Source organism: Mesoplodon bidens (genome assembly GCF_964165515.1).
Source record: "Mesoplodon bidens genome assembly, chromosome: 3".
Lineage (NCBI taxonomy): Eukaryota > Metazoa > Chordata > Mammalia > Artiodactyla > Ziphiidae > Mesoplodon > Mesoplodon bidens.
The window spans coordinates 178156393-178292096 of NC_138178.1; the positions used below are offsets into that span (position 1 = coordinate 178156393).

The following is a 135704-nucleotide window of genomic DNA, read 5'->3' on the forward strand; positions in this document are numbered from 1 at the left end:
AAGAGAAGCGGCCCAGGACCATGCCCCGGGCACCGAGATGCCGCAGCCAGGGAATAAGAGGATGTTCTGGATGGAACTGTGTCCCCCAAAATCCACATGTTGGAGCCCTAACCCCCAGTGTGACTCTATTTGGAGACAGTGTCTTTAGGAGGTCATAAAGGTTAAATGAGGTGGTAGGAGTTGGGCCCTAATCCAACAGGACAGTGACCTCACAAGACGGGGAAGACACCAGGGGCACAGGTGCAGAGGGAAGACCTTGTGAGGACCCTGAGGGAGGCAGAGAGGGGAAACCAACCTCGCCGGCACCTTGACCTTGGGCTCCAGCCTCCGGGCCTATAAGGAGTTCATTTCTGCTGTGTGAGCCCCAGCCTCCGGTATTCTGTTGTGGCCGCCCGAGCAGGGGACAGAGGGGAACCATGACTGTGTGGGCCGGGAGAGGACCCGGTCCACAGCCTGCAGAAAACCCCCAGACGACTCCTCAAGGAACGGCCAGGGCAGGGAGGTGCAGCCTCAAATCCATATTTCGGGAAGAAGCATCTTCCTGGCTCACTCAGGCGCTGCTGAGAGGCGGAGGCCCCCACAGGGCTCCATCTGGCTGTTCTCTGTAAGGTGCCGGGACAGCCTCCATCCCCACGGGGCAGGCTGTGTTTCCCCAAAGTGGCCACACAATGTCTCCTGCCCCATGTGTCCTCCTAGCACCTTGTCCGGAAGGAGAGTCCCCTCCCCTTTAATCTGGGCAGGCCTTGGCGACAGCAGAAGTGATGCTGCATGACGTGAAAGCCCCTCCCCATGTTCCGCAGGGAGGCCCGCCCTTGGACCAGCAGACCCCCTGCTCACGTGTGAGTGACCACCAGAAGTGGACCCTCTAGCTGCCCCCTGAGCCACCCTGGCCGTTGCCATGTGGACACAGATGAGGCGACCCTGCTCACTGCAGATCTGTGAATCAGAGAAGCAGTCACTGTTGTTTAAGTTTGAGGGCAGTTTGTTCCACAGTTAACAGATGCACTTTGCCTGCGGCCGGTGAGCCCGCGGCAGGACTGGTTACTCTGCAGAGAGCGGCCAGAGACCCGGTCATCCCTGTGCCCTGGTGCCAGCATTGGGATGCCCCGTTTCTCTGTCAAAAGCATCCTGGTTTGGAGGATGAGTTGTGAGGTCATCCTGTCTGTACAAAACCTGGGGGCCTTACTGAGGCGGCCCCTTCCTGGGAGGGCTCAGGACCCTGCCATCGGGCTCAGCTGGGGGAGTTCCCTTCCTGCTCTTTAAAGGGGAAATTAAGGAACTGAATGTGAAAATGTCCCATTTTCTCATAGTTTGGTTTCTGGAATCTTATTTTCTGGTTTATGCTGAATCGGAGGTAGTTCAGGGAGAGGTGAGCTGATCCCAGAAGGGGAGGGACTTCTTGGAGGGCTTCTTGGGGCGGGGAGCGGGGGCAGGCTCCACCCTTCCCACATCTGGGCGGAGTGTCGGGTTCCCGACAGGAGTCTGGCGGGAACCCTGGCTGGTCCAGCCCCCCGAAGCACCCACGTCTCAGCCAGATCACAGGCTGCGCAGCCGACTGGCAGCGGGTCCTCCCCAGCTCCCTGGGCTCCCCACTGGGGTCTACCCAGCCCACAGGGTCAGGCAGGGCACCCAGGCCATCAGCCCTTCTCCTTGAGGGGGGCGGGGTTCCTCCCCATTTACCCCACAGTGAATCGAAACCTAGGACCTCGTGAGCTGCCCCGAGGTCACAGTCCCCCTTCGAGGGACCCCACTGAGCCTGCTGGACCACCCCCCACACACCCCCAGGGAACTCCACAGCCCCACCTGCCATCCCCACCCCAGCTGGCACCTTGGGGCTGTCAGGGCTCCTCTCCAGGTGTCCCGCTCTCCACACACTCTCCTCTCAAGTTCCAGAAACCTCTCTCCCCCATCGTGCTGGCAGCCCTGGGTGTCCCCCACACCCACCCGTTGACTAAGCCCTCCTGCAGTTAACTGAATCTAAATGCAACTCTCTTTCCTGCTGGGACCCTGAGAGATCTAAGGTCTCCCAGGATTTCAAGGAAGGTTCAACATCAGAAACCAATCAATGCAAATCCCATATGAATAGATTACACGACAAAAAGCATATAATTCTCTCAGTTGATGAAGAGAAGTCACCTAATTTAACACCTATTTATGACTTTTAAGATTTAAAAAAAGATTTAACACCCATCTGTGACTTTTTTAAAAGTCTCTCAGCAGGGGCTTCCCTGGTGGCGCAGTGGTTGAGAGTCCGCCTGCTGATGCAGGGGACACGGGTTCGTGCCCCAGTCTGGAAGGATCCCACATGCCGCGGAGCAGCTGGGCCCGTGAGCCGTGGCCGCTGAGCCTGTGCGTCCGGAGCCTGTGCTCCGCAACGGGAGAGGCCACAAAGGTGAGAGGCCCGTGTACCGCAAAAAAAAAAAAAAAAGTCTCTCAGCAAATTAGGAATAGAGGCAAAGGAAACATTCTCAACTTGATAAATTCACTGAAAACCCACCACAAGAGTGTATTTAGGTAGACAGAGCGGTGGTTGCTGAGGCCTGGGGAGAGGGGAGGTCGACCAGCTGAGGCACAGGGCATGATTTAGGGCCTGTTCTGTGCAGCACTGAATGGTGAATACGGGGCACTATGATTTTCACCATCCATAGAACTTTGCAGCTGAAGAGCAAACCTTAATGTATGCAAAGTTCAAGTCATTTAAGAGGTCAGGTGCCCTGGGATGGGATGCAGACAGTGACAAGAGAATCTAACCGTTATTACAAATGTATGAAACCACCTCTTGGGAGCCCGTGGAAGAGAAAGATGCTAACCTAATTAACTTGGGGAATGAGTGGAAACCGGAAAACTAAAGCCTGTAAAACTTAAAAAGTACATGAGCACGGTTGTTTCCCACGGGGGTACAATTCTGAAACCACTCACCACGCACGCTGGAGTGTAATGATGAAGTAAATGGGAGATGGATGGGGGCCAGTGTCTCACTGATGGGTGGGAATTTTCAGGTGAGCACGGGGAGGAGTTCAGAACGACCCACATGGTGATGGATTTGAGGTGGAGACGCCTGTAGGAACTCACAGGTAGCTTAATAGGGATGCAGGTGGGCGCACATGGACACACATGCAGACATGCGTTCATGTACACACGTTAGTACACACACGTACTCCCTGGCTCTGTCAGCCGAGAGGGCTAAGAAGCAGCAACACCCCAGTAGCAACCAGCACGCCAGGGCCCAGACCTCGCTTTCTAATAGGATTCTCCAATAAGAGGAACCAGGGCTCCCTGGAGCAATGGCTGATCCTAGGGCTGGGCCAGAGAAAATTCCAGAGAACCTGCAGCTCCTTGTCGTGCCAGAAAGTAAGAAAGTGTCAACAAACAATAAGCATGTCAAAGACGACGGAGCCACCTGAAGGGCTCCCAATGGCCAAGGCCGGAACAATTTGTGCAATAAAATAAATAGCACTGGATTCTAATTCAAAGTATAAAATAAGTATTCAAAGGACATAGCCATATAAACACATGATTAAATAAATAATAGAAGAAAAGAGAGAAACCTCCCTGTGTAACCAAGCAGTACCTTATGGGGCCTTCCCAGGACAGGCCCATCCACACCCGCAATGCCATCTGCCTGCTTCTTTTTTTTTAATAAATTAATTAATTTATTTATTTATTTATTTATTTATTTATTGGCTGCATTGGGTCTTCGTTGCTGCGCGCGGGCTTTCTCCAGTTGAGGCAAGCAGTGGCTACTCTCTGTTGTGGTGCGGAGGCTCCTTCTCACTGCAGTGGCTTCTCTTGTTGCGGAGCATGGGCTCTAGGTGTACACGCGGTCTCAGTAGTTGTGGCTCACGGGCTCTAGAGCGCAGGCTCAGTAGTTGTGGCGCACGGGCTTAGTTGCTCCGTGGCATGTGGGATCTTCCTGGACCAGGGCTCGAACCCGTGTCCCCTGCATTGGCAGGCAGATTCTCAACCACTGAGCCACCAAGGAAGCCCCTCTGCCTGTTTCTTGTTTGTAGAAAAACTTCAGCCTCCTAGTCCTTCCCCAAGTTCCAAAGAACAAATTTAATCAAAGAAATGAGAAAATACGGAAAAAAAGGAAAGCAAACAAGACAAAATAATAATAGTTTAGCCATTAAGCAAAGTCAAGGACTTTTAGTTCCTGCTCAAGGGCAACAGGTACTATTCTGAGTCGCATCCTGTGAGCTGTTTTGCAGATACTGAAACCCCCACCAGGTGGAAGAAGTTAACTGTATGCTGCCCATAAGCACGGAGACCCCTGGAACCATAAGGACCAGGGCACCAGAGATTTAAGGCTCAGATAACGTTCCAATCACAACTGAGACGTGACAGCTACTTAAAGCCACATAATGGAGACAATCATCTCTAAACATAGAAGGTTCCCCCTCCCCAGCGTGTAGCCCGTTCCTCTTTTCCCTGTATAATCTCCAAGCAAAACCCGGGGACGGGGGGACTTGGTTCTTTGGGACGTGAGTCGACCTTCTCCCCAGGGTTGCCAGCTTCCTCAGTAAATCTGTCTTTCCTTTTACCCAACACTTGTCTCTCAGTTTTGGATTCTTGAGCGACAAGCAGCTGACCCTGAGCTGGCTAACACCTGCAGAAGAATTCCAAATAGTTTATGCAGGTGCTCAGGGAGGTGGAGGGTGACTCCCCAGCCCTCAGGTGTGGGCTGCAGGGTGACCTCCTTCCAGAGGACAGTGTGCCAAGTGGGGAAAGAGTCACTCAGCAGAGGAGACACATGGCAAGCACACCTCAGCCAGGTGATCAGGATCAACGTCCAGCATGACACGTCATGGTAACACTGAGTCCTCTTGGAAAGAAGTGATGGAAACAGCACGTCCCCTCTGTGCTCTTCTTCCCCAAACCTGTGACGCCCGTGTAACCACGAGGAAAACATCAGACAAACCCCAGTCGAGAGACATTCTACAGAATACCTGCCCAGTTTTCCTCGAAACCACCCACAGCAAGGGCAAGCGTAAGAACCACCTCCACGCAAAGAACCCTAAGACCACACAATGACCAGTGGAATGTGGGGTCTGCATGGGGTCCTAGATGGAAGAACACATTCGTATAAACTAAGGAAATCTGAATAAAGCAGACTTGACTTAATAGTAACCCATCGAGGACTTCCCTGGTGGTGCAGTGCTTAAGAATCCGCCTGCCAATGCAGGGGACACAGGTTCGAGCCCTGGTCGGGGAAGATCCCATATGCCACGGAGCAACTAATCTCGTGCACCACAACTACTGAGCCTGTGCTCTAGAGCCCGCGACCCACAACTGCTGAGCCCATGTGCCACTACTACTGAAGCCCACGCGCCTACAGCCTATGCTCTGCAACAGGAGAAGCCACCGCAATGAGAAGACCGTGCACTGCAATGAAGAGTAGCCCTCGATCACAACTAGAGAAAGCCCACGTGCAGAAACGAAGACTCAATCAATGCAGCCAAAAATTAATTAATTAATTAATTAATTAATTTTTCTTTTTTTAAAGTAACGCATGGATATTGGTTCAGTGGTCATGACAAAGGTCTCCCTAACGTGAGATGTGAACATTACCGGCATTTGTACAGGGTAGACAGGAATCCTGTACTATTTTTGCACCTTTTCTGTAAATCTAAAACTATTCTAAAATAAACAGGCTATTTTTTTTTTCTTTTGTGGCCTTGCAGCACAGCTTGTGGGATCCTGGTTCCCCCACCAGGGATCAAACCCATGCCCCATCAGTGGAACTGCAGAGTCTTAACCACTGACCACCAGGGAAGTCCCAAACCGGCTATTTTTTAAGTACATTTAGTACAGAATCTTTTAGACCCATTCCCTCCAAAAGCCAGAGCAAGAAAGGAAGAAGGAAATGGGGAGTCGGGCCCTTCCCCCCTGCCCCCAACCCCCATCTCCAACCAGGGCTCCCCCTTGGCTGAGCTGGTGAGAAGTTGGAGGGTCCTCAGTCCACAGACAGGCTTTCCAGCCAGGCTCCCAGGCCAAGGCCAAGGCCAGAGGCTGGAGTGGGCAGGACAAGGGCCGCCAGCCGCCGAGCCCTACTCAGCTAGTAGGTTATGCAGGACTTCCAGCTTAAGTTCAGAGGAGATGGACAGATTCTCTTTTCATACATTTACCTGGTTTTAGAGTCAAGGTTGATTCTAGCCTCATGACACAAGCTGGGCCACCTTGCTTGTGGTTCGTCTTCTCTTTTCTGAAACAATTTGTCCAGGAAAGGAATTAACTGATCCTTTAAAGTTTGGTAGAATCCCTGTAAAACCAACGGGGCCTAGGTGGGTGTTTTGGCGGGGGCAGGGGGTGGGAGTCTGACTACCGTTTCCATTTCCTTAGTATTTATTAGTATTTAAGCTCTCTATTTCCTCTCGTGCCAATTTTAATATTTCACATTTTTCAAAGAGTTTACCCACTTCCGTCTAGGTTTTCAGATTTATCATCTGAAACGACAGTATTATGCACAGCCCTCCTCTAATTTGGAACCTATTGTTTTTTATAAGCTCCTTTCTAAGGACTGCACAGCTGGGTCTTGCAAATCTTGGCACGTGGTGCAAACATTATTTAATCCTAAGAATGTCCAATTTCCTGTTGGACGCAGCGGTCCTGAAGCAGCCATAAGTGTGGTCGCGTGTGAGACGTGGGATGTGCCATGACTCACCTATCCTCCCAGCAACTCTGTAAAGTTGGACCTTTATCGTCCCTGTTTTACAGATGGGGAAACCGAGGCATAGAGCAGTGCCGTGACTTGCCAAGGCTGTGCATTAGCCGACACCCGGTGGCGGGGGCGGGTGTTAGCCTTTTCCACGGCCCCTCTGGGGAAGCCTGCAGATTCACTTCCCAGAACTCAATTTGTAAATGCATAAAATAAAACACATCGAGTTGCAGAGGAAACCACTTACACTGAAATACGGTTACCAAAATAACACAAAGTGTAATTTCTTATACGGTAATAAAGGAGTCTTCCCACTAAGGTATTAGGGGAGACCCAGAGGCCAGTCTCATGACCATCAGTGCTGAAACATCAGCCAAGGTGCTGCTGAGCCCCTACGGGGGCTGGGCAATGACAGGGCATTCAGGGGTTCCTCCTGCCCTCACAGGCGGGCACTCAGTTTAGGTGAGGCATCCGTGAAAGTAAGGATGGGACTTTTCCCGTCGGAGTTCACGGACGTCCCGAATCCCGTCCCCATTGCGTTCCAGCTCAGGCAGTCGGTGTAGTTTACACCCGAGTGCTGTGAATACACTCCTTTTCCTTTAGTCCTGAATGTTCTCGGGGGACCATGATCTGAACCAAGGCGTGGGACCCCCCTCCTTCGCACAGGCCTTTTGGGGGAGGAGGGACGTCCTCCCAGATTCCTTTCACTCCCCGCTAAGTACTTCCTTCCTCCAAACAGGTTTTCCCTGCGGGCCTCTGCGGCTTTGTGGCCTGAGAACATTTTCTTTCTCTCTCGAGTCTGGGTGTGGTTTGACTACAGGCTCCTGGGTCCAACTCCGCCAGCACTGTTCCATTTCTCGCATCCAGAATTGCTGTTGAGACCCTGGGTATCAGCCTGACTTGTGCTCTTTGGTGGGGAACCTTCTTCTCTTTGGGGGGGGAACATCTAGAATTTTCTTTTTGCCTCCAATATTTGGAAACAAAAACATGCCCTGATGCCCTTACCTCTCCCATCCACGTCTGAGCCCGTGAATTCTCCCAACACCGATTCTGAAAGGGTCTCCTCCTTATGTTTTCCAATGCTCCCTCCCACCTCCCACCCCGGAGCTCCCGTGCCCCAGGATTAGCATCTCCACTCTGCCCTCCGCGTCCCTCCGCTGCTCTTGTATGTTTTCAATCCCATCTCGCCGTGGTCTCCTGCTGCCCCTCGGATGCCTTCTTGGCCCTACAGCCCGCTCGTGGGTTCGGCCGTATCCATCCTGCTATTTGTCTTATCTGTCGTGTGACTTATTTCGACAATCACGGTTGTCAAACCCAGTATTTCCGCCAGGTTCTTTCTTTCTCAGTTTGCTGCTTGCTTCTTATCATCGCTCTCCTCCTTTATCCACTTAAGTAGATCTATCCCATTTGCTCCGCTTTAATCTTATGCTTGCGTCACATTCTTGGTCCACCTGTTCCAGTCATAGTGTCTGACACTGTGGATGTTGTTGGGTAGCTGGCGTCCCTTCCTGGGGTCGTGTTCCTGGTGAGAACTCATGTTCTGGTTCTGGTTCTGCAGGGCTGCACCCGCTCTTGTTGTCCCCAGAGCCCAAGGAGGACAAGTGATGTGTCTCCCTGTGATGCTGTGATTTACAATAGAAATATATACATATTTAATCTTAATCCCCATTTCTGGCATTTTTAGAGCTCCTAAAACCCTTGGCATTTCCTAAATGAAGAGAGTGGTCAAGGTGTCTTCTGTTGTATGAATGAGATGGCTTGGGAAGCACCTGAGGGTGGGGACTGGTTGCCAGGAAAACCAATCACGTGATGACAGGGCTGGAACTGTCAGTCCCACCCACCCGACCTCTGAGGAGGGGAGAGGGGCTGGAGGTGGACTCAACAATCAGTGGCCAATGTTTTAATCAATTGCACCCATGCATGAAGCCTCCATGAGACCACAAAAGGACAAGGTTCGGAGGGCTGTGGAGAATCGGGGAGAGCGGCTCATCCAGGGGGAGCCTGGAAGCTCCTTGTAATTTCCCCACGCCAGGTGTCTCGTGCACCTGGCTGTTCCTGAGTTACATCCTTTTGTAACAAACTGGTAATCTAGTGAGTAAACTGTTTCCCTGAGTTCTATGAGCAGCTCTAGCAAATTAATGGAACCCAAGGAGGGGGTCGTGGGAACCTCTGGTCTAGCCAGTCGGTCACAACCTGGACTCGAGACTGGGGTCTGAAGTGGGGGGGAGGCGGCAGTCCTGTGGGGCTGAGCCTTTAACCTGTAGGATCTGACACTGTTTCCAGGTCTTGTCAGAATCGAGTTGAATTGTAGGACACCTGGCTGGTGTGGAGAAGTTGTTTGGTGTGGGGAAGAAACTCACATGGGAACTGATGTCAGAATCATACTCCCCCCGTACCTGTTCTTCCAGGAAGCCCTCCGTCAGCGCCTGGGCTTCCCCCGTCCCCCACCCAAGTGCTCATCAATCCCTCCCAACAGCATGTGTAGGTGCACCTGCCACGCCCACCCTGCAGCCTGGCCATGGCTGCCCCCTACCGCGTCCACCCCATTGAAGACGACCTCGATCTCAGGGGTTTCCCTGGGGTCTTGCTGGGTTTTTACGGTTCCCCAGATCCATCACTGCCTGCCCTCTGTGGCTTCCCGGGGTTAACTGGGGAGGAGCCCATAGTAACCGTGAATCCAGATGGGATGGGGAAGACAGGCCCTGGGGGGACCTGCATGGGGAAGACTGTGGACCCCCACATCCACGCTCCCCCTCTTGTGCTGTCTGAAGCTTCGCCGGGTAATGATGTCTTAGCCTCTGCAGAGCAGGCACCTGTGGCTGGTTCAAGGGAGACCTGCCCGGACAGGTTAGCGTGGATGAGGTCGTCCCCCCCACCCTGGGGCAGGGCACGGGGAGACAGAAGGGGGTCCGCTGAGGGGGTCTAATGCCCAGGGGGCCTGGGGACCACCCCGTCCCAACACACACGTGTGAACGGACACACACACGCACTCACAACCTTCACACCGTACTCGTACTCCTGTCGCTGGGGGTCATTTTCCACAGTGGGATTAGGGGGGAGATCTGCGGGGGAATCCAGGGCAGGGAGGGGCCAAGGTACTCACTAGCCTCAATAAACAAATAGGAGCCCAAGTGCTTAACAGAGGGCCTGTTCACTTCTCAGCGTGACCACAGCAGCAATCCTGCCGCAGGCGGGTGCGTTCGCTCTCAGGTTCTTCAGGTTCTCCAGCGCCTGGCACACAGGCCCGGTTCCGGTGTCCCCCCAGAATCAGGCCCCGCCTCCGAAGCCAGTACTGCTGGGGGCCTGTGCAGGAGGGCAGCCTGGGCTTGGAAGGACTGAGCTGGCAGAGCTGCGGGGGTCGCACCTGGGGACACCTGGGGAGGGAGGTGAGAAGCAGCCCAGGACTCCCCCTGCAGGACCCCCCCAGGGCAGCGGAGCACGGCCCCCCGCCCCGCGGGCCCCGGCCGGTGCCTGAGTGCTGCGCGCTGCGTCTTGTGCCCCCCAGCTTCACTGGTGAAGCCCCACCCCCAGTGCGGCTGTATTTGGAGACGCGGCCTATGAGGTCGGAAGGGTGGGTCCCGATTCCACGGGGCTGGTGTCCCCCCTCATAAGAAGAGGAACAGACACCAAGCTCGCAATCTCTCCCCCGTGTGCACGGTGAGAAGGCGGCCGCCTGCTCCCCGAGGAAAGAGGTCTTCCCAGAGAAATACACGGCTGTGGACTAAGCCACGCAGTCTGTGAGGCTTTGGCAGACACGTCCCTGAGGCCAGCAGCAACCCGCGGGACTGGCACTGCGCTGCGCCCCCAGTTTCTAAGCTCCTCTCCCCCAGTCGGCCCACCTTGCCTGCCACAGGCCGGAAGCCGTGCAGCCCCAGCTGGGTCCAGGGAGCAGCCGACACTTGGCCGGCAGCTCAGAAGGAAGTGCCCCGCCCCCCCCCCAGGAATGCAGCCTTGCTCCCCTCCCGCCTCCACTGCAGGGCAGAAGATGCCTGTGGTACAAAGGTCTCCCGTCCCTCTGGCCAGGTGACCCCAAACTGACACGAGAGCCGAGGTGTGGAGTAGCCTCGGGCGGGGCGGGGCGGGGCGGGGCGGGGCGGGGCGGGTCCCTCCCGCTGCAGAGCCCCTCCCACTCCCCAGGCCTGGCCCCTTTCCCGCAGCCGCCCGCCCAGCCGCAGGGCCCGGAGGCGGGGAGGATGTGGACACGCCTCGCTGCGGACCCGGCTGCAAACACAGGTTCTCTGATCCGTGTTTACCTACAGTTCACCTTAGGCCAGAACGAGGCCCGGGGGTTTCAGAGGAGGTGGAAACATGCCTTGTTCTGGGTGAGGGTTACACGGGCTATTTATTTCTCAAAACTCATCAGACTGCACACTTCGGGTCTACACATTCTACTGTATGTACCTCACACTTCAAAAACACAGAATCAAAAAATAGTCATTATTCAAAAAATCAGAAAACACAGACAACCAGAAGATACTAAATAACTGCACCCTGAGTCCAAGGCTGTGAGAGCAGGTGCGCGGGCCCCGCCAGACACCCCTCCTCCAACCCCGCGGCGACGTGCCCACAAAGCCTTCAGACCACACACGGACTTGGATTCTGCAAACTTTTATCAGTAGTAAAGCCCGAGCGTGTTTCCAGTACATCTGCCACCATATTTTTAACGACTACAGGACTTCACACTCTGCATAAAACAACATTTTGTTTCAACAAGTTACCTATTGTTCTACAGTTTTTCTTTCAACATTCAAAGTAGTACTGCCGTAAACACCCTGGCAGCTTGACCTCTGAGCACATGCTAAAGTCTTGCCTTGAGATAAAGTCCCAGGATTGGTATTGCTGGGACAAAAGGCACTCACATTTTTTTTTTACATTTATTTTATTGGGACTTCCCTGATGAAGCAATAGTTAAGAGTCCACCTACCAATGCAGGGGACACCGGTTCAAGCCCTGGTCTGGGAGGATCCCACATGTCGCGGAGCAACTAAGCCCGTGCGCCACAACTACTGAGCCTGAGCTCTAGAGCCTGCGAACCACAACTACTGAGCCCGTGTGCTACAACTACTGAAGCCCGCACACCTAGAGCCTGTGCTCCACAACAAGAGAAGCCACCGCACTAAGTAGCCTGTGCACCTCAACGAAGAGTAGCCCCCGCTCGCAGCAACTAGAGAAAGCCCGTGCACAGCAACGAAGACCCAATGCAGCCATAAATAAATAAATAAATAAATAAATAAAATCTATTTAAAAATATTTATTTTATTTATTTAGTTGCGCTGGGTCTTAGTTGAGGCAGGAGAGCTCCTTAGTTGGGGCATGCATGTGGGATCTAGTTCCCTGACCAGGGATTGAACCTGGGCCCCCTGCATTGGGAGAACCGCTGCACCACCAGGGAAGTCCCAGCACTTGCATTTTAAAGGTTTCTTTTTTGGTTAAATACCAGCTGGAAAGCAGAGGTTTGGACAGTTTTTTTGTGTGTTTTTTTTGTTGTTGTTGTCTTTTCTGATCTCTCATTTGATCTTTACAAACCGAAGGAGGCTGAGCCTAGAGGGAGCATCAGAAACAGTCCACTTTGGATTTGAGGCTAAATGACAGACAGGAAGCAGACCAGAACGGAAATAACAAGTGTAAAAATAATTGTTGGACATCCACTTCTGAGGAGGAAAGGGTGGATCCTACACGGAAGGCCATCAGTCCTGAAGACAGCCACTGAGAGCAGCCGGACACATTACAAAAATCCTGCTGCGGAGGTCACAGAGCTGTGGTGCCCTGAGGACTTAAGGAGCTGAAACGCTGGGGACCGGAGAGCTGTCCAGATGCGCAGATGGCTCACAGCCGTCTTGTCCCCTGGGGACTCTTGTCGGTCTGGGCGCTGGGCCGAGGACTGGGCTTGGCCCCAGCAGCTGCAGAGAAGAGGAATCAGCAAAGATTTGCACAGTCCCAGGAGCAAAAGTGGCCACATTAGAGAATTCAGGGGCCTTAAACACACCGCTGGCCTCCCACCCCCACTACAAAACATTTGTGAGGTCGCGGTGCTGTATTCGGCAGGAGGCTGACCTGCAAGCGCTCAGGTGAATCTCTGAAGAGACCAAACCAGACAAGCCCCTTCCTGCCCCAGGTCATTCCTGATCCGGCTGCGGGCTCTGCCCTCCTCCAGCCCTGTAACTGCCTGAGGGTTTGCTCCCAGTAGCGGCCAGGTGGCTCCAACTGGACCAACTCTTGCACAGATAACAACTACAATTGCTGGACGCAAAGACAACTGTCTGACAGCACCGGAGAGCAGCCAGGACCAGACAGAGGCTGTAGGGGATGGACACAGGGGAGAAGGGGACAGCTGGGGCTCCCGTGTTCCGAGGGCAGCCCCGTCTGGGCCGCACAGGGTAGCTAAACCCATGATGAAACATGCGGTCTTACTGACGTGAAGAACCAGAGGACAGAGTCTGGGGTGACCAGAGCAGCTAGAAAGTGAGGGGAAATCCCAGAAAAGAGAGAGCCACAGGACTTCCCTGGTGGCGCAGTGGTTAAGAATCCGCCTGCCAATGCAGGGGACACAGGTTCAGGCCTGGTCTGGGAAGATTCCACATGCTGCAGAGCAACTAAGCCCATGCGCCACAACTACTGAGCCTGCGCTCTAGAGCCTGCGAGCCACAACTACTGAAGCCCGCGTGCCTAGAGCCCGTGCTCCGCAGCAAGAGAAGCCACTGCAATGAGAAGCCCATGCACCGCAACAAAGAGTAGCCCCCGCTCTCCCTCACGCAGCAACGAAGACCCAACGCAGCCAAAAATAAATAAATTCATTCATTCATTCATTTAAAAAAAATAAGAGAGAGAGAGCCACAGACAGGAAGCCCCAAATACTCCATAGTAAACTCGTCTCAAACCTTTGGCTGGTGTGTGAGCTGTGCTTGCACAGGACAGATTCCAAACAGCTCTGCAAACAGAACAGAGATTTTACCCACCAACCACCACGGGGGAGACGGTGTGTACGGTTTGAGTTCAGTCAAGTTAACCACGGAATAAAACAAACAAAGAAATTAGTCACCTTAAAGAGAACACAGTAGAATCCAGAGTCCCTACAACAATGTGAAGGGGAGAAAACCATAAAACCAATACACATGCAAAGAAGGACAGTGTGACTGAGACTCAAGAAAGAGAACTGATGGAAGACAGGAGACAAAGGAATATATCATTAAGGTGCTGAAAGGAAAGAAAACAGCCAACCTAAAATTCTGCACCCTTCAAAAATATCCTTCCAGGGCTTCCCTGGTGGCGCAGTGGTTGAGAATCTGCCTGCCAATGCAGGGGGCACAGGTTCGAGCCTTGGTCTGGGAAGATCCCACATGCTGCAGAGCAACTAGCCCCGTGAGCCACAATTACTGAGCCTGCGCGTCTGGAGCCTGTGCTTCGTAACAGGAGAGGCCGCGATAGTGAGAGGCCCGCGCACCGCGATGAGGAGTGGCCCCCGCTTGCCGCAACTAGAGAAAGCCCTCGCACAGAAACGAAGACCCAACACAGCCATAAATAAATAAATAAATAAATAAAATTTAAAAAAATATATATATATATATATATCCTTCCAAAATGAAAATGAAATCAAGACTTCAGAGAAAGAGAGACTTCCCTGGTGGCACAGTGGTTAAGACTCCACGCTCCCAATGCAGGGGTTCCGGGTTCAATCCCTGGTCAGGGAACAAGATTCCACATGCTGCAACTAAGAGTTCACCTGCCACAACTAAGGAGCCCACGTGCCGCAACTAAGACCTGGCACAGCCAAATAAAAATAAATAAATAAATAAATATTTTTAAAAAAACAAACCTGAGAGGGCTTCCCTGGTGGCGCAGTGGTTGAGAGTCCGCCTGCCGATGCAGGGGATGCGAGTTCGTGCCCCGGTCCGGGAGGATCCCATATGCCACAGAGCAGCTGGGCCCGTGAACCATGGCCGCTGAGCCTGCACGTCCGGAGCCTGTGCTCTGCAACAGGAGAGGCCACAACAGTGAGAGGCCCGCGTACCGCAAAAAAAAAAAAAAAAAAAAAAAAGACTTCAGAGAAACAAAAACTAAAACTATTCATCTTTGCCAGATCTGCATTAAAAGGAATATTAAAGGAAATGTACTTAGGCAAAAGGAAAAGGATCCCAGATGTAAACATGAAAATGTAGGAAAAAATAAAGAATACCAAAAAGGATAAAATTTGTGGGCAAACTGAAATGAATATAGACTGCAAAACAATACTCATAATATCTTTTTCTTTTTTTAAATAAATTTGTTTATTTATTTATTTATTTGGCTGCGTTGGGTTTTCATTGCTGCGTGCGGGCTTTTCTCCAGTTGCAGCAAGTGTCGTTGTGGTGAGCGGACTTCTCATTGCGGTGGCTTCTCTTGTTGTGGAGCATGGGCTGTAGGCGTGTGGGCTTCAGTAGTTGTGCCATGTGGTCTCAGTAGTTGTGGCTCATGGGCTCTAGAGCACAGGCTCAGTAGTTGTGGTCCACGGGGTTAATTGCTCCGCAGCATGTGGGATCTTCCTGGACCAGGGCTTGAACCCATGTCCCCTGCATTGGCAGGCAGATTCTTAACCACTGCGCCACCAGTGAAGTCCCTCATAATATCTTATAGAATTTAAAAATAAAAGTAAAGCTACATGCATAACAATAAAGGTGGGGGATATTTGCAATACACATGCAGCAAACCACCAAAGACTTAACGTCCAGAACATATACATATATAAAGAACATCTACAAACAACAAGTAAAGGGCAGACAACTCCATAGAAAAATGGGCGAAAAGACCTGAACAGACACTTCACAGAAGAGGAGTCAAGAGATCAGTAAACATATAAAAAGTGACCCAATTTCATTAATCGTCATGGAAATGCAATTTAAAATCACAATGGAATATCCCAAACCCACAGAGTGGTCAACGTGATACAGATGAAAACTTCCAATTACAGTAAGTCCCCTACATACACACAAGTTCCTTTCTGAGAGTGCGTTCATAAGTCCAATTTGTTCGTAAGTCCAACAAAGTTAGCCTGGGTACGCAACTAACACAATCGGCTATATAGTACTGTACTGCAATAGGTTTATAATACTTTTCACACAAATAATACCTAAAAAACAAACACAAAATAACAAAAACATTTTTAATCTTACAGTAGAGTACCTTGAAAAGTACAGTAGTACAGCACACCAGCGGGCATGCTGGGGCACGTTCCCATCTTTGAAAGTTCTCAGCTTGAAGGCTTGTATGTAGGGGACTTACTGTATGGGCAAGGATGTGGAGTAAGCAGAACTCATGATCACTGGTGACAGTAAAAGCCGGTGTGACCACTTAGGAAAACTGCACCTACACAGACACACACCTAAGATTTACCCAACAGAAGGATCCGGATTGAAGACAGGTGCTTGAGTGTTCAGAGCAACAAAAGAGGCCAAAGCTGGAAGCCCTGCAGTGCCCATCAGCCTTAAAACGGGACGGGGAGGGGTGTGTGTGACAAATCCGGGGCTCTGCACCGGGGAAGTGGCCTTCGGCAAGGAGGCTGCGAGCGACCCTCCCACACCCGGTTCTGAGTCCAGTGCAGGGAAAGCAACGAAACCCGGTAACTCATGGCCCTCCCTGGGTGGGGAGCTGATGGGAGGAGGGGTGAGGGGCGCTTTGAGGGGAGCTGGGATGGTCCCCTCGATCTGCATGTGGTTATGGGTGAGTTCAGGGTGTGTGAAAATGCATCGAGCCCTGCTTACGTTGGAGCACCTCCCTGTGCGTCTATTACACGCAAAGCAGAGGGAGGAGTGTGTGTGCGCAGAAGCCTGGAGGTGCCTCCCCTCCTGCTCCCAGGGCCTCAGTACCTCTGGATTGCTGTCAATTACGTGGTTACATAAACATAAGGACCCCAGATTTTAAAGCATGACCATGGAAAACATGCAGATCTTTTAGGAACCAGTCTCTTTTGTTGTCATAAAATACCTATTTGAAATTCAGCAACTCCTTCTATTTAAATCCAAATAAAGTTTGACATTTTATTTTAGAGTAAAGCACTACAGTATTAGCCCAAGCTGTTTTTCAGCTATTTCCAGCCCTCTTCCCTCTATGTATTTGTGAAGCAAGATGTCTGGGCTAGGGCGGGGCAATTGAACGACGGTTACCTCTTAGTGCTGGGATTTCAATTGACTTTTACAGACTTCCTTTTCCGTCATTTTTTGCATTAATAGATATTTTAATAGTAAGCATTTTTCAAGATGATAAAACTGCTCTTTTGTGCCCCTGGTTTCGCCACTCCTAGCTGGGTAACCTTGAGGAGGTTTCTTAACCTCTCTGAGCCTCTCTGTTTACAACTTTAAAATGTAGATAATAATATTACCGAGTTCATAGATTTTTGTAAGAATTATATTAGATCATTTTTCAAAGCACCCATAGAGTAGGAGAGGCCCGTAAGGCACAGCAGCTGCTGCTGTTGTTGCCAGGCATGAACAGGGGACAACAAACAGACTCAGCCTTTCCTGCGAGGAGATTCTAGAACAGCAGCACAAGTTGGGGGCAAACACCCAAGCCCAGCCCACTTAAGCCCCTGCTGCCCTGGGGGTGGCCAGCGAGCAGGTGTGAGGGGCAGAGAAACGGGGCCAGGAGGGATTGAAGGGGGGGGCCAGCGTGGGGGGGTGAGGGCGGCAGGCCTCCTGAGGGGCCCGTGACCACACAGAGACAGCACCCCACCCCAGGGGCACGGAGCACTCAGTGCTGGGCAGGGCCCCAAGACCAGACAGTCAGCAATACCTGGACCCCGATCCTCCCAGCCTGAAAGAGAGGTGGGTGTCCTGTATTTCTCTTTACCATAGCTGGCAACACTACTCAAGGGTGATGCTATGCTTTTGCTCACCTGGTATAACCAGTACGAACTCTATGCCCAGCACATGGCAGCCTTTCAATAAATGTTCGGTAGATGGATGGATGGTGGGTGGATGGATGGATGAATAGATAGAAGAAGAGATGGATGGATGGGTGTTGGATTCTGTAAAGGCTTTAACACTAATCAGCCTGAGGTATCTCATGACGGAGCCAGGACAGGAGCAAAGGAAGCGCTTGCTGGTGGGAAGACGCCCAGCTCTAACACATCTCACTATCTCTGGCACCGTCCTTTTCAGCTTCTGTATGTGTAAATGGGAAGGCTCTGTCGTGCCCCAGACAAGAGGAAGCCAGTGTGCCAGGGCATAGGCTGCGTGTTCCTGACCCGGGGAGGGGGGTAACGTGACTTGCCGGCAGCCTTCAAAGCCCTGCTGAGATCCCTGACTTCCCAGCCTCGACCTTCACACAAAGGTGACCAGGACCAAGGCGCTGCTCCCAGACAGCCGACCACGCCCGTGGCCATGGCCAAGCCCGCCAGTGTCACCCGGCAGCCCTTCAGAGGCCTCGTCAGTCCTGGTGTCCGGGAGGATACACCTCTCCCGCCGCGGGGTCGGGAGCCACGGGAACTGAGTCTTTCCGGAGAGACCCACCGCCACCTGTCGAGAAGGACCCGCGCCAGGTGCATCTTGCTAACCAGCTACGCCTCCCTCTTTTGGACAGCTGCCCCCCATAAAACCAGGCATTGAAGAAAAGGTCTCCCATTCACAGCACCTTGTCTCCCCTCCCCCCAGCCCACCCTAGACTGCCCAAGGCTGGGGTGGGACCCAGACTGTCCTGAGAGTCCATCCCTAGGATTCTTCCTCCAAGGGCCCCAGGCAAGGAACAGTGGGCGGCAGCTACAGGAGGACGTGGCACCAGCCTGACTGGGGCACCAGTCAGGTGGGGGAGGACAACGCTGACGGGGCAAAGCTGAGCCAGGGGATGGAGAGGCCCTCCTGACCCACGCACCCCTGCCCTTGTGACTCCCATCCATCAACTCCTCTTTCTCTCCTCCACCAGGTTGGGGTTCTGACCCTGGCAACCAAAAGGCTCTTGACTACTTCCACATCCCTGGACAGGGACCACAAAGGGTCCCCGGCGCTGCCCCTCCCCAGGACTGGGCCCAGCCCAGCAGCACCTCTCCCGGCCTTTGGGGTCGCAGACACCATTCCCATCTGGTGGCTTCCTGCTGACCCTGACCCGCGTCAGGCGCAGCAAGGACCATAATGAACATCCTCTGCCCTGCCAGTCCCATTTCAGACAGGAAACCCAAAGCTCAGAAAGGCGAATACATCTAGGAACGGGTGCCCCACCCATGTCTGCTCGAGGGGGCGCACAGCGCAGGGCCGGCTGAAGCTCAGCTCTCAGGCCTTAGCATCTATATAAGCTCTCACTGGACAGAGGTCTCACTGCTGAAATACACCTAATGCTCCGCACCTTAGAACCCCCTGATCCAGCCCAGCTCTTGTTTTTGCAGCTGCGGAGAGACCTGCAGTGAGACCAGGGGTCCAGGAGCCCCTTCCCCTCTCAGGCCTCAGCTGCCCCATCTGCACATACCATGGCAAGGGGAATCTGTCGTAATTCCAGGAGGGTGGGAAGGCAGTGCAGCCTAAGGAGGTGCCCCAGTCAGAAAGGGCATCCCCTCCACTCACCCAGCCCCAGGGGGAGGGGCTGCCGAGTCACCCCACTCACACCCAGCCCCCACCTGCAGAGCTGCCAGGGCGGTGGTCTCAGGGACGTGTTGAATGGGAAGCTTGGGACTGCTCAAAGGCTCTGAGCCAAGGCTTCCCAGCCCGGGGGACGGGGGACATCGGGTCAGGCGTGGGGGCAGGGCACTTGGCGCCCTGCACCGGGCTGGGCTCAGGAGAGCCCTGCAGGCTCTGGGGTCCCTAAACTAGGGTGAAGGAGTCCCCGAAAAGACCCTTCACGGGAGCGCCTGGTGTGGCCTGGCTTTGCGATGCTGAGCATCAGACGCCCCTCCCTGTTGACCTGCGGGGTCCCTCTGGGGCTTGAAGCAGAGCTGCTTTGGGGAAGAGCCTCCGGGGACAGACAGGGAAGAAGGGTCCGAGGTGCGGCCCCCTCCCCCTCCCCCTGCAGCCCTGCCCTCTGCCCTCTGCCCTCTGCCCTCTGCCCTCTCCTCTCTGCTCCTCCCCATCTCCTCCTCCTCCTCTTCCCGAGGAGCCAGATGGTGGTGGAAGCGGCCTCTCATTTTCCGGAGCATGACTCAGATGCAGCTGCCTTCTCAGCCCCACACAGCAGCCTGCAGCCTGCCCTCTCCCACCCCAGCAGGGGCCCAAGGGCTCCCAGGCCCCCCCAGACTCCACCTGGGGGCCGCAGGGCGGAGGAGCTGGAACATCTCCGCCAGGACCCCCCCCCAAGGCCCGGGGGCGGGGAAGAGCTGCGCGTCCCCCCCAACCTGGGCTGACCCTGCGGAGGCCTCTCCCGCCCCGCTCACCCTCTGGCACCAGCACCCAACGCCCAGGCAGTAGGGAGACCGGTGTGTTCCGAGCCCCCTTAGGTGTCTGAGGCTGCGGGGAGAGGCTTGGGGAGTGAGTGGGGCAGTGGAGGGGCCTGAACTGGACCAGGTGCTTGGGCTGAGCTCCAGTACACAGGGACACTGCCCTGGCCCGGCGGGGGGCTGAGGGGAGGGGGAGGGGAGGGCCGGCGGGGAGTCCCAAGCGAGGACTAGAGAAGCCTCCAGACGCCAGAAGTCTGACCTGCAGGGGTCCACGCGGAAGCAGGCAGGCTGGCCTCCTCCCTGGAGAATGTGGGTCAGAGGGGAGCAGACGTCACCCAGGAATCTCCGTGGGACATTAACTGCTCTGAGCGCAGGACAGCGTCCCCTCCCCCCACCAAGTCCTCTCCCTGGAAGCCCCCAAAGACACTCCTGGGTGGGTGCCCTGAAACCTCTGAGCCACCACTGGGACCCCCGCCAGCTCAGGGCCCTTCCAGGGCAGGGCTGGGCCTCCTCATCTCATTTGCCCACCTGGCTGCCCACTGCATGCTCTGGGGCCCTGGGTACTGGCCCACATCCATCAATGAGCTGAACCACGAAGCCAGGCCACACTGAGCCACCCAGAGAAAGCCAGAGGAAAACCCAGCTCCCAGGGTCCCGGGCCTGGTATGTTTCTGTCGCTCTGATGGTTTTAAGTCCAGGACCTGCCAAGGGCTGTGGGAGAGCCGGCCACCCTTGCAGGGGTTTCTGGCCTTTCTCTAGGCGGTCACGGGGTGTGCGGGGACTGAGGCCCCAGGGGAAGGCAACACCGTAGTCGAGACAGGCTCCCAAGTGTCCCCAACCTTTGTAAATTGCCAGCTGTCGCCATAGTCCTAAGCTTACTTAAGCCTCAGTGAATACCAAGGGCCTGGCAGCCTTCACCGCTGGGCACCTGCGTCCGTTCCTCGTCCCCCCCCACCCCGGAAAACTGACCTCTCAACAGGCTCCCACACGTGCACTTATGTCTAACCCCCACCAGGCCTGCCAGTGCGGCCCCTGTGTCACAGCCTCGCCTGGCCCTGCCCCCCACCGTCTGTCCCTACGCCAGGGGGATCTTTCACACCATAAGTCAGGGTGTCCCACGCCCACCCCTGCCTAAACCCCTTTGACTCCTTCCCGGATCTCAGAGTAAAACCTACTCTCCTCGCCCTGCGCCTGTGTGATATTCGCACTGATTCTTGCCCCTCCCTCCCCCTGGTGTGTCCGAAGGAACTTTCCCTGCCCCCCCACAAAGTGGCCCAGCACCAGCACCCCTGGACTTCAGCCAGGTCACTGAAGGGCCGCTGGCAGCTCAGCCCCATCTCCCACCCACACCTCAGGACACTCAGCTCCATGTGCAGACGGCAGGGGGACGGCTCGGAGGACCCCATTCAAGCCTCCGTAGCCCCAGGCGGGGGACCCCCAGCTCCAAGCAGCAGAAACACGATCTGGGCCCAGGCTGTCTGGCTACAGGGTTCCTGGGCTGGACCACTGGGCCACGCTGCCCACTGCCCACAGGGATGTAGCTGGCCTCCAGCAGAGTCCTCCCTACACAGGCCACGACAGGCTCAGAGCTCTGGAATTTGGCCTGTGGGCGGCGCACAGGGCCCTGCTGGGCACTGGCGAGGCTGCACCCATCCCACAGGGCCTCTGCACGCCCCCAACCTAGGCGGAGCCTGCCCCTCCTCCAACTCGCCCCTCCCCCCTCAGCTGCTGTTCCAGGGGATGCAGGCCTGAGGCAGCGGCTTCAGGACAAGGGCGTGGCCACTTCTTTGCCAACACGAGGTGGCGGGGTGGGCGGGTGGGGGCTGAAGCGCCCAGGCTCTGTCAGCTGGGATCAGCAGGGACCCCTGGCCACGACTGAACCAACCACACCGTTGCCCCTTCCCAGAGCTCTGGAGGCCTCTCCCGGGGAAAACATACACACACACAAAGCCCACCCTGGGCGGGAGGTGGAGCCGGACCAGCGACAGCCCAGCCCGTGGAAGAGGAACCAGGGACGGTGAGGTGGGGTCTCCCAGAGAGGAGCTCTCTGGGCTCATCAGCCACCTGCCCCCCAACCCATACCCAGCTACCTGCCCATCACCCAGCGCCCTCCGAGCCAGGCCCCGTGCTGGGCACAGGAGCAAATGAGGAAACGGAGCTGTGCCTTGGGAGGTGCGAAGTGGGAGGGCAGCAGGGGGCGGGGGGTGGTGGTGGGGATCCACAGACGCATCGCGGGAAGAAATAGCGCTGGGGTTAGGGCCTCCCAAAAGCTAAAGCAGGCAGGGGGCATCTGCCTGCCTCTCCTCCGCCCCTTACCGGCTGGTGACTCTAGATCTTAAGAATGTATTCAGTGTTCAATAAGGAAACTGATCCAATTTAAAATGCGAAAAAGAAAATCCCTTGAGAGCCATCAAGAGAAAGCTTGTCCCTCGCCTTCGTGGCACCAGATGCGGTGCTGGTTGCGCCCCAGCTGGGCTCGCGTGGCCTGGGGAGGGTCGGTTAGGACTCATTGTAGAGGGGCCCCGGCTTAGCACCCGGCACCCTGCGCGCCCCGACGTGCGCGCCCACGGAGCCTCCCACCCCAGGCCGCTCAAGGAACAATCGCCGTCCCTAACCGCGTTGGAGTTACCACCCCGCTAGACGTGGTGCTCAGTCCCCGCGCCGCTCCTCAAATTAGAACTTGATTTCTAGTTAATTTCAAGAAAAAAAATATGGCCAAGGTAATTAAGGAACTGATGGATGAAAGGAAACGGTGACGCCGCCTGGGACGGCCACAGAGGGCCTCCCTGGGGAGGGGAGGGGAGGGGCGGGGTGCCGAGCCGCGGGAGGCTGGAGGACGCGCGGGGCACGGAGAGCCTGGCGGGGCCCTGAGCTGCACCGCGGAGTGGGGCCCGTCTGGGGTCCATTCTGAAGCACCCCGCAGAGACAGGGTGGGCGGAGCTGGGGGTGAGGTAGGGGCTGGAGCTCACCCGTACCTCCCACACCCCCACACACCGGACACTTCAGGGCCGCCTGCACCCTGACTCTCAGCCACACCCTGCCTGGAACTCACAGTCCAATCAGGGACACGGATGACGGACGCCCACACGGGCTTGTGCAAGGAGAGCAGAGGTCAAAGTTTCCTGGGAGAGAGGGGAAACACAGTGATTCCTCCTGGGGCCGGAAGGGCGTGGAGAGGTGGAGCGTCCCCGTGGAGGGGGTCCTTGTTCAGGGCCAGCGGAAGTTCCCGGGGAGTGGGGGTGGGGGACGAGGGCAGTGGGCGGCAGCCCGTGCAGAGCCCATGGCCTGTGCAGAGGGACGGGAAATACCGCGAGGTCCTCGGCTGGGAGTCGGCAAGCCAGGCCGGTGTGTGCGGAGGAAGCATATTCGGGTTTAGGTTTGGGGGTTATTTTTAACCCTTAAACCTCCCCACTGGGCTGGAGGAGAAAAGGAGAGCCGTGATGGGGTCAGGAAGACGCTGAGCAGGAGACAGCTGGCGGGTGGGGGCGGGAGGGGGTGGGGCAGAGCCCTGTCCTGGGGGCTGAGGGGGTGGAGCCCCCCTCCTCCATCCCCGCCTGAAATCTGTGAACTCTTCCTCCCCGGAAAGCTCAGATGCCAGCGGGTTCTTTTCCACACAGGAGAAGAGGCTGGGAGCCTAATTCAAGGATGGCTGGGAGCCGAATGGAGCGGGCTATCCTGGGAGGAGCAGGGGACTGCCGCGTGGGGGGGCCTGGAGGCGGGAGCCCGGAGGGGTGGGACGCAGTGAGGCAGGTGCGCCAGGACAAAACCTCCAAGACCTGGGAGGCCCAGGCTTGGCGCTGAGCCTCTGAGAAACACAGCCCAGGGGCCAAAACCAGCATCAAGGATTCCAGCCTTGATTTCCACCTCTCAGCAAACACCAGGGGGGACCCACTTCTTCAGCCTAAATGCCCTGTCCCCTCCCTTCCCCCCAAGTCACCTCTGCCCCTCAGTCCTCTGCCCAGAGCCCTGCCTCTCTAGAGGGGAGAGGGGAGACCCGCCTTCTGAGTCTGCAGCCTCAAGGCCAAGGGCAAGGTGAGTCAAAAACTGCTACGTGGATGTAGACACTGGGTTTGGGGCAGGCTGGGTCTCAGGCACCTCCTCACCATCGAAGCCCTAAGGAGGCCCCTGGGATTCCAGCGGGTGTGCCCGCTGGCAGCCTCCCCCACCCCCTGCAGCACTCCCAGAGCCAGGGCTGCACGGCCCAGTGGTTTTTTGCCTCTTTCCCTGCAGAACCTTTATCTTGAGTTAAAGATGCTTCCCCCCACCCCTTATAAAGAAGTCAACGCTGAGCTGCTGTGTGCCCCCGTCACACTGGGTTATCTCTGCGGAACCAAGGAGAAAACCACTGTCCCAGCTAGACCTTCACTGAGTAACTGAGGCAACAAAGGGAGTCCAGGAGGCGAGGGACAGTCCAAGTCTTGGTGGGTCAGCAGAGGCCCCAGGCCAGCCCCTCTCCGCTCTGCAGGCTGCATCTCTGGGCGTGGCCCCGGCACTCCCCAGGGACAGCCACCCACTGCCCTAGGGGACTGCAGGACTACTGGCCCAGATGCTCAGAGAGGCACCAGAGTGGAGGTGGCCATGGACAGAGAGACCAGGAGCCTGGAGGTCGGCCAGCTCTGCCGACACCCCTGCCCCTCTGCGTCGTGGCTTCCTTGGCTGGACGGGCCTGCAGATGCGGGGAGGTCCGTGCGGGAGCCCATGAGCCTCTTGCCCCGATGCGGGAGCCACACAATGTCTCGGCCAGCCCCAGTTGCCACAAACACTGAATATTGGAGAACTGAGCCATTGCCCCAGGGGGAGCCCAGGGTCAGGGTCCCACCAGCCTCGGGCCACATTCTTTCAGCCAGTTGATACATAAGCTTCTACAGATTCTTGCGTTCTCGTTTAAAGACACCGTATTCGTTTCGATTGTATCGTTCATGAGTGTTGAACCCACGGCGGCTGCCCTGTAGCTCACGTGGACAGGATGCTCCTCAGACACAGGTGTTTTCTCTGTGAGGCACGTCCAACCTCCCTGTGCTAAGGGCCACTGGACGCACTTCAGGGCTATGCTGGGGCCCACTTTAAACAGGGAAATCTCCTCCCAAAAAAGCACAAAAATGTGGAAAACTGAACACTAAGTTGGCCGTGTTTGCAGCACGCGATTAAACGAGAAGGCACACAGCATCGCCTCGTCCGACCTCAGCTGGGGACTCCGAGGTGTTGCCGGTCTACACGTGTCAGCAAAAGACTGCAAAACAAGTAGTGAGTTTAGGGTCACAAACAGATTTTAGCGAGTAGGCAAGTTCCCAAATACAGGCCTGCAAATGATGAGATCTCCTGAGTGTGTGACCGCTACTCAAAGGAAGAGGCTGGAGGTTACTGACCCACCCGAGTCTCTGACTGACCGGCCCACCCACTGTCCCTTCTGAGAATCTGGTCCCGGGTCCCTCCTCCCCTCTCCAGACCAGGGATGGACCCTGACTGACGTCACCTCCTGCCACGAGGGGGTGTTGAGGCTACAGTGGCCAAAGCTGCCGGGCTACAGAGGAAAGGTGCTGAAGGAGAGGCAGGGATGCTGAGAGGAGCGGGGCCCAGGGCCGGAGCCTGCAGCTTGGGCCATACTACAGCCCGTCTTTCTGGAGGTGACCAGAGTGCTCAGGTTCCTGTCAACAAGCGCAGAGGCAGAACGGTTGCCCGAGGTGCCATAGCTGCTCTGTAGCACAGCTAGGTACCCCAGGTCTTACTCACCAGATAGACCTAGTCCTGCAGTGGATGAGTGGATGGGTGGATGAGTGAGTGAGTGAGTGAGTGGGTGCGTGGGTGCGTGGGTGGGTGGGTGGAAGGAAGGATGAGAAGATGGATGGGTGGATGGTGGGTGAGTGGATGGGTGGGTGGGTAGGTGGATGGGTGGATGGGTGGTTAGGTAGGTAGGTGGGTGGGTGGGTGAATGGATGGGGTCACACTTCTGCTGACTTCATTCTGTAGCAGTATCAGGGGTCACATCAGGGCACCCCAACAGGATAAAAAAGGAAAAACATTTCAAAAGGCAAATGGTAAAAAGCATTCTGGGTGCTGAACTGACACAGGAAATGAAACCCAAGGCCAGGCGGCTGCTTGGGGTCCCCGGGTGGGCCCCAGTCTCCCCTCTTGGCCCACAGGTGCCCGCTCACTACACTCAGGTCTGTCCTGGCATCAAACATGGGGCTGGAAGACCTCTCTCTCTCAGAAATTCCCGTGCCTGCCTGGCTGCTCCCAGAGCTCACGTGTCAGCGCCCAAAGCCTGCTCCGCTCCCTCATCCAGATCTGTTTTCTGCATCCCAGCAGGAGGCAGTGACAGGCTCTCCGAAGGCTCACTGTGGCCCAAGCACGGTGCTGTGGGTGCGTGCTCTTTGCGGGTCAGTCTCAGGCCTGCGCGAGTGCCACCGTGGGTGTATGCTGGAGGGGGCCAGGTGCAGTGAACGGACCCGACCCTCGGGTAAGGCCTCTACCATTGGTGCCATCCAGGACATCCGCCAGACCGGGAGAGTCGGGACTGTGCCCACCTGCCCTGGGCTGGAGCACAAGGGAGAAAGCCCTGGTCAGGAGCCAGCTCTGGGGGCAAGAGAGCTTTCCCTCTCTTCCATCAGGGGAGGGGTCCTCATGCCTGAGTGTGCCACAGAAGGGCTGACCCAGTGGCCGAGCCATAGATCCCTGGCCAAAGCCAGGCCTCCCGCTTCAGCCACTGGGGGAGGCTCAGGATTCTGCCTGCTCCCCGCCCCAGGTGGTAAGAGCTGGGGGTACAGGGCACGGGAGGCCCCGCTTGACGCTGCTCTCCCAGCTGGGTCACCCTCCCCAGCTCAGGCTGAAGGCTGGAAAGTCACTCCCCACCTTCCTCCCCTGCGCTTCTCCATCCACTGGATCCACAGACACACCCACAGCCGGCTGTGACCACAGCCGGCTGCAGCCAGGAGCCAGGTTGGGGAAGCAGTGAGTCAGCGACTGGTGTCACCCCCAGAGGTGCCAACTGCTGGCATCCAGGAGGTCATGGAGGGGCCTGAAATCCAGCTCGGGGAGAATAAGAAGGCTTCCAGGAGGAAGCCACACCTGCTCCACGGGAGGGTCAAGGAGAGGGGCCGGGAGCAGTCCGGGCGCTGGCCGGCCCTCGGAGAAAGGACTCGCGCATTCCAAGAACAGCGGAGTCCCAGCAGCGTCCAGGCAGGGAGCGGCCTCCACATTCACACGTCCCCTGGCTGGAGGGTGTCCAGGAGCCAGCGCGCCCTCCTTGGCGGCTCACCTGGGCATGCCCAGCCCTCAGAGGCCCTCATTCCACGGCGGCCTGTTGCCAGAAGCTGCTCCTCACTGGGGCCGAGCCAAGGAGATTTCCAGGGGCTGTACACGCTGCTCTTAATCCCACCCCACAGGCGCAGGCTGGGGGCCGAGGGGTATGGTCGGCTCCAGGGAGAGGCGGGAGCAAGGTTGTGAAGCCGCCTGGACCCGGCGCTGTGCCCTCTGCCCTGAGCGGCCCATCGTGGGCCCTCTCCACCCACACTACCCCCACCATGGTCCAAACACGGCAGGTCTCGGGAGAGATTTGGCAAGACAAAACCAACAGTGGAGACACTTCACCACGTGTGCTCATCTCGCCTGCTAACCTTCAGGCGTAATTGTCAATCTGTTTTACAAATGGGGGAGCAGTGGAGCCCAGGGAGGGGGCGGACAGTGAGGGCTGAGGTGGGGAGACCACTTCCAGATATTTCCCAGGACGCCCCCACCCTTTCCCGGCTCCGTGTGTCTCACTCCCCAGCGCCACCCCGGCCCACGAACAGCGAAACTGGCAGGGCCGGGAACGGGTCGAGCCGCGGCGGAGGCGGCCCGGGTATTTATAGACGCGGGGAGATTCCCTCGGCGCCCCAGCCCAACGGGCAAGAGTGGGCGGGGCCTCTCCCGGTCCCCCCTCAAAACTCCGCCCCCGGCCGCCGCCCGCTCCCCACGTGGCCGCCGGCGGGCGGGGCTGGGCGGTGCCTCTTCTTCCTCCCGCGCGCCCTGCGGAGCCGGAGCTCGAGCTGTGCGGAGCCCCGCTGTGGGCAGGCAGTCCGCAGCTCCTGACCCGACGCGGACCGAGCGCTGGCCTAATATACCCGCCCTCCGCCGCCGTCCCCTCCCGGTAAGTCCGCTACCTCTGGGCCGGCCAGGAGCCGCGGGGAAACTGAGTCCGGGCCATGGGGGCGCTTGGGGCCGGTGAGTGGGGTTGGGGGAGCGGCGTGTGCGCCCGGGGTGGCGCCCAGCATCCCCGCGCGCAGGGCGGCGGGATCCCGGCTCCCGACCGGGGACCCTGAGGGGCCTCGGCCCCGCCGGCTCGCGCCCCACCCCGGACTGCCGGCTCCGGCGCGGAGACGCCGCCCGAGCGAGCGCTGCCCTCGAGTGGTGGGCCGAGGGTCGGCCGGGCCTCCGCCCTGTCCGGTGCGGGCAGAATTTACCCGCCTCGCGGCTACTACATCCTGACTATGAATCAGCCGCAGTTGGGGAAATAAACTTCAACTTCGCGTGGCACCACAAGGCATGCGGCGGCCTGCGGCCCCGCCTGGGCTGCTGGGTCTGTAGCCGCCTGGATGCAGGTGGGCGCACACGGGGCCCTGGCACCCCCATAGGCAGGCCTTGGGGGAGCGAGCCCCCGTCACTGCTCCGGGTTCCTCCAAAATGGGGCTGGTAGTCTGGCCCTGTGCTGCTCCGGTCCCACTCCTGGGCCCCTTTCCTGGGGAGGAACCCGGGAGTGACCATAGCCTCAGGAGGGAATCCGTGCTTCCACAAACCCTGGCTGCTCCTGGGGAGATACGAAGGGAGACTTGTCTGCCTGGCTTCCTGAGCCTCTGTGACCCAGGGCCCCAGGCTGCATGGTGGCCGGCCTCAGTTGTGACCGCAGCTTTAGTGCCCCACCCCAGCTGGACACACACACCAGGAGTCAGAGCAGCTAAGGTGGCCATGACCCTGCCCCAGCTGGGAATCAGGAACAAGGCCAGAGGTCAGGCACACCCATGGAGGAGCTGGAGTCAGGAAGTCCCCTCCCCACCAGCCCCGCCCCCTTCTCCCTCCGGCAGTGGGAGCCGGCCAGGACTCCGGCCTTCTCTGGGCCTCAGCCTCCCCACCTGCACCCTGAAGGGTGGGGACACTTGCTCAGGCGTGAACCTCCTCTGTCGCCCAGCAGTGAAGGAGTTGGGGACCCAGAACAAGGCCCCAGACCCCGTCATGGTGTTTCCCAGGGTGGCGGGCTTTGGGTAGTGCATGTTGCAGCCCTCTTGTAGCAGCTGTGGATGGGAGTTTGGTTCCAGGTCTGGAGTCTGAGACTTCACACTGTCCCCACCCCTCTCCAGGCCGGCATCAACTTTCTGCTCAAAGAGCCAGGGTGGTGCGGTAGGCCCGTCCCGACCACTGCCCAGGCCCCTCCTCCCGTCTCTTCCACAAGAGTTCCCGGCCCCCAGCCCGGGGCTGACAGGTCATCGGGGCGGGTGGGCAGGCGGAGGGGGCACTGCCGGGGGGCGTGAACCCAGGCGACCAGGTGGGGCTGCCCCTCCTGTCACCCATCCAGGCCGCAAGTCCGTTGAGGCTCCGCTCCTTGGCGGCAGAGAGTTAACCGTCAGGTGGGGGCCCCCGCTTTGTGGAGGTGCTGACAGGCTGTCGGAGCTAATTACACACACCCCACATTTGGGACCTGGAAGCTGTACCCTGAATCGATTCCGTTTGCCTTTCCTCAAAGTGCAGTTGTTTTCCAGGTTGGAAAAGTTAGTGGTTTGTGGGACTGCAGGAGGGATGGATGGTAACTGGATGATGATGGGGCGCCGCCCTGGGTGCAGGTGTGACCAGCTGGCCTGGCCTGGACCCTGGCGGGGGGCTTTGCCTGAGGTGAGCTCGAGCCCCTGGCTTTTGAGGGCACCCAGAGGAGGAACCCGGAGGCGAAGTCCCCCCACGGTCTGAGGGTCTGTGGGCTGAATCAGTGAAGGAGAGGGGGACCGAGTGAACTAGCCTGCCGCGTTCCCACCGTGATCTCTGAGCCTCACGCTGTCCCTGGGTAAGGGTGAGCCTTGGGATTCTTGTCTGTTTCACGGGGAAGAGGAGGCTGAGACACGGGGTGGTTCGGTGACAGAACCAGCCCTCCTGGCGAGAGATGTCTGTGAAGCCCCTACTGTGTGCGTCAGCGCTCATGCTCCCCTCCCAGCTGTGGTGGCCAGAGCGTGGCCTCCACCACGCTGGGCATGCGGGAGGTGCTGCCCCGGGGGCTGGGGGAGAACTGGCCGGCCCCCGGGGAGCACTTGGAGGTCAAGGCTCTCCCCCCGCCCCTCATCACCGCCGCAGTTCCCACAGGAAGAGCAAGCACGTGGGTGCAGCAGCCTCTGGGTTCCAGGCCCGATGCCCTAGGATTTAGGAGAGCTTTGTCCTGGCCAAGCAGCGCCCCCCACCCCTGGCCCCCAATGCGGGGAGGGGGTGCCGGCCCACCCTCAGGGCACCCACCTGTGAGTGCAGAGCAGCCAATGCAGACAGACAGCCGCCCTGGAGCCCGGGAGCTGCCGGCCCATCAGGGCGGTGGACCCTCCTGGCCGTGGCTGGGGGCGGGAGGTGCGGAAGCAGTCGCAGGTGGGTGACGGACGGAAAGGCCCCGCTCCCTGCACTGTCTGACACAGAAGGGCCAGGGCCAAGGCCGCCTTCTCCTTCCGCCTGCCCGTCCTGCCCCATCGCAGCGCCCTCCCCCGCCCCATCGCAGCGCCCTCCCCCGCTGCAGCTTTCCCAGCTGCACCTGCTGCGTGCCCTGGGCAGCGGCCCCTGCTCACAGGCTGCCGGAGCACCCTCCGCCTCCCCCCATCCTGTGAGCTGGGCCCAGTGGGAAGGGAGGGGCAGGAAGGAGGAGGGAGGACCACCAGCTCCCGTGAGGTTGTGCCTGGGCCCACCCGCTCGGGAAGGTGGAGGCCTCCCTGGGACGGGGTGCAAGGCCAGCGCGGCTGGAGGCCCGGCTGGCCGGGGCCATTAGCGAAGCCCTCCGTGGGTGGGAGGCACACGCCTGGAGAGGTGGAGGCTGTTTCTGCTTCCTGTTTTGCAGGTGGTGCCACCGAGGCCTAGCATCAAAGGGGAGCGCAGTGGGTCGGGGGCGAGGGGCGGGGCCGGGCCGCCCACTCTGGCCACATCACAGCCCTGGGCCACGGTTTCCCTGCGTTACCTCTGAGACCCCGCTCGGCTGTGTGAGCAGAGGCTGGCCCCAGCCCCCTGCTGTGCCAGACAGTGCTGGTTCCCCCACTCCACACGCGTACACACAGTCCCAGCAGACCCAGCTGGTGGGGCAGGGGCTTCTCCATCCCTGAGCTTGACCTTGGTCCTCACCAAGTGCTGGTGGGTGTGGGCGTGGGTGCCAGCATGGGCCCTGCCCAGCTGGGTGAGAGGGTCTCAGTCTCCCTGTCCGGCCTGGTCCCGGTCCTCTGAGGCCCTGGGATGTGGCCTCGGTGTGCAGCCTGCCTCTCCCACCATCCATGTCCCCGAGCCCGTGTCCCCATTTCTGCTCCAAGTATGTACAGCTCGGCACTGCCGCCTGCGCACCGCAGCCGGGAAACAGACATCTGCTCTTCACCCAGCCCCAGGGTGGGGAGGGGTGCTGCCCGTCCCGCTTCCCGACCTGGCTCCGCCGCCCCACCTGCACAGGTGTGAGTGGCCTGAGAACGCCAGCCCCGCGTGCCCAGGTCGGATGCTGCCCACTTTGGGGACATCATGGCCCCTGCCTGGTGTTTCCAGGCTGTCAACCCAGGGGCTGGGCCAGGCCGTGCAGTGGAGGCAGTGCAGTCGGGGCTGCCTGTGGAAGGCGGCAGAGCGATGGGATGGGCGGCCAGGACAGAGGCCCAGGGGCAGGACCTAGGAGGTCACCTGAGCGGAGGCGGGGAGCCACCTGGGAGGGGCCTCACTGGCCAGGCAGGCCCCGGCGCCTGTGCAGATGGTACTGGCCCAGCCAACCCACGGTCCCTGGACAACAGTCTGGCCATTTTGCAGATGAGAAAACCAAGTCCAGGATGGGCCTGGCCCCTCGGTGTCTGGCAAGGAACAGCACACAGCATCTTGTGCCCAATGCTCAGGATCCCACTTGCCCGGTAGGGCCAGGCTCCTGGCACCGGCTCTCTGGGGTGGGTAGCCCAGGGATGCTGAGCGGGGACTGGAGAAGAGGCACGCTCCATTCCAGCTCAGTGTCGGCCACGGCAGCCTGGCCGAGGCGACGTCACGCACAGTGGACTGGTAGGCAGTGGGGCGCAGCACTTCCTGGCAGTTACTGGCCCGCTCTGCAGGTGGCATCCGTGGGTCTGTCGGCAGACTGGGGTGGGGAGGTGGCACCAACATGCTCACCCCTGTGTGAGGACGGAATCCAGGGCCCGGCGGTCCTGTGTGTTGCCCAAGGGACGCGGCCGGTCAGCAGCAGAGCCTGGCCTCAGCTAGAACTTGAGCTGTTCCCTGCCCCCAGGCCCTGGCTGCAGCCCTTGGCAGCGCCAGGCTGTGCAGGCTGGGCCCCTCCCCGCCACAATCTGCTGCTTTGTTCTCCCTACTCTGGGCAGGCAGCCTGGAATGGGGACGCAGGACAGGCGGGGGTGGGTGGGGGCCCCCTGGGGCAGGCAGTGGGTGGCCTTCATGTCCTCCCCCGAGACCCTGAGGCCTATACAAGCACAGGGCAATCAGGGCTTGAAGCTGGCCTTCTCCTTCCCTTCCCTGGACACCAAGGGTCCTCCTCCCTCCTGGGAGAGGCCTTTGCTGAGGGCAGCAGGAGGCCGGGGCGGGGGGGGGGACACGGGGCTTCCTGGAGGAGGCTGCTCTGAGCTACGTCTGGTCTTGGGGGAGAGAACCCATACAGAGGGGACGCTGGTGGCGAGCCTGAAGTCTGCGTGCGGCCCAGCGGAGCCCTATGGGTGGAAGCTGTGGCCAGACGCCGCCTTGCCACCCGCGGGGCCGCCGAGCTCCCCGCCCTCGCTCACTCCCTAACCGCAGGTCTGCAGCCATCACCTCCCTCAAGTGTTTGCTGTCAGAGCTGACCCAGCTCCAGAGGGCGGCAGTGGCCTCTGTCACCGTTGGCCCCTGAGCCGGTCCCCTCCCTCCCGGCCTGGGATCCCCCAGAACCTGGGCCAGAGCCCTGAGACTGGCAGAGGTGGCCAGGCCCTCTGGGAGCTCCCCATTGGCTCTGCTCGTGTGCAGCTGGGGAGGCCGAGGCCCAGAGACCAGGTGACAGCGGGAGGCGAGGACAGACCCGGTTCCTGTGAGCCCGCAGGGCAGGTGGAAGCGAAAGCCTGGCTTCCTGATGTGGGTACCTCCACCCTTCTGTTCTCTCCCTGCATCCAAGCTGGCTCATCCCCAGGGAACAGGGCTCCCACATTGCCCCCAGGCCCTTCCCAGAAGCCCAGACTCCCACAGTGCCCAGCTCAGGGCTGCACTGCGGGGACCCTCCTCCCGGTGAGCCCAGGGTAGGGCGGCACCCCCCGCCTCCAGCTGGCGTTTCCCATTCACCCGAGTCAGTTCCCTGCCCCAGGGCCTCCCTGTGCGGCTCCTAGCAGCTTCTGCTCCTAAGGAGGAGGCTGTGCGCGGGCCACGTCGGTCAGGACTCCAGCCTGCTCCAGATCCCTGGGCACAGTGGGCCGCCCGGGCCCCCGGCTCTCCTCCACTAGCTAACTGTACAGAAGACGGAGCTCACCCCGGCGACCTGAGCTGGGGGTGGACCTGCTCGACGCCCAGCTCCCTCTGTGAGATGCTGCTGGTCTCCTGCTGTAACTTTGCTTGCTCTGTGCCTTTATAATTACGGAAATGACCATATTCACCGTGGCTGCATCATCTCTTAGCGTTTGGCACGTGTCTTGTGCGACACGTCACATTTCACATGGTTGGAATCCCACACAGTGCGCCTGGCATCCTGGTTGTCATCTCTGGGTTTTAATTCGGTGCTGCCGCGAATGTCTTGGCGCCCACCCACCTCCCAGCGGACCCCTCTGTCCCGCTGCTGGACGCAGTGAGGGCTCCGGAGGCAGGGGCCTCACACCCCATCCTGGAGACGGCATGTGCGGCGGGCGGGAGGGCTCCTTGGACGGGAGACGGGCCAGGGAACCGTGAGGACCCTGCGCACTCCACACCCGGGGACAGGCAGGCGATGGGTGGATGCTCGGTTCCTTCCCCGAGGCCCACTGTGCACAGGACCCCCTACCTGGGGTGAGCCCACAGGGGGTGACCCACACAGTTGAGGCACCCTGAGGGCTCGGGGCCCGGTGCAGATGACACAGGAGCCGAGATCCTGGAAAGGAGGGGCAGCGGCGTCACAGCAGGGCAGGCTCAGCTCCCCCTGCTACCCGGCAGGGCCCGGGCTGCCCCTGAGCTCCAGGAGCTGCCAGGAATGTAATCCAACAGTTGCCAGGCAGTGGAAAAATTTGGGTTCTTGTAGGAGCTAAAAATACAGTGTGGCAGCCCCTGCCTCCAGTTCCGGAACCCCCCTCCTGCTGTTTCACGCCCACCCGGGGGAAGACGAGCTAACTCTTTGCACCCGCACCCGCCCTTGCTGGCTCCGGGCCCAGAAGCACCCCAGCCCCTTTGCTGATGCTGGCAGGGCTGCCCCAAAGCTGTCTCCCCAGCCTCAGGCAGCCAGTCCCCTCCCCGGCACCTTCCTTAGCCCTGGCCCCCGCTCCAGCCCCAGAGCCCCTCCGCCAGCCCTTGTAGGGATTGGGGAACAGAAGGCCTCACCCACCTCCACAAGGTGCCAAGTGCTTAGCCCCGAGTCTGGGCTTCCCCAGCCTACCACGCTGCTCAGAGTCCGATGGATCCGTGCAGGGCTTCCCAGCAGCCGTGCCCAGCACACAGCTCGGTGCCCAGTGCCTGCCTGGACCGGCTCACCCTCTCTGGCTCAGTTTCTCCATCTGCAGGGGCTGGTCTGGTAGGTCTGGGAGGCCAGCTTTGACCCTGCCCCCGCCATACGCGCGCACTCAGTTTGATGACTGCCAAGCAGGGGTGGTGGCTTCCCGAGAGTGCACAGCTGCCCAAGCGTGAGGGTGCCCAGGTGGAGGTGTCAGCATCAGTATGTCAGGCTGGCCAGGTGCGGGAGGAGAGCCAGCTGGGTGTCTGAGGACGTGGCATCTGTGTGGGCTGGGCGAGTGCCCATGAGCAGGACACCCAGATCGGTGGGCTGACCCTAGGAGAGCTCTGAGGGAGAACCTACCTTCTGGAGTCCCCGTCCGAAGGGGAAGGCATGACCCCGTCCATGTGGAAACTCCACGTTAATGGAAGAAAAAAGGTGAACGTTAGAGATCCACGGGCAACATCCCACTAATGTCAGAGCCTCAGGGTCTCTCTGCAGAGGGTCACTGCCCCTGTAGTTTTGGTGCAGGGGTGGGGCGGACTGCTTGGAGGACAAATGGGGGTGCTTCAGTTGCCAAGGGACGGGGGCTGGCCTGAGCCACTTGAACTTGGACCCCTGGGAGCCCCAGGTGGTCGTGTTCTTCTTAAGCCTGCCGGGCTGGCTGCAAAAAAAGGTCTGCCATTCCAAATTCCTGTGCAGGCCCTGCCCTGCCCTGGGCAGGCTGGCCACCCACCTCATCTGCACCACCACACCACCCCCAGCGCCCCCCACCCCCCGCAGAACTGGGAACATTACTGAGCTTCGGCCCCGCCCCCGCCCCGCCCTGACAAGACTATGCTGGGTTGGTCCCCACGGGCCGCCGGGTCTCGGTGCCTGGACTGGCTGTGCCTGGACTGGCTGTGCCGTGGGCCAGGGCTGAGCAGGCCCGAGGGCAGAGAGGCAGGCACCACGGACAGGATGACAGGAGCCGGGAGAGCTCTGCGCGCTCGCTCCGCCCACCGGGTGCAGCGTCTGCACGGAAACCCACTGCAGCCCTCGGAGACACTTCACAGATGGAGAACAGAGGGGCAGAGTAACTCCCCTGGGCGCACAGCCGGTGAGCCCAGGAAGGAGGCACCAGCCTTCCACCACGCTCCCTCCCACGCGGCGTCCCGGGTGTTGTCAGGAAGGGCCGTCCCCACAGCCTGTGCTCCTGGGAGCAAGCAGTAAAGGTTGATTTCCTCCGGTGCTCCCTTTGGAAACGCTCAGCCACCACCCGGATGGGAACAAGCAAAGGCTGTTTATTCCAAGCTGCTGCAGCCAGGGAGTTGTCTGCTGGCTGGTTCCTACAGACATAGAACGTTACATACAGACATACCCGTCTACATGCATATTATATAATATATGTTAATATGTTAAAATATTTTCTGTGTACAGAAAGCTTCTTTACAGGAAAAAGGGGGCCTTGGTCGTGATGGGGGCTGTGGGACTGGGAAGCTGGACGGCCCATAAGACGCGGGGCGTCCACGTGATGGCTGGGGGCACGTCTGTTTTTCCCCAGTTGGAAGCGACGACAAAAACAATGGAAGCCGTGGGTTACTGATCAGGTCCCGGCTGTGGGGGGATGTCACAGGGCGGTTGTAGGGGTTCCTGGGCTGTCGCTAGAGATGGAGGTCTGCCTTCCTGCAGGTCTGGCGCAGAGGGAGCAGGCTGCTTCCTGGGCTGCTTCCTGTGATGGTGGCTGGGTGGCCCGGTCCGGTGGCTGCAGCCGTGGCTCAGAGTTCCATGCTTATATATGGTCTGGTCGTGGTCCATTTATGTATTCAGTTTTTATCCTGAAAACCAGTTGGAACATTTCTAGGAAGATGTCCTTGGCCCGGGGCCTGATGGCCCTGGATGATGGGCCACCTGGTGGGCATCACTGAGGGAGAAAAGCCACCCCACGTAAGCCTCTGGGTCCCTAGCTGAGCTTGCTCTCCCAGCTGGATGCCCTGTGCTCACTGGGCCGTGGCCAGCCGAGCCCTGCACACCGTCGCTGCCCCACACGGCTCCTGGGGCAGAGCTCGGTGCCAGGGCACATGGCATAGGTTCCTTCGTGGACAGGTGGAGGGCAGGGCTGGTCCCCCGCTGTGCTTCCCCTCCTGCAGACCCAGGGCTCCTGTGGGGGGGTCTTTCAGGACAGCGAGCCGGTGGGCCCAGGAATTGGGTGTGGACTGGGAGGATGGTGGCTCTGGTGACACGGCTGCCTCTGCATCCAGGGACCCCTGGGGCTCTTGGCTGGCGAGGACACTTGGAGGCCAGACGCTGGCCTGGGAGGGTTCGCACTCTGTCCACTCAGCCTGTGCCAAGCAGCCAGGGACTCGGGCCAGTGGGGGCGGGGCGGGAGGGGAGGGTCGGTCCCGGGTCCTCCTTAAGCAGCAGCACCCTCGGCGGGTGGCGGTGTGCGCCGAGGTCCGTCTGCCGTGCCCTCCGTGGTGCTGGTGGGAGGGGCCCCCCTCTCCTCCACTGAGAGGCTGCCTGGGAGGGACCAGGGCCACGGCTGGTACCGGGCAGTTCAGGGGTCAGCAGTGATGAGAAGCCAGGAGAGCGTGAGGGCCAGCCGGTGGCGGGGCCCAGAGTCGATGGGCCGAGGCAGCCGGAAGGTCCTGCGAATCTGGGTGAGTGCCTGGGGGTGTGAGGCGGCCGGGCCTGGGAGGGTGCAGTCACGGGGAGAGCTCCGGGTCCTCCAGCCGGCCTGGCCCAGCACAGGACCCAGGCCGTGGGGGCCCCTGGGGGAGGGCTGAGGAGCACCCCGCAGGCCCTTCACCTCCCACCGCTCAGGATGCTGCCAGCGGCCCGACGCTGGTGCAGGTGAGGGAACGGGCTCGGCCAGGGTCTGCTGGGAGGGTCAGGGCTGGGGGTACTTGTGGGTCAGCCCTCTCTCCCCCCAGCCAGGCTGCTTCCTGGAGGGACCCCATGGGTCCCGCAGGGCAGGTGGGCAGGTGGAGGATGAAGGGTGGGGGGAGGATGCTGGACTCCTGGTGCACACAGAGGAGGGGCTGCTGGAACTCCAGGAGGCCTCTGGCTGTTCTCTGTGCTCCGGGCAGGCGGGGGCGAGGCGGGTGGTTCCGGAAGCTCGAGGGAGGAGGCCCGAGACCCTCACCCGGGCGGAGGGGGAGCAGGACCTCCGCGAGTGACAGCCGTGAGCCCCGCCCAGCCTGTCTCCCGTGACTGCAGGTGGCCCCGCGGGCCTCCCCTCTAACTTACCAGGGCCAGCAGCCCTGAGGGTGGCGCTGCCCTGGACATCCAGCATCCCGAGGGCCTCAGGCCGCCCTCCGGGCTCCGACCTCAGCTCTGCCGTTTCCGTCTCGGGGGCCACGGGCACGTGATCTGGTTTCCCAGGGTGCCGCCTCCATGTCCCCTCCTGTGAAGTGGGGGCGCACTGTGCCCGCCTGCCGGGTGGTGGGAGGCCAAGGGCCGGTGTGGGCAGTGCTGGCACCAGGCCCCGGGCATGAGACACAGTGGTGTGGCCGTGCCCTGCCCTGCCCCTGAGGCCTCCCTCCACGCTGTCCTTCTCACACGCTAAATATAAGATCCAAGCCATACATGGTCGCAGAAGAGCCTGGACTGCCCCTGACCTCTGGGGGCCAGTCCCAGGGTCTGTGGTTGGGGACAGCGTCACAGCCCAGGGCCCCAGGGAGAGGGCTCGGTGGGTGTGGTGATGACACAGAGGCACAGCCCGCCTGTCCCGCTGTTCTGTTTTGGGAAGGGCACGTCTGGGGGTCATTCTGGGCTGGGTCACCCGTCGGCCTCCGGGGGATGTTCTCTGGGCGGCGATCATACCTCCTGCAGCTCCATCCGGGTCAGTCTCCCAGAGCCACAGGCCTGGGGACGCTGGTCCTCCACTGCACCCAGATCGACAGAGTGAGACCCACAGAAACGGGGGCCTGGCAGGGCTGCTCCCCACAGGGCCCTGGTCTTGCCCAGAATTGGGTGGGCAGTGGACATGCCCCTTGAGTCAGCCCCCCTCCCCAGGCACATGCCCGATGCTGTGGGCCGGCTAGAAATGACCAGGGTCTGGAATTGTCCCCACCCACCCTATTGTCCCCATCTGATTCTGTCCACTGGGCAGGGGAAGCACCCTGGGGCCAGATGAGGGAGCCCCGGAGACACCATGTTTGCTGCCTCGTCACCGCTGGGCCAGTGGTATTCCTGCCAGTGTAGCCTTCTGGGGTCCTGGCGCCTTCAGTGAGGACAGCGGAGCTGCCTCCCTGGTTGCCAGGATGATCGAGACAGGGATGGGTGTAAGCAGAGCCTGGCACAAGGGAAGCCCGTGGGCAGTGGCAGCCCTGGTGGGACGAGGGTCTGCCTCGTCCCCTGGGCAGGCCTGGGCATCATCAAGAAACGCAGTGAGTCCCCAGTTGGCAGGTGGAGGCTCGGAGCAGGGGACGTTGCCTCCACTGACCAGCCAGGGGCCAAGCTGGGCCGTGGCTCCCCTCTGGGCCCGGGGCCGGGCTCCGGGCTGACACCCCTCTCCTCTGGCCCCACAGTTCTGCAAGATGTCGGTGAAGGAGGGTGCGCAGCGCAAGTGGGCAGCGCTGAAGGAGAAGCTGGGGCCTCAGGACTCGGACCCCACGGAGGCCAACCTGGAGAGCGCTGAGCCCGAGCTGTGCATCCGGCTCCTGCAGATGCCCTCCGTGGTCAACTACTCGGGGCTGCGCAAGCGGCTGGAGAGCAGCGACGGTGGCTGGATGGTGCAGTTCCTGGAGCAGAGTGGCCTGGACCTCCTGCTCGAGGCCCTGGCGCGCCTTTCGGGCCGCGGCGTGGCCCGCATCGCCGACGCCCTGCTGCAGCTCACCTGCATCAGTTGCGTGCGCGCCGTCATGAACTCCCAGGAGGGCATCCAGTACATCCTCAGCAACCAGGCCTACGTGCGCCAGCTCTCCCAGGGTGAGACTCCGGGCTGGGAAAGGCGGTGGGGGGGCTGGGGCACAGGAAGAGAGAGCTTGGCCCGGCAGCCAGGGAGGACTTCCTGGAGGAGGAACCAGTTTCCCATCTTCCCTAAGTCTGAAGCCTCCAGGTCACCTTGGAGCCGTGATCCTCTACCAGCTGCACCTAGTTGCCCACTCTGTTCTGTGACTTTGCCCTGCTTTTCCACCTAGCCCTGTGCTAGTTTGGGCCCTGCCCCCTCCCCAGTCTCTGGCCTCCGGGCCCCCGTCCACACTGTGGCAGCTGGAGTCACCTGGGTCAGAAACACACGTCCACCTGAGGGGCCCGCTTCCACTTCGCCTGGCTCCAAGCTCCTCGGCCTCAGCCAGGCCTCAGCCCTTCAGGTGTGCGGCCCCTGCCAATGGCATCGTTCTCCACCTCCACCCCCCTCCCCGCCCCCATCCCTGCTCGGGCCACCTGGGGCTTCTCCTTCCCCAGCCGCCGGCCCCCAGTCTCCATCCTCCGCTCAGGCTGCTGTGCCCTCCTGTGCCCGCCAAGTCCTGCTCCCCCTTCAAGTTCTGGCTCACTGTCATGTCTTCTAGGAAGTCTCCCTGGACTGCAGCCAGACTTAGTCCTCAGCCCTTGGGAGAGACCGCGAGTGGCCCTTGGTGGACAGTGGTCACCGCGTGCTCTTTGCCTACCAGGCTGCGCTGCTCCCACGATGCTTGGGGCTCCGGGGCGGGCAGGGCCTGTGTGGGCGAGCAAACCAGCGACCACCCGGCCAGGCCCGGCTGTTGCTGTCTGTGGAGTCCTTTGTGCCTTAGTCTCAGCAGGGCCGGCCAAGAGACACCCCCAAAACTTTCCCAGCTCCGGGAATGCAGTGGGAGGCAGGGGTACATGGGGACAAGCAGGCATCGCAGGCTGTGTCTGCCGTAAACACAATTGGTCTAAGTTTGGAGAAAACACGGGCTCAGCCCTGGGAGGGCTGCCAGTGTTGGCCTTGGGCCTGGAGCCCGCAGGGGCCCCCTTAGACCTGAGGGTCAGCGGGAGTCGACCCCGGGTGACTGGGGCCGTGCCTGCCTCCACACCCCTCCCCGTGGTCCCGGGGACGGTGGGCGCATCTGGAGAGGCCAGCGCCTGATGTGGGCGGTGGGCCGATACGGAGCGCCCCTGGCCTCTGCCAGCCGCGTACTTGGCAGCTAAAGTGTGGGAGCCCAGGATGGGCGGCGGGCACAGAGGGGGGAGGGGCGGGAGGGGGAGAAGCCCGGGCTGGGGGTCGGTGGGCCCCTCTGAGAGGCCCCCTGCCCTTGGCAGCCCTGGACACATCCAACGTGATGGTCAAGAAGCAGGTGCTGGAGCTGTTAGCGGCCCTGTGCGTCTACTCGCCCGAGGGCCACGCCCTGACCCTGGACGCCCTGGACCACTACAAGGTGAGCGGTGGGTGGCTGGCGCCTGGGTGGGGCCCGGGGGCACACTGACCGCTGCCCGCCCTGCAGACGGTGTGCAGCCAGCAGTACCGCTTCAGCGTCATCATGAACGAGCTCGCGGACAGCGACAACGTGCCCTACGCGGCCACCCTGCTCAGTGTGGTCAATGCCATCATCCTGGGCCCCGAGGACGTCCGTGCCCGCGCCCAGCTGCGCAGCGAGTTCATCGGTAGCCCCGCCCGGACCTCCGCCACGGGCCCCAGAGGCTCTGCGCGGGCCCGGGAAGCCTGGTGCCTCCCCCTGCTCCCGTCGGTGGACCGAGGGCCTCAGGACCCCTGGACGCTAGCCCTGGAGGGCTCTGTGCAAGGCTGCCGGGCAGTGGAGGGAGGCGGGTCCTCTGACGTCCAGTTCCAGCCCCAGCCCTGTTGGCTGTGCCAGTGACCGTTTACTGGGGACCACTGTGCGTCCAGTGTGGTCTCCCCCGAGAGCCCCATATCCCCAGTGTCCCGAGGGAGCGGGCCGGGTGCTTTGGCTGGTAGGAGTGAGCCCAGGGAAAGGGTGGAGATGAAGGTGTCAAAGGTGCGGGTGACCCAGGGGTTGGCAGCCCGAGCAGCAGCCTCTGAGGCTCACCTGTCCGTTCCCAGGGCTGCAGCTGCTGGACGTTCTGACGCGGCTGCGGTGAGTCCCCACTCTGCTCCCCAGAGCCAGGCCCCCCTTCCCCCTGGGGCCCAAGCAGCACCTCCAGATGGGCAGGGAGGGGGCTTCCTGGAGTAGCCCCAGCAGGCCCACCCCTCCTGGGGCCAGGTCCCAGGGAGAACCCAGCTGGCCATCCCTAGCGCTGCTGGACAGGCCATTAAGCAGAATTTCCCGCCCAGGGGCTCGGGAGCTGCCCCTGGAAACTAAGTTACCAGGTATGGTACAGGACGCCCAGTTAAACTGGATCGTAGGTAGACAACAGATCGCTCTGGTGGTATAAGTATGTCCCGCATGTCGCACGGATGTACTTGTACTAAATGTCGTTCAGTGTTTTACCTAAAATTCAGATTTAAATGGACATCTAGAAACCCGTGTAGCTGAGAACCCCATCCCAGGCCTTATTAGGACCACTCTCCAGGGTGGGGCCTCCACCCCCAGGGAAGTGGGCAGGCGGCGACCCCAGGAGTAGGAGCCCCAGCTGGTGCGACTGGTGCTGCGCCGGCCTCCGGCAGAGGTCTGCTGGGCGCTGAGGTGGCGGCTCGTTGCCCAGGCTGAGGACAGGCCTGTGCTGGGCTTGGTGAACGCACAGCCCCCCGCTCAGGCCAGAGCCCCGTGCCTGCTTGCAGAGGCCGGGGGGACCCCTCAGGGGCAGCCTTGGTGCCGCCCTCCAGCACCCAGAGGAGGGCCTGCCCTCCCTACCGTGCCCCCCGCAGCACGGCCCCTCCGTCTGTCCCTGCGAGTGTGAGAATTCGCGCTTCCTCTCCCGAGGGGCGCGGAGCTGACCGGAGAGGCCGGCCCAACAGACCACGCTGCCCCCAGCTATGGCGGCCACCTGCAGGCCACAGGCCCTGCTCAGGGCTGTCTGCGCGCCTGTCCGGTGGGGGTGAGGCTGGGGGAGCAGCCCGCTGAGCCTGCCTGCCCCCCTCCCACCCTCCCGCCTCAGAGACCTGGAGGACGAGGACCTGCTGATCCAGCTGGAGGCCTTCAGGGAGGCCAAGGCTGAGGACGAGGAGGAGCTGCTGCGGGTCTTCGGGGGCATCGACGTCAGCAGCCACCAGGAGGTCTTCGCCTCCCTCTTCCACAAGGTGGGCCGGGGCGGGCAGCCCCTCCCGGGACTGTCTGGAGGGAGGGGCCAGTGGGCTCAGGGCTGGAAGGGGCCTCGTGTCCTGCCCTGGTCATACCCTGCCCTGCTGGGGCCGGGGGGAGCCACATCCGGAGCTGAGAGGGCCGGGGGGCTGGAGCGAGGCAGAGGCTGGAGCCCGCTGCCTGGGGCTGGGTCTGGGCTGTCCCCGGCCAGAGCCAGGGCCGCAGGACCCAGGAGGACAGGCTGGCTGCACTGTCCTGGGCCCAGCCCACCGGCCACCGTGAGGGGTACCAAGGGGACTTCGGGACCAGCGAGAGTCAGGCGCTGGGTTCTGGTCCAGCTCAGCCGCTCCCTTCACCGAACCCAGCAGCTCTCAGCCAGGGGCCAGCGTCCCCAGGGGCATCCAGAAACATCTGGAGACGTCTGGAGTTGTCACAGCTGAGCAGGGGTGCAACTGGCTTCCAGTGGGTGGAGCCCAGGGATGCTGCTGCACGTCCCACAGTGCACGGACCGCCCCCACACGGTGACCTGACCCCAGGTGTCACCGGCGTTCCCGTCAGGGAACCCTGACTCAGGCGCATCGCCAGGGCCGCTGTGGGGCACAGAGGGGTGACGGGGTGGACGCTCCCCGGGAGGCAAGGGCTGTGACCCCCTACTCCTTGCCCACCCTGCCCAGGTGAGCTGCTCTCCAGTGTCTGCCCACCTGCTGTCTGTGCTGCAGGGCCTCCTGCATCTGGAGCCCACCCTCCGCTCCAGCCAGCTGCTCTGGGAGGCCCTGGAGAGCCTGGTGAACCGGGCCGTGCTCCTGGCCAGTGACAGTGAGTGGGTGGGATGGGGTGGGGGCTGGGGCCCCGTGCCCTTAGCCCCCGTCCGCGTCCCCCTCCCTGACCCCAGCCCGGTGGGCAGACCCTGGGTTCTTAGCCTGTGGGGGGAGGGGGCCAGCCTCGGTCCTTAACCCGCCCCTGCCTGAGGGAGGGGGCCGCCCCTTTCCGGATGCCCCCTACCCTGACCTGGCTGTCCCCACCCCAGCCCAGGAGTGCACCCTGGAGGAGATGGTCGAGCGGCTCCTGTCCATCAAGGGGCGGCCCCGCCTGCACTCCCTGGACAAGGCCCACAAGGGCGTCCAGGTCAACCTCAGCCAGAATCGAAGGGGCAACTCCCCCCAGAACACCGGTGCCCCGACAGTGGGTGTCGGGGGCCAGCAGCCAGCGGCAGCCCTCGCTGGCCTGCACGTTGCCAGCGTCCAGGGCGAGAGTGGCAGGATGGCACCGCAGCCCACAACCCCGGAGCAGCTGGAGCCCACCCCGCCCCCAGCTGCACCCCCCCTGCCTGGCACCGCAACCTGTCCCCCGCCCCCACCCCCCCCACCTCCTCCACCCCCGCCCCTGCCGAGCCTGGGGACCGCGTTCCCTTCACCCCCACCTCCCCCACTGCCTGGCCCTAGTGGGACCATACCCCCCCCGCCTCCACCCCCAGGCTTGGGGTGCCCGCCCCCACCCCCGCCCCTGCCGGGCACCTCCGGGCCCCCTGCAGCGGACGGCATGGAGGAGATCACCGTGAGCCACAACCTGGGCTCCGCCTGGGTCCCCAGCCACCGGCGGGTGCACCCCCCCACCCTGCGCATGAAGAAGCTGAATTGGCAGAAGCTGCCGTCCAGCGTGGCCCGAGGTGAGTCCAAGCCCCCAGGTGGCTTCCCTCTGAGGGCAGGGGCTTGGCTGCCATGGGGGGCAGCCGGGGCAGGAATAGGTCAGGGGTCACCTCTAAGGCCCCTCTCCTCCCCCAGCTGCAGGCCAGTGTGTGTCTCTGATGCCGCCCATGGGCTGAGGGTGCTGATGGCTCAGAGAAGGTCAAGGCCAAGGCTGGCTAGAGGCCAGGTCACCAGCCAGCCTGGACGCAGGCCCCCCCGTGCAGCCACACCCACATAACGTGGCATGACATCAGCTGGAGGGCTTCCTTTGCCAGGCAGTTATTAAGTGCCTGCTGTGTGCTTGCCCTGGGCTGGGCCCCAGGCAGGGCACCCCTGCCAGCCCTCCAAGGCCCGGGCCACCTGCACCCCAGACTCCCGGAGTAGGTGTGAGCCTGACTGGCAGCCCCCTTGCCCGCAGAGTGCAGCTCTATGTGGGCGTCACTGAGCAGCCCGGACGCTGAGGTGGTGGAGCCTGACTTCTCCAGCATCGAGCGGCTCTTCTCCTTCCCCGTGGCCAAGCCCAAGGAACAAGCAGTGGCCCCAGCCAGGAAGGAGCCCAAGGAGGTAGGGCCGGGGCCAGGGGCTTAGATAGGGCTCCGTGGCTGCCCTCCAGGTACTGATGGGTCACGGATGTTTTCCAGATCACTTTTCTGGACTCCAAGAAGAGTCTGAACCTCAACATCTTCCTGAAGCAGTTTAAATGGTGAGCTGCGAGGATCTGAGAACAGCTGGTGTCGCAGAGCCGGCCCCTCCCGCCAAGCCCCGGTCACACTCCCAGGCCCCGCCTGACCCGCTCCACATCTTGGGCTCAGCAGTGCCCTCTGTAGGCCACCCTGGGAAGTTCACATTCCCATCCCTGGGGCTAGAGATGGCAGGGTAACAGCCACAGAGGACCCCAGCTGGGGGCTCTGGAGACCACCAGGCCAGACTCCCTGGGGAAAATGAGACCCAGAGAGTGGTGGGGACCCCTTAAGCCACAGACAGGCAGTGGCCAAGCCAGGCTGAGGATGTGGCCCAGCCTCCCAGCCCTTGAGCCCTTCCCTGCAGCAGGTGTCGTACCCGGGAGCTCACTGGGTACCGTCCTGAGCAGCCCCCTGGAAGGAGGAGGAAGAGGGTGCTCTGGCAGATGGGGAGTGTTCCATTCAGCCACCAGCCTCATTACTGTGTGACCCCAGGCAGGTGGCTTGCCTTCTCTGTGCCCCGCAGCCCTGGCCCCTGCGACCTCCTAGGTGTGGGAGGCAACCCGGGTATGACCAGCAGAGGTGTCGTGGGCCGAGGGCCGTCCCAGGCTGGCAGGGTCCCGAGGAGGCCAAGTGGGGTGCTTCGTGCGACCACCCCTGTCCTCTCACCCCTCCAGCTCCAACGAGGAGGTCACCGCTATGATCCGGGCTGGGGACACCACCAAGTTTGACGTGGAGGTCCTCAAGCAGCTCCGCAAGCTCCTTCCCGAGAAGCACGAGGTGAGTGGGCCCAAGAGGTGTGCGTTGGGGGAGCCCAAGGGGCCTGCAGCTCCACCCAGGGCTGTGCCTGGTGAGCGGGCACCTCAGCGAGCCGCCGCAGGCCTCCTGGGTGAGCACGCGTGGGCCTCCTGTTGCAGATTGAACACCTGCGCTCCTTCACAGAGGATCGGGCCAGGCTGGCCAGCGCCGACCAGTTCTACCTACTCCTGCTGGATATCCCCTGGTGAGCTTGGCAGCCCCGGACCCAAGGGCCTGCCCATGGGGCGGGAGCTGGGCCCAGACCCAGAGGAGAGAGCAGGGCTGTGTAGACCCGTCCCCAGGGTTCCACGAAGAGCGGTACAGATAGCACTGGTGCTGCCCCTAGCCGTGGGGCCCTTGGAGGGGACGCTGTGGGCTGGGGCCTTCCTCCAGGCTGGCGACGGCATTGGGGGTGGGCAGTGGGCAGGGCTGTGTGGCCTCCAGCAGGCAGGCCCGGGCCCCCCTGTGTGACCCCCGGGAAGGCCTCTGTTCTAGGAGGGAGGGGTGCCCCATGGGGGAGCGCCGGCCCTCGTCTTCGGCAGCCAGGGGCTTGTCCGGAGCGCCCTTCCCAGGCCCACGCCAGGCCTGCTGCATCCCACCTGGGGCCCGGCCGGGAAAGGTGCATGCTGAACGGGGCCAGACCGTGGGACCACGCCCACCAGCTCTGTGCCGAGAGGACCCTTCGGGCCCAGGGCAAGTGGGTGGAGGCCCCCGGGTCCTGAGCTCCCGCTCTGCCGCTCCAGCTACCAGCTCCGGGTCGAGTGCATGCTGCTGTGTGAGGAGACGGCTGTTGTGCTGGACATGGTGCGGCCCAAGGCCCAGCTGCTGCTTGCCGCCTGCGAGGGTGAGTGCGGCACCCGGCTGGGGGCGGGCAGGCCGTGGAGGGCGCCCCTCGGACCGTGGAGGCCGCCCCTCGGACCGCGGAGGCCGCCCCTCGGACCGCGGAGGCGCCTGGGTGTGCTAACCTTCCCCTCCCTGTAGACCACCGCCCCGTCCTGAAGCCTGAGCCGTGCACGCACTCACGCGTGCCCACGCCGACACACGTACACGCACACACACGCACACCGCTTTCCCTGAGCGAGGAGTCCCCAGCCACCGGGCAGGGACACGGACGGGCCTGACCACCGAGGCGTGGCTCCGTTCCGCTGGGGTCGCACGCCGGGTGGGGATGTCCCCTGTCGCCTTGGCCACAGACGGAGAGCCAGGGTGGCTGCAGGTTCCAGAAGGTTGCCCTCAGTGTCCTCGCCCCCAGAACGGGCAGTGGTCACCTGCCCCCGGGGGCGTGAGGTTCAGTGAGCGCCTATGTCGCTCCTGCTTCCGGAGCCTCCAGGCTCTCTTTCGGTCAGGGTTCCGCTGCCCTGCCCGCTCCGTCGTGCCCTGGAGCCTAGCGGGGAGGCGGGGGGTGGGGTAGGGTGCGGGGAGCGGGTGCGGGAGGCAGTGAAGGGACGCCGTCCTGCAGGCCTGCTCGCCAGCCACCGGCTGCCCGTCTTCTGCCTGCTGATCCTGAAAATCGGGAACTTCCTCAACTACGTGAGTGAGCAGCACGGAGCCCGCCCTTGCTCCCTGATCCCCGCCGGGCCCCTGGCCGGGCTGAGAGGCTCACTTCCCACCCTCGCAGGGCAGCCACACCGGGGACGCTGACGGCTTCAAGATGAGCACGCTGCTGAAGCTCACAGAGACCAAGGCCCAGCAGAGCCGCGTCACACTGCTGCACCACGTGCTGGAGGTGCCCGCGGGCCTGGGGGGCCTTCAGGGTGGCGCCCACGCCCCACTCTGCTCGCAGCCCCTCTGGGCTCCCATCCGAGCCCCTGGTCTCCCCTTCACACCACTGCACCCCCCGCAGTCCTCACCCACTCCAACTGGCCTCCGTCCCTCCCCAGACCCCAAGGAGAGCAAAACTAGCAGAATCCGGCCAGGCCCGAGGGAAGGCCTTGGAGGCCCAGGGTGCCGAGGGCTTTCCGAGGGCCCTGAACCACAGCTACTGAGGGTGGGGGGTTGCAGGGTGGCCTCAGCGGGTCTCACTGGACACGTCGTGTTGCAGGAGGTGGAGGAGAGCCATCCGGACCTCCTGCAGCTGCCCCAGGACCTGGAGCCGCCCTCCCGAGCGGCAGGGTAGGTACCTCCTGCCCTGCCCCCCCACCGCCCGCTCCCCGGCCAGTGGGGCGGCTGGGCTAGGCTGGGTCGCACGTTGCGGCACCACCCCGGGCCCCCAGGATCTGCTGCCTGATAGACACTCACTCTCACCCTGGGCAAGACCTCGCATCCACCGTGGCCTGTGGCCATGTGACCTAGAGGAAGAAGCTGAGGCCTGGGGTGTTGGGGAACGGCCTGGGTACGCTCACGCCAGGGGCTGGTCTAACGCACCCTCTTCAAGAGGTTAACCTTCAAGACGAGGCCGTGCCACCCCCTTGTACAAGGAGGGAAGCTGAGGCCTGGGGAAGCAGGGCCGGGTCCATGGGGTCACATAGCCCAGGTGCAGCTCTGGGAAGGCAGCCCGGGCCATCCACCTCCAGGGTCCACACTCGCAGCACAGGCCCTGCCTGGCACCACGCCACTGTGGAAGGTCCTCTGGTCGTGGCGCTGCTGAGCCTTGTGGAGGGTCAGGCGAGGAGAACAGGCTGGTCCGCGGGGGTCACTGTCCTGACAGCGCAGCACTTGCTAGGGTGGGCCCTTCATCCCAGCACCACTCAGCCCATCTGAAAGCTCTGGCGTGTTTCTGGCAGCCAGTGGGTGTGCAGTCCGGGGGTCCCCACTGTCCCTAAGTGTGTGCACTCTGGGGTCCCCCCGTCCCTGAGGCTGTGCAGTCCGGGGGTCCCCGCTGTCCCTAAGTGTGTGCACTCTGGGGTCCCCCCGTCCCTGAGGCTGTGCAGTCCGGGGGTCCCCACTGTCCCTAAGGCTGTGCAGTCCTGGGGTCCCCGCTGTCCCTAAGGGTGTGCAGCCTGGGGTCCCCACTGTCCCTTAGGGTGTGCAGTCTGGGGTCCCCGCTGTCCCTGAGGCTGTGCAGTCCAGGGGTCTCCCGTTGTCCCAGCAAGCCTGGACACCAGCTGTCACCTGACCTTACCAGCCCTCTGGCACCTTCAGGATAAACCTTGAGATCATCCACTCGGAGTGCAGTACTAACCTGAAGAAGCTTCTGGAGATGGAACAGAAGGTGTCTTCCTCCATCCCAGAGGTGCAGGAGCAGTACTCCCAGCGCCTCCAGGCAAGTGCTGGGCGGGTGGGGCCCTGGGCAGGGAGCGGCTGCCCAGTGGTCTCTGGGGAGGTGGGCCCCTCCAGTGTTGGGGAGTCTGTCAGACCTGGGGTCCGTAAGGTAGGCTGGCGAGTTGGGCGGGGGGCAGGTGAGCGTGGGGAGGAGAGAACCAGAGTGAGAGACACCCCACCTCCCCGGGAGGGCGGCCCCCTGTTCTGATCCCTGATCCTGCAGCTGCAGTGCTCAGACCCTCGGTCCTGCTCAGAGACCACAGTACCTGCAGGGCCTGTGCCGGTGGCCATCCTCCTGCGGCCATGGGCCCCACCACGCCCTCCCTGGGGCTCCAGCCTGGGCATCTCCTTATGACAGCAGGTGGTGCCCTGCGTGTGCCCCCTCAGGGCCATGACCCTGCCCCTGTGCCCCCAGGCCGGCATCACGGCCTCCCAGGAGGTGGAGGAGGTGTTCCAGGCCATCAAGCAGAAGCAGCTGGAGCTGGCCGCCTACCTGTGTGAGGATGCCCAGCAGCTGTCCCTGGAGGAAACGCTCAGCACCATGAAGGCCTTCCGGGACCTCTTCACCCGCGCCCTGAAGGTGGGCCCCCGCCGTTGCCGGTAGGGCGGGCGGAACGGGGTGATGGGGGGCCGGGCTCACCGGCCGCGTCTGTCCTGCAGGAGAACAAGGACCGGAAGGAGCGGGCGGCCAGGGCTGAGAGGAGGAAGCAGCAGCTGGCGGAGGAGGACGAGGCCCGGAGGCTGCGGGGCGAGGGTGGGAAGCCTGGTGAGGCTGTGCCCGGGGCAGTGGGGACGGGCCACGGGGGAGTGGGGGTGGGGGCACCGTGTCTGGGCCGTGGCCACTCCTCCTTCCCTGGAAGCCTTGCAGCACTACCTCCCCTCCTCTGGGGCGATTCCCCGGGTGGGCTCCAGGGACCCTCTGAGCTGCGTCTCTGGGCTTCTCAGTCAGGCAGGGAGGCGGGAAGCAGGAGGAGGTGTGTGTCATCGATGCCTTGCTGGCTGACATCAGGAAGGGCTTCCAGCTGCGCAAGACGGCCCGTGGCCGAGGGGACACGGCCGCAGACCCTCCGAGGAACAAGGCACCTGGTGAGACCCTCCCGCACCTTGCCGTCACCATTTGCTTCCCGCCACCCCCACGCTATGCCATCCTTGCAGCCCAGCACCTCCCTTCCTCCAAGAAGCCCTCCTTGATTTCACAGGAGAGCCCGCTCCTCTCCCCTGCTGCCCTGAGATAAGGGCCAGCCCACCCCCACTATGCTTCCGCATGTCTCTGCTGCAAGAGGGCTCCTCGGCTGGTGTGACGGCCGCCCGTCCAGCCCCCAGGCCGGCAGAAGAGTCGGGCCAGTGGGCCCGCTGACAGATGCCCTGGGACTCAGAGGGGCTCTGTGGTGGTGGAGGAGGCAGGCATGAGGCCCTGGGGTGGGACTCTCCACTCCTGAGGGGGCTGCCTTGGACTCCTTGGGGACTCTGGGGCAGGGGTGACATGTGCCATCACCTCGGGGCCCAGCGTCCCTTGCTCTCCCCCACTGTGGACAGACCGTGGACATCAAGGCCCAGGCCTGCCCTGTGGGAACCCACACTCGGCCACCAGGAAAAGCTTCCCGGGGAGGGGGCTTTGCAGGGTGGCTGGTATTCGACTTGGGCAGGCCCTGGGGATCGGGATCCCTGACGGGCCCCTGCCCCCCACTGATGTGTACTCCATCCACAGTGGCCACCAGGGACCCCGGGGGAGGCACCAGCCTCCCCACATCTGAGCCTGGTCTCGACGCCGCAGCGGCCAAGGAGCCCCGCGGCTGGGGTCTCGCGGATGCCACCCCCAACAGCCCCCAGCCCACTGGAGACTCAGCAGATACGGGTGGTCCTGGGTCCCTGGAGAGGCGTTCTTCTTGGTACATGGATGCCAGTGATGTCCTGGCCACCGAGGAGCCCCTGGCCCCCCAGCCCTCTGCAGGTGCCTGGCCATTGGTGCTGGGAGACACTCAGGCCCTGAAGCCCCTCAGCTTCTCCAGTGACAAGCCCTCCAAAGCAACGGGTTTGAGCCAAGACACCGAGGAACCCACGGCCCCTCCGGGCGCCTGCCAGGCCGAGGCTGACACCACAAGCGAGGGCATGGACGACGCAGCTGCCCACGGCCGCGGTGCTGGCCTCCCTGGTGCAGGCTGTGGTGGGGACGGAGACGAAGATGAGGAGCACACAGCCCCAGACTCCGCTCTGGACACCTCCCTGGACAGGTCCTTCTCCGAGGATGCCGTGACTGACTCATCAGGGTCTGGCACCCTCCCCAGGGCCCAGGGCCGGACGTCAAAGGGCACAGGCAAGCGAAGGAAGAAGCGCCCCTCCAGGAGCCAGGAAGGTAACTTGGGGCTCCCCCCTCCCTCCTTATACCCCGAGCAGGGGTTCCGGGCGAGCGAGTTGGCAGGGCTCGGGGCATTGGCGTGTGGTTGGAGCTCATTCGTCACACGCCAGGGCCCTGGAGCTCTCCTTGCGGCCGGCCGCTGCCACCCCTGCCCCCCGAGCGTGGGCGATTCCCGGGGCATCTCCGTGTCCTGCCAGAGAGGAGGTGGCAGCGCCTCTGCACCGGGAGGGGCAGCCTTGGGGGGCACCTCCAAGCCGCCACACCTCTAACCCACCGACCCCTGCCTTACGTAGGCCACCTCCAGCAGGGTGCGGCGAGGGGCCTGGGGCGCAGCTGTGTTTCAGCTCAGCATCCACGCTCTGAGTTCAGGGTCGCTCGTGAGGGGCGAGCTGTTGAGCGTGTTTCTTTTATTTGGAAGCAGAGGTTGCCCTTGACCCTGACGATAATAAAACAAAAAGACTCTGTGTGATCCAGTAAGGTACGTACCAGCCTGGCTCGCAGCACTAACGGTGGCGGCAGAGGCAGGGCCCGCGCCCGGCCCTCCTGGGCACTAACCCAGCTCCCCCTGCCCTGCAGCCAGCGTCCCCCGGGCCGTGGGGGTGGGGCCCTCCTGGTGCCCGGCTTCCCCTCCCTCTCGGAGGAGGGCTGGAGCCGTGCCTCGCCTAGTTGGGAGAGGTGCGGCCTCAGAGCCTCCCCCGGGCCGACGGGGTGGACAGGGCCAGCCGGGGTGCCCTCGGGGAGCAGGGCTCCAGGGCCCGGAGGGTGGGGATGGCGTGGCCCTTGGCCCGGCCGGGCAGGCTGAGGTCGCCTTGCCGGAGCCTCGTGCTCACTCCCGGCCCCCAGCCTTCGTTTCCCCCGAGTCTGTCCACAGGGCACCCGGCCCTCCTCTGGCCCTGGCTCCAGCCACACACGTCCCCAGGGAGGCTGTGAGGGACAGGGAAGACCCTGGAGGCCGCTGCCAGGGACAGGCAGGCCACTGGCCCCTGTGGGGATGCACAGGCGTCCTCTCCCTGGAGGCAGTGGGTGGGTCTGTGGGCACCTCCTGGGACCCCCGCGAGGGGGTGGGACAGTCAGGGTCTTTGACGAGGCTCACAGCTGCAACCAGAGTGACGGGCCTGGGTCCCCACGGCGTCCTGGCCTGTGCTGTGGGCCGTGATCTGGTGCAGGGCCCCGGAGCCCCGCCCGGGTGGCAGCTCTGTGGGGGGCGCCCTCTGTTCCTCACGCATCTCCTGCCCGATGTGCCCGGGGCTTGGACAGGGCTTCGAGGTGAGGTCGGGGCGCTGCCCAGTGCAGCTGTGACCCAGGCCATCCTCACTGCCGGGCTCAGCCTTCACCCTGCGCTGCGGGGCTTTGCCCCCCCGGGGGTTCTGAGCTGGGCTCTCTGCTTTCACGAGGGCACCCGCCTGTCCCTCGGGGCCAGGATTTGTCCTTGCAGCCCCAGCTGCTGGCCCTAGGTGTGGGGGACATTGGAGTGTGCAGTCCGTGGGTTCGGGGACAGCAACCATGTGTGGCCACTGTCTGGTGAAAGACCGCTGTGCCCAGTGCAGGGTCTGTGCTCCCCGAGTTCCCCCCCGGCCCACCCCCGGCTAGGCCTGGGGCTCCCAGTCTGCAGGCTCATGGGCCCCGTCATCCCAGTATTAGGACAGGAGGAAGAACCCCTACCCTCCTTGTCTCCCCAACTTCTTATTTGGAAAAAACCTTCAACTTGACAGGACATTTGCGAGGAGGTCCCAATGAACACCACCTGCCCTTTACCCTGAAATTACAAAAATGTGGAAAACATAGAATTGTTGACATCTGCTGCATTGCTCCCCCAACCCCCTGCAGCTTTCTGGACCGATTTGAGAGTTGCTTACAGCCATCAGGATACTTTGTGCTGGGGTTTGTCCCCGGGGCCCCCACGTCAGGGCCATTCTCCTGCACACCCGGACACCGAGCTGTTTTTACCCGCATCCCCGGCCGGGGTGACCCCTGGTCCCAGTCTACCTGTCGTAGTCGTTGCTTTGCTTTTCGGGAAACACAGTCCTGCCCAGGACCACACGTCCAGCCCCTTGTGTCTTGCGTAACACCCAAGACACGAAGTCACTTCGGAGGTGTCCTGTTTGTCCCCCACCTGGGTCCAGGTTGCGTTTAGGGCAGGAATCCTACACCCATGACGTGAGTCCTCCCCCAGAGCATCGCGGGAGGGGCTCAGGGGCCCGTTGGTCCCGGTGTCGGTGGCATTGATGCCGACCCAGATGTGTTGTGGTGGTGATTCTGGCAGAGCCCCGCTGCACAAGTGCTGTTTTCACTCTGATTAGCAAGCAGCAGGTGGGGGACGCCCGGAGGGACGGCTCCCAGTCTGCAGCAGCGTTTCTGTTCTGTCGTGCCTTCCACAAACGTCTCTTCTGCCACCTTTCAATCGTGCAAGTGTCGAGTGTGGGTGGTCTGTTCCGTTCTCTGCTGCGATGCTCCCGTGGCCACGGGAAGAGTGGGAGGAGTGGCGTCAGGGCGCCTCCGCCGGCTCCTCTGGTCCTTTCCTGGGTGCAGCCCCGCCCCCGCTCCCTCTGCCCGCCCGGGCCCCGGGCCCGCCTGACTGTCCCTCCGGGGCCTGCAGCGGGGCCGGGGCTGGAGCCACAGTGTGGGTGACTCTGACCCTCTGCTTCTGCCCTGCTCGTCTTCCTGGCCCATCTCTTGAGCTCTGGTCCTCAAGCCCCACGCTGCCGCCTGGCTCCGGGCTGCCATGGGCGCAGGGCATCTGGGGGCAATAGCCGGGCGAGGGCCCCTGGACGAGAGAGCACGGAGGGCACTGGGTGGGCACAGGGCCGGCCTGGGGCAGGAGCCATAGGTGTAGGGCCCGGTGCCCTGAGGACGGAGCTGCAGAAAGACACAGCAGGAGATGTCCACATGAGGGGCCAGTGGGGAAGTGACTGGGGCCTCCAGGGAGAGCTGGTGACAGTGGGGACCCGTGAGTATAGACGGAGTGAGACCTGGGGAGACCCTGCCCGCCTGGTGATGAAATGTGCTTTGTGAAACCCAGTCTGGACAGGTGGACGAGCCATCTTGCCAGGGGTCAGCTGGCACCTGCTTCCTGTGTGAGGCTCGCTTCTCCAGAGACAGGGCCTGCCGTCCGAGTGGACCTGGGGACACGCGGTGCAGCCCACTGGGCAGGGTTCACCAGGGGGCAGCAGGAGCCTGGGGACCTGAGGCGGGCCCCCTGCCACTGCCCACAGCAAGGCTGCTCCTGACCGAGTGCTTTCCTCTCGCTCCCCGCAGGCCTCAGGCCCCGGCCCAGAGCCAAGTGAGAGGACCCACAGCAGGACCGCCTGACGTGCTGCCAAGAGGGGCTCCTCCGGGGCCAGGCTGGGACCGGCCCCCGGGAAACCAAAACTGTGTGCCTTACCCAGCCAGTGCCGCGGTCTCCCGGAGCCCTGGCAGGGGCTTGCGGCTGGGACCCCAGCAGGCACTGGGGCCCGGCCCGCCTGGCGCCTTCCTGGCCTGCCTGAATGCCCCCAGCCCCTCGCGGTTTGCTTTCCAAACGCCGATGCCCAGCCCCGACCCCACACCGCATGCACCACGGCGCCCGCCCGCAGCCTGCAGGGGGCAGGGTCAGGTGGCTGCGGGCCCGGGCACCACTGAGCTTGTGACCTGGCACCCAGCTGCTTCTGGGGACAGGCCCTCACAGACCCCCTCCCCCTGAAGCTGCGGTTAGCCGAGGCGGCGGGGGGCGCTGGAGCCCCGGCGCCACAGCTCATCCCGCGAGCCCACTCAGTTGATCTGAAGCAGTCGTGTTTAACTGAAATGGGATTGTTTATGCGTTTCTACAGTTCTGTGGTGGTCCAGTTGGGGATAGGTGGGTGAGAGGACCCCAGGGCCTTTGGGTAGAGGCAGGTTGTCTGACAGTGCATGGGAGGGCCAGCGTCCCTCTCCTCAGAAGGGGAGGGACCCCATGGAGTTGACACGCATCCTAGCATCTCCAGCCCTGAGGTAGGGAGGGGTCTGCCCTTGTGGCCACAGCCAGGACCTGGTCCCCTCATCGACAACACAGCCCGCCCTGCGAGCTGCTGCTCCCACCTCCAGACCCGGCTGGGCTGAGGGGAGGCTGGGATCCAGGCCTAGGGGACCGGACGGATCTAGCCAGAGGGGCTGCCGCCTCTTGTCTCTGACCTCGTCCCGTGGGCCCCCTGCCTGCACTGCACCCTCGCCCACCCCCATCCCCCCCCACCCCCCGCTGTGTGCTGCTGAGACTGGAGGAACTTTGGCCAATAAAGAGCAAAGCTTGCCCAGCACGTGACTACATTGTATTCAGAAGCCGTGGGTGAATGTGGTTTGATCACAATGGCTGTGATGATGTGGGTAGGTGGATGGATGGATGGATGGTTGGATGATGGACAGACGGGTGGATGGATGGTGGACAGATGGGTGGATGGATGGATGGACAGGTGGATGGACAGACGGGTAGATGGAGGAAGGGAAGGACAGACAGGTGGGGGGAGTGAGAGGGTGGGTAAATGGGTAGAGGAGGGTATGGCTACATTAGCACATAGGTGGCTGTGTGCATGGGTGGACAGGTGGATGGATCGGGAGGGGGGACAGCGGGAGGGGTGGGCCTGAGGGGCCCTGCCTGCTCCCACAGAGCCCCTAGAATAGGGGCAAGGGCAGGACAGTGGTGAGATGAGCACAGCTCTACGGGGCCGTAATTTACAGACATAAACCTCACCTGTTGTAAGTGTATGTAATTCAGCTACCTTTCCAGCAGATTTACAAGATACTGCAGTCATCACCGTGATCCACTTTTGGTATATTTCCATCATGCCCCCAAAGTCCCCGCATTCCCGATGTGGCAGCCGCTCCCCGTTCCCCCTTCCCCCAACCCCAGCCACCGCTAAAGTACCTTCTGTCGCTACAGATTGGCTTTCCGTGGATATTTCGTGGAAGTGGGATCAGACAGTAAGTGGCCTCGTGTGACCGGCTTAGCATGTTTCTGAGATTTGGCCGGGCTGTAGTGTGTCAGGACTCCGTTCTTTCGTGTGGCTGAAAAATGTTCTGTTCTGTGGCCCGACCACATTTTGTTCATCCGTTCGCCTGTCTGTGGACGCTCGGGTGGTCTCCACGTGAGGCTTTGTGAGCAGCGCTGCCGTGAACACGTGTGTGCTGCCTGTGTGTTTTCATTTGTCAGGGATAGATTCCTAAAACGAGAATGGCTGGGTCATATGACAAGTTTATGTTCCCCTTTTTAAGAAATTGCCGAACTTTTCCAAAGCGGCTGCACCAGTTTTCACTCCTGCCGGTGCACTGTTTCAAGTTCCAGGGGCACCTGTGTCCTGGGGCACCACGTATGACGTAAGGTGAGGTCCCTTGATGTGTGGCCCCAGAGAGTGGGAACCCTGGGCAGCCGAGCCTGTGTGCTTCTGCAGGGGGTGGTTCTAATTTGGGCTGGGCCATGTGATTGGCAGGGCCCCAGCTGCTGGGCCTGAACAGGGCTGTTTATAGAAAAGCCTGACTTCCCCCAGGCCTGCTGGCTATTTATAGATCCGGGCTTGGAGGAGTTGGTGCCCCGGCCAGCGTCTGGCCCTGCAGAGCCCGTCTGTACCCCCACGGTGTCCCCTTGGCCCCCATGAGCCTCCATCTCACACCTGCTGGCCCAGAGCCCCGGTCTCCCGCAGGAAGGGCCCGGAGCCAGCAGTCCCCGCCTGGGGCCTTCAGCACCACCCAGTGGTGGACAGAGAGAAGCATCACCACCAGCCCCCTTTGACGTGACTCCAGCAAATCCCTCTCCAGGGCTCCTGGGGCCATCCTAAAGCTCAACTCCTGCATCTGGAGACAACAAAGAAATCTCCCAGAACCCTCTTGGTCCCTCCCGCTACCATCCCGCCTCCTCCCTGTTGACACAGCCAGCCTCCCACGCCCTCACTCCCTGAAACACTTCGCCCCCCTGGCCACAGCCCCCCCCTTGCCAGCCCACGGTTCGCCCCACCCTCAGCCTCCCCAGCCCTCGGTGGCTTCAGAGCCTGGCACCTGGCCCTCCTGACCCTGCTCCAGCCGATTCCCAGGGCTGGTGGCTCACAGAAGGCCGTGGGGGCGGGGAGGGGTGCTGCTCGCCCCCGCTCCGTCGCTGTCATCCAGGGAGGCCTCACACCTCCCTGGTGTAACCCCCGGTGTCCCCATGTGCGAGGAGAGGGACTGGGGCACAGAGGGGCCAAGGGCCCTGCCTAGGGTCGGAGCCAGGGCTCTGGCCAGGAGCCCAGGGGGCTGGAGGATGCAGGGGTGGGGAGGGGGGCGGAGGAGCAGATGCAGCAGTCCTGGGACTCGAAGCACTGACTCTCCAGGGGTCTGTGACAAGCCCAGGGTCCACTCCCTTGCTCCCGGGGAGTATCTGGCCCCCTGCCTCTGGCTTGGGAGCCCAGGGAGCTCAGTGGCTCTCTGAGCCCTGGGCAGAGGCCAGTGGACAGGCTCCAGGCCCCTCTGCACTGAGAGTCCCCCCAGGGGCACTCCTACCCCCAGGGGCCCATCCCTCGCCCCTTCTCCGACCCGTAGGGCCAGTCGTGTCCAAGCCCAAGTCCACTTAGGGTGTGTATGTGGCAGGGTAGAGCGGGCGTTCACTCAGCTGGGAACACAGGAGCCCAGCAGAACATGGGGCACCCTCTCTGGGCACCCAGTCCCTGCACAGGCTGGGGCAGGGAGGAGGTCTGGTGGGGCCTCTTGGACACCCGGCCCAGTGCAGTTGGTGAGCATCACTGGCCGCTCCAGTGCCCAACCCTTCTCCTTGGACTCGGGGCCCTGACACCCGAGGGCGGCCGGGCTCCTGGACTCAGCCCGCCTGTGATACCAGGGTGCCCAGTGCCAGACTCCGGGGCCCCTGCCCACGTGGGAGGGCGAGGGGAGGGGGGACGTTGGTGGGGGAGACACTGTCCTCTCTCTGCGTCCACCAGAGGGCGCCCGCGCCAGCCTGGAGAACCCGGGTTCACCGCGGGGCAGGTGCGCACCCCGAACACCCCGAGTGGGGCGCAAAGACGCAGCTCCCTTTTGGCAAACCGCACTCCCGCCCTGGAGGGGACCCCCCCGGTTTCTGGAACGCCGAGGTCCTGGACCTAGCGGGGCGGGCGGGGTGGGTCGCGGCGTCCAGGCCTCGCCTCGGGGAAGGCGAGCGCGATAGCCCCCAAGAGCATTCCCGGGGCTCCCCCGGCCTGGCCGCGTGGAGGGACCCCGTAGCGCGCCGCCGGGCCTGGCACCCCCCAAACCCTGGCCCGGCCCGCGGCCCCACCCGGCTCCGGGGTGGTTGCGGGGGCGGGACCCGGCGGCCTGGAGGTCACGGCGGCGCGTCACGGCGCCTGAGAGCCCGCCCCCGGCCCCGCCCCCCGCCCCGGCCGGTTCCTTTTAATGGCGCGGCGCACTGGTGCCGCGGGCTCTCGGGCGGCCCAGCGCAGCGGAAGAGCCGACCCAGCATGTCGGGGACCCGAGCCTCCAACGACCGGACCCCCGCCGCAGGCGGCGTCAAGCGGGGGCGGCTGCAGCACGAGGCGGCGACCACCGGCTCCCGGGTGACCGTGGTGCTGGGCGCGCAGTGGGGGGACGAGGGCAAAGGCAAGGTGGTGGACCTGCTGGCCACGGACGCCGACATCATCAGCCGCTTCCAGGTGCGGGCCGGGCGCCGGGTCCCTCCCCCACCCGCCCAGCGAGCCCCCCTCCCCTCCCCTCGGACCCAGACGGACCCTGTCCTCCCTGCCCTCCAGCCCTCCCGGGACACGCCTCTTGGACCCCTCCCCTCCCGGGACACCCTTCCCAGCCGTCACCCCCGCCCACTCACACGCACACACCACCCACTCACAACCCCCTGCCACTCATGGGAGCACACGCTTCGCTCCCCCACTGCCTCCCCCAGGGACCCCGCCTTCCCCACCAGCCCCACCCCCCCAGGGCAGTGGGCCAGGGGCAGAGCTATAAATACAAGTCGCTGAGTTGGGGACACCGGATCCTCAGGGGGTGGGGTGTGCCGTGGGTGTGACACTGGGCCCTGCAGTGTGGGGGGCGGGGACCCCAGCTTCCCAGTGGTTTGAGGGCCACGGAGACACCCTCCCTTCCTGGTTCTGTCTGGGTCTGGGACTGGGCTGGCTGACCACAAGGGGTCAGTGCACGCTGAGGAGGCTGAGTGCCCAGAGCCCAGAGCCCAGAGTGGAAGCGAGCAAGGCCCCTCTGAGAGGGGTGGCCCTGGAGGGTCAGCCAAGCAGAGGCAGAGGCCAGGGCAGGACAGCGGGCCAGGTCCTGACGGCAGGCAGAGCAGGGACAAGGAAGAGAGGAGGGAGCCTCGGACTTACGGCTGGGGCGACCCCGTGTCTGGCAGTGCCAGCCAGGAGGCCAGACACAAGCTCTCTCCCCTGAGGGCCCAGGGCGGGGCCTCTGCCGGCTGCGGGCTGCTCTCTGCACCCCGTCTGTCCTGACTGCCACCGGGCACTCCCCTGGGGCCCCGTGCCATGCTTGCTGCTATGGGCTGACTTACAGCTCGGGGCGCACAGGGGTCAGCTTTGGGGTGCGTGCATTGGTGCTGCCCAGGTTTGCAGCCACGGGCGGGAATGCTGCCAAAAATGAGGAAGGGATGCCCTCTGAGCTCCTCCTCCCTGGCTCTGTGGACTCATTCCTGAGCTCCCGCCAGGTGGCCTGGGGCTCCTGCGCCCCAGGGGAGGCCAGCATGCCGGGCTTGGGGAAGACGCTGCCATCTGGACCACTCCTGCCTGACGCAGACAGTGGGTTCCTGGAAGGTGCTTCCTGGGGTGGTGAGAAGTCTCCCACCCTCTCTCTGCCCTAAGCCACGGCGAGCAAGTCCACTCCTCTCCCCTGGACCCTGCAGCCGGGCACGTGGTCCATGCCCACTCTCCTCCCTCTCCAGCTCAGGGCATCCCCTCCTGGGGCCTGTCTGCTCCAGCAATGATGCCCAGGGCCCTCCGTGTGACCTGCCACCTCTGGTCAGCCTCGCCCACCCGCCTGTGGCCGTCTCCCCTCCTTGAAGTGACCTCGGGGCTTTGCAGGTACCCGTGAGAGCCCTCATCTTGAAGCCACCGGGATGTCCTGGCTGTGGAGATGGTTCTGGAATGAGGCCCTCCCTGCTCCACCACCTGGGTCAGCAGGCCAGGCCCTGCCCTCTTCCGTCGCTGGACAGGACCAGCCAAGGGCAGAGCAGGCTGGAACCCCCCACCCACCTGGGGGGCCCCCTAGGCACCCTCTCCCCCACCCATATTCTCCAACTGACATCAGTACATTTCCACCTGCAGGCCTCTGCTCTGCAACATGTGGGAATAATTCCCAGCTGTCCTGGGAGCCCACTGTGGCTTCTGCTCTCCAGCCTCCAAACAAGCTGGTGAGGCGGGGCCTCAGAAAAGTTGAGCAGTTGGAATAAGTAGCACTTATGGGCCCTCACGTGTGCCACACCCGCATGGCAACAGCGCTGGGCGTCAGCGGCTGGCACGGGGAGGGTCCAGCCCATGCCCCGGGAAGGCTGCTTTTACTTAGAGCGTGTATGCGTGAAGCCCAGAGTCTTAGCCTTCACGCTGCACCTTGACCCCAGGAGCTGGTCCAGCTCGGGAGCCAGGGGCCAGGGCAGCTGGCGGTGGAGTCGTGTGCAGGGCATGGGCGGGGCTGGGCTGGGGCCCGTCTGGGTGGCTGCCTAGAAGGGCTAAAGCCAGCCAGCCCCAGTGGCCGGAAGGGTCCCCTGGCCTGTCACCGGGGCCTGGGGCCGTCCTGAGTGGCAGCTGCCACCCCGGTGGCTGCCCTGGTCCCAGGCTCTGGTCTTGCTTCTGCTCACCCTCTGCCACCAGCAGGCCTGTCTTCCGTCTTGGCTCTGGTACAAGTGGGAAGCCCTTTGGTGGCCTTTGGCCACCTGGCTCACCTGGACTCACTTTCCTCCTGCCCAGAGGCGGCCTGGGGCCAGAGCCACCCGTGCCCCCAGCGGCCTTCCTCATTTCTTCCCATCTCAGTGGTTTGGGGCCTGTGGTCAGCAAGCACCCCAAGACCCCCAAGACCTTGCTTACGGTCCAGAGACTCAGGCCTTAGGCCCCTCCTGCTGTTGTCTTTGACTCCAGGACCCGTTTCCTGGCAGCCTCCCCTCTCCCTGAGTGGAGGGTGCGCAGCCCTGCCCTCCACCAGCAGCAGCCCTTCTGCAGCCTGGGTCCCTGGTCTGCCCCAGGGCTGGCTCCCTTCTCTCCTCATTCGCAGCCCAGCCCCTTGGGCTCAGGGATGGCCACGCAGCCTCCCCCTTTCCTCTCTCTGGTTCAGCTACTGCCGCAGCGCTGCGGCAGAGACCCCGGAGCCCATCCGTCAGCGGCCTCCCCGCGCTGGCGCCTCATGCCCCCTCTGCACTTTGCAGGGACCCTCGGCCCGAGCGGCCGAGGGCTCCGCTCGCTCCCTGGGAGTCCCCGCCCCTCCCCTGGGCTCCGTGCTGAGCGTCCTTCCTGCTGTTTGGCATCCCCCCCAGGCCCCCCCGCCCCACCCCCGCCCCCGCCTCCGCCTCCGTGGTCCAAATAGGAGCCTAAGAGCCCACACACCTGGCCTGGCCGTCGGGCCTCGGTGCCAGCCCTCCTTCCATTCCCAGAGTTGCCTTCGTCAGGCTTTGGGCCCCCGCCCAGGACCCCGAGGCCTTCTCGCGCACTGGGCAGGGTTTCAGATTCCCCTCCTTCCAAGGGCAGTAAGACAGCTCGGCACGAGGGCGCGGCCGGGTTTCCCTGGGGGAGCACCACCGTTAGTTCCCAGGGGGCTGTGGCAATGGGCACGGTGGTCTCACTCGTTGGGGGCCGCGTCCTGCGGCTTGTTGGTGCTCTGGGACCCCTCTCCCCGGGAGGGCGACTGGGAAATGCCTCACCTGGAACCCCAGGCTAGTCCAGGAGCCTCCGACGGGGAGGGAAAGTGGGGAAAATACCTGGTGTTGTTCCAGAAGCAGCCCCCCTTCCACGTGTACACCCTCCCATGACACCGGGCCCCCGGCAGTGCTCCAGGGGGAGGGCCTCCGCAGGGTCGCCCAGTCCACGTGGAGCCCGCGCCCTCCTCCCTCCAGGCCTCACCCCAGTGCCTCATGGGACAGAGGAGGTCTGTTGGGGGTGAGTGAATGAGTGGGTGAACGAATGAACTGCAGGAGCCTGCCAGCAGAGCAGACACACAGGAGCTGAGGGCTGCCTGGGCGCGTGCACTCCCTGGTTTCACCCCGACCCTGCTGTGGGGAGTGCAGTTCACAAGGGTCTCCAGCCGGAAAGCCGGCCCCTTGCTGCGTGCTGTACGCAGCGCCCCTGATAACACCCGCACTGCCGCTGCCCAGAGGCCTCCTCCCCCGCCCATGGCCGCACCCGGCGGCGTGGGAGCAGCTTCACAGCCTCTGAGACACTGTCGCCCCGCACTCACCCTCTCTGCTGTCTTTGTCCACTCTTCCCTGGCCCCCAGAGAGGGTGGGCTGGAAGGACACCTGCAGAGGCAGGCAGGGTCAGGGCTGGTGAGATGCCCCAGTGGGTTGGCCTTGGCCCCGTTCCTGTGTCCCTGAGCGAGAGAGCCCCCCTTTCTTAGATCCCTGCTGCCAGGGAAGCAACAGGCAGGAGCACCCACCAGGGAGTTTGAGTGACCGGCCAGGCCACAGGGGTGGCTTCAGCATCCCTGGGGACTCAGAGCTGTGCCTGACCCAAAGCTGCATCACGGAGGGGAGAACCTGGAGGCTGGCAGAGCCCTGAGGGTCCCCCTGGGACACAGAAGAGGGGTGAGGCCAGCTCCAGCTCACTCTTGCGGGGCCCCGGGCATGGAGCTTCCGGAACCTGCCCACCCAGGGACGGGGAGGCAGGGCGCCACCCAGGAGCGAAGGCCCTGCAGAGGCAGCCGGGCTGGGCCTGCAGGGCTGGAGCCTTAGGAGGGCAGGTGGGGTGTCCCCGCCCCGACCTCACCCCCTGACTGTGCGGCCAGGAGAGGGCAGACGGGGGTCTCTCTGGGGCGGTCACCTGGACCTCTGCAGAGCTGCTGGGAGGTGCGCCCTGCGGGTCAGCAGACCCTGAGCTCAGCGTCCAGGGCTGGCTCACGCCCCTGGGAGTGGACTGTGACCCGATGCCCGGGCCCTGCAGCCAGCAGGGGTCATCTGCCTCCCACAGGCCCACAGTGGCCTGCGCCTGTTCCTAGGCGCTGGTGTTTACCCCAAACAAATGTGGTGTGTGCTCAGGCCAGCTGGCGTTGGCACTGGGCACTTGAGAGCAGGGGAGGGAGGTGAGCCGTCTGGACCCCCACCGAGGCAGGCAGGATGCGGCTGGCGGGGGGACAGTGTCTGGCATACGGGGAGAGCATCTGCAAGCTGCCATCTGGTCTAGCCTGGGCCCTGCTGCAAACTCCCTTCTTGGGACCTCAGTTTCCCCATCTGTGAACGGAGGCCACACACCGCAGGCTGACCCGCCTACGGCGGGAAACCTGACCCTGGGTGTGAACTCCGCGGAGAACCTCATGTGAGGGGACTCACTGCACGTGTACCGAGGCAGGGGCAGGGCGAGGACGGGGGTCTCGGTGGGGGACACAGTTGACCCCCAAACCCGGGGCCCATCAGTCACGGTGACTCAGATGGTCAAGGCTGAGCCCACCGCCCTACTCCCCCGCCCCCCACACCACGTCAGCATCAGTTCCCTTCCCTCCCGCAGCCCCTCTGGGGTCCCTTCCCTGTCTCCCTCCGTGGCGGCCCCCCCGGTTCACCCCCCAGCACAGTCTGCATCCGAGCGCCCCGGGGCCTGACACCGCCCGCCCGCCCGCCCTTGCTCCCAGGGCCCCCCCTCCTTGGCCCCCAGCCCCCCGTCGTGCCCTTTGTCCTTCTGCTTCCCCCGTCATTTGTTCAGAGTCATTTGTTCAGAGCCTGCGCTCAGCTCCCGCAGCCAACCGCCTGGCTCGGGGCGCCTGGGGAGGCCGCAGGCTGGCCTCCAGCAGTCGTCGGCCTTCGGGGGCGGATGAGCCGAGGGACCCGGCACCGTCGCACAGCAGGGCCTCGGGGATGCACAGCAGCATCGCAGCGACCCCAGGAGTCGATTAGAGGCAAACCCACCCGAGTCCTCCAACCCCCGTGTCAGGCCAGACAGGCCTCCCCGCGTGCGTTTGACAAGCGGAACGCTGGGGTGTCTGGGGACCCCCGTGGAAGGGGCTCCTAGCCGGGCCGTGGTGGAGCCGTCTGGCACAGATCGCGGCCGAGCCCCAGGGCGAAAGGGGTATTGTGGGTGAGGTTGGGCTCTGGCCCCGCTTCTTAGATTACCCGGGGGTGCGGTGAGGTCCAGGGGGAAGAGGCCCTGGCCGGGTCTCCTGGCGCCTGTGCCCCCCGGCCTGGGCCATCTCGGTGGGGGGGCCCAGGAGACGTGTAAGTTTCATCCATCCCCAGCCTGAGGAGCAGGTGCTCCTGGCGGGAGGAGGCCGCCCTCATTCAGCCCTGCCTGGACGGGGCAAGGAGAGGCCTCGTATGGGGGGAGCCCCACCCTGCCGGGCCCTGCGGAGTGGAGGCTGAAGCCCTCACTGCCAGCAGCCACGGCCCCCTCCACAAGGCTGGAGGACGGCGGGGCGTGGAGGATGGAGGCCCAGCCGTGGAGAGCCTCCGCAGATGGACGTGTGCTTCTGCAGGAGATTAGCCGGGAAGGTGGAGGCGGGCTGGGCTCCGAGGCTCTGGGGACACAGCGGGCCCCCCAGGGCAGGCCCACAGCCGCTGGCACCAGCCGGAATGTGCCCCTCCCCGGGCCCTGCTCACTGGCTCTGGGGACCCACGTGCTGGGGCCCGCGATGTCCGCTAGTGGCCGGAACTGGGACTGGAGGCCGGTGCCCCTCAAGGGCAGGGCCTTCCCCTGGCTCCCCTGACTCAGCCCCACCAGCCTCAGAGTGGTTTTTCCCTCTTTATTCTTGGATGGGAGACACAGGCCCCAGGGAGGGTCCCTGCTGAGAGGGTGAGGGGCCCTGGCCCTGCTGGCCCATGCCAGCACCCAGTCCCCTCACCCGGCCGCAGAAGGGCTGTGCTGTCTGGCCCGCCCGCTGCTTCCTCGGAGCTCGGGCTGTGTGGCAGCAGGGGCCGTGGGGGCCTGAGTTTGCTTCCCGGGATGGTTGGGCCCCCTCATTCCTGCATCAGAGGTCGGACCCCCAGAGGGACTCATGGGCAGGGCAGGCAGGGCTCTGAGTGTGTCCGCAGCTTCGGGGGCTGCACGAGCCAGCCTCCTTGGAGCATCAGCACGTGACGGTCCTGCGTGTGGGCCAGCCCCTCTCTTGGACCCAGTCCCCTGGCCAGGCCCCTTCACCCCATCCCAGGAGCAGGGCCCTAACCCAGCACCCCAGACGTGCATCAGAGCCGACCACTGGGCCAAACTCCCCAAGTCCAAGCATGGACGGCACGTCACACTCCTTGGGGGACGGGACCACCACCCCGGGCAGCCCAGAGGGGGCTCCTGAGCACCTGCATTTAGAGCTGCCTGGAGTGAGGCCGGTTGCCGGGCAGGCCTTCCCAGGGTGGGTCCAGGCCCCCGGGCTCCTGGATGCTGAGCCAGTTTGTTTTCTGTACCCAGGGGGGCAACAACGCCGGCCACACGGTGGTGGTAGACGGCAAGGAGTACGACTTCCACCTGCTGCCCAGCGGCATCATCAACACCAAGGCCATGTCCTTCATTGGTGAGTGCCCGCCCCGCCCCACCCCCGCCTGGGATCCTGAGCGTGTGAGCAGGAGAGACCTGGGACGTCATCCAGCCCAAGGGCCCGGTGTGAGGCCTGGACGCAGCCGGAGAGCTGGGCTGGACCCCCGCCCCCCCGTCCTGCCCAGCGTGAGGACCAGGTGCTCCTGGCCAGGAGGGAATATAACCTGCTCAGCCGGGGCCTCGACCCTGGGCCGGGAGGTTCACGGTCCCAGCCTCAAGCGGGAGCCCTCGCAGAGGCCTCTGACCCGGGACCTGTCCTCAGAGCCCCTCCCAGAGCCCAGGACCCCACCCAGCCTGGGCCAGAGGGAGGGAGAGTGCAGGAGGCTCCCCTGAGCGCTCAGACTCCCGCAGTGTGTGTGTACAGGCCTGTGTGCCTGTGTGGGTGAGCGCACGTGTGAGTGTGCATGTGTATGAGTCTGCGTAGGCGCATGAGTGTGAGCGTGTGCGTGCGTGTGTGCAGATACTGTGTGTGCGTGCTCTTGTGCGTGTCCTTAAGTGAGCGTGCGAGCGGGGTCGGGCCTGGCTCCCCTGTTCCTGGCCTGCCCGGGCCCCTTCCCATTGCCTTCTGCTGCCCCTCCCCCCATGGGTCACGCGCTGGCAGCTTCTGGTACTTTTCCTTCTGGCTCTTTCCACGACTGGGCAGGCCCACACTCGTGACATATCTGCCCCGCCCCCTCGCTGGCTGGGAAGCTGGGAAGCCGGGGTGGCGCGGCAGGTGTGTGCCCGGCGGTGGCAGGGGGTCTGCCCTGCGTGGGAGCCCAGGGACACGGCGGCAGAGGGGCCGCAGGGGCAGTGGGCAGTCAGGCTGAGCAGGAGGAAAGGGTCTCCCGGAGCCTCCGCCGTGGGTGAGGACGGGGCGGCGAGGACGCCAGCTCACCCGGGACCCCACGCCCGGGGTGGGAGCTTTGCTGCAGGAAGCTGCTCAGCGCCAGCCTCGGGTGCTGGGCCCCGGGCCCCTCTGGGAGGGAAACGAAGCCAAGGAGGCACCGCTCGACCAGGGGGCGCTCTGCCCGGTCTCCGAGGAGCTGGGGGTGGGTGGGGGCCAGCGGTCACCGGGGAGCATGGGCAAGGGCTCAGCTCGGCGGTCAGCGCGGCCAGACGGCGACGGCGGCGGGAAGCCCCTTAGCAAGGGCAGACCAAGCTGGCACTCACACAGCTGCCCCTCCAGCCCGGGTCACTCCCCCAGGCCCAGCCACGTGGTCATTTCAGGACTCGTGGCATTTAGGTGACCTTTTGTGCTCGGTGTGGCTTGCATCGTCTCTGAGTCACTCCCGTCTGGACCCATGTCCCGTGTCCCTCGGCCAATCCCGGTGCTCAGAGACGGGCTCCTCCCAGGAAGGCAGCGGGGGCCCTGCCCAGCTGGTTTTGGTCTTAGAGGAAGGGGCCAGCGTTGGCTTTAGCCTGGGCCCACGGTGACCTCGTGACCTTGGTGAGCCCCTCCCTTCCGTGGCCTCAACCTCCGCCCTCTGTAGACCCTACGTCAGTTTTACGTGGATGGGGAAGCGTGGCTCCCCCGAGGCCCTGTTTGGGTCCCAGGAACGGCTGGAGGCTGCATTTCTCCGCACCTCCCGCCTTCCCATTTCCATGCCACTTAAACAAAACACAACAGCTTTACTGAGGTATAATTTACGTACCATGAAGTTCACCCCTGTGAGGGTACGATTGTACATCCATCATGATTCAGTTCTAGAACATTTTCCTCCCCCTGAGGAGTTTCCCCTCCCCCCTCCCACCCCACCCCCGACAACCACTGATCTGCTCTCTGTAAATGCTTCATGATGGCTTTTGTTTTGACTTGACCGTTTACTTTATTGTGATAAAATGTACCTAATACAAATCGACCATCTTAGCCATTTTTAACTGTACAGCTCAGTAGCGTTAGGTCTGTTCACGTCGTTGTGCAGGCCCTTCACCACCATCCGTCTGCAGAGCTGCATCGTCTCCCTAAACAGAACCTCCGTCCCCATTAATACTCACTCCCCCTTCCCCCCGCCAGCCCCTGCCCCCAGCACCCTACTTTGTCTCCATGAGTTTGACTTCTCTATGGACCTCGTACACGTGGATCATACAGAATGTGTCCTTCAGCGTCTGGCTTATTTCACTTTGTATAGTGTCCTCGAAGTTCATCCATGTCGCCACCTGTGTCAGAATTTCCTTCCTTTTTAAGGCTGGATAATATCCCAACATGTGGATGAACCACGTCCTTCTGTTGATGGACGCCTGGGTTGCTTCCCCATCTTAGCTATTTTGAACGATGCTGCAATGAACATGAGAGCACGAATTTCATGCTGTTTTTGTTTTTATTTAGTTTAAAAATAGGCTATTTTATTTTTAAAATTAACTTAATTTATCTGTTTTTGGCTGCGTTGGGTCTTCATTGCTGTGCGCGGGCTTCCTCTAGTTGCGGCGAGCGGGGGCTACTCTTCTTCGTTGCGGTGCGCGGGCTTCTCATTGCGGTGGCTTCTCTTGTTGCAGAGCACGGGCTCTAGAGCGCAGGCTCAGTAGTTGTGGCGCACGGGCTTAGTTGCTCCATGGCATGGAGGATCTTCCCGGACTAGGGATTGAACCCGAGTCCCCTGCATTGGCAGGCGGATTCTTAACCACTAGGCCACCAGGGAAGTCCCTGATTTTGTTTTTAGATTTTTTTTTTTTAAGGTGGACCACTTTTAAAGTCTTTATTGAATTTGTTAACAGTATTGCTTCTGTTTTATGTTTTGGTTTTTTGGTTATGAAGCATGTGGGATCTTAGCTCCCACATGCGGGATTGAACCCGCACCCCCTGCATTGGAAGGTGAAGTCTTAACCGCTGGACAGCCAGGGAAGTCCCTGTGCTGTTTTATACGTAAGTCCCCCGCGTCCATGATACGATTCAGTCTTGTGTCTGTGTGTTGCAGGCAATGGAGTGGTTGTCCACTTACCAGGCTTGTTCGAAGAAGCAGAAAAGAATGAGAAGAAAGGTAGGCCCGTGTTCCCGCAGACCCGCCCCGCTCAGGACACGTGCATGTTCCCAGCGGCCAAGTTGCCGGGTGGCTCGCCATGTGGTTTCTCCTGAGGGCGGCGGCAGGTGGACAGGTGGGGCGGCTTCCACGGCTGGCCCCCTGCCTGGGCCTGCTGGCTCTGCCTGTGCAGGAAGCCAGGAGCGGGCAGTCCAGAGGCCCCAAACTCTGGCTCCAGGCCACAGCCTCAGTGTCGCAGGGGAGCTTTCATGATACTGGGGACAGGTGGCACTGGGAGATAAAGACCAGGCTGTCCAGGAAGGAGCCCTGGAACCTGGAATATGACCCTGATGTCTGGCTGAGACTGGGGACCATTGGACCGACCATGCGAGCAGGGAAGAATGTTGTTCCTGGGGGCTGTTCAGGGGCAGGAGGCTGGCAGGCAGTGCGAGGCCACCAGCCAGGCATCTGGGCAAGTGGGACCTCAGTGGCTGTTTAGAGGCAAGCTGATGACACAGCAGCCCTGAGATGCCGTGGAGGAAGCACAGCCGCGGCCTCAGGGCTCAGTGCAGGCATGAAAAGAGCGAGTGGGACCCTGGCCCTGGGACACGGGCACCAGGAGGTGCCGGGACGGAGACCCCACGGGGAGACAGGCTCGCCCATGGAGACGTGGGTGGACGTCCCCGGGGGGGGGGGCCCAGGACCCCCCCCAGAGAGGCCACCACGGGGAGGGCCCGCCGCTAACCGGAGGTGACTCTGTGGCCCGTGGCCAACCACATGCCGTGTCCGCAGGCCTGAAGGACTGGGAGAAGAGGCTCATCATCTCTGACCGGGCCCACCTCGGTGAGTCTCAGGCCCTCCCTGCCCACCTGTGAGTGACGCCCCCATCCCCACCATGGCCTGGGGCTCCCCCAGGCCTTCTCCAAGGGCTTCCGGGGGTGCCAGGTCGGGATCACTGCCCCCACTGGCAGATGGGGAGATTGAGGCCCGGGGGACCCCAGTGCGTCCCCGGAGGCCCTGTAACCGTCTGTCTCTCCTGCTCGTGGTGCCCCCGCCGGCCCGGCCGGCAGTGTTCGATTTTCACCAGGCGGTGGATGGGCTCCAGGAGGTGCAGAGGCAGGCCCAGGAGGGCAAGAAGTGAGTAGTGCGTGTACTCAGCTCGTGGCCCTCGAGTCCACGGATGGAGAGCTGGGGGCATGTGGGGTGGGGAGCGTGCGTCCACCCGAAGCCCCCAAGGACGGTGCCCGTTGGTTCACCCCCCTGAAGCCCAAGTGAGCCGCCTCTCCCCGGGGCCGCGCCGTCCTCCCCGACCGCCACCCCGCGGAATGCCCGTGCTGTCTGTCACCTGCTGCGTCCCCCACCCCTGCTGGGATCGCAAGCCAGCCTTGACCACAGCTCCGTCCTGGCACCTCGTCCTGCCCACCAGCTCTCGGTGGCCGTTCACTGGTTCTCCAGAGATGTTTATTAGAAGGTGCCAGGGACGGTTCTCAAAGCCGGGACAAGGATGCAGCAGACCAGCGTACTGCCTCTCACACACACGTGCACACGCGCCTGCACTGCCCACATTCACACTCTGCACACACTTGTCCACAAGTGCACATGTACGTACACATGCATGTACCACACACATCCACACACACACACACCGGTGCACGCATGTCTGCACACAAATGTGCATGCACCACGTGCACTCACGGCACACGCTTATACACAGGCACACATGTATGTGCGCACGTGTATGCACTGCACACATTTCACACGCACGTGCTCATACACAAGTGTGCACATGCTCTCATAGGAGCACATGCACTCACAAACATGCACGCGCACACACAGGGCTTGGCCACATGTAGGTGGCAATGCTGAGCCTGGCTAGGCTGTGGCGGGCAGAGAGTACAGGATGGGCACAGCTGGGTTCCAGTCCCGGAGCAGCAGCCTCCCTGCCAGGCGAGAGGGAAGCCAGGGCAGAAGGCAGACAGGCCGGGGAGGGCACCACTGGGCACTGGGCCTCAGAGGGTGGGTAGGGGAGGGTCAGGGCTGGGAATCAGACCCGGGTGCCACCACTGTAGCCCCGGGTCCCTGGAAGCTGGCCACATGAGGTGTCCTGTGGTTCTCATGGCCGTCCCAGACCCCCGGGTGCTGCTGCTGGGAGGGACCCTCAGATGTCACCCAGCTCGACCTTGATTTATGAGGCTGGAAACTGAGGCCTGAGGGGCTGGCCGGGGAACCTGTGTTCCCAGGCTCCTCCCCCAGGCCCCGGGCAGGCTGGCCTGGGCGACCCGAGTTCACAGCCTGTGGCCTGTCTTTTAGCATCGGCACCACCAGGAAGGGGATTGGACCAGCCTACTCGTCCAAAGCGGCCCGCACGGGCCTCCGCATCTGTGACCTCCTGTCGGACTTCGACGAATTCTCCACCCGGTATCTGACCTGTCTGTGACCCCAGGGGAGCCTGGCCAGGGAGGTGGGCTCAGGGCTCCAGGGGGCCAGGGGTCTCAGTCATTGTCGCTTCTGCAGATTCAAGAACCTGGCCCATCAGCACCAGTCCATGTTCCCCACTTTGGAAATAGATGTTGAAGGTCAACTCAAAAAGCTCAAGGTAGATAGAGCTGGGCGCCTCGGCAGCAGGGCCGACCCCGCCGAGGGTCTGTGTCCCACTGACGGTCCATGCACATTCGTGCAGTGCACCTGTCGCATTATCACAGGTGGCCTGGGCTTGGGGGCCATGGGCCTCCCGTGGGAACCCCCTGGCCAGCCGCGCTCACGATGGTCTTCTCAGGAGGCCGGGTGCTCCCCTGATGGCCTGGGCCCTCGCCTCCTCTCTGAGGAAACTGCCCTAGATGTGCTGGGGGACGGAGGCCGACCCTGTCTGTCTAGAGCAGGAGCAGGCGGGAGACAGGAGGATGTCAGCGCAGAGCCCTTCTGGAAGTTTCCGGGGCTGGGACCCCAGCTCCTCCAGCCTCGTCTGGGGCTGTAAATGTGACAGGGCGGGACGAGCGGGGATATCTGCAGACCGAGCCCCTCGCTGGGCGGGAATTTGCTGGAAAAGAGAGGCTGTGGGGAGGAGGCCAGCGCTGGGTGGACATCCTAGTTCCTGCATCCTCCCCCTTCCCCCAGGGCTTTGCGGAGCGGATCCGACCCATGGTCCGAGACGGCGTTTACTTCATGTACGAGGCGCTCCACGGCGCCCCCAAGAAAATCCTCGTGGAAGGCGCCAACGCAGCCCTCCTGGACATTGACTTCGGTACGTCCCGGCCGCATCCCCACAAACCCCGCCTTTCAGAGACAGGCGTGGTGCGGCCTCCCTGCATGGCCACGCTGCCGGCCGCGCCCAGGAAACCTACCCCCCTTGTTTCCCTAAATTCAGCCGAGAGGGGAGGAGGGAGAAGTTGGGCTGGAGGGGAGGGAGGGAGGGCGAGAGAGCCCGGCGGGGCCCCAACTGCCCCACGTGGGCCTCTGTCCACCCTGTCCCCGACCCAGGGACACACCAGCACCGAAGCCCCAAAGCCGCAAGGCGCAGGCAGGGGAGGCATGCACCGTCCAAACCCGAGCGACCCTCTCCCTCCCCTCCCCGCCTAGCTCATACCCACTGCACCCTGTGCCGGCCACTCCCCCGGGATGGTCCCCCTGGAGACCCTGCCAAGGGGGACCCCTGGGCCCAGGTGATCTTCGGGGTGGGGGCCTGACCGGCTGTCTCACAGGGACCTACCCCTTTGTGACGTCATCCAACTGCACGGTGGGCGGCGTATGCACCGGCCTGGGCATCCCCCCACACAACATAGGCGAGGTCTACGGCGTGGTGAAGGCCTACACCACACGCGTGGGCATTGGCGCCTTCCCCACTGAGCAGATCAACGTGAGTCCCCAGCCCCGCGGAACCGCGTGGGCACCTGGTGGAGGGGCCTGGGGAGGCTAATGAGATGCAGGAGGCTGCCGCTCCAGCCCCGTCCCGCGCCGTGGCCGTACACAGTGGAGCCCCTCGGCTCGGGAAGGGCACCGAGAGCTGTGTCTCTGCTCCATCCTCGGGGGCACAGGCCACCTTCGTCCTTGGGGGCCTGAGCCCCCCTGGGTTTGGTCTCAGCCAAGCTAGAGCAGGGCCAGAAGCACCGCCCCCGCCCCGCCCAGCAAACTGCTCTCCAGCCTCGTGGGTGTTTCTGGAAGCTCAGGACACCGCCGGCCTTCCTCTCACCTGGCCTTGTGCCCTCATGGCTGGCGAGCACCCGAGACTCTTGTCCTGGGCAGATGTCTGAGAGCCAGAGTGGGAAGGGGCTTGAATGAGGCACAGGGATAGGGATAGGGACCCCTGAGAAATAAACACACACCTGCCCAAGGCTCAGCTGCAGGGCCAGGTCAATCCACCCTCACCTGCCCGCGAGGCCCAAGAAGGAGGTGCTGGTCAGTGCGGCCCTACCTGTGGGGTCTCAGCTGGGGCAGGTGTGCCGGGGGCCAGGGAAGCAGGCGTGAGGGGGGGTGATGGCCAGGGGCTGCAGGAGGGTCGGAGGGGAGGGCAGAGGAGATGATTGTGAGCGCCAGGCAGCCGGGCACAGGCTCCCTTTCCCGTGGCACCGGGGCCCTCTCTGTCCCCACGCAGGAAATCGGGGACCTGCTGCAGAGCCGCGGCCACGAGTGGGGCGTGACCACGGGCAGGAAGAGACGCTGTGGCTGGCTGGACCTGATGATCCTCAGATACGCCCACATGGTCAACGGATTCACCGCGTAAGTGACACTTCTGGCACATCTGCTGCTGAGCCCCCCGGGTGCCCTTGCACCCCGGGGTCCGGCCCTGAGTCCCCAGACACGATGGGAGCAGGGGAGCTGGGCATCGGGGCTCAGGGCCACTGTCTCCCCACGCAGGGTGATGTCACCTGAGGGAGACCCTTCTCCACGGCGAGGCCACAGTGGGGTGATGTGGAGGCCCACGCAGGGCACCTTGGAGCTGGCCCTGCGGCCAGGCCTGCACCTCCTCCTGAGCACAGACAGGGCTGGGGCTCCCCCACTAGCTGTGCCAGCGCAAACGCCGTCACTTCAGTTCCCCCAAACCCCCAGGGTGACACTGGGCTCCTAAGAAGGGGGCAGAACAAAGCCCCAGCAGGAGAGGCCACGCTTGAAGCTCGCGAGGCCCCGCAGAGAGGCGGCAGCAGGGACGCAGCCTGCGCTGGTCCTGGAGAGCGGCCGCCGGGTGTACAGTCCCTCGGGCACCTCCGCAGGTCCCCCCACTCTGGGGCCCCGGTCTGCGAGGCTGTGGACAGTAAGATGACCCCGAGGGGGCCGGGAGCAGCAGCCCCCCTCCTCCGAAGCGGCACCCCCGGGGGGCAGGGCGGGCCCCCCACAGTGCCCCCGAGACCAACCAGGCAGCCGGGCTGCTCTGGGTGATGGTTGTGGTTTCAGCGGCTCAGACCTCGCCCTGGGAAACGAGGGGCTTCGTGCGAACGGAGGACTTGCTGCTTCCTCCCCAGAAAGACGGGCCAGGGTGCGAGGTGCACGCTTGTCACAGCACACGGCCCACGAGTTACCACAGCCGCGCTCGGCGTGTGTGGGCCATCCGTCCGCGGGAGGCACAGGGACGAAGTGGCCAAGGACACGGTGTCCAAGGTCCCAGACCCGCAGTCCTTGTGTGCAAAACGGGGGGATGCAGCCTCCCGGGGCCCTGAGGGTAACGGCCCAGCCCGGGTCAGGGCACTGGCGCCGTGCACGGTGGCCCACGTGGGCTCGGGAAACCCAGGGACACCCACCCAGAGGCCCTTGAGGCCTGGCCGTGCAGAGATGAGAAAAGGAAAGGGAGAAACTTGCGTGAAGCCCGGGCTCCCTGGCCCTGGGCGGACGGTGTGGGAGACCCTCAGGGGTGGACGATGTCAAGGGCACCAGTGGTCTCGGCCCAGGCTCGGGGTCTCCCGGGTCAGAGGGGCATGGACGGGCCCAAGGCTCACATGCCCAGACCCTCAAGGCGGCCGTGAGAAGGGCAGAAAGGACAAGGCCGCCAGATTGGGGTCCCCATGGGGTGCTCAGGGCCAGGTGGGCCAGGTGGCTGGAGCTGGGTTCCAGCCTGGCCATAGGCGGCCTTTTCCATCCTCCTCTCGATTCCTGGCAAGTAGAGGAGAAGCGAGGGGTGGAGCCCAGACAGGAGAAATGATGGCGTAGCTGACCGCTACTCAGCGTCTCGCTGTGGTTTTGGACAGGCTGGCCTTAACGAAGGTGGACATCCTGGACGCCCTGGACGAGATTAAAGTCGGCATCGCGTACAAGCTCAGCGGGAAGCGGATCCCCTACTTCCCAGGTGCGAGCACGGTGGCTTTCCTGTCCTTGGCCTGTCTCGCGGGACCTGGGAACAGACGTGACCCGTGGTTTCTGGGGCGAGGGGACAGGGTGTACGTGTTGAACACGTGGGGTGAGTACGTGTCTGGAGGACTCATCCTGATTCTGTCTGTGGCAGGTTCTCACCCCGATGGGAGGCCTGGCCGGGCCTTGGGGCAGTTGCCAGGCATCCATGGTCTGGGAAGGGCTCAGAGGGACTCAGAGGGACCGGCCTGACCCCGGGACCCTGGGGGACCCTCAGGTGCCTGGAGTCAAGGCCCACCTCCCGGGAGCAGGGGACTCACCTGAAATAGCTGACGTCAGGTCTGGGCGCTCAAAGCTCTGGGCAAATAGGAAGACGAGGGGCTTCCCTCGTGGCACAGTGGTTGAGAGTCCGCCTGCCGATGCAGGGGACACGGGTTCGTGCCCCGGTCCGGGAAGATCCCACATGCCGCGGAGCAGCTGGGCCCGTGAGCCATGGCCACTGAGCCTGCGCGTCCGGAGCCTGTGCTCCGCAACGGGAGAGGCCAGAGCAGTGAGAGGGAGGCCCGTGTACCAGAAAAAAAAAAAAATAGGAAGACGACTTTGACCTAAGAAAACATACATTTTTGATTAGACTCTTTAAGGTTCTAACTGGAGTTTCTGTGACCAAGCAAGCATCCTTTCTTTTAAAAAGCATAAAGGCAGTGCTGTTTTCCTGGGGTCACAGTTACTTGTGCATCTGCACCAGGGTCACGTGACCCCACCCTCACCAGTGGCCATGGGCGAGCTGCCCCCCGCTGCCCCACCCCCAGCACGTGTGTACACCCACCAGTACCAGCGGCTGTGGGAGACCCGTGCGTCCTCTCGGCCAGTGTGCCCCAGCCCTACTGACCCTGAGCTTTGAGAGGCCGCAGCAGGATTGTGATGTGACCCCAGGGGAGCATTTGAACTTGGAGCGCATCCAGGGCCCTTGCAGTGGACGGCTCCTTGCAGCATCTGCTGACAGTAAGGGGTGGTTGGTGTCTGCTGTAGCCCTGGAATCCCCGCCAAGTGGGGTCCCTGCCCCGAGGAGGGGGATATAGATCCTGTAGGACCTCTTGACACTTCAGGACCCTGGATCCCCTTAGAATTTCCAAGCAGGGGCCTCAGAGTTCCTCTCATGATGGCTGTGGACGTTGCAGCAGAGCGCATAGTGAATCCGTGTCCAGGGTGGCATGTCCCCTGGGCTGGAAGGGGTACAGCCAGTGTCCAAGAACCACCCCCACCCCCTGAGTAAACCAAGCAGGGCGGCTTGCCTTCCCCGCCTCTGAGCCCCGGGGCAAGCGGACCCCAGGCTGGGGGTCCCGGGCCTGTGGCCGAGCAACTGTCCGCAGCACGTGGTTCACCCCGGCCCTGCGTGTCCCCAGCCAACCAGGAGATTCTGCAGAAGGTGGAGGTGGAGTATGAGACGCTGCCTGGGTGGAAGGCAGACACTACGGGCGCCAGGAAGTGGGAGGACCTGCCCCCGCAGGCCCAGAGCTATATCCGGTTTGTGGAGAACCACGTTGGAGTGGCAGGTGGGTGCCCTGAGCCCTGGCTGCCCCCTCTCCCCGCCGCGCCCTGGGCTGAACCTCCCCTTTCCCTTTCAGTGAAATGGGTTGGTGTTGGCAAATCCAGAGATTCGATGATCCAGCTGTTTTAGACAAAGACAGAGCTGATCCCGGCAGGCCACGTCCACGCCAGCAGCCACAGTAGTGTTCTTTCCCAGCCAGCAAAACCAACGCCGTATACAAAGAGATTTGAAAACTATTTTCTGTACTTTTATATTTCTCTTTAAGCCTTCGGCTCCACCCACTGACTTCTACAACAACTTGAAACATCTGAAAACCAGTGTTGGGTACATTTTAAAAAATCCTGCTGTTTCAAATGAGCCGAAGCGCTCAAAACAGAGACCTTTTATGGCACGTGAATTGTCACATGGTTGTATGCCTGGTTGGAGCCGTTTAGTAATAAACAAATCCGACAGCCGCTGAACGGTAGTGAGCAGTGCATGTTTTGTTCTGACTTTGTCGTCGTCATTTTGACTTTTAAACGCTGGAAGGCGCCACTTTGCCGCATCAGCAGTCTGGGTGACACACATTTTCTTTTGTTTTTAATAAATATATTTATTTATTTATTTATTTTTGGCTGCGTTGGGTCTTCGTTGCTGTGCGCGGGCTTCCTCTAGTTGCGGCGAGTGGGGGCTACTATTCGTTGCGGTGCGCAGGCCTGTCATCACGGTGGCTTCTCTTGTTGCGGAGCATAGGCGCACAGGCTCTAGAGTGCAGGCTCAGTAGCTGTGGCGCACGGGCTTAGTTGCTCCGCAGCACGTGGGACCTTCCCGGACCAGGGCTCAAACCCATGTCCCCTGCATTGGCAGGCGGATTCTTAACCACTGTGCCACCCGGGAATCCCTGACACACATTTTCGTGTCACGAAGCCAAGCTGTGAGTTTGCTCAGACCACAAAATGCAACCAGCCCAGGGAAGAGAGACCACGGGCATTAAACAGGTTTTCCAGAACTAAACACCTCAACAGATTCACCCTAGCGCCCCGAGCCCTTCCCCGCAACCATCAGTCCCCTCCGTTTCGGTGGAACAGCCCCTGGCCCCATCCCTCTTGAGTCCCCTGGGCTAGGAAGCCACTTCTCAACTGGCTGAAGCTGCAAAGATCCTACTGCAGTCTGCTGAACCGGAAGCTGAGTGGAAGCTTCCTTAACCCTTCACAGTTTGGGGTAGGTTTAGAAAAATAACAGGTCTTTTGGTATCATTTCAGAGAGGGAAGGGATTATACATATGGAGAGACCTAGAGTCTGCTGGGCTTAAATCCTATGTGCTTTTTTTTTTACAAACTATTTCTTTATTTACTTTTGGCTTCATTGGGTCTTCATTGCTGCGTGCAGGCTTTCTCTAGTTGCGGCGAGCGAGGGCTACTCTTTGTTGCGGTGCACGGGCTTCTCATTGCCGTGGCTTCTCTTGTTGCGGAGCGAGGGCTCTAGGCGCGTGGGCTTCAGTAGTTGTGGCTCACGGGCTCTAGAGCACAGGCTCAGTAGTTGTGGCGCACGGGCTTAGTTGCTCCGCAGCATGTGGCATCTTCCCAGACCAGGGCTCGAACCTGTGTCTCCTGGGTTGGCAGGTGGATTCTTAACCACTGCGCCACCAGGGAAGCCCTAAATCCTAGCTTTTTAGAGCTGAGGATGCCAGCTGGGTTCACTGACATTGGGCCGCTGCCAACTCGGCTTGCTTCCCATGGACCCTGCCGGCCCCAGGCGGTTCCGCAGGGTCCGGTGTCACCGGCTTGCACCACGGAGCCCCAAACTCATGTGACAGCATGTTGGGTGAAGGGGCCACAGATCGGGTGTGTGGCTTCACACCCGCCAGCGAACTTTTCCAAACAGTGCCGAGAACAGGCTTCAGCAATTTGAAAGATGTCAGGGGCATGCGTGTGGACCGGCTTCCTCGGGCAGCAGGGCTACAGGTGAGAAGCGCCGGCAGAAACTGATCTTGGAGTTTCCCAAGAATTATTTCCTCCCACGACAGAGCAAGAGGGACGAAAGGAGAGGCCAAAGGCAGGGTGAGTCCTTAAGGAAAGAGGAGGTGGAGCCCAGCTCTTCTCCCTGCCCCCGGGGATACTGTGCTTCTCCTGACCACATGACCATCCTGCTACGACAGAGGGATGTACGCTTTGAGCAATCAACCAGAGTAGGCGTTTTCCAAAGAAATCATTTCATTCTGCATAAAAAGCTGCACTCCTGGCTTGGCAAGCTCAACCTGCAATTTAAATTACAAAGCTGCAAAAAGCCACTATATTATGTAGTAGCTGCTAAATTCTCCACTCGAATACGAGCTGTTCTTTCCTTTGATCTCTGGACAAAATCTTGGGGAGGCAGCCCCAGGCAATGTCTTTGAGTATCTGCAGGTGTTATACAAGGTGAAAAGACACCAATTTGGAGGGGAAATCATTCTTCCCTGGCACCAGCTTCCTCACTCCCGTGCGGCCCAGGGACGGGAGGCTGTGTCCTCTGGGTGAGGTTAGGATAGACGGCCCCCTTTTCTCAGCATCAGATGTTGTGGGGGTCTGAGTAGTTAGAATAAGGTGCTCTCTCCTCTTTGCACCAGTAACACAGCCCCACTCACAGTGGTCGCAAGTCAATACGTGGATAAAAGACAAGTACGTGATTTGATAACGTTGTTTGATAAAACGTGTTTTTCCAGGGACTTCCCTGGCGGTCCAGTGGTTAAGACTCTGTGCTTCCACCGCAGGCGGCAAGGGTTCGACCCCTGGTCGCGGAACTAAGATCCCATATGCCGCGGGGGCGCGGCCAAAATGTAAAAAAAACAAAAACAACAAAAAAGTGTTTTCCCAAACACTTTGGAAAGCTGCCGGTTTGCTCAGAAGTTTAACATTCATCTACCCTACCATCAGATAGCCATTCCACTCCTAGGCACTGACCCACAACAAATGACCATGAATGTACAGAAAAAGCCTTAGACGAGAATGTTCAGAGCAGCTGCCCTCATCAGAGCCCAAACCTGGCACAGCCCAGGTGTCAGTCGACAGGTGAACAAACTGTGGTCCATCCACACACAGAATACACTCAGCAACAGAAGGAATGGACTACTGAGGGGTGCAGGACGGTGGCCGGTCTCGGATCGAACTGATGGAAAAAGCCAGACACAAAGGTGCACATGCAGAATGAGACCGAGCCTGTGAGGTTCTAGGACGGCAGCGTCCCTGTAGGGATGAAAACAGAGCAATGGTCACTTCTGCCCCCGGGAGGGGTTACGGGGTCATCGTAACTGGCAGAATTTTATACATTTACCATCTGGGCATTCCACTGGGCGTAAATACACACAACCGCACTGTAAGTAAATTATACCCCAATCTAAAAGTTACTCAGAGTAACCATACAACCATCTTACATAACTGAGATGATAATTACTCACAATTTTAGGACCCCGAGGCAACTTTGATGAAACATATCAATGAATACGTTTCCTGCCAGCCTTACCCACTCTGCATTTGTTAGAGGGGAAGTTTGCTGCACTTCTCGTGGGAAAACAGAAAGCGTGTTCCTTCCTCATCTGACACATATTCACTTCCAGAATGTCCAACTTTCTAAGGTCAAATTATGCCACTCCGCAAATGCTTTGCCTGAGTTCGGTTTTCCTGGGGTATCGCCCCGCCCCGGGCAAGGCAGTTCTCCTTACTCTGCTTCCACAGCTCCCGTCCTTCCCCTTTTGTGACATTTGTTCCCCCAGAGGGCAGGGACCCCGCTGCCGCTGCTCCACACCACCCCTAAGGGCCGAGCACAGAGCTCGGTATCTATTATGGGCTGAACTGTGTCCCCCAAACTTCACATGTTGATGCCTCAACTCCCAGTACCTCCGAACGGGACTGATTTGGAGGTAGGGACTTTGAAGAGGTCATTTTTTTCCGAAGCTTTATTGAGGTGTAACTGACATATACTTAGATATAATTGATACAGAACATATAATTGACATATAATGTACACCTTAATTGTACACTGTTGACATAAAACAATAAAAGACCAGCAAAATGGGTTTATTTGGGAACGGCAAAAAATTGCAATTCAGGATATGTAATCTATGGCTAACCACAGGCAAGTCTGGAGAACAAAGGAGAGAAAACTCTTGAGAAGGAGGAGATGGAGGGGCTAGTCTGGGCAAAGAACCCATTGGTGGAAACTGGGAGTTTGACATGTAAGTGGTCTTTCATTGGCTGAGTTGTGACAGACTTTTATTGGCTGGGCTGTTGTCGGGCAAGGAGAAATTCTTCCTCCTGCTGGGTAGTAAAGTAGTAACCTTCTTCTTTGTAGATGCAAGGTACTCTTTTTCTATTTGGTCTGCAATTAATGTAGTGCAGTAGGGCATGCTTGCTCCCTCTTCTGGCCTCCTGACTCTTTTTTTTTTTTTTTTTTTTTTTTTTGCCACACCATGCGGCTTGCAGGATCTTAGCTCCCCGACCGGGGATTGAACCCAAGCCCTCTGCAGTGAAAGTGCGAAGCCCTAACTACTGGACCGCCAGGGAATTCCCTCTGACTCCATTTTAAATGAGGTTTCTGCTTCTTAATTTTTACAACATTAAGGTGTACAGTGTGATGATTTTATACACATACATATTGCAAAAGCTATAATAAGGTTAGATAATACATCCTTCACCTCATATAATCACCGTTTTGTTGTTGTTGTTGTTATGGTGAGAACAGTTAAGATCTACTCTTAGCAACCTGCACGTACACAATACTTGCTAACTATAGTCACTGAGCTGTACATTAGATCCCTGGAACTTATCTACCATATAACTGGAAGTTTGTACCCTTTGACCAACAGCTCCCCATTTCCCCCAAGCCCAGCCCCTGGCAACCACCATTCTACTCTGTTTCTATGAGTTTGATGATTTTTTTTTTGGTTAATATTTATTTATTTACTTACTTACTTAGGTTGCGCTGGGTCTTAGTTGCGGCATGCGGGATCTTCGTTGCCACATGCGGACTTCTTAGTTGCAGCGTGCATGTGGGATCTAGTTCCCCAACGAGGGATCAAACCCAGGCCCGCTGCATTGGAAGCACAGCGTCTTATGCACTGGACCACCAGGGAAGTCCCAAGTTTGATGATTTTGGATTGCACATATAAATGATATCATACATTACTGTATTTCTCTTTCTCTGACATTTCGGTTAGCAAAATGTCCTCCAGATTCATTCACGTTATTGCAACTGGCAGAATGGCCTTCTTTTTATGGCTGAATAATATTTCATTATATGTATATTCCAAATATCACATCTTCTTTATCCACTCATCCATTGATGAACACTTAGGTTGTTTCCATGTCTTGGTTATTGTAAGAATGCTGCAGGGAACATGGTGCAGATAGCGCTTCAAGGTAATGATTTCAATTCCTTTGTATACACAGAAGCGGCATTGCTGGATCACATTGCAGTTCTATTTTCAACTTTTTGAGGAACCAGGAGGTAATTAAGTTTTAAAGCGGTCATATGGGTTGGCCTTAATCCAGTCTGACTGGCGTCCTTATCAGAAGAGGAGGTGAGGACACAGACACACACAGAGGGACGACCACGTGAGAGCAGGGAGAAGACGGCCGTCTGCAGGCCAAGGAGAAACCAGCTCTGCACACACCTTGATCTTAAGACTTCCAACTTCCAGAACTGTCAGAACATAAATGTCTACTGTTTAAGCCCTCAGTCTGAGTGCTTTGTTACAGCACCTCTAGAAAACTAATCCAGCGCTGACTGGGCCCTCAACAAATATTTCTTAAATTAAAATTAGGTTGAAATAGAAGAGCTAACAAGATTCTCTTTTAATCACAATGTTTTGCATCTATCTACTGTGTCTTAAACGAGCCTAAGGCAGTTTCAAATCTGAACGCAAAGAAGTCTTTTAAAATTCCCAAGACCTGTAGGATTAAAAACAACACTCCTGGGAATTTCATCTATTTCTGGGATAAAACCAATCAAGCGTCTTTTTGTCACAGTGACTGCAGACCGCTAACAGGTATAGTACCCCACCATGCGGTCACGCAACAGGAAGAACGCTGGCCGAAGCCCCACTTTCGGCCTGGTCCCTCTAGACCCGCCATGCGGGGCGGGAAGGGGCAGGTGGACCGGAGGCTGGCCCTGCCCAACCCCTGCGGGTGTCCTGGGCTGTGGTGTGCGTCACGTGGGGTGGTGTCACGTGAGGGGTGCGTCGCATGGGGCGCGGCCTGTAAGACAGAGGCCCTCGGCTTGTCAGCGGAAATCCAGGCGACAGCGGAACGAGCGGGACGACCCCGGGGGCAGCGGACAGGACGAGGGTCGGGCGGGCAGGCGGCCGCCAGAGGCCGAGGTGGGGCCGGAGCCGCACGGCTCTGTCACAGCCCGACATTACGTCAGGCCTGCCCCGCATGACGCAGCAGGGCCCGAAACCCGGCCCGTGACGTGTGTCCAGTGCGTTCATGCGGCACTCTCCACTTGTGAGGGCGGGGCAGTCCTCCAAATTAAGAATTACAGAAAAGTGAATCATCCGCGAACTTTTGGTGATTTAAACGGAGAAGTATAACCAGTTTCGAGAGTTGTTTGGGGAGCAAAACTAAAAACAGCCGAGACGCTACTCCCTTCCGCACCCCCTCCTACCAGTCCCTCCCACATGTCGCCTCCGACCTATCACGAGCCAGCCCTCACACGAGTCCCGCCCCCGATGTCTCCCCCAGCCCATCCTGCGGCGCGTGCGCACCACATCGCCTTCCCGCTTCCCCGCCCCCGCCCCGGGCCTATCCCGCGTCGCGCCGTGCAGCAGCCCCGCCCCGCCCTCCTCCCGGGCCTATCCCGCGTCGCGCCGCGCACCAGCCCCGCCCCCGCCCCGCGCAGGGGTTGGCGCACGGCTGTGACGTCACGGAAAGGCGAGGCGCCGCCGCGGAGCTGCGCCGCTGCGGGCCGCGGCCATGCCCAAGCGGGGCTGCCCCTTCGCGGACGCGGCCCCGCTGCAGCTCAAGGTGCGTGTGGGTCGGAGGGAGCTGAGTCGCGGCGTGTGCGCCGAACGCCTCACGCGGGAGATCTTCGGTGAGTGAGGGGAAGCGGGGTCGGGCAGGCGGTCTCCGCAGGCCGCGCCCCCTGGAGCCGGGGACCGGGGCCAGCCGCCCGGCCGGGTTTGGGAGCAGCAATTTGGGCGCTGTGAATGCGCCCGCGTCCACGACCTGTCCCCGCCCTCCACCTTCCCGAAACAGGCGGCCTCCGCGTGGGGCCGAGACGGGGCTCTGTCCTGTGGGAGTGCTGGACTCGCGCAGGAGCCAGCCCTGGTCTGACCAGCCCAGCGAGAGGCCGGGGAGTGGGAAGACCCGGTGGAATAAGCCGGTAGAAGCACCCGTTCTGACCCGAGAGGCGTTTGTGGAGCGCGCCTTCCTTGCCAGGCGCTGCGGCTGCGGGAGACCCTGCCTTGCTGTCTACTGGGGGGCCAGCCAGAGAACCGCTCTCCAGAGGTCATCAGGGCAGGCACGGGTCGCTGCAGGACCACCTGCAGGCTGTCAGAGGTCTCGTGGAGGAACAGAGTCGAAGACGAATCCTGCAGGGTTAGGCAGGCAGAGAGGGAGAGGAAGGGAATTCCAGGCAGAGGGAACAGTCTATGCAAAAACCGGGAAGTTGGAGAGTGCTGTCCGGTTCATTGTGACTGGAGTGTCCAGTTCCAGAGATGTAAAGACACTGACCTAGGAAGCCTTCTCTGGCTTCCTCATGCAGGTTTTTGGGCGCATTGATATTATTGATCATTGCTTTGGGGGGGTTAATACCCTGGGGTAACTACAAAGTGGAATTTACCTTAACTAGTGGTTGGAGGCACGAGGTTTGTGCGTGTAGAACAGTCAGATGGTTACCTGGGTGTCTGTGACTGAGTGGTGCTGCCGTGCATTAGGGGTGTGGCGAAGAGCCTCGCCTGGGGAGACCCTGCTTCTCTTCCTCCTGCTGCTCCCCACCCCGCTGCCCCCCTCAGCAGCTGCTGTGCCCTTTCTTTTCTTGCACATGCAGGGTTGCAAATGCAAATGCCTTTCGAGGCCGTGCAGGTGATAAAAATGAGTGAAGCTGTGAGTACTATGGCCAGACTGCAAGTGTTATCCTCTCAGGACCTTCAAAAAATGTAAACACTGCAGACAGAGAGAAGAATTAAAAATAAATGGGGGCTAAGTCAGTCTAGCTCTTGACCACGATGTTCTGGAGCATTTGCAGGGGCTTGTCCTTCGCAGCGCTCCGTCACAGAGGGAGTGCGTGGCTCCCGGGGCATTCCCTAAGAAGGGCAGGACGTAGGCCAGCGTGAGCTCGTGTGTAATGAATTCCAAGCCTGAACCCTGGTCTCTTTATCTTGAATGGACCACAGGCCCTTGAAGACAAGTATTAGCCTCACCACATGACCTCCCCCCAGTCCCACCCTATTATAAGTGGGGGTGGGGGGGATTGCAGGAGGAGGAACTGGGTGTGACGGGGCTGTCATCAGCCACTCCATTTGAGTTACCCAACTGTGTTTCTGTCGGTTTCACTTAGCACCAGCAGCTTCTGAGGTCTCCACCCTGGCTCTGTTGGGACAGGGCAGAACACCACAAAGAAAGCATTTCTGGGGCTGGCGCCTGGCCTTTGACCTTGTGAAAGCCCCCAGTGCCCTGATGGAAAGCCACTGCTCTGGTTGCTGGGAAACCACCTCAGCTCTGGGGTCAGGGGTGGGGGGTGTCCAGGGCCCACAGAGGTCTGGAAAGTTCTGGGGCACCTTGTCTGGAGCTTGTTGCTGCCATGCCTTCTGCTAGCAGCGCCGTGGTAAGTGAAGGGGTGCGTGCTGGCCTGGGGTGTGGGCTCAGCTCTGAGTCTCTGGCTGTGCGTTAGTGAGCACTCCACAGCGCAGAGCTTCCTCTGCTGGACGAAACCGGCTTGTGGGTGCTGGGGAGGAGACGAACGGCGAGGAGGTGAGGCCACACGTGTGGAGAATGAGCAGAGTGATAGCACGGGGAGCCCAGGTGGGGCTGCAGCGTCCAGAACCTTCTTGGAGGAGGTGGCCGCGGAGCCCAGGCAGGAGGTCAGGGTGGGACCCAGCTCGCCAGGGAGCAGCGTGGTCTGGGGTGGCTGGATAACCAGAGGCCCGGCCACGCACAGCTCAAGGCACAGGGTGGCCATGCAGGTGCTTCCGTGCTGCAGCGGTGTAAGCGGGGAAATGGTTGTCCTCCGCAGAAAAGACCACGCAGCTCCTCTTCCGCGGGGCCCAGGCCTGCATGGACCCCGCGTGGGAGGAAGGCTGCGCCATCGTCGACACTCCGGAGTCCCCGAAGCCTGGCCCCACGGAAGCCCCTCGGGCCGCACGCGGGCAGATGCTGATCGGGCCCGACGGCCGACTGACCAGGAGTCGAGCCCAGGCCTCTGAGGCTGGTGAGTGAGGCCCATGGCAGGCGCTTCCCAGCTGTGTGCTAAGGACGGGATGCGGCAGGGGCTTTTCCTACCTGGGCTGGAGGGAGCCTGGCCCGAGTCTGACAATATGAACAGGGCGAGGGCCTGCAGGCTCCTGACATTAGGAGGCTCTGCTGTCACCAACATCCACGTCTGGTAGCTGCGAACAGCTTCTAACTGTTGGATCGGAAAGGAACAGAGACCCCTCTGGGTGACCCTCCTGGGTGTCCTGCCTGCTTTCCGCCTGCAGCTCTCCCACGGAGTCCCACCTGGCTGGGTGGGAAAAGCCTGTTCGAGTCCCTGTGCAGTGTGGTGTGCGTCTCAGACTGTCATCTGTGTCGCTGGTTAAAAATTCTCCCGCCCCCGGGTCTGGGTGGGGCAAAGGGACCCCTGTGTTAACCCGTGATGCAGGGACCACGCTTTGAGACGCAGCTGTGAGACACACAGGGGACGAAGGCCTAGCGACTTCTGATGCAGGCGGTCAGGAGAAGGGCTGACCCTTAGGTACCGACATTTGGGTGGTGGGAATTGTAGGTGGGAGTCACGGAAGCCAGCTGGGATCTCTCCCTGGTGAACGGGTCTGGGTGCTGTGCTTACGCACAGGTTGTCGTCTTAGGACCTAGTGGTCGGTCAGGCGCGGGAGGAAGGGTGGCCCCCAGCCCCAGCGCTCCAGGTCCCCTTTGGGCTGATGGGTGTTTCTTCCCCACAGACCCAGCCATGGCGGCATCGGGAGCCTGCTCGTCGTGCGTGCGGGCCGTGGACGGGAAGGCGGCGTGTGGCCAGTGCGAGCGGGCCCTGTGCGGGCGCTGCGTGCGCACCTGCTGCGGCTGTGGGGCAGTGGCCTGCACCCTGTGTGCCCTCGTGGAGTGAGTGCGGGCCCCGTCGGGGAGTGGGGGCGGCAGGCCCATCCCGCATTGCCCGGTGGGACGATGTGATGCCAGTGAATGCTTTGCTCAGCTTGAGTTTTTCCAAGACCTTGAGATCCTTTCTGGAGGAAGTCCAGACCTTGTAGGTCAGCTCTGCGCTGTCTGTGGTCTGTCCCAGACCATCCGTGCTCTAGTCCTTTGAGCCCTGGCGTCAGGAAGCCTCACGTGGCCTTCCTATGTAGCGCGCTCGTTAGCGGAGGACACCTGACAGGTGAGGGCAGGAAACAAGCGTTTATCTGTGACTTGGGTGAGCATGTCCGCCACAGCCGGTGGACCCTGTCCCTGCCCAGGAGGTTTCGGGCGCTGTCCTCGTCCCAGCGGCCACTGCCAGCTGACGGGTAGGGATGGGCAGTGCCCCGTAAGAAAAGTTCTGCAGATCTCAAACCAGTTTAGTCCCAATGGCCTTTAAAACCAACGCCCCCCCACCACAAAAAAAAAAAAAAACCAACCCCAACCGTGGAAAGTTAAAAACACGCCTCCCGAGAGGTGGGTTGCTGCACGGTTGGGCCGCGCTGGGCAGAAGGACGGAGGCCAGCGTGGGCCTCCCGTGCTGGCCAGTTCAGGGTCACGTGCTGGCCAGTTCAGGGGTCACGTGCTGGCCAGTTCAGGGTCAGGTGCCGGGCGAGGCGTGGGTGTGGAATACTCTTTCTTTTGATTCTGCCAACTCAGTTTTTCCTTTCTTCCTATTTATATGTAAACTGAGACGGGCAGGGCCTTGCCAGTGGCTTTTCCCTGGAGGAGGAGCTGCGCACAGCACAAGGCCAGCTGAGGGGCGGGGTGGGTGCCCCGCCTGCTGGCAGCTGCTTCCCTCCCCGGGGCCGTCCTCCTCCTCAGGGACTCCCGTGGCAGCCTCCCCCGCCCCTGCTCTCTGCTGCCTGGTCCCCAAGCGCCCGCAGAGCCCGCCGCGCACCTGCCTGTTTCTCAGGCCCCGGCGGGCGGGGCTCTCTGACCCGGGTGAGGGGTGAGAAACAGACGACGCGTTCTGGGTCCCCTCTGGAGGCCACGCCTCAGGCCTCCGAGCTTCAGCGCCGCCCTGGAAGTGGGCATCCCGCCCGCACCTGGTGGCTGCCTTGTCTCCAGGGTCCGGCACGGCCGCGGGTGGGGCATCGCCGCCGAGAGCTGGAGCCGAGCTCCCGGCCCTGCACGTGGACCCTTTGCCGCGGCACCTCGGGCGTGCTGCCGCCGCCTTTCAGCACGTCTCCCGACGCGCGTCCCCGGCCATTCGCTGCGTTGCCACGTCCCTGCCCTACCTGGGCTGCTGCCCCTGTGAGCCACCCGGGGCCAGTCAAGCCCGCTGCGCACCTGGCCGCCGTGAGAGCCGGGCTGAGCCCCGGGGGCTCCTTAGCTGTCGGTCCGTGGGGGCGGCTCCAGCGAGCACCCCAGACGTTTACCCTCGTGCTCCAGAGGCAGATACCTTTCGGGGGGCTGGGTCTAGGGGGGCCGCGGGGGGCTGCTCCTGGAGCCCCGCACTCTGCGAGTCCCGTGCTCGGCCTCACCCCGGGCCCTCGAGCCGCCCCCCTCTGCGGGTGTCCTCCAAGGACCCGGCCCTGTGGGCCCGGCCCCCTGCGGCTGTGGGGCCTCTTCGTAACTGGTTCTGTCTGGGCCGACGGCCCTGCCTCCAGATAAAGCCGAGGGACCAGGTGGGGTCGGCCGCTCCCGGGAACTCGGCCCTAACGCCAGCTCCTCTCCCCCATCCTCGCGGTGTCGCAGCTGCAGTGACGACCTCCACGAGAAAGTGCTGTGCGCCAGCTGCGCCATGTTCGAGGCCTGAGGCCGGGAGAGGACGGCAGCCCTGCCTGGACGACCTCGCCGCCGTCCACGCTGAGGGACTGGGGGGAGGGGCGGGAGGGGACAGCCTTTCTATTTTGTATTTTGTTCTCCTGACCACAGAAGAGAATAAAGCCTTTATATTTGGACAAGAGGACTCACTTGTCAGTGCCCCTGGGGCCCGTGGTCTGCCCGGCTCCCACCTGGCAGCGCCCTGAGCTCCGTGCCAGGTGCCGCCGGTCGCCCCGTTGACAGGTGGGGACACTGAAGTCCAGAGCGTGTGAGCCCAGGTGGGGCTCCAATGCCTCTCGGGGGTGGGGCCGCGTCCCAGGCTGTCCCTGAAATGCCACCGTAATACGCTGCTGTGTGGGTGGCCAGGCCCCGGGTAACCTGCCTGTCAGTTCCGTCTGGGTGGTGCAGCCCGTGTGGCCTGAGGTGGGGGAGCGGACGAAGGGGGGAAGGGAGGGTCGCAGCCCTGCGCGGGGCCTCCTCACCTGGGTCTCGGGCCCTGGTTCCCACACGCGGGGTCCTTGCAGCGCCGTGGGCCCAGGCCCTCGGGATGAATCCGCGGGTGGTCAGTCCCAGCCCCTCCGAGAAACCCTGGAGGAGAAGAGAGGCTCTCTGGGGCGGGGAGCAGGGCGGTGTCCCGTGGGCAGCGGGGGCACCCACTGTGGAGGGTCAAGTGACTGACTCTTCCAGGGGGCTGGGCCGGGGGGGTTGCCCCGAGTGTAGAGCCTAGGACCCCTGAAGCAGGAGCGGGGGAGGGCCACAGGGAGGCATGAGGTGTTGGGGGCGGCTGCACGTGAGCCCATGGGTCTTCCTGAGCTGAGAACCTCCTGAGGCCTCTCTGGCTCGGCCACGTGAGTGCAGCACGAGCCCTCATCGTGGGCTCACCTCCTCTCACCTGGCTTCCTGTAGAGGCCCTGGGCCTCCGTCCCAGTGTCCACCTGCAGACCGCGGCCCCAGTGAGCACGTGAAGAGATGCTCAGCATCTCTCATCATTAGGGAAACAGAGCTCAATAACACAGGAGATGCTGCCCCGCCCGGCAGCGGGGCTGCTGTTGAACAGGAAACAGGCGCTGGCGGGGCCGTGCAGACCCGGGAGCCCTGTGCACTGCTGTGGTGATGTAAGGTGGTGCAGCCTCTGTGGAACAGTATGGCTGTTCCTCAGAAACGTAAACGTAGAGCCCACGTGACCTAGCAATCCCACTTCTGGCAAATACCCAGCAGGGATTCAAGCAGATGTCTGTACACGTATGTTCATAGCAATAGCGTTCACAAGAGTAAAAACGTGGAAACAAACCACGTGTCCGTCAAGGGATGAATGGATAAGCAAATTGTGGTCCATCCATGCGATGGAATATGATTCGGCCTCAGAAAGGAAGGAGATCCTGACACAGATGGCAGCACGGATGGACCTTGAGGATGTCAGGCCGAGTGAAGTAGCCAGTCACAAAAGGACAGGTCCTGTGTGATTCCACTCCTATGAGGTCCTTAGAGCAGTGGGGTTCACAGAAACAGACAGTGGAAGGGTGGGGGCTGGGGGAGGGGGCGGCGAGTGTTGGACGGGAGCAGAGGTTTAGTTTGTGAGGATGAAAAGCTCTGGAGACGGTGGTGCTGGTGCCACAGCCACGGGAATGCATTTAATGCCACTGAGCTGGTCACTTAAAAACGGTTAAAGCGGTAAAGTTTACATATATTTTACCAAGTAAGAATATTTAAAATGTTAAAAAGACAATTGTTGAAAGCAAAACTAATAATATATGTTGGGGATTTTGAACACGTGGAAAAGTTGTGACCACAGCACGGAGACGGCAAGTGGAGGTGTGTGTTCAGAGGACCGTGCGTGTGAAGGGCTGAATTTCCCTCCAAGGCAGGCTGCTGGGTGAGTTACGGACTGACATCCGACAGGCCGTGGCTACAGTCGTTCCTTCAGGAGAGACTTGTTCTAAATTCCACATGCGATCCTGGGTTGGATCCTGGAACAGAAAAGGAACATCAGTGAGAGAGTTGGTAAAATCGAAATAAGCCAATAAAAGAGAGAAAATGGGGGACTTCCCTGGTCGTCCAGGAGTAAAGAATCCGCATTCCAATACAGGGGACGCGGGTTCGATCCCTGGTCAGGAAACTAAGATCCCACATGCTGAGGAGGAACTAAGCCCGCACACCACAACTACTGAGCTCGCGCGCCTCAACAAGAGAGCCCATGTGCTGCAAACTACAGGGCCCACGCACCCTGGAGCCTGAGTGCCACAACCGGAGAGAGAAGACCACGTGCCACAACTAGAGAGAAGCCCACGTGCCGCAACTAAGACCTGACGTGGCCAAAAAAATTAAGAAAAATTTTTTTAAAAAGATAAAATGGGTTGTTAAAAAAATAGTTATTTAATCCAAAATGAGGGCGAAAAAGAGGAAGGAAGGCACAAAAAACCAATGGGGCGCACAGAGGCACAGCAAGATGGTGTTTAAGCTCAGCCACGTCTAGATCCCACTCCTGTAGGTGATCTAAGCACCCCCGTAGGGGTGGAGGCCCTCAGATCGTCTAAACAACAGTTGAGACCCAGCCAACTCTGTTGTCTGCCAGAAATTCACCTTGAGTATGAAGACACAAGCAAATTCAAAGGGAAAGGGTAGACAGTATCTGTTGAATGATGACCCGTCTTTGAGCAGACATCCCTGGAGTGGCATTTACCGGGGGGCAGACCCCGCCCCTATGCCGTCCCGACACCCCAGCCTGGCTGGCCCCTTGCTGGGAGCTGCTGGCCTACCCGCAGCCCCCAGGGCCTCGTCTGCAGCACCCAGCCATGCCTGCTGAAACGTGGGCACTACGGGTGCTAAAGGCACTTCTGTTCCTGTCTTGCTGTCCCTCCGGAGGCCCGGCCTGCTGCTTGGAAGGGCTGGGTGGGACATGGGAGGGCGTTCGGCCCCCATGCAGGCCAGGCCGAGGGACCTCCACCCTGCTGGTCCTCGCTGCCCCAGGCCGCTGTTCACCAGGCCCCTCCGGCTCTGCTCTGGCCCTGCGGCCGGGACGGGATAGCGCCCAGGAGTTTCCTCCCCGAGGTGCCGGCCTCCCTGCACCCCTACCGCTCCGCCCCGACGCTGTTGCAGGAGGCGCCTGCACAGCCCCACCTCTGGGAAAGCCAGGAGGCTCTGGGGTCTCCGGTCTTGGCTCATTCCCTCTCGGCCCCACCCACCCAGATGGGACACACCGTCAGGGTAAGTTAGTGCTCATGTCCATGCCCATGACCTTGAAGCCTGTCCCAGGCCAAGGAATGTCCCTAAGGCCATCACCCGCATCCCCCAGTTATCCCCAACCATCCCCCCATCCCCCAATCATCAAGGAGGTCCCACGAGAAAGAGCAGCTTGTGCCCCTCTGCCTGACCAGCTGGCCGCCCCCCCACCCCCCATGCCCCAGCTCCAGCTTCAGAGGCACCTCCCGGTTTTCCACACCACATCTGCTGCTCTGGGGCACCATTTGCTCGAAGTTCAAGGATAATGGAAAGGTACTGCTGTGGGCTCTGGTGTCTACATGTCTACAATGTACATTGTTTCCCTTTCTTTATGTGTTAAAATACACACCTCTTCAAGACCCTGCCTTCAGCTCTTTGGGGTATATGTGTACCCAGGAGTGGAATTGCTGGGTCACATGGTAGTTCTATTTTTATTTTTTTGAGGAACCTCCATACTGTTTTCCAGAGGCTGAGCCATTTTACATTCCCACCCACAGTGCACAGGCTTCCAATTTGAAGGACGTTTTTATGTATCTGAAATGTGGATCCAAAGCATCATTTAGCAGGTAACATTTGGTGTGTTTGTGGTTTCCAAAAAAGCTGTGGGAGTGAAATAGTTCAGAGCCTATCAAAACTGAGCAATCAGGCACCGCCCAGAGAGGCGCCCGCAGGCCTGACTGACGCCACCCACCCCATGCTCCGCGCAGGCGCCCCTTCCAGCAGAAGCGGCAGCCACCCCGCCCCAAGGAATGTCTTGTCAGGGTCACCGGCCCCGGAGCCTGGAGAAGCAGGCTGCTCCTGCCCCCTCCCCCGGGCCCAGGCGCCAGGCCCCGTGAACGCCCGGCCCTGTCCCGGCCACGCCTGCGGGGTTGAGTCCTCGTGAGAGAGGAGGGGCTGAGGCTCCGCCCGCCCCTCTCTGGGCGGGCGCCTGGAGGCCGACGCGCGGGCCAGTGCCGGCAGCCGGCTCCTCTCCGCGCCCACCAGGTGGCGCCCACGGCACGTCCCGCTGGGCTGCTCGGGCGCCCCGGACCCACTCCCGGCTGTCCCAGGCTTGCGGTGTGACCGCCGGCAGGCCGCTCTCTCGGGCCTCCTCAGGCCCCAGGGCCCAGGGCCTGGCAGTGACCCGAGTCTCGGCCTTGGCCAGCTCTGGGCCCTGCAGGGTGGCTGGTCCTTCCTGGTGGTCAGGGTCTGCGGCACTGCATGGACAGAGCTGGTAGGCAGACGGCTGTGCAGTCCGGGTGGCTTCCTTGGGGCGTGGGGCTGGGGTGAAGCCAGGTGGAGACACGGACGGCCAGGGCATCCCCCTCCGGTGAGTCCCGCCGGAGTGGGGTGGGGGGACATCGTCCCTCAAAGGTCATCCCTGGGGCCTCCGGGCAGGCCAACCCCGGGCATAGGCCGGGCAGGAAGGACAGTGTGCTCCACTCAAGCGGACCGGCCACGTGCTCCTTCACCTGCCACCCAGCAAAGCAAGCCACAGAGTTGAAAAGCAATTTTTATTGAAGAATTTGGAGGGAAAGTCTCGTAATAGTAAAAATACTAAAGTTGAGTATAAAAAACGCCACGGTGCAGTGCAGCGTCCGGCCGGGAGACACGGAGGGTGCAGCGACGGTCCCTCCAAAAGGTGTCAGGTGGGGCCAGGGCGACAGCAGGAGAGTGAAGCTTCTATAAGGACAGGTGCTACCAGGGGAAGCCATTGGGTGAGACGGTCCCAATGGGGAAGGGGGCGGAGTAAGGGCTCTCTCCTGAGATTAGAAACCCCAGTATGCACGGGAACAGCATAATACACGGCAACAGATGTCACCTGGCTCTTCTATCTCGCCGGCGAGCCCCGGCCCAGCCCCACTGCAGGGGCCACCCTCCTCCAGCCTCAGTGCTGGGGCTGCTGCGTGCCCCACTCCGAGCGAGAGGGGGCCGGGCCAGCACACCACGGCCAGGTGGCTTCTGGGGCCCCCGGGCCGGGCCGAGACAGGGGCAGCCAGGGACAGCCGGCGAGAGGGACGGAGGGGCCGCGGGCAGGGCCCACCCGGGCCCGATTGCACTTGGCTGCAGAAGTCCTCAACGTTTTCCTACGTGAATCTAATCGTTCCCAAGGCCGAGGCCACGTCTGGAGAACTGGATGAATAAATTAAGAAAAACCGCAGGATGTCTTCCTCCCGACCTGGCTGGCCAAGAGGACACCGCGCCCCCAAGGCGGGCAGCCCTGCCCACAGCACGAGGCGTCTTCCCATTCGTGTCGGAGGACGGCATGGTTCCGCCCAAACGCATCCAGAAATAAGAAACATTAAATACAGATCATCCATGCGAGGCTTCCTCCCGAATCTTCCAAGCCCTCGTCCGGAGCACGTGGCTGCCCACGGCGGCGTCCCAAGCGCCGCCGGCTGGCCCCTCAGGCCGTGCCGCTGGCCGAGTAGGAGAACTGGGGGAAGTGAGGCCTCCGCTCGCTGTCCACGCCCTCCATGCTGTCATCTGTGGGCGGGAGGGGCGGTTCAGCTCCCGGGCACCAGGAAAGCGAGGCCGGCCCCAGGGCTCGCCTCCCGGACTCCACGTCCAGCCTCAGCGAGCCCCCATCCCACGATCCCAGGGCCCCCCCAGCCCTGATGGCCACCCTTGAGGGAGCCTTCCCAGTAAAATGCTGAGCACGGAGTTCTGTTGCCTGGAAAGGAGAAAGGGGTCGGCAGGGAGGACCACCCCTCACCTTGGTCGGGCGGCGTGATGGTGATCATCTGGGCTGTGAACTCCTCGTCAAAATACCTGGTGTCCGTCTCGGACGTGACCTGAGGCTTGAAGGGTGGGCTGAGCTGCAGGAAGGGGGCTGCGTTACAGGCCTCGCCCTGCACGGCCCGGCACACCTGAACCTGGACCTGGACCTGGACCCAACTCCCCACCCAGGAGCCAAGGCTGGGGCCAGGCCTTCCTCTACCCACGTCCCCTCTGGGGCCTCGCCCTTCAGGGATCCACCTGCGGAGCCACCGGCCTCACTCGCGGCCCCCGGATGGCAGAGTGGCCCAGCAGCGTCAGGCCAGAGAGGACTCACCACGACGCAGGATGCAAGGGCAACTGCAGAGGGACAGGCTGGCGGGGGGAAGGACCCCCACTCCCCCGACCTTTGGCCCGGGGGCAGGGCTGCCTGGGAACTAGCAGCAACTAGCAGGCGGGCTCTTCGGTCGGGGCTGGGACTCGAACCCTTGGAGGGCAGGCCCAGGAGGCGGCAGGACCCTGGCCAGAGCAGCGCAGGGTGGGAGAGCCCCGTCTCACAGGGACAGAGGCTCGGCCGGCCGTGTGTGGCCTGCAGGGGAGGGGTAGGGTGGAAGCGGGGTGGAAGCATGCTTGGGGACAGGCACCCAACAAGCCTAGGGACAACCTTCCTGAGCCTGCTGGCCACCCCACCAGCATGGGCCAGGGCCTGGGGCTCCCAGGTCCCTCAGAGGGCAAAGGGCAGAGGCATACATGCAGGAAGCAGCTGCCTCGCTCCTCGGAGGCCTCCTCACGTGTGTTTGTGGGTGTGTAAGCAGGTATGTGCGTGAGGTGTGTGAGCGTGAGCAGGTGGGTGTGAGCGGGTGTGTGCAGGGGGGAGGGGTGTACACAGGCCCCACGCACCTTCTTCTCATACACATCCTGCCACACGATGCTGGCGAAGAAGCGGTGCTGCATGATCTCCTTGGCGTCCTCGGAGCCCCCGCCGAGCCTGCGGGGAGACGGAGGCCACAGTGACGGGGTCGCCACCTGCTGGGCCCAAGGTTCAGACCCCTCCTCCCACAGGCTGAGGTCGGCCGCCAGGCAGCTGCAGCAGGTGCAGGGTGCTGGGTGGGCAGGAGCTGCCGGCAGAGCCGGCTCTTCCTGAGCAGGTGTGAGCAGGCCCTCTGCCCGGGCCAGCCCAGGCCGAGGACATCACACACGGCCACCAGCACGGTCGTTCCCTGGGGGTTTCGGGGGAGAGGTGGCTGGGGGGCAGCCCAGGGCAGGGCTCACCGCTGCTTGGGGTCCTTCTTGAGCAGCCCTGAGAGCAGGGACTTGGCCTCAGGGCTGAGCGTGCGTGGGAAGCGGATCTCCTCCATGAGGATGAGCTCGAAGAGCTTCTCGTGGTCCTGGTTGTAGAAGGGCAGGCGGCCGCACATCATCTCGTACATGACCACGCCCAGCCCCCACCAGTCCACCGCCCGGCCGTAGTCATTGTCCTCCAGCACCTCGGGGGCCAGGTACTCGGGCGTCCCGCAGAAGGTCTTCATGGTGGCGCCGTCCTTGATGCCCTCCTTGCACAGCCCGAAGTCCGTGATCTTGATGTGCCCGTCCTTGTCCAGCATGAGGTTCTCCAGCTGCAGGAGGCGGCCTCCGGATCAGCCCGCCTCCCCGCCGCCTCCCCGCCCCGCCCCAGCCCCGCCCCGATCCCCGGCCCCGCCCACCTTGAGGTCCCGGTACACCACGTTCTTCTCCGAGTGCAGGTAGTCCAGGGCGGACACGATCTCGGCGCCGTAGAACCGGGCCCGGTCCTCGGGGAACACCCGCTCCCGGGACAGGTGGAAGAAGAGCTGCGGGACGGGGAGCCTGAGCGGGGCCGGCGACCTGGGCCAGGGTCACGGGGCGGAGACCCTAACCAGGCGGGGAGCTGGGAGGGCAGCCACCCAGACACCCGAGGCTCAGAAAGGGCCGCCCCCGGGACCCGGGCCCTACCTCGCCTCCGTTGGCGTACTCCATGACGAAGCACAGGCGGTCGTGGGTCTGGAAGGAGTACTTCAGGGCCTGTGAGGGAAGCAGGGCTGAAACCCGGCCCTCAAGCTGGGCAGGAGCTTCGCCCTGTTCAGGGCGGGGGGTACCCCGCTGCCCCCGGCCGCGCCCGAGGACGAGCAGCTGCAGGTCCAGGGGCCGTGAGGCGGCGGCCCTGCAGGGCCGGCCCCGCTGCCCTCACACCTCAAACCACAGGCGGCCTCACTTAAAAAGAAAGGCCCGCTGGTGACCGCCCGCTCACAGAAACACGGATGGGAGACCCTCCCCGGCTCTCTCGGCTCCCTCATGGCCAGGCCGGCCGCACCGACCAGGGAATCTGCGGAATGCGACGTTAGCGTCCCGTACAGGGACCCACCGGAGGGTGGAGGGCACCACAGAGCCTGGCCTTTTCCTCACAATCCTCCAGCCAGACAGAGGGGGAAAGGGCCAAGTGAAGCACATGAGGCAAAGGCACGGTAACGAGTAACGTCTGGACGAACAAGCACGACGTCTGCTCGTGAAGTCTGAGGTTTCTCGTAAGAAAACGTCTCAGGAAGAGAATCACCGCAAGTCTGACCACTCCTCTGCCCCTGCTTTGGGTCAGGCCGTCCCCTGGAGCGAGGACACTTGTGCTGAGCGGAGGGGACAGGCCCACGGTGGTCCCGGGCACAAGACCTCGGAGGCCGGCCGCGGGTCGCCCAAGGCCTGAGTCCTGAGCCCCATCTGCCTGACTGCTGGCCTTCTGGGGGCGGAGCTGGCTGGGCCTGGCAGACCAATTCCAGGCACTTCTTTGTTGCTCCAGAAGGCCAGGGATTTTCCATACACCCCTCCTGGCCCAGGTTCCCCCAGGACAGGGACCTCCCGGAGCGAGCCTCAAAGGGGAAGCAGTGGAAGAACGTGCAGAAGGGTGGGCACGCGGAGCGTGGCCTCCCAGGGTCTCAGCGGGCCAGAGGGCAGGCCGGGCCTCCTGCCCTCTCTGTGCACCGGTGACCCCGCACCACGCACCTCCACCCGCCCCTCCTGGAGGCCCGCCCGCCGTCCGCGGGGCCCTAAGCCCGCCAGATTCGCAGGGGAAGAGGAGTTGGTGCGAATGACCGCGCGACCCCAACACCTGGCGCCCGAGCCGTCCCCCCAGGGTCCAGAGGGGACTCACCGTCAGGAAGGGGTGCCGGGAGTTCTGGAGGACGCGGTTCTCCGTGAGCGTGTGGGCCACCTCGTCCTGGAAAACAGGGCCCACTGAGCCGCCCGCCCCGCCTGGCCCGGCCCCTGCCCCGGCCCCAGCCCCGGCCCCACACCCCGGCCCCCGGCCCCAGCCCCCAGCCCCGGCCCCGGCCCCTACCTTGGCCACAATGACCTCCTTCTTCAGGATCTTCATGGCGTAGTAGCGGCCCGTGGCCTTCTCCTTCACCAGGATCACCTTCCCGAAGGTGCCTTTGCCCAGCAGCTTCAGGTACTCAAACTCATTCATGGTCTGAGGATAGCGGGCAGGCACCAGGGTCAGGGGGCAGCAATGGTGACTGCTGAAGGCCCAACAGTGGTGAGGGGTGCCAGCCTCGGGGCCGAGCACAGGTGGGGCCCGAGGGGTCCGGGGGTCCAGGGGGTCCAGGGCTCGTGGGAGATCACGGGGCTGTGCGCCCCAACTTGGAGCCCTGGGGTTCGGGGGGACGGTGGGAGCAACGGCACCCGGGCCTTCCCGAACCTGGCGTCCCTCCCTCACTCCTGTGCGGGAGCTGGGCGGGGCGGGGACCCACGACTGCAGGGCCCCGAGGGCAGGGCCGGGCCTCACCACACGGTGCTTGGGCTTGGCCAGCGCCACCTCCATTTCCTCGGCCCCTGAGTTCTCGCCGGGCGAGCCCGACCGGAAGTCCATCATCTCCTCCTCCTGCCTCTTGAGCCCGTCGGCCACCGTCTGGATGGCAGTTGTCCACTCCTCCCTGCAGGGCAGTCAGTCGGGTGAGGCCCCAGCCCCACCCAGGCCTGGGGCCTCCCCCTCCGAGGTCCCCGGGCTGGGGGCGCCGGGACTCGTCCTCCAGCTCGTACCGCTCCTCAGGGGTCTCTACATGGAACGTGCGCTCGATGACCGTGGTCCACTGCAGGCAGCGGATGATGAAGGTGTTCGGCCGCGGCCGCTCCGTCTTCATCAGCTGGCATTCTGGGGGCAGGCGAGCATCTGTCTGCACTGCGCCCCGGCCCACCCGCCACAGCCCAGCCCTCCCCAAGCCTTGGTCTCCCGCCCTGTAAAAGGGGGCCGGGACCCCCACTCCAGCTGGGACCCCTGCTCAGAGAGCTCAGCGGCGCCCCTCAGGGGGTGTCTGGGGGCTGGTCAACCCTCCGTGGTCCTTCCTTAGGTCTCCAAGCCCCCCGGCCAGCCAGGACATGGCCCTCAACCAGCCGGAGGGTGAGGGGTTTGGGAGGGCAGCTCGCCCTTCCCGAGCAGAAACGTCCCACCACTTTCCCAACCTCACGATGACCAGCGCTCCGCCTGCCCCCTCTCGGCGCAGGGCCAGTCCCAGAACGGAGTGGGGTAGTGACTCACCCTCCGGAGAAGCTGCCTGTCCACCCCAGAGGCCACTTGGGCTGCGCCCTCCCCGCACTGCTGCCCACGCCCCCAGGTGCACACGGGAGTGAAAACAGGCACATGCACACCTGGAACACGCACACCTGCAGCCGAGGAACCGTGGAGGTGCCCCAGGCCCGGAGAGGGGCTGGATTCCAGCCCAGCCTGTATGAGGCGGGAGGGGGCCGCGGGGCCAGCGCAGGGGTCTCCGACATTCCAGCGTCTAGGCCCTGGCAACCGCGAGGGGCCCCGGCCGGGCTCAGCCGAGCACAAGGGAGCGAGGAATGGTCTGCCAGGCCGTGGGGCCAGGAGGGGGCTGGGGGCCCAGCCTTATGCGGAGGGCGGCCTGTGTCTACACGGGGCAGGGGAGAGAGGAAAACCTGTGCGGCCAGCCTTCTGGGTCCCCACGTGCCCCCTCCCACTCGCTCAGCCCATTGGAGACCACCAGGAGCCCCCAGGGCTCAGGCGCCTGACACCCACCCCAGGCCTGACTTCTCATCTCTCCACCCTGGAACCCATCCCCAAGGAAGAGCCCCTGGCACAGAGGCCCCTGCACAGCCGCTCACCGCTGCCCACGCCTCTGCTCCTGCGCCTGGAGCCCCTGCTGGCCTAATGCCCGGGTCAGGGCCCCAGCCCCACCCACTGCTCAGGAAGCCCCTCGGGGTGGTGCCCACCTCCCATGCGCCTCCTGAGAGACCCCCCCGTGCTCCCCTGCATTCAGCCTGGGGAACACTCCCGAGGGGCCTCAGCCCCCCAGCAAAGCAGCATCCCCCTGGCCGAGCATCCTTCCCAAGCCCGGAAGCCCCCAGCCTGACCCAGGAGGCCCTGCGGGGAGCCCAGACACACTGCAGTGAGGCTCCCATGTGGCCACGAGGCTGTGGGGACAGGGGTCTGCCTCCTTGGCCTCCCCCTCACCCCCGGGTCCCTGTTCTACCTACTGCTTTGCTGAGACTTGAGGAGCCTGGGAGGGGGTTCAGGGCTCACAGGAAACAGGCCCTGCTAAAGCGCCCCCGAGGGAGCCTCCCTTGTGGCACGGCCTCTGCCCCTCCCACGGGAAGCCGTGCGGCACGGGGCCAGGCACACTGGGGGCTGGGCAGGACGGCCCCCACCTCGGAATATCTGCAGGCGCGGAGGCTGGGAACCCTTCCCCGTCAGCCGAGGATCGGCCACCTGTGCTATGCCCCCTCCTGAGACCCTGGACCAGAACCTGCGGTCTGGCGGCGGGGGGGGTGCAGGGGGGGCAGCCGGAGAACCCCGAGCTCCCAGGCACGTGGCAGGGAGGGCAGGGAGGGCAGAGCCAGCCGGAAGGTGGGGGGTGAATGAAGGAGCCTGGGGTGGAGCCGGGACTGTGCACCCCAGACAGCAGCCCAGGTGGACCCCGGGGTGTGCTGGTCAACAAGCCATCACCAACTCGCCCAACAGACCCGCGTCCCGGGCCAGCCTGGGCAGAGCACCGGGAACAGGGACCAGGCCGGAAGGCCCGCCCCGCCCAGCATCCCACCCACCCACCCGTCCCCATGCCTGGGTGCCCCCCACCGTGGGTAGGGTGACACCCGCTGTCCCCCTGCAGGTACGTAACAAGGCCACAGTAGCACTTGGTTTAGAAAAAGTGCAAGTTTGTTCAGCGTCCTGAGACGCCCCAGGCCAGCAGTGCTGCACCCACCCACCTGGCACCCCAGCTGAGGGTGGGAACAAACGCACTGCCACGGTGGACTGGGGCCTCTGAAAACCCGTGGGGGGCACTCGGGCTGGGGCGACAGAGGCCCCGGGAAGCTGGCTGCCCCCCACCCCCACACTCTTCCTGCCTCTGCCGGGGGCTTTGGGGAAAGAGGCCCTGGTGGGCTCGTCTGGCCCCCGCTGGAGGAGGGGCCCAGGTCGGCCGGCTGCCCCAGGCCATGCCCTCCGGCCTCCAGAAGTCCGCCCGGAACAACCTCGGGCTCGGCTCAGAGATCCCTGGCAGCCAGAGCCGACCACTAACCGGTCCCTGAGGTGACGCGGAGCCGCAGGCCCAGCCTGGTCCCCGGAGGGCTGCTGGCCCCAGACACAGAGGCCGGGGGGACCCCACGTGGGGCCGCTGGGCCCAGAGGGCTCTCCCCGCCCCGCCCACCGGCTCGGCGCCCTCATCCCGACCCCGGGCGGCCGCCAGCACACTTACGTGCCACGGAGAAGTTGTTGAGGGGCGACTCGCGCTGCTCCACGTCCTGCGGCCGCTCCTTGTAGCCGATGAAGGTGCCGTCGGTCTTCAGGAGGAAGTATCGGGGCCGCCAGGTTTTGATGTACTCACCTGAGGACATGCGGGCGGGCAGGCGCTGAGGGGCTGCAGCCGCCGGGCCACGCTCCCGGCCCCCTACACAGCCCGCTCCCCGGGGTAAGTCACAGCTGGTTGTGCCGGGACAGATGCGCCCAGGATGCCCCAACTCGGGGCACTGACCCCGATTCCCCTGGGGCAGGCACAGGGCGGGTGGGAAGATAGGTTTCACTGTGTGAAAGCACCACCTCTGATGAAGTGCCAACCCTGAACCTGTGACTGAAAGGGGGCCAGGTCAGCACCTGGACCTGGGGGAAGCGATACAACTGATGGGAAGCCGGCCCAATCCAGAGGGTCTTCCTGGAGGAGGTGGTGCCAAACCAGTGGGTCTCCAACCAGAGTGCGGGCACCAGCTACAGCCACCTGCCAGGGCCTTCAGGGCCAAGAGGCCTCCCCACCCACCCTGGGTGCCGCCAGGTGGTGGACGCGGCAGCTACTGTGGTGACCGTGGCGACTGGGCTGCCCACCGCAGCTGGCCCCTGCCGAGAGGATGGAGCCTAGCTAGCCTCCAGCGGTGGGGGTCCAGCATCACACTCAGAGTGCGACTCCTGGGGGCTTGCCTGGCAGACACAGGCCCGCCTGCAGCACGTCCCCAGGGTGGGTACTCACGACAGAGCCCCCCCTCTGCCCGTGTGACTACACTCTGTCCAGGGGCCGAGTGCTGTTGTGAAGCCAGACCCAGGAGGCGGCTGTGTGGTCCTCGGGCTGGGACCTGCCGTCCTGGGCCCCCGCATCCCAGCCACGGGTCACCCAGGTCCCCAGGAAAGTTCTCCCTGAAGCTCTGCAGCGTCAGCCATGAGCAGGCGCTCACACGCAAGAATCACAGCAGATGTCCTCTGTGACGTTCCGGCGACTGCCATTTTTCATACTGACACCCAGAAAAAACGTTTCATTTACATTTTGCCGAGCCAGGAGTTTGAACACCACCAAAGAACTTACTAATGAGGCGCCCGCTTCAGCAGAGGGCCACTGGGCAGCAGGAGGGGAGGGGGCTGGACTTTCCCTACGAGCTGAGCCCCACACGCAGCCACCTGGAGGGCGAGCAAAGGCCCAGACGCCCGCGCCTCGGTCCGCTCTTTCTCCCCCGCCTCACCGCCCAGCTCTCACCCTGCACGACCCAGGGCCTCTGGGGGATGCTGGGCAGTCGGGGCCTCCAGCCACTCCCTTCCTTCCCCAGGGAGCTCGGGCAGGGGTCTCCACGGGGCCAGACACCACTGGGCGAGGGAGGACCCGGGCGTCGGCCGGTAACCTGCCCTCACCCCGACAGCATTTAGCGGGGCCTCCACCCAGTTCCGAGCCCCCCAAACCCCTGGGGACGGGGGCTGGGAAGGTGCTGAGGCTGAGGCCACCCTTGGATGCTGCCTCCCCTCCTGGGCCCGGGGGCCGCCCCCCAGCCACCGGTCCCACCCAGCCTCCCCCGCCCCTGTGCAGGGTGGAGCGGAGCTGGCTCCGGGGCTGAATGCGGCCCACCCCGCTCCATCCCGGCCACCCCGCTCCATCCCGGCACCCGCTGCTCACTCCCACCCCGCTCCATCCCGGGCACCCGCCTGCGCTCCAGTCTGGAGCTGTCGGCCCCTGATGGAGTGCCTCCCGTCCCGCCAGCTGCCGCTCCCCGGGACGCTAAGTGCGCGGGGAGAGTGATGAGTGCCTCATCCGTGCAGCCCCGAGAATCCATCTTGATCACCAACTGCTGCTGGCCCCCACCGTGCCCAGCACGGCGGCCCCCCAGCGCTGCACCCCACGCGGGCAGTCGGCACGTGCGTGCCCGGAGAGGCGTCCGCGCTCGGCAGGACCCGCACACACCAGCCTGGGCCTCGGACCCCACTGTGGCTGAGGCCCTGGCAGGGGGACCCGCCCCCAGCCACGTGACCCAGCACCTGCCCTCCAGCTTTCACCCCACAAGGCCGCCCCCAGGGCTGGGAAGGTTCTGGGATCCGGAACCGGGGGTGGGGGGCGGGAGTGGCACGGGCCAGAAAGAGGCTGAGGGGCAAAGCCCCCAACGCTGTTGAGCCCGTGGGTGGGGGGTCCGGGGGATGGGCCACAAGCCCCCGGACCCAGGGCACTGAAGGGGGGCCAGGCGACGGGAGTCGGGCGACACACGGGTGGAAACGACAGCCAGGGAGGCAGCCGCGCTCGGCCCCCGGCCCTCAGCAGCCAGCGTCCAGAACCCCGCAGGAGGAGCAGGGACGCTGGGCGGGCCGGGGAGGCCAGGGCCAAGGCTCTGAGACCCACAGACCCCTTTCTTCAGCCTCTGGGGCACTCCTGCCCGCAGACGTCCAGCCGGGCGGTCCCTTGGGAGCCGCCAGCTGCAACCTGAGCCGTGGCCTGCATCTGAGCGAGTTCAGTGTGGACAGGGTGCCGGTGGGCAGCCGGCCCAGGGACGGGGGTGACACGGGAGGGGCGAGGGGAGGAGGTGGCCGCCCTGTGCCTGGCCACGGCTGGGCTCTGTCCTCGCGGCTGTAACACCTGTGGGCCAGCGAGGGGGATTAGGCAGCACAGACGCAAACGGCCCTGGGAACAGACGAGAAAGCCCAGGTCTGCTCTTCGGATGCCGCTCCCTAAGCGGGGGAGAGGGGGTCCCCTGGTCTCTGGGGCCAGATGCCCGCCCACCTCCGGGTGGCCTCCCAGCAGCGGCCACACCAGGGGTCAGCAGGGACTGGCCTGGACCTGGGCCCAGGTCGGGTCCCCTCGTCCCTGCCACTCCCGCCCAAGCCCAGCCCAGGACTCCAGAAGGGCTCCCAGCCACCCCATCCCACCTGAGCGAACGCTTCAGACCGGGGCCCTGGAGCCCCACATCACAGATGGCCCAGCTCCCCTCCGCGCAGGGCAGGACAGCACCCCGGCCGGGAGACCGGAGCTGGGGGCGGGCACTTGGAGGCACGCGTGGTCTGGTGCCCACCCCCCACCTGGAGGGTCCATCCTCAGCCCCTCCCCAAGGTGGGGGGCTCTCAGAAGCCCAGCCCTGGGCCGGGGCGGGGTAGGGGCCCTACGGCACCATACCCACCCCTCCCAGACACTGGAGCCCCACCCGGCCACCAGCGAAGGGGACCCACGCCCCCTGAACCCCGAATGCCCAGGCCTGCCCACCTGCCTCCCAGGCTCCAGATGAGGAGGCAACTGCCCTGGGTGGGGTGGGCGTCGGGGGGGCGCCCAGGTCAGCAAGGATCCTGTGCCCAGGCAGGGCTTCCCTCCTCCTCCTGCCCCCCTGGGACCCCCAGCCCCCAGCCCCGGCCCCCTCGGTGTCTCCATGTGTCGTCCACCAGGAGGGCCCTTCCACCATCCCAGCTCATCCCCAGAAAGGGGCTGCAAGACCCCCGAGGAAGGGGGATTCCTCACCAGCATCACTCGTCTCCCACAGCCCAAATCACCCTAACGGGGCCACACAGCCAGGATCAGGGACAGGACGGGTGCCGGCTGACAGCCTGTGTCTGTACACCTCGCAGCCCGGGTCCCAGGCCGCGCTGTGGGTCAGGGCACCCCCGGCAGGAGGCCCGGAGGGCAGGACCCGAGCCGCTGGGGGCCCCAGGGGCGCAGCGCACAGGCTCCCCACGTCCCAGGCCTGCCACCCGCGAGTCCTCCCCTGCCAGGCACCTCAACCCCTCCAAGCCCCCAAGCGCAGGCCGCCGGCTGCCACACCGTGGGCTCCGTGAACGGTCTGAGTCCCCAGCTCCCGGGGAAACTGCTGGATAAACGCTTTGCCGCAGCGGTGGCAGGCGGCGGCTGGCAGGGAGCCAGGCGGCGCTGAGCTGTTTCTCCACAGCAAAGCGAGCCCCAGCAGGCCGGGGGAGCGGGTGCCAGCTGACGGCGGCCACCACGCGGTCCCCCGCCACCGCCACATCCATCGCTCATGGACAGCTGCCTCACGCCATCACCCCCTCCGGCGCCGCGAGCGAAGCGGGGCGGGCGCGGGCCTGGCTCATCTCGTGTCCCCACGTCCCCGTGTCCCTGTCCCACCGGCAGGACACCAGATCACGGACAGTCAGCGAAAGCCCGAGAACCGGTGCCAGGGAGGGGGCACGCCCCACTCCGGCAGAGCCCGGGTCTGTCGGGCGAGCCACGCCGCCTGCTCCTTGCTCCTGGGGACACCTTTCCGAGGGCAGCGCTCTCGGGGTCCTCACGGGGGCACAAACGGCCAGTGTGGACAAAAGGAGAGGAGAGATGGCCACTCCCTGCCCAGCAGCGGGGGGACATGTGGAGGACGGGTGTTCCCCCGACACAGCCCCCCGAGCCCGGCTGGGCCGCCCCCAGGCTGCCTGGCAGGCCGAGAAGGTGGGATCATTATGACCAGTCACTCCTGGGGGAAACCGAGGCCAAAGGGAGAGGGCTCTCAAGGTCACAGAGAGGCAGATGGTGGCCAGAGTCCCAGGCCCGGCTGCCCAGGTGGGGCTCACTCCTCGACACAAACCGAGAACTCTTCGCAGGTCGCTGGTTCTGCCATCAAGCAGGCACGGGCCCAAGGCCTCAGCCCAATGCACACAGACCCAAGAGGAACGTGGGGAGGCAGGGTGGGAGGGAGGGATGCAGTCAGGGAGCAGCGCTGTGCCCCCACCCCCCACCGTCCAGGTGCAGCAGACGGCTCTGGGGTCTCCCTGCCCCTTCCCGCTGCCCCAGGACGGTGCCGGCTTTCGGGCCGCTCACCAGCTACGACCGACAGCCCCCCTTGCTGCAGCTGCCTGCACATCTCCTGGGCCTGGACGTCCCACCCTCCTGGCCATCTTCTCTGGAAACCCTCGTCCTTGGGCACCACACATCACCTGCTGCACAGGCCAGAAAAAGGGGCCACCCCTGACCCCAGCCAGCCCCGCCGCCCGCCTCCCCAGCGCTCTCCGCCTGATGTGCACCTGGCCTCAATACTGCAGGGTTCAGGGGGGCTGCTTGGAAAGAGCTGGGCTGGGTCCAGGGTTCAGGGCAGCCACAGCCATACCTCTGCCTGCAGGGGCATCTGGGGCCTACACTTTCCAGGCCGGGTGGGCCTGGGAGGCGGAGCAGGCAGCCCCCAGGCCTGTCAGTCCACCAGCTTCCCCCCATCTGCTGGCCCCTTGGGTCACAGGCCCTGGCAGAGGGGACTCCGGCCACCACGGGTCCTGGCCTAGGCCCTCAGGCAGCGTCTGCCCAAAGCCACACGGCACTTAAGTTCTAGGTTTCCAGAATGTTTCCCTAGGGACACGCCTCTCACTCCTGTGCTGAGAGCCCAGGATAGACCCAATGAAACCAAGGGAGGTGCCGGGGCTCCCCGGGGAAGGCGGAGGCAAGGAGGAGAGGGAGGGGGCGGGAGTGAACAGCCGGGCAGCACGGGCTCCCGGGAGAGCAGGTGGGGTGGCCGCAGAGCCCTCCCTGCAGACACAGCTGCAGGAAAGGAGAGCCCTGTGGGCACCAGCCCTGCCCAGACCCGCTCCCTGCAGACCCTCAGAAGAGGCAAAGCAAAACCCTGGCGTCTATGTGACCCCCAGCCTCCGTGAGCCAGGGCCCTCCCCAGGGGCGAGGGGCTCCAAGCACCAACCCCACCTCCCCCAGGAAAAAGCACCACCTACACAGGGGAGGGGGCAAGGGAATGAGGGACAGGTCGGGGGGACCCTCCAGAGAAAGGGCCTTCCACCTCCCAGCCGCCCAGCTCTTATTTTATTGCTCCCTAACTGGTGCGACAACCATGAGGACAGCAAGACCTGGCTGGGGACGTGGTGGGGACATGGTGACATGGTGGCAAGCTGCATCCTCCCAGCTGCCAGCCCTCTCACCTCATGTTCCCAGCCACACCCACCCTGGCCCCAGCCCGGATCGAACTCATCACAGCCCCCAAACTCCAGCTCGCAGCGTACCCCGCCTCCCAGCCCGGGGTAGAGCGCCAGCATGGGGCCCCCACCCCTGCCAGGAACAACCGGCTGAGGCCTCTGGGCCGGCGGAACCAGCCGGGAGGAGGCTAGGGGCCGGGGGTCTGTGGTCCTGGGCCTGCTCAGGGATCTGTGAGCCCAAACCAAGTGCCCAGGGGACCCCACCCCAAGGCCCCCAGGGGTGGCAGAAGAGGCACCAGAGAACCCCCCATCAATGCCACCATTCCTGAAACTCGAGCGTTATTTCGGATGGTTAAGGAGCCGCGCGTGACGCAGGAAGAAAGGCAGCAGGGGCGTGGCCGGGGGGCGTGGTCGAGTGGGCGTGGCCGGGTGCCCACGCGGCCCTCTGCCAAGCTGCTGGGGCCAGGTCCAGGCCGGGCTGGGGGCCTAGCCGTGGGGACGAGTGGGCGGGGGCCCGGGGCACCCACCGCTACGGGTGCAGAGGCGGCAGGCGGCCGCCGGCTCCAGTTACCGGAGGGCCCGCGGGGAGGGCGCTGGCAACGAGCCTGGCCGGGTGCGCCCGGGCAGAGGGGATGCCAGCCGCGCCAGGGCCCCTGCCCCCACCCTCCCATGGCACTTCTAGGAACTGGCCTGACGCGACCCGGCCCAGGCCCCTCCTGAGGGCTGGCAGTGGGCAGGGCCCCCTCCCCTCCACGTACAGGGCGCACACTCAGCTCCCTGGGGCGGCTGGGCTGCCTCATCACCACTGGACCAGGAAGCGGACAGGAGCACAGCCCGCTCAGGGCCCCTCAGGCCCGGGGCAGCGGTGACCCCCTCATCCCCCAGCGCAAGGACGCCCGAGCTTCCTCTTTCGTTGTTTGTTTTGAAGGGAAAACTCAACCGGCTCACAAAACAGGAAACTTGGTGCCACACAGGCCGGCAGGCCTCGGCCTCAGCCTCGTGCCACCGCCCGCGGGCTCAGGGGCACCAATCGAGGAACGGGCCCCCCTCCCAGGCACCGTCCTACGGAGCAGAGGCCCCAGCACCTGCTCCCACCCTTGGGCCGGCCGCCTGCACGCATCTGCCTCAGTGGACCAAGGGGACCCCCGGGACCAAAGCCATGGCCGCTGCGGCGAGACCTGGAGGGGACCTGGGCATCCCTCGCCTGAGCCAGGGACGCTGAGGTGCGGGAGGAGGAGGGCCCAGGACAGCCCCAACCTCCAGCCTGGGGAACGGGGCGAAGGGAGCAGCCTGCCTCCCCTGACGGTCCCGTGAGCCCCTTGCCCAGGCAGAGCGGCCGGGCCGTGCACACAGACGATTCACCCCGACGGGCCCCCAGGCAGGTGTGCTCAGAAGTGGGTTCAACAGGCCTCGGCCCCTGCTGTCCGCTCAGCAGAGCCGTCGCCCCCTCTAGAGGGGAGCCGGGCTGCACCCCTACGGCCCCGCCCCATGGGAAGCCCAGGACTGGGGATGGGTGGGGGTCTGTGTCAGCAGGTGAGACCACCGGCTCCCCAGCTTAGAGCCACCTCAGGGAGCAGGTAAAGCCCAGGGCTGCAGCCGGAAGCAGGACCTGGCCAGGACCGAGGGAGGGTAGGGGGGAGGAGCCACCACAGTCCAGAAGCCCGCCCCCCACCAGGACGCCTGGGACCGGCGCAGCGGGGTGGCAAGGGCCTGGAACTGGGGGAGGGTCTGGGCCAGAAATGGGCTGCGTGGGGGGGGGGGGGAGGGGCGGCCACAGCCAGGCCTAAGACGCGCCAGGGACCGGCGCCACCGAGCCCCGTGTTGAGCCCCGTGAACACAGGGTGCCGCCAGGCCCGCAGCTCCTGGGGTGGGGGGAGTTAAGCCGACGCACGGACGCTAGCCTCCCACGTGTGCATGCATCGGGCAGACCTCACTTGGGGCCACGTCCAGGGAGGGTCCTGGACGGGGGACCCCGTGCCCACAGGCCAGCTCTCCTCCACCCCGCCCCTCAGCCCCCGCTTGCCGGGCTGCGGCGTGGTGGCTGCCCTTCTGGACCCTCCTGGCCAGGCCAGCAGCCGGCCCACGTGAGCCCAGGGGTGCCCGAGGCCGGTGCCCCACCCCCACCCAGACCCTCAGCCCGTTCCTTCACCCCGCGGCCAGCATCCTCCCTTCTCCCGGCCCACGTGGCCCAGCTGGCCCATCCGTGGGTTGGAGACAACCAGGAGGACGCCCACAGACCCTGCCCCCTCCACGGGCTCCGAGAGTGGGACCCGCGGGTGGGGCTCTGCTGGAGCAGCTCTCCGTGGGGCTGGGCTGCAGCCGAGGTGGTGCACAGCCCGGCGGGCACCAGGGCAAGTGGGCAGGGACGGCGGGGCCCTGGGGACACGTCCCAAAGCAGCTGCACGGACGCAGGCCCGTGGCCTTGCACACCGCACACAGCCTAAAGACAGAACGGGGGGCCGCAGGCCAAGTCCAGCCAGACCTGCATCCTGAAGGAGGACAAGGTTTTTAAACTGTCAACCTTCAAACATCAGCAGAGCGCACGTAATAGACCAAAGCTTTGGAAAGGGACTTTCTGAGCCACACCGGGCCCACCGGCCCCCAGCGCCAGCGGCTGGAGCCGAACGGCAGCCGCCCCCCAGCCGCCCACCGCTCGGGGTGTCCGCCCATCACTCAGGATGCCTGCCTGTCACTCAGAACGTCCCGCTTTACTTAGGAAGGCTGCCCACCTCTGGGGACACCCACCCACAGCTCGGGATGTCCACCCGTCTCGCAGGACATCTGCACACGGTCCCTGCGGCCCCACCCGGCTCAGCCCTCCTCCTCACCACCTTCTGAGCCTTGAGCAGCTGGACCCCTCTCTCCTGGGGACAGCTGGGGACACCGAGGGCCAGGGGGCCTGCCTGGGTGCCGCAGGGCAGCACAGGGCTGGGACTCAAGCTGTGGCGTCAGCCGCCATCCCGGGCTCTCCGCCGCCCCCTCGGCTGCTCTGGCCCAGGGTACACGCATCAGGACACCAGGGCCGCAGCCCCGGGCCCTCCCCAGAGATGGGAGCCCATGTCCCTGAGGGGCGGGAGAAGGAGCTGGCGGCCGGGGGTCTGTCCTGCCCTGACCCTGGCCAACGGGCCGTTGGGTCAACTCCCAACACCCACTCAGCCCCGAAGGTCCCTTCGCCCCTCACGTGCAGGCCCTGGGCTGGACGCAGGGCAGACACGGCACGGTGGGCAATGCAGGCCCTCATCCCACAGCAGCCCCCCAACCTACGTAACAGGAAGCAGCAGCGTGGGGGCCTCAGGGGTCTGTGAGAACCTGGAGGACAGTCGGAGCTCCCCCAACCCCACTGGGGATCAGACCCCCGGCTGGGGGAGGGGGCAGGGAGGCGGTGGGACCTCACACCAGTGCTGCAGGAGCCCTCCGCCCGCTCCCAGCCCAGGGACCCCCCCAGCTCTACCCAGAGCCACCCCACAGGAGGCCTGGCTCCCTCTTCCAGCCAGTCCTGAGAGGCGGGGGGGGGCAGGGCCGGGAGGTGGGTGTGACGCTGCAGGTGAGGGACGGTTCTGGGAGTGGAGCACGCACACAGAAGCATCTTCAAACCGTCCGCCCTCCTGCCTGTGACGCGGGGTTCGCCCTGCACGTCCGCCCGCCCACGACCAAGGCCAGGACACTATCCCCACCCAGGAAGTGTACGCGAGCCCGCCGGCCCCAGTCTCGGGAAACGGCACCGCCACGCACCTCCAGCCCCAAATCGGGGTCCTCCTCGATCCCCCAACATCTAAGCCAAGCCCACCCATTTCCCACCCCTCGGCCACATGACCCGTTCCTTTCACCCAGTCACCCCAAAGTCCAGCACACAGGAAGAGCCCACGTTTGCGGGAAAGAACAGATCCGTAAAAGACGGACCGAGAGACAGACACAAGAGAGAACAAGACAGCAGTGGGGGCAGTGGGGTGAGCCTGCAACACACAGAGGTTCCCACGGGGTCACTGGGAACGGGGAGCGGAGGGTGGGGGGGGGGCCTCGAGGGCAGGCAGTGGAGGTGGGACACGGCACGACCCCTCCCAAGCTACAAGAGGGCCAGTGCCACATCGCCACCCCACACACTGCCTGGGTTGGCACGTGGGCTGGAGAAAGAAGAGTGGAGGCATGTGGGCGCGTAGGACCCTCTGTCCCGGCCCGAGTCTGGCTGCACTCTACCCCAGGGCCTACCCCACCAGGCCCTTGCCCATCACCACACCCACTGTACCCATGGGGAAGCCAAGGAGTCAACAGACTTGCCCTTGGAGAAGGACAGTGATGGGGCAGCCGAATCAGGTCAAAACCCAGCTCCCTGGATGCCCCACTGGGCCCGACACCCCGTGCCCCCGGCGCACACACCCAGAGTGGCACTCTAAAATTCACCCAGCATGAGAGGGGCACTCCCACCCGAACCTGGCTGGCCAGTGGATGCCCCAGTGACTGGGACAGGAGCCCGGGCAGCCCCGAGGCCGAGGCATCTCCTAGGTCAGGCCTTAGTCGAACAGTCAGTTAACAAACATTTGCCAAGGATTAAGAGGTACCGATCCCCGTGTGTTCTTGTGCTGCCACCAGGCACAGAGGGGAGGACAGGGACGAGGGTCAGAGAGGGCATCCTTGACACCAAAGAGGGCTATGAGGTGAGGCAGACAGAGTAGGACCTGACGGGGAGCGGGGGTGGGAGGCTCCAGGCACAAGAAGCGGTACTCCTGGGGGTCAGGAAGGGGTAAACATTGGGGGAGGGGATCCGGAAGGCCGGTGGGTGCAGGAAGCCTTGGAGGGGCTCGCCACAGACCACAGGCCCCTGCGGCCACCTCACCTCCGTCTTGAGGCCCAGTGCGCTGTCCTCCCTGCAGCCGCCTAAGTGAGCTCTAAAAGCACACAGCAGACCACATCCTTGACCCCCTGCTTCGTGCCCTCTGCAGCCCCTTGAGATCTCATCTCCATCACTCCTGTGCTGTCCACCGCAGCTCCTGCAGCTTCCCAGCCTGCTCTGCTGGGAGGCTCCTATGCATCCCACAAAACCAGTCTCGTGACACCCACTTTTGCCGTGCCTCCCTGTGTGCTCCACCTGTGTCTGAGGTTCCCCCTCCCAACAGCCTGTGGGATCCCGAGGTGGGGACGGGGACACTCTCACCAGAGGGTGTGCACGAACAGTGGCATGGCTAGTGGCTAGCTAGCGTGGGATCGCCAGAGCTTTGGGAGGGAACAGGTCTGGAGGAAGAGCAAGTTGGGGGAGCAGGTGGTGACTGGCCAATCCCCGCCCTGGAGCAGGGGAGAGGGACTTACCCCGGCACCTGGACAGGAGGCCTGTCCAGCCCCCCACCACCGGCCGCTAAGCAACAGAGGGCGGCGGGGCAGGCAGGGCCGGAAGGCGAGGGGCCCAGGCCCAAAGCTCCCGTCCCAGCAGCTCCTCACTGAGCCCCTCCCTGGGCACAGGGCCACGTGAATGAGCAGAGGGGAGGCTGAGGGGGCTCCAGGCCAGCCGGCTCGGCAGCTCCAGCGTAAACCCGCCCCGAGCCGGGCCACTGGGTGGCACGGAGCCCCCTCCCGCCTACAGCCAGGCCAAGCAGCCCTGCCCTGCCCTCAGGAGCCCTCGGGCAGCGCCCCGGGCCGCTAGTGCGCCAGGCCTTGGACCGGCCCCAGCGTCCTCACTGCCTTCCAGGAAAGCGGGTGGCTCTTCCCGCCCACGGCCCCAGCCAGGCAGCCACTCACGGGCTGCATGCCGGCCCAGGGCACACGTCCCCGCCCAGGAGGTCCCACGAGGCCATGCCCTCCAGGCCGTGGGGACACTGGGCCCCAAAGCGCACCCGGGCTGGTCCAGGAGCCCAGGGAGGCCTCGCTCGCACGGCAGCCACGGCCCAGGCCGCCCCCGGCCACTGAGGAGCCGGGACCCTCAGCCCCGCCGGCCCCGCGGGCACTGACCTCGCTTGTGCAGCCAGCCCTCCTTCACGATGGCCACGTCGTTCATGGTGTCGGGGCTCCCGCGGGCCTGCGTGGCCCAGACCTCGCTCACACGCCTCTAGCAGGGTCCTCCCAGAGCCCAGCGGGCTGTCAACAGCCTCTGGAAGAAGCAGAGGGAAGTGTGAGGCTGTGTTGGGCTTGGGGACACACCTCGGACCTCGAGGTGAGCCCAGGAGGCCCGTAGCACCTGGGGACTCAGCCCTGGTGCGTCTTCCCACACGACCTGTCCCCTCTTAGCATCCAGAGCCACCGCTGGCCCCCGCTCTGCCTTCCTGCCACGGCACCTGATACAAAGGCACTCACACTGCTCCCTGAGCCCAGGCCTCCCCTCCCCCTGGGCTTCAAGCCCCTGCCACAACCCCTCTTGGACCCCCAAGCCCTCAGAGCTCACTGCCCTCCTTACTGACCCATTCCCACCTACCCTGACCTTTGTACAAATCACTCCCATCCCCAAAAGGCCCTCCTGGTATATCCCAGCCTCCCTAACTTGCCGGCCCAACGGAGGCGACCTCTTCCAGGCAGCCCCTCTGACTGCTTCAGCCCACACCACTCAGCCTCCCCAATCCCCTGGTGAGGGTGCCCAGTTCTCCCTGTCCATGGTGTTCCTGCCCAGAGGCTGGGGTTCCCAGGCAGAATCCAGAGCTCCTCTTCCCTGCCCCAGACTGGGAAAGGAGAGAAATTCAAACATGACGTTTGAAGAAGGCAGGGGCAGGAGTGCAGGCAATTGGTGCAAATGAGAGCCCGGAGCCCTCCAGGGTGACATGAAAACCCCCTACACACACCCACCCCAGAGAAACGCCAAACCCCTCCTAAACCACAGCGCCCCCGCTGGTCTGAATCTGGTTCATTCATTCGGCCAACATGTACCGGGCATCTCTGGTTTTGCCAGGCTCAGAGCTGGGCACTGGGGACAAAGAGAGGTACAGACGAGTCCCGTCTGTAAGGAGCACCCAGTCCAGGGTGGTTACAGACCCATAATTACAGCTTTCAGGAAGCAACAAGTGGTGGGGGGGGGACTGTGCAAACTCAGAGGCACTGGCACCCGCCCTCTGGAGGCCCACCAGCAGCCTTCTCTTGAGCAGACACTTTGGCCATTGATCCTGTGTGGCCCACCCCATTGCTCCCCTGCTGGATGAACTCCTAGGCATCCCTCAAAACCCCGTTCTCACATCACCGGTTCCGGGCATCCTGGGAAAGAGCACCCTCCCCGTGAGCAGTCCTCTGCTACCCTTCGAGGTAGGCACTCATGAGGGCAGGCCAGCAAAGACTCCTCTCGGGGACACCCGGGCCGGGCAGAGACCCTGAGTACCTCCAACATGGGTCTTCCTATAGTCACCTAGACACTCTCCCACAGCCCACCTTACTGGCCTCCTGAGGCATGGGCTAAGCACCCAGAGAAGGCCACTTTGCACTGGCTGTCTTGGGCTAAGTTTGGAAGGGCAGGAAGACCCACTCACTGCCTTGTGTCTGGGACAGGGAAGCCGCTCCTTGCCCAACACACTCAGCAAGCCCACAGGCAGGGATGGCAAGTAAGAGTGGAAGAGGTACCACCAAGGACAGGGCTCTGAGCCCCACCTGGCAGGCACAGGGGGCTCTGGTGACACTTGAGTAGGCGTGGCCTGGAGGCAGAGGGCTGGACTCAAAGACCTCTGGATGTGCCCCTACCCCCACTGGGGCCTGAGCAGGGCCTGGTGCTGACAGAGTCAGACAGCTGCCGATGGCCCCATGTGTAAAAATATATCTGCACATACACAGGGTGGTGTGCATGTGCACAGAAACACACACACCCAGCCAAGGCCTGGGCTGCCTCTGGGCACAGGGTGGGCGGCACGGATGGGACCTCTGCTTCCCGCTGCTTCTGTCCTGTGAGTGACTTCACCACAAAGGTGAATTACTGCTATTATTATTAAAGTCACAACCTTAAAAAAATAATAATAATTTGTGCTCTGAAGGGCCCCCTCCCCCTGCGTCCAAAACACTGGTTTATGAACTGGATGCTCAGCTGGGGGGCAGGGAACCAAGCCCCACAAATGTACCCCACCCTTCACCTGGACCAGAGCTCACAGCAGTTAGGGGTGGCCTGAACAAGGTGGGAGGGGGCCAGGAGTGAATGTCGGGGGCCCTCTGGCCACAGAGCACAGGCCCAGGGCCCCAACTCTGTCCACCGCGACAATACTCGGGAACCAATCCCACCCACCAAGTTCACCAGCTGCCCCGGGCCTCTGGGTTGGGTGGGCAGCACCTCCAGAGCCCACCCAGCTCAGGAACAAGTCTCAGGGCCCAGGAGGGCTGTAGTCCTTTGTGGGAGGGCCTGGGCACCCAGCCACCATGGACAACTTTTTGTCTATGGGACAATGAAGTCCCTTCCAAGGGCCCACCCACAAACTTCAACCAGGGCCGGGGCGAGCTTTTTCCTCGGCCCCCTGAGCACCTACTGTGCGCCGGGGCCCCCCTGGCCGGGCGCCCGGGCAGCCCCTGGCCGCAACGGTGCCCCGGCCCCCCGCGCGCGGCCGCACCCCTCCGCTCCGGCCCGGGCCTCGCCCGGCGGAGCCGCTTCCCCAAGGTCATGCGGGAGGCCGGGGCCAGGGGCACGCACCCCCAGCGCCGGCGCGGCCCGCGCCCTCCCCGCCCAGGCCGCGCTCGGCCACTTCCTGCTCCCGCGCCTCCATTCCAGCCGCGCGCGGCCCTGGCCCCGGCCCCGGCGGCCGCGAACAAAGCGGCCGGGCCGCAGGGAGGAAATCCGGGCCCCGGCGGCGGGCGGCGGGCGGCGGGCGGCGGGCGGGCGGGGACTCACCGGGCGCCGCGTCCGGCGCGAGCGCGGGCCTAGCCGGGCCGCGGCCTCCGGCGCCCGCCGCTCCGCATCCCCGCGGGCCGGCCGGCCGGGGCCGGGCTGGAGGCCGCGGCGGGCGCTGCTCGGGCGGGCCTCGCGCGCCGCCGGACCCGGAGCTCGTGCGCGGCCGCCGGCTGGCTCCTCCGGGCTGCGCTGGCTGCGCTGCTGCGCTGGGCCGGCCGCCCGCCCGCCGCGCTTGGTCCCGCCGGCCCGCCCTCTCTCCGCCCCGCGCCCGCCCCGCCCGGCCGCCCGCCCACATCCGCCTCCGCCGCTCGGGGCGCCCCCACCGCGGGCCGAGCGAGGGCGCGGCGCCGGGGAGCGGGAGCGCGCAGGAGTGCTGCGCTCCGCCGCGGGGCCTGTCCCCAGGCCACGTCCTTTCTGGCCTCGGTTTCCCAGTTTGTCCGGTGAGCCCGCACTTCTCGGCCCAGTTCTGCCCCGACCCTGTTAAAGGGGCCGTTCTGGGACGAATCCTGGGCTTCTGCCTCCATCGGGCGGGGGTGGGGTCGGGGTGTAGGTTAGTGTGACTTTTAGAATGTGCCCCAAGTGGGTATTTGAAGCTCGGGAGCTGGGGGCTCCAGGGGCCGGAATGGTCCTAAAAGACCCAATCCAAGGACCCTAACTAGTGCAGGTCCCCTGGGGGTCGTGCAGGAGGCTGGCTGGAAGGTGGGCGATCGGTCATCTGTCTGTGTGCTGAAGGCCTACTGTGGGTCTGGCCCTGGAGTGGCCGGCAGTGCGAGCCCTGCTCCCTGGTTGGGGTCTGCCAGGAGCCCCCCTTCCCCAGAAGGTAGATACTGACACCTGGCAGCTACGAAAGTGGACGGGGACTTCATGTGGTGATAGAGGGAGAAGAGGGCCACAGGGGCCAGTGGAGGCGCGTCCAACTGGCACCGCTTCATCCAGCACACCTGGCCTGGAGTGACCGCCCTGAGTCGGGCACAGACACCCAGAGGGGGTGCTGGAGGGGCAGACTCCAGAGAAGAGCCGTCACAGCTGAGGCAGCCCAGGGTCCTCCCTAATGTCTGATTGGGCCCCAGGCGCTCACAGTCCACTGGGGGACAGCTAAGGGGACAGCAGGGCACTGCAGACATCTCCCCACCCTGACCCCTCCCTGGGCCCTGTTGATCGCAAGTTTCTCCAAAAGCTGCCCCTCCCCCCAACCCCGAGGCCTCCAGGCTGATGATAAGCCTTTTGTGAAAGGAAGACTTGTGGGCTACCTTTCTGGGGTTGGTATGTATTTGGGGGGAGGAGGACATGTTTGTTCCTCGTCCAGGGTCAGAGTTCAGCCCGGGGGGTACAGACACTTCCTCTGGGTCAGCGGTAGAAGCAGCTGAGCGCCCAGGACAGCGTCCGCAGCCGGCACTGGGGCTCCATCCCTTCCTCTGGGGGCCGACCCAGAGAAGTACGCTCCTGAGGGAAGGACCGCCTCCCCTGCTCAGGGGGACACTCGCTCCTCCGGGAGAGGACACCCAGCTCTGGGCCTCTCTCCTTGGCACCCCGCCCTCCCACCCCAGCCAGCAGCGTGGGCTCTGAATGTGCACCCCCAGGCCCCGCCTCCAGGGGCCAGGGGAGAGGCCCGACTGGCCCGCGCTGCAGGGGCACCTGGCTGTCGCTCACCCCCTTCTGGGACCATCCCACCCACCCACCGTTCTCCCAGGAGGGGTTTCCGCACCCACCCCCCATCCTGCGCTGGCAACGCTGAGGAGAAGGCTGAGGAGGCCCGGTGGCCTCGAGGGTCACTGGGGGCCCCCCCGGGAGGGCGCCCTCTCGTGGATAACGTGGCGACTCCCCAGGCTGTCCTCGGGCCTGCTGGCCATTTGAAGACAGCATCTTGGCCAGAGGTGTCATCACGGTGGTCCAAAACCTCCAGGCTTCCTCACCGCTGGCCCATCTCCAGGAGGCCTCCCTGCCTGGTGCGCCCACCAAGGGCCCGTGACCTGCGGTGAGCCCCACACCCCATTCCGTGCAGCGCCTACGTGAGCCTGCCCTATGGCTGGGGCATCTCTTCGGGCAGGGCCAGCGCCCTCCTCTGGCCTCCGGAGGGAAAGCAGAGTTCCTCTCTAGAATACCTCCTGCCTGCCCCCCAAGACAGAATGTCAAGGAGAGGACCCAGACCCACCGGCCACCCTGGCTGAGGCTCAGGCTGCGGAGGAGCCCCTTAGACAGATGTTTGCAACAAAAACTGCTGCACCGGCCCCTGGGGAGGAAGGCCACCTGCCCCCTCCTAAAGCACAGGATCCTCCGGCCCTGTCACCTTCCGCAGCTGCCGGCCATGGGGCAGGACTCAGGGGCCGGAGCCCGGGCTGCCTAGTCTCAGCAGCAGCTGCAGGGCGGGGCCTCCAGGCAGCTCCCGGGCCAGATGGCCGCCTGGCTGGCTGCGTTCAGGGGAGCTCTGCCCCCACCACTGCGACAGCCTCCTGTCATCCTTGTACCCGAGACCGTACCAGGCCAAAGAGGGGATCTGGGGGCCGAGGGGCTGCTAGCTGCCGAGTGCCATCTCGGGGCTGCCTGGGATGGCCCCTCCTGGGCCTTAAGGAGGACTTAACTCCAGGAAGACTTAAGACCTTCCGACCAGAAAAATGCAGGGGCCTCTCTCCCCCATCCCCTCCTCCCAGTGAGGTTTCTCGTCCTTTAGCCATCCCTACCCAGCACAACCCCAGCGTCTTGCTGGCGGCGTGCCCTGCTGCGCTTCGATCCCTCTCCACGCGCCACAACCTCTGTCGGGGCGCCAAGGAGCCCTCTATCCTACCAGCCAGGCAGGGCCGGCCAGGGCACTCTGCCCGCCCCAGGCCCTCACTCCTAGCCTGGCTGGGGAGCTGTGCGCCAGGGCTGGGCAGGTGGGCACGACGGAGCAGGCGGGATTAGGTTGGTGGCACCCGTGGACATCCCGCACAGATGCCTCTGCCCTGCTTTCACTCAAGAGACACAACTGCACCCGCACTTTGTGCCACGCCAACTTCTCAGCAGCAAGGATACAGCGGGGAGTGGGGGGGGGTGGCAAGGTCACGTGACGTGGGGAGCACTCTGGAGAAGGCTAAGGCCACAGAGGAGATCGTGGGTTTAGGGGGACCTGAGCGGGGTTGATCAGGAAGGACCGCTCCCAGAGGGAGATGCTGGCGCAGAGAAAGGACTGGGGAGGAGCCGGGAAGGGCTCTCCGGGGAGAAACGTGTGGAACCTGAGGACTGGCCATGAAAGGGCCTGGGGTCTTGCTGTGTGCCGGGCCTGGCAGTTAAGCTACCCATTCTGCAGATGAGAATATTAAGGTTTGAAGAGGTTAAGGGTCATGCCCGAGGTTGGGAGGGGGCAGGCAAGACCCCAGGAGGCAGTCCCCTCCGGGTTCACTCTGAGCTGACTTGAAATCAGCTCCCCCTGCTGGGGTGGGTGTGGAGGAGGAGGTTGGCCCTCCTCAGGAAGGGATCCCCAGAGCGCCTGGGCCACGGGAGCCAGGGCAGTCTCTGTGGCTCTGAGCACAGTGTGAGTCCAGGGTTCCAAGCTGAGACTGCCGAATATAGGAAATAAAAATGCCAGCTGTCCGGTCAAATTTGAATTTCAGATAGATAAGGAATAGTATTTTAGTATAAGAATGTGGCTTTCCTTCCCTCAGACTTTAGATCCTAACTGCGGTGGGCCCTGGGGCCTCTGGCCACTCCTCAGGCCCCCAACCCACGAGGGTTTGAATAGGATCCCTGGGGGCTCCCACCCCATCTCACAGCCAGGAACCCCTTCCTCCCAGGGGTCCCAGACTTCCAGGAGCATGGCTGGAGGGCTCCCCACACCTCTTGCTGCTTCCTCTGCCCTGGTATACCTGGCCAGTGGGGTCCTGGCCTTTGTAATCCAGCCCCTCCCCCAATGCCACCCCCACTTCTGGTCAAGGCCTCCTTTCTACTCCTCCCCGGCTGCTGGGCTATGCGGGTGAGAATTGAGGACACTGCCACATCTGAATCCTGGTCCAACAACTTACTGCCTGCTGTGTGGCCCTGGGCACCTTAGCGAACCTCCACCTAAACAGGTGTCATAATCAGAGCACCTGACTAACAGGATAGTTGTGAAGAGGTGAGCAATGGTCCGCAGGGCCTCATCCTGCTCCGCCCAGGGTGGCTGGGAAACGACTCCCACCAACAGTGCACCCCATCCCAGGGGCCCCAACCTCTCCAAAATCGTTTCTATGTTTCTCGGGCTCTCTTTCCTTCACGCAGCAGACCTGGGTGTCCCCTCACACCTTCACGGCGCCCTTGCACCGGAGTCACCAAGCCCCGGGGACGCCAACCCAGCCCCTCCGAGGTGTCTCCTCTGCCTGAACGCTTTCCCGCTGGCTCCGGGCTCTGGGTGCCCATTCCTCTCTCTCCATCACCGCGATGGTCCCCTCACCCGCATCACTTCTTCTGGGACGTGCCCAGCCCCCAACGCTTTCCCAATGCACCACTCAGCGCCTGGCTCCCAGCAGAGGCTTTGCTGGGTGGGCTGACAAGATGAGAGTTCTCTGTTCAAGATTCCAAAGTCGGGAACCCGGCTGAGTGTTTGGAAGAGGGTCCCAGCTAAATTAACTTGAATTCAAAACGAGGCTTTCAACGAAAAGGGGGTGTCATCTTTTCCATATTTACGGCCCCGCACTCCCCCTCCTCCATCCCAGGGCAGGCGCCCCGCGAGATGGCAGGAGGCCGTGTCCCGGCTGTGCCTTCGGGTGACTTGCTCCAGCGCTGGCCGGGAGAGGAGCTTGTCCTCGGAAGGGGTCCCTTAACAGACGGGCGCAGTCGGGACCCCATGGGGGGGGTACCCTGAGGACGAGACGGCAAGTATCGCGAGAGAGCCCCCTTCGCCCCCCCCCCGCGCCGCGCCCGCGTCCCCTCCCACCCCAGAGCCCCAGATGGCGGCGCGCGGGGCCCGGCCGGGCGGGGCGGACAGGGAAGGGGCGGCGTGGGTGACCTCAGCGGTTCCGCCGCTCCGGGAAGTCGCCTCGGCCCGCCCCCTCCAGCCCCCGCCCCGAGTTTCGCTCTCTCCGGGGCGGGGCGAGCGGCGGGTGCTGCCCGGCCAGCCAAGTTAGAGCGCGCCCCGCCCGGCGCCCTCCCCGTCCCCGCGCCCTCCCCGCCGGGGCGCGCTGCCCGCAGCTCCGCGCGCGCCGGGGCGGCACCGGGGAGGGCGTGCGGCGCGGGCAGCGGCCGGAGAGGAGCTCGGGGCGGCGGAGGTGAGCGCGGGGGGCGGGCGCCCGGCTCTGCCCGCCCCGCCCGCCGGCCCGCTCCCCGCGGCCGCGCTGCCATAAATGGGGCCCGCGGCGGCGGCGGCTGCATCTGGCGGGCCGGGCAGCAGCTGGAGGCGGCGCGGGGGCGCGGGCCGGGGGTGGCGGCGGCGCGGCGACTCGGGCGTCGGGGGACGCGGCAGGCGGCCGCCCGGGAGTGAAGTTCAGAGGCGCCCTGGCGGGGAGGGGCACTACAGGCGGGGACGCGCGCAGGTTCGCGCGACTCCGGCCCCCTCCGCCCGCGTCTCGGGATCCGCCCCCGCGGCGGAGCGGCTCCTGTTTACTTTCGATCGAGTTTTTCCTGCTCCGGGCAGGTGCCCAGGGCGGCTCCAGGCGGGCAGTTGCGCGCGGAGCCCCGCGCCCCTCTCCCCGCGCTGCCCGCACCCGGGAAGGGCTGGGGGCTGGTCGGGCGACTGGGGGCGAGCGGCGGCCGCGGCGTCTCCAGGCGCGCTCACGGGAGTCCCGTTTGTGCCCAGGTGATGACCGCGGCAGCATGGAGTTCCCGGAGCACGGCGGGCGGCTGCTGGGCCGCCTGAGGCAGCAGCGTGAGCTGGGCTTCCTGTGCGACTGCACCGTGCTGGTGGGCGACGCGCGCTTCCCGGCCCACCGCGCCGTGCTGGCCGCGTGCAGCGTCTACTTCCATCTCTTCTACAGGGACCGGCCCGCGAGCAGCCGCGACACGGTGCGGCTCAACGGCGACATCGTCACGGCGCCCGCCTTCGGCCGTCTGCTGGACTTCATGTACGAAGGCCGCCTGGACCTGCGCAGCCTGCCCATCGAGGACGTCCTGGCCGCGGCCAGCTACCTGCACATGTACGACATCGTCAAGGTCTGCAAGAACAGGCTCCGGGAGAAGGAGCGCGCGCTGCCCCTGGAGACGCCTGCCCCTGGGGCAGAGCTGCCTGGCCAGCCCCCAGGCCCCTTGTCTGCCTGGTCCCCTGCACTCTGTCCAGCCGCCCAGAAGGCCAGGCTCCCTCCCGCTGGGGTCAAGGCCACCCACCCTCCACTGGCACGGGGGCCTCCCCCCTGGCAGGCTCCTGGAGAGTCAGACCGGGCCCTGGACCTGTCGCTGAAGCCTGGCCCGAGGCGGGAGCCAATCCGCCCACCCTGCGTCCTCCAGACACCCCCTTGCAGCCAGATGCAGCCAGGGGCCCAGCTGATCGTAAAGGACGAATCAGACTCACTGTCCGAGCAAGGGGACAGCAGAAGCCCTCGGTGCCCCCACAGCCCCCTGCAGCCGCCCTGTGTTCCTGCAGCCCAGCGCCTGGCCGGGGACTTGGAGCCGCTGCCGGTCAGCGAAGTGGGCAGTGGGGAACTGGAGCTGGAGGCAGAGCGGGGGGCGATCGAAGATGTGCTGCGGCCGGGCGGGCGCCTCTGCCTCTGCCCGCTGTGCGGCAAGCTGTTCCCCAGCGCCCACATGCTGCAGCTGCACCTCAGCGCCCACTTCCGCGAGCGGGACGGCAGCCGCGCCCGGCTCTCGCCCGACGGCGCAGCGCCCACCTGCCCGCTCTGCAGGAAGACCTTCTCCTGCACTTACACGCTGAAGAGGCACGAGCGCACGCACTCGGGCGAGAAGCCCTACACGTGTGTGCAGTGCGGCAAGAGCTTCCAGTACTCGCATAACCTGAGCCGCCACGCCGTGGTGCACACGCGCGAGAAACCCCACGCCTGCCGCTGGTGCGAGCGCCGCTTCACGCAGTCAGGGGACCTCTACCGCCACGTCCGCAAGTTCCACTGTGGCCTGGTCAAGTCCCTGCTGGTGTGACCTTCGCTGCAGGGGTGAGGATGGAGTGTGAGGGGCCGGAGCTCAGCAGGTGAAGCCCCTGAGGCTGGGCCCGCCTGGGGGAATGAACCCTGCTGCCCTGGGAGCGCGGCCTCAGACTCGGGCCGACTGGGAGACCCACGGACAGCCCTTCTCCAGCCTTGTGCCTCCGCCAACTCACTTCTGCTCCCGGCTGTGCCCTGAGCAGACGCCGTCCTCCTCTCCATCCCCTCAGCCAGTCCCAAGGAGTGTCCCAGCTCGAGGAGGCCCATTGACCCTCCACCGGGCTCTCCTGACCAGCTCCCCGGCAGGCTCAGGGGTGCCCTGTGAGCCTGGCACCACGCTCGGTGACGGACGCACGCTCACATATGCTGCCGGTGGGAGTCCCCGGCAGGGAGCTCTGATGGAACGGGCTACTCCTGGTGGGTGGCAGTGGAAGCCCCTGCAGGGGAGGCCCCGGGCACAGTGAGAGCCAGCAGGGCACAGCTGGTGTGACAGGGGTGCAGGCCCCAGCAGGGACCCCAGGGCGGCAGGAGCAGAACCAGCCAGAAGCTGTGAGGCTCCAGAGTTACAGGCGCTGGGGTGGCAGATAGGCCCTCCAGAGCCTTCGACCCTGACCGCAGCGTATCCCGGGGCAGAGAAAGTGGGGACTTGGAAACGATTCTCTTTAGATACAGAAGGAGCCTCCGCAGGTTGCCAGACGTCTGCCCATGGGTGATGGGCCATGCCGCTCTCCTGCCTAAGCACAGGATCCAGGGCGCCTCGGAGCCTCCCCAGGGTGGACTGAGGGGGCTGGGAACGCAGCTGCCCGCCTTGAGTACCGCAGGTCAGCGGTAGGCCTACCTCGAAGGTCACTTCGCCTGCTCAGGGTCTCCTTGGAGCTGCTGGTCATTTCCAGAGCCCTGAGCAGGGGGGCCGAAGGCTGTTCTCTTTACCAGGAGCCGTGTTTGCAGCGTTTCCCTTCCCTGCGGCGGGGCCCGGGTGAGAGCAGCCATCTCGTGAGGAGGGGCGGTGGGGGGACCTCTTTGCTGATGCTCCTAAAATGCAAAAGGCCACCACATTCGTGCTTGGTGGGAGGCACCCCGCCCTGCCTGCCCGCTCACCCCACAGGGCTCGCTGCTGGAACCCAAGGGGGTGGGCAGGGTTGGGGCTGCCCCAGCTTCTGGGAGTCCCGCAGGTGGCAGAGCCACCTGGGCTCCTGGTTTCCCCAGACTGCATGGGCTCTTTCTGCTGTGACTGGAAGTGGTGCTGAGGTCAGAGTTCAAGTTTAAATGATCTTCTCGGCCCCTGACAACACTTGATGTCGTATTTATTCGTTTGCCTGGTCTGGAGTGAGAAGACCATTGGCCTTTGCAGCAGGTGGACAGGCGGGGACCATCTCCCTACAAGCCCTCGGCTCTCCCGGTGTGTGGGCAACTGGCCTGCGGACCAGAGAGAGAGCTGGGGGAAGGAGACCTCCGCTTCTGATTGTCCTGGCCCCCCTCCACCTCTGGAAGGGCTGGTGGGACCTCACGCTTGGCATGATGTGCTTCATGATCGGATTTCCGTGTGTGTGTGTGTGTGTGTGTGTGTGAGTGTGAGTCTGCCTGTGTGGGCACCTGTGTCCAGCAAAGGCGGGGCCTGAGCCGGACCAGCAGCCGCGCGCCCACCCCAGCAGGCAGCGGGGAGATGAGCATCGGGCCTGGTTTTCCCCAAGGAGTTTCCACCGGGGAAGAAATTTATTTTCCTGGGGCAGGAAGCCTGCCCTGAGTTATCAACACTGGATTCATTGTGTTTTGCAAACAGTTACTGTGAAGTTAATGTACAGAGGAGTGGTCAGCTTTACATTTAATAGCTGATGCGGTTCAGATAAAATAGATAAACATACACACACAAGTATATTTAAGACGCTAATCGTGCCATCGCGTAGCAGAGGTGTGTGTAAATGCATTTCGGGTGGACCCTGCTGTGTGGGGTCCTCCCGGGCGGCCCAGCCTCCCGCCCCTCGGTCACTGCTGTCCTGCCCCTGGGGGGTGGCTCTGGGTGCCCAGAGCGCAGTTGTTGATGCTTAGCATTCTGCGGGAGGTTTTGTGTGCACGTGCCCGCCTGCTGTGAAGGTCTGGAAATCAGTGCTGTGTCTTCCCATGTTCTCATCATCGTCTCAGTGACAGTGGTAATAAAGCCCACGCTAGGCGGAGACGGCCATGATTATTCCTGGGGACAGGACTGCGTGTGGGAATTGGGGGCACTGCTGGTCCTGCGGGGGGCCCAGGTGGGTGGTGGGCAGTCTGGGAGCCCTGTCCCAGATGCCACCTGCTGTGTCTCATGGGTGGAGTGGACTGGGGCAGGGCCGTGGACAGGTGACAGACACTCTTTCCCCAGATTTGTATCCCATTAACCCTGAATTGGGGGAGGGGAATCCCGGGGAGCAGGATGCAGGTTGGGACCTGGTGAGAGGCCTCGTGGCTTCTCGCTTGGGGTGCCTTCTGAGCACCCGCAGGCCCTGGGACTCAGAGCTGAGGCTCCCAGTCCTGTGGTTCTGGGTCTTCCTGTCTCCCTGCATCCAGAGGCAACCCCAGCTCCCCTGCTCTCTCCCCTCCCTCCACACCTCATTTGTACCCCTACCCCCTCTGGGCGGGATGGGTCCTCACAAGAAGTGGGCAGGCCTGGGAGGGGGTTGTGTGCCTGCTGCCCCCATCCCCACCCTGTGGAGCCCACCTTGATGTCTAGAGGGCGGGGCAGGGGGGTCAGGCTGGCTGGGTGGCTGGGCGGGCCTGGCCCCTTGGTGGTTCCAGGATCCCTGAGCCAGCCCAGCTGGTGCCCGGGCTGATGGGCGGGTGCGTATGGGTGTTCCAGGGCCCCCCCACCCCCGCTGCTTCACGGACGGCCGTGAAGCTGGTGCTTCCCTGAGCCTCCTGGGAGCTGTGCCTTCCTCACCTTATGTATCCCAAGCCTAGTCCTGGCCAGACACCCTCCAGGAAGAGCTGAGACAGACCCCAAGGGCAGGGAGGGGGGACCTTGCTTGCCTAGAGGTCCCCAGAAGTTGCCCCGAGCTGAACTGGTGCCAGAAGGGCTGCTGGTTCTTGGGCCAAGCTTCGAGGCCTCCCCAGTCCTAACCCCAAGTGCAAGGCCTTGCTTCTGGGAGGCCTGGCACCTTCCCTCCCTTGCCCAGCCTGGCTCCTACGGAGCCTTCCTCCTGGACCTAAGCCACTGTCCTGCAGGGAGGCCCTGTCATGTTCCCAGTTGGGCCCATGACTCAGCCCGGGCCTTCTCAGAGCCCCGGAGAAGGCTGTTGCCGTGCCAGCCGGGCAGGGGAAGAGGGCAGTCAAAAGGTGCCTAGGGTCAGAGCTGACTAGAGAGGGGCTTCCGGGACCCCTCCTGCCGGCGGCTCTGCCCAGCCGCGTTTGCACTCTGCGCACGGACACGCCCACCCCCAAGCTGTCGCCCCCGCTCCTGGGGTGGGGGGAGGGCATCCAGCCTGGCCCCTGGGCCACTCGTGGAGGGGCCCATCTGGCCCGCAGTCCCAAAGCCAGGCCCTCTTTGCACAAACTTCGGGAACGCCGGTGGTGCTGGACGCAGCCCCCCTTGGCAGGTGGCGCCCGGGGCAGCACGGAGGAGCCCACGGAGGGTGCAAAGGGTCGGACTGCGGGGCAAGAGGGCTCCCCAAGGCCCCCCGGCAGGGCGAGCGCTCAGGACGCTCCAGGTGGACGCGGAGATGGTTGCTCCAGGCCGAGGGCCACCGCTGCAGGGGCGTCAGAGCGAGGGGTCGTGTGCGAGCGGGCGCAGGGCTGTGACGGCCGGGGCGCTCCCGGGAAGCCACCGGCTTTGAGGCAGGGAGAGGCCAGGGCAGCTCTGGCCAGCCACAGGCCTCCCTCCCCAGTTTCCTCCATCCCGCGCCGGGGGCTCAGCCAGCGGTCCGCTCCCCCCACACCTGGTCTCGCCCCTCCCTGGGTTCATCCCTGCTGCTGAGGGAGGTTCATCCTCAGACACCCGGGAACAGACGGACAGCCGCACAGGCTTCGGACACGGCTCCAGCCCTGCTTCCCAGCTTCTGTTGGTCCCCTGGCACTCCTCTTCCCACCTCAGCCGCATGGTTCCTTTCTCAACGCCCGACCCTGCACGGCCATTGTCATCGTCATGGTCACTATACCTCCCCTCCTCCTCCTCACCTACGTCCACGGTCACCTCCACCACTGCCTTTGTGGCGGGTCCCCACGGAAACTGACCCCTCATCTAGGCCAGTTTCCAAGCTGAGAGCCCGGTGCTCGATATCTACAAGCCGAGAAGTGGCGGAGACGGTGACGTCTTCCCAGTGGCGCTGCAGCATCAGCGCCCCTCTTCCTGCGCCCTCAAGTTCCAGGACTTTCTCAGTCCCCTCCCCACCCCCCACCCCCAGCCCCGCTCAGAAAGGAAGATGTCTGTGCCTTCCCCACCCCACGCAGGCCACCGGGCCTCCCAACACCAGTACGGAGAGAAACCCTCCTCGGTCCCTGTCCCCGGGTCCCTTCCTCTCCCCCGCCTCCGTGTCCTCACTTGTAGAACAGGCACCGTGGCGTGGCAGACAGCTGCTGAGGGGAGCCTGGGGCACCGCCCAGCGGGCACACGGGCAGCGCTGCTGCTGACGATGCCCACCCAAGGCAGAGGGTGGAGGGCTTGGCCACAGTGCCCCACGGAGCAGGCAAGCCAGTCCCTGGAGTGCTGGCCATGCTGGGTCGTAGTGTGATGGGAGGGCAGTTGGAGGAGCGTCGCCATTGGGCCCCAGGCCTCCTGGGCCACCCTGCATGCTCCCCCCGCAGCTGTCCCTGCCCGGCCCCCAGAGGGCTCTGGAGGGGGGGCGCCGTGGACCGAGGAGTCCAGGACAGCTGGCAGGAGGGCGGGGGCCGGGCGGGGGCCGTTCAGAGAGGAAACCGGCTGGGCTGACAGTGTCCAGGCCCCCTGACCCCGGCTCCGGCCAGGCTAGCAGGTAGCCCTGCAGAGAAGTCAGTGACCTGAGGGATGTCACAAAATCCAGGGGCGGGGCCTCGCCTCCCAGAGTTGGACCCAGATGGGTTTGTTTTCACCAATTTGAACAGAAATCTGTGTAAAGAGAAACCTGTTCCCTTGCCTCCTTGAGCAGACAGCTGAGGCCTTCAAAGTTAGGTTCTGGACCCAATTCCATTCTGTGTGCCTGTGTGTGTGTGTGTGTGTGTGTGTGTTGGGGGGGGACGTTCGCACCCCTCCAGCAAGCAATTCTCTAACACCAGCTGGGTGTCCTACAATTCAATCCCATTCCAACACTATCTATCCAGGTAAAGCTCGGATCCCACAGTTAAGGGTTCAGTCCTACAAGACCGCCCACCCAGTTGAGACACCAGGTTGTCACCTGTGCTTCTAACCCTTGGGCTATAGATCAGAGGTTCCCACGATCCCTCGTTGGGTTTGATTAATTTGCTAGGGTGGCTCCAGAACTCAGGAAAAGTTTACTCACTAGATTACTGGTTTATTATAAAAGGACATAACTCAGGAAGAGCAGATGGAAGAGGTGACGGGCGAGGCGTGGGGAAAGGTGTGAGCTTCCAGGCTCCCCCTGGATGAGCCGCTCTCCCCGCTTCTCCACGAGCTCACCAGCCAGGAAGCCCTCCAAACCTCGTCCTTCTGGGGTATCATGGAGGCTTCATGTGTGGGCGTGATTGATTAAAACATTGGCCATTGTTTTTTTTTATATATATTTATTTATTTGGTTGCACCGGGTCTTAGTTGCGGCTCGCAGGCTCCTTAGTTGTGGCATGCATTTGGGATCTAGTTCCCTGACCAAGGATCTCACCCGAGCCCCCTGCATTGGGAGCGTAGAGTCCTACCCACTGCACCACCAGGGAAGTCCCTGGCCATTGATCGTTGATTCCACCTCCAGCCCCTCTCCCCTCCCCAGAGGTCAGGGATGGGGGGTGGGGTGGGTGGGGACTGACAGTTCCACCCCTGTCATCACGTGGCTGGTTCTCCTGGTAACCAGTCCCCACCTTCAGGTGCTTCCAAAGCCACCTCATTCATACAACAGAGGACACCTTGACCACTCTCTTCACTTAGGAAATGCCGAGGGTTTTAGGAGCTCTGTGCCAGAAATAGGGATGAAGACCAAATATGTATTTCTTTTTTTTTTTCCCTGGCTGCGCTCGCTGCGTGGCTTGGGGGATCTTAGTTTCCCAACCAGGGATTGAACCCAGGCCCTCAGCAGTGAAAGTGCAGAGTCCTAACCACTGGACAGCCAGGGAATTCCCTGTATTTCTTATTATAAATCATATTATCACAGCTTGTCATTGGTTTCTTCACTGGTGGTACTAGTTTGCTAGGGCTGCCATCACACAGCACCACAGGCAGGGGCTTAGACAACAGACATCACTGTCTGACACCCTGGAGGCTGGAATCCCAGATCCAGGAGGTGCAGGGCTGGCTTCTCCTGAGGCCTGTCACTGTGGCGTGTAGACGCCGTCTTCTCCCGTGTCCTCACGTGGCCGCGTCCCTCTGTGCGTGTCTCTGACCTCATCTCCTCCTCTTATAAGGTCGTGAGCCAGACTGGATTAGGGCCCACCCTAGTGACCCCAGTTTAACTTGATTACCTTTGTAAAGACCCCATCTCCAAATGCAGTAATGTTCTGGAGGTCCTGGGGGTCAGGGCTTCAACATGTGAAGTTGGGGGACAAAGTCCAACCCGCACCTTTGGGGTTTCAGGAGGGCAGGGAGGCCGCAGGACCCTGGCCTAGGAGCTGGGAGGCCCAGACCCCAGCCTGGCTCTGCCGAGATCCAGACGAGCCACCGCAGCTTTTTTGTCAGCGACGTTTGTTGATGTTTCCACGTTTGCCCTCCAGCCCATGGGCTGTGGGCCGCCTGGCACTCAGAGCCACAGCTGTGGGGACACCACCCTCCTCAGGAGCCTGCAGGCCCGACAGCATTCTGCCCACACCCCTACAGGGGCCACCATCACCCCCGTCCCATCGCAGGGCAGACTCCTCCACCCCAGGGCGGCCCCTCGCCTGGTCCCACCTGACCATCCTGCACAGACTCTGCTTTCCTTCAGAGGGCACGGACGAGCCTTTTCTCCCCTCAGCCCCCACCAGCCGGGCCAGGAAGGGAAGCACATGTGTCCCCATCGCCCTTCACAAGACCCCAGCCCTCTGGAGGCTCGTGCCGTCCAGGTAAAGCCCCTCCCTTCCTTGCCCCTCTGGGACCTCTGCCTGTCTCCCCTCCGCTATCTCCCCCTCCAATTGCCAAGGCCTCCGAGATGCAACCCTGTGCAGGAAACGCAGTGCCCGCCCTGCCCTGGGCTCCCAGGCCTATTCCATCCCCCCTCAGTCCCACTCCTGGCTCCGTCACCACCAGCGACGGCATCTGCTCTGGGATCCGAACTTCAGCCTCCCTCGCTCCCGTCGACCTGATCAAGCTTCTCAGTGATAATTCTTCAGCCGCGTGGTTGTGAACCCACTGACCTTGCCATCTTCTCCCCCATCTCCCCCCCTGCCCAGACCTTGAGTCACTGGCCCTCTTTTTCTGTCAAACTCCCGGGCAAAACCAGAACCTGGACGGCTGTAAACATTCCCTTCACTGTGGAGTCCACGGAAAAGGCAGGCCTGATGGCTCTGCCTGACCTCCTTCATAAAGGTGTCATAACAGAGAGACATGCAAATGAATCTCACAGCATCTGCGATGCTGGCGGACCATGGCTGGACTGCTGCCCACCCCCACAGACGACAGTCAGAAATGCTGGACAAAAATACATGTTTTAAATAACACTTTGAAGGCACTGGAGAGCGAGTGAAGCAGGCAGAAGCTGGACAGGAGCCCATCCTTGAAAAACAGAAGCTGCAACCAGCCAGACGTGTGCGTTTGTGGCCGCAGGGTCTAGAGACACGTCCCAAGAGAAGTTACACACATAAATGGCTGAGAGGCACGTGGAAGAGTGTGAAATAAAACCACAGCGAGCCGTCACCACATACCCATCCTGAAATTCAACGACCGACACCACCAAGCATGGGTGGGGACTTGGAGCCACTGGAACGCTCCCACACTGCGTGCAAAAGGGATCGCGTTTCTCACCAAGGTCAGCTCCGCTCCAGGGCGCAGCCCAGGAGAGCGGACACCCATGAGCACAAAGGGACCCGACTCCAATGTTCACAGTGGCTTTTCCCTATTACCTGGAAACTAGAAACAGCCCAAATGTCTGTGAGTGTGATGGCAGCGCACTCACACCACGGCATAGAACGGACCCAAAGGGGACCAGCGAGTAAGGCACAATGTGAGTGAACGTCACCGTTCGGAGGGGAGAAGGCGGCCAGCCATGCACACTGACGGCAAGAAGCTTGAGGGGAGGAACAGCTGTCCAAGGGGGTCTGGGTGGAGGGGAAGGACTGACTGGGCAGGATGTAAGCGACCTTCTGGGGTGACGGACACTTCTAGAGCTTATTGGGGGTGTGCTGTGCAGGTGTAGCGTTTGTCAAGGGTTACAATTAAGCTTTGTGCATTTCAACGCATGTACTGTCAAGACTAAAACAGTTGCAGGAGGACAAGAGCAGGTGAAGGTCTAGACACAACTAGAATGGCGGAAGGATGGTGGTCGCTGAAACTGGTCGACAGGTACAGGGAGTTTATTGTACTTAAAAGACACTTGCGTATTTGAAACTTTCCATAATACGTTTGTTTTTTAAATTTTTTATTTATTTTATTTTTGGCTGCATTGGGTCTTCGTTGCTGTGCATGGGCTTTCTCTAGTTGTGAGTGGGGGCTACTCTTCCTTGTGGTGCGCCGGCTTCTCATTGCGGTGGCTTCTCATATTGCGGAGCACGGGCTATAGGTGTGCAGGCTTCAGTAGTTGCAGCATTTAGGCTCAGTAGTTGTGGCTTACGGGCTCTAGAGCGCAGGCTTAGTAGTTGTGGCGCACGGGATTATTTGCTCCGCGGCATGTGGTATCTTCCCGGACCAGGGCTTGAAACTTTGTCCCCTGCATTGGCAGGCGGATTCTTAACCACTGCGCCACCAGGGAAGTCCCCCGTAATACATGTTCAGAGTTAAAAAAAAATACAGATACATTTTGCATCCGCCTGCCGAAGATAACAGCCTGGTACCACCCTTTCTTGGGGAGGCTGTGGGCATGACGGGCAGGGTGCAGGCTGGCACGTGTCCGATGTGGAGGGCAACTTGACAACTGCTGTCCACGTCACAATGGCAATGGATGCTTGGACCCAGAAGTTCTAGGAAGCTATCCTACAGATAGGCTCACATATGTGCCCAACGACTTATGTATAAGAGTATTTATCAGAGCGTTGTTCAATGTAGCAAAACACTGGAAAAGGCTTAAATGTCCAGGGGCAGGGGACCAGCTAAGTGACACCACAGTCCACACATTGAATGGAATACTCTACAGCCGTGGAAGTGGAGGTGCCCTGTGTGGGGCAGGGTGATCTTCACGCTGTGAAGTGAAGCTAGGAAGTGCAGGGCGTGGTGGCATGCCAGCCTCCCCGTGTAAAAACAGGGCACATTCTATGCACATGAATGTAATTCACATAGGTATAAAATCTCTCTGGAAAAACACTAAAGAAATAGCGAAGTTGGATATTTTGGTCACTTATGGGGAGGGAAATTGGTGGCTGGCGTGGGAAGTGGGGGACCTTTTAAAGTTTTGGATCACGTTACCAGTCATCAGTTCCCAGATCGAATGTTAATTAAAACGTAAACGTCTTCCTCTAACCCCCATCTCCTTCCTCTTTTCTGCTGTTCCCAGCGAGATTTTTCACATGACTGGTTAGCTCTGTGTACCTTCTATTTCTTTTTTTCCCCTAAGTATTATGCTTTAATCTTTATTCTTTGTCATTAAAAGACACACATTGAATGCCCCCTCTGACTTATACGTTCCCTGCCCGCTCTGTACACCCCCATCTTTGCGTTACCACCATCACTCACTTCTTGCGTATACTCCATTGTTTCCTTTTGTAAATACAGGCAAATATTCTTTCCCCCCATTATCACCCCCCAAAAGTGGCATACTATGTATGCTGTTCTGCACGTTGCTTTTTTTTTTCTTTTCTCACTTAAAAAAAAAGACCATAGAGACCTTCCCGGGTCAGCACATAAAAATTTCCTTGACCCTTTTATTTGTCAGTGGCTGCTCGGTGTCCCCTGGTGGGGCTGTACTATTGTATTATTTGGTCTCCTAGAGATGGACACCTGGGTGGTCTCCAAGCTTTTGGTGTTACAAGCAGTGCTTCCGCTAATAACCTTGATCGTGCACCCTTCCGCACAGGGGGTATTCAGAGTACATTCCCAGTGGGTAAAAGCACCTGTGATCCCATCAGGGGCCAAACTGCCTCCGTGGAGGTCGCACCTACCTTCACCCCCTGCACCTGCTTCCCTACCACCTTGCCAGCCCAGTGTGGTATCAAACTTTGGGATTTAAAAATATCTGACAGGTGAAAAACAGCCTCTCGGATTCATTTTATTTGCATTTCTCTTGTAACATGTGAGGTTCCCCGCTTCCCTGTGCTCAGCCCCTCTGCCCACTTTCCCAAAGGCATTTCTACTCCAAGGATAAGGAATTCACCCAGTCCTTTCTAGCATTTTTACGGTTTCACTTCTTCTACATTTGTATCTTTGATCAGTATTTTCGTGTTAACGGTGCACATGCTCAAGCTGAGGATCTCACTTTCTCACTCTTCACCTGAGCAACACTTCACCGCAGTGTCCACCTTCCCCTTAGCTGACTGGAGAGCGGCCCCTCCACAAACCCCCACGTGCATCCAGGTCTGTCCCCTCCCGCTGCTCTCCCAGTCCCCGCAGCCGAGCTCCAGGGCTGGACTGAATGGGCCTCGTCACGTGTTCTGATATCTGGCGGGGCGAGCGGCTCCAATTTCTCTTCTTTTCTGTTTTTTTGGGGGGATGGGGCTATTTTTGCCTGTTCGTTTTCCACTGAACCCTCAAGTCAGCTCACCTAGTTCAGGGAGAAGAGCTGCTCTTTTTTTTCTTTTTTTTTTTTTTAATAAATTTATTTATTTATTTTTGGGTGTGTTGGGTCTTCGATTCTGTGTGAGGACTTTCTCTAGTTGCGGCGAGCAGGGGCCACTCTTCATCGCGGTGCGCGGGCTTCTCACTGTCGCGGCCTCTCTTGTTGCGGAGCAAGGCTCCAGACACGCAGGCTCAGTATTTGTGGCTCACAGGCCTAGTTGCTCCTCGGCATGTGGGATCTTCCCAGACCAGGGCTCAAACCCATGTCCTCTGCATTGGCAAGCAGATTCTCAACCACTGCGCCACCAGGGAAGCCCGAAGAGCTTCTCTTTATTCTGTAAAACCCTCTCCAAACAGCTTCTCTCCCGACACGCCACCGAAACCCCAGGTCACCAAGTCAGAGGCCCTGCTGTCACTGTGCTCTGTACCAAATTCTCAGCAGCATGTGGCTCAGCTGCTCTGAGCAGCATCTCCTCCTCCCCAGCATCTCCCAGTTCTCTTTCTACTCCCCTGGCTGCTCTCCACCCCACCCCCGCTCTGCACGTGCTGGCTCTCCTCAGCAGCCCTCCCAGGTACCACCCCCGCCCCGACACGGTTAGTACCCCCTCCCATGGGAATCTCACCCTTTCCCATCCCGCGGGATGCCATGTCTTGCTGGGGCCTCCTAAACTGACGCTGCCTGTCACGAGCTCCGCTCTGAGCCCAGCCACACATGCAACACCCACACAACTCCCGAGTGCCTTCCAGGAACACAAAGTGAAACCTGGACTTCCCCCCACAAACCCACTCTTCACCCGGCTGCCCCCGTTCGGTAAATGAGGGCATCAGCGAGCCTGCTGTTCAAGCTGAGAGCCTGGATGTCACCCCTGGGTCCCTCCTCTGCCTCACTCCCCCCGGCCCACAGCGAGTTCTGAAGCCTGTCTGCAGAACAGAGGTCCAATCTCTCTCCTCCACTGCCAACACCCTACTCCAAGCGCAAACATCCTCCACACAATCCGCCCCCGCCGTGGCTTAGAATCCCCCGCTGGTTCCTCATCGCACTGACAAAGACATTCTATCTCCTTCCTCCCCGAGTGACCCAGCCCCTGCCCTCCCTCTGACCTCATTTCCCAGCATCGTCCGGAGCCTTTCCTCTCTGAGGCCTGGCGTCACAGCCCAGGCCCAGGTCCCAAGCGTGCTGGGTGCTTTCCTGCCGGGCTGGGGTTTTTTCTGGCGGGGATGGCTGGCCTAGCAGCGGCTCACGGGGTGGCCGGGGTGGGGGCTGGGGTCCACGGTCTGGGATCCAGGGTCCGAGGACTGGGATTCGGGACCGGGGGTCTGGGGTCCAGGGTCTGGGATCCGGGCTCCG

At 62.7% G+C, this 135704-nt stretch overlaps 5 protein-coding genes across 10 annotated transcripts; 4 read left to right on the forward strand and 1 right to left on the reverse strand.

Annotated features, from left to right (window-relative positions):
* The first annotated feature begins 27942 nt into the window (after positions 1-27942).
* INF2 (inverted formin 2) lies at positions 27943-55869 on the forward strand. 3 transcript variants are annotated; one of them, XM_081230357.1, is made up of 23 exons: positions 27945-28107; positions 39297-39696; positions 40990-41105; positions 41172-41331; positions 41747-41780; positions 42742-42883; positions 43559-43700; positions 43912-44550; positions 44988-45133; positions 45211-45272; positions 45927-46029; positions 46167-46252; positions 46791-46891; positions 47507-47577; positions 47666-47773; positions 48089-48159; positions 49129-49249; positions 49664-49828; positions 49909-50014; positions 50194-50334; positions 50957-51601; positions 52026-52082; positions 54860-55869. In XM_081230357.1, the coding sequence occupies exons 2-22, from the start codon at positions 39306-39308 to the stop codon at positions 52079-52081; spliced, it is 3606 nt and encodes a 1201-aa protein (XP_081086483.1). In that variant the 5' UTR covers positions 27945-28107; positions 39297-39305; the 3' UTR covers position 52082; positions 54860-55869. The 3 variants fall into 3 exon arrangements, with proteins under 3 accessions (XP_081086484.1, XP_081086483.1, XP_081086485.1); XM_081230359.1 differs by lacking the exon at positions 52026-52082; XM_081230358.1 differs by lacking the exons at positions 52026-52082; positions 54860-55869 and having other exon boundaries at positions 27943-28107; positions 50198-50334; positions 50957-51380.
* Positions 55870-58933: 3064 nt separating this feature from the next.
* ADSS1 (adenylosuccinate synthase 1) lies at positions 58934-77456 on the forward strand. 2 transcript variants are annotated; one of them, XM_081230372.1, is made up of 13 exons: positions 58934-59220; positions 66112-66214; positions 69132-69194; positions 69966-70016; positions 70244-70310; positions 71484-71591; positions 71688-71769; positions 72288-72414; positions 72872-73026; positions 73762-73886; positions 75347-75444; positions 76850-76970; positions 77072-77456. In XM_081230372.1, exons 1-13 carry the CDS (start codon positions 59029-59031, stop codon positions 77175-77177), a joined length of 1398 nt encoding a protein of 465 aa, XP_081086498.1. In that variant the 5' UTR covers positions 58934-59028; the 3' UTR covers positions 77178-77456. The 2 variants fall into 2 exon arrangements, with proteins under 2 accessions (XP_081086498.1, XP_081086499.1); XM_081230373.1 differs by having other exon boundaries at positions 58935-59220; positions 76850-76999.
* A 6418-nt stretch (positions 77457-83874) lies between these two features.
* Positions 83875-89239, forward strand: SIVA1 (SIVA1 apoptosis inducing factor). The gene is made up of 4 exons (XM_081230384.1): positions 83875-84039; positions 86182-86376; positions 87104-87260; positions 89031-89239. Exons 1-4 carry the CDS (start codon positions 83922-83924, stop codon positions 89089-89091), a joined length of 531 nt encoding a protein of 176 aa, XP_081086510.1. The 5' UTR covers positions 83875-83921; the 3' UTR covers positions 89092-89239.
* Positions 89240-93797: 4558 nt separating this feature from the next.
* AKT1 (AKT serine/threonine kinase 1) lies at positions 93798-116591 on the reverse strand. 2 transcript variants are annotated; one of them, XM_081230371.1, is made up of 14 exons: positions 116384-116591; positions 113551-113689; positions 101732-101860; positions 99060-99171; positions 98806-98953; positions 98359-98490; positions 98173-98238; positions 96987-97055; positions 96719-96844; positions 96503-96631; positions 96288-96403; positions 95916-96003; positions 95014-95116; positions 93798-94784 (listed from the first exon to the last, which is right to left on the reverse strand). In XM_081230371.1, the coding sequence occupies exons 2-14, from the start codon at positions 113594-113596 to the stop codon at positions 94705-94707; spliced, it is 1344 nt and encodes a 447-aa protein (XP_081086497.1). In that variant the 5' UTR covers positions 113597-113689; positions 116384-116591; the 3' UTR covers positions 93798-94704. The 2 variants fall into 2 exon arrangements, with proteins under 2 accessions (XP_081086497.1, XP_081086496.1); XM_081230370.1 differs by having other exon boundaries at positions 96288-96631; positions 116384-116590.
* Positions 116592-119797: 3206 nt separating this feature from the next.
* Positions 119798-125588, forward strand: ZBTB42 (zinc finger and BTB domain containing 42). 2 transcript variants are annotated; one of them, XM_081230374.1, is made up of 2 exons: positions 119798-121599; positions 122127-125588. In XM_081230374.1, exon 2 carries the CDS (start codon positions 122144-122146, stop codon positions 123413-123415), a length of 1272 nt encoding a protein of 423 aa, XP_081086500.1. In that variant the 5' UTR covers positions 119798-121599; positions 122127-122143; the 3' UTR covers positions 123416-125588. The 2 variants fall into 2 exon arrangements, with proteins under 2 accessions (XP_081086500.1, XP_081086501.1); XM_081230375.1 differs by having other exon boundaries at positions 122305-125588.
* Positions 125589-135704: the final 10116 nt, after the last annotated feature.

What these genes read in the sequence shown, in the direction of transcription:
- ZBTB42 (XM_081230374.1), top strand. Translation starts at nt 122,144, where the DNA reads ATGGAGTTCCCGGAGCACGGCGGGCGGCTGCTGGGCCGCCTGAGGCAG.
- AKT1 (XM_081230370.1), bottom strand. Translation starts at nt 113,596, where the DNA reads ATGAACGACGTGGCCATCGTGAAGGAGGGCTGGCTGCACAAGCGAG. An exon ending in GTAGAGACCCCTGAGGAGCG is followed by an intron (nt 98,954 to 99,059) that starts GTACGAGCTGGA and finishes ACTGCCCTGCAG; the next exon opens with GGAGGAGTGGACAACTGCCA. An exon ending in TGGTGTACCGGGACCTCAAG is followed by an intron (nt 96,632 to 96,718) that starts GTGGGCGGGGCC and finishes CGCCTCCTGCAG; the next exon opens with CTGGAGAACCTCATGCTGGA.
- INF2 (XM_081230357.1), top strand. Translation starts at nt 39,306, where the DNA reads ATGTCGGTGAAGGAGGGTGCGCAGCGCAAGTGGGCAGCGCTGAAGGAG. An exon ending in TTCCTGAAGCAGTTTAAATG is followed by an intron (nt 45,273 to 45,926) that starts GTGAGCTGCGAG and finishes TCACCCCTCCAG; the next exon opens with CTCCAACGAGGAGGTCACCG. An exon ending in GCTGCTTGCCGCCTGCGAGG is followed by an intron (nt 46,892 to 47,506) that starts GTGAGTGCGGCA and finishes GCCGTCCTGCAG; the next exon opens with GCCTGCTCGCCAGCCACCGG.
- ADSS1 (XM_081230372.1), top strand. Translation starts at nt 59,029, where the DNA reads ATGTCGGGGACCCGAGCCTCCAACGACCGGACCCCCGCCGCAGGCGGC. An exon ending in AGAAAAGAATGAGAAGAAAG is followed by an intron (nt 69,195 to 69,965) that starts GTAGGCCCGTGT and finishes CCGTGTCCGCAG; the next exon opens with GCCTGAAGGACTGGGAGAAG. An exon ending in TTCGACGAATTCTCCACCCG is followed by an intron (nt 71,592 to 71,687) that starts GTATCTGACCTG and finishes TCGCTTCTGCAG; the next exon opens with ATTCAAGAACCTGGCCCATC.
- SIVA1 (XM_081230384.1), top strand. Translation starts at nt 83,922, where the DNA reads ATGCCCAAGCGGGGCTGCCCCTTCGCGGACGCGGCCCCGCTGCAGCTC. An exon ending in CCTCACGCGGGAGATCTTCG is followed by an intron (nt 84,040 to 86,181) that starts GTGAGTGAGGGG and finishes TGTCCTCCGCAG; the next exon opens with AAAAGACCACGCAGCTCCTC. An exon ending in AGCCCAGGCCTCTGAGGCTG is followed by an intron (nt 86,377 to 87,103) that starts GTGAGTGAGGCC and finishes TCTTCCCCACAG; the next exon opens with ACCCAGCCATGGCGGCATCG.